The 131,157-nt window shown below is 37.8% G+C and overlaps 5 protein-coding genes across 7 annotated transcripts; 3 read left to right on the forward strand and 2 right to left on the reverse strand.

The window, feature by feature from the left end:
* Window positions 1-13,589: 13,589 nt before the first annotated feature.
* Window positions 13,590-16,089, forward strand: chac2 (ChaC, cation transport regulator homolog 2 (E. coli)). Its single transcript, XM_028030192.1, has 3 exons — window positions 13,590-13,922; window positions 14,978-15,013; window positions 15,312-16,089. The coding sequence occupies exons 1-3, from the start codon at window positions 13,788-13,790 to the stop codon at window positions 15,708-15,710; spliced, it is 570 nt and encodes a 189-aa protein (XP_027885993.1). The 5' UTR covers window positions 13,590-13,787; the 3' UTR covers window positions 15,711-16,089.
* Window positions 16,090-19,318: 3,229 nt separating this feature from the next.
* psme4b (proteasome activator subunit 4b) lies at window positions 19,319-67,938 on the reverse strand. Its single transcript, XM_028030193.1, has 47 exons — window positions 67,486-67,938; window positions 65,945-66,085; window positions 62,736-62,852; window positions 60,710-60,754; window positions 60,345-60,494; window positions 59,656-59,719; window positions 57,659-57,733; window positions 57,430-57,552; window positions 57,248-57,340; window positions 56,961-57,139; window positions 53,579-53,665; window positions 53,151-53,337; window positions 52,707-52,796; window positions 51,338-51,402; window positions 50,948-51,098; window positions 49,177-49,275; window positions 48,862-48,931; window positions 48,173-48,240; window positions 47,521-47,724; window positions 45,845-46,002; window positions 45,464-45,559; window positions 45,327-45,382; window positions 45,157-45,213; window positions 45,019-45,074; window positions 43,317-43,415; window positions 43,154-43,216; window positions 42,958-43,053; window positions 42,730-42,861; window positions 40,910-41,119; window positions 40,680-40,816; window positions 40,407-40,460; window positions 38,967-39,096; window positions 36,001-36,082; window positions 34,772-34,925; window positions 34,243-34,309; window positions 34,016-34,141; window positions 32,689-32,841; window positions 32,472-32,576; window positions 30,906-30,997; window positions 30,618-30,749; window positions 29,715-29,917; window positions 28,192-28,277; window positions 27,887-28,015; window positions 25,669-25,824; window positions 23,898-24,036; window positions 23,610-23,743; window positions 19,319-19,799 (listed from the first exon to the last, which is right to left on the reverse strand). The coding sequence occupies exons 1-47, from the start codon at window positions 67,677-67,679 to the stop codon at window positions 19,665-19,667; spliced, it is 5,439 nt and encodes a 1,812-aa protein (XP_027885994.1). The 5' UTR covers window positions 67,680-67,938; the 3' UTR covers window positions 19,319-19,664.
* A 4,943-nt stretch (window positions 67,939-72,881) lies between these two features.
* On the forward strand, window positions 72,882-90,789 carry LOC114151956 (thrombospondin-2-like). Of its 2 annotated transcripts, XM_028029520.1 has the most exons (22): window positions 72,882-73,126; window positions 73,316-73,478; window positions 73,620-73,685; window positions 73,788-73,924; window positions 75,229-75,420; window positions 76,003-76,096; window positions 76,180-76,341; window positions 78,429-78,605; window positions 78,682-78,855; window positions 79,190-79,320; window positions 80,957-81,091; window positions 81,177-81,395; window positions 81,486-81,593; window positions 83,040-83,199; window positions 83,987-84,105; window positions 84,204-84,438; window positions 85,945-86,172; window positions 86,244-86,374; window positions 86,692-86,832; window positions 87,505-87,602; window positions 88,890-89,029; window positions 90,383-90,789. In XM_028029520.1, exons 3-22 carry the CDS (start codon window positions 73,622-73,624, stop codon window positions 90,388-90,390), a joined length of 2,853 nt encoding a protein of 950 aa, XP_027885321.1. In that variant the 5' UTR covers window positions 72,882-73,126; window positions 73,316-73,478; window positions 73,620-73,621; the 3' UTR covers window positions 90,391-90,789. The 2 variants fall into 2 exon arrangements, with proteins under 2 accessions (XP_027885321.1, XP_027885322.1); XM_028029521.1 differs by having other exon boundaries at window positions 72,883-73,478; window positions 76,183-76,341.
* Window positions 90,790-92,190: 1,401 nt separating this feature from the next.
* LOC114151958 (potassium channel subfamily K member 1-like) lies at window positions 92,191-98,692 on the forward strand. The gene is made up of 3 exons (XM_028029525.1): window positions 92,191-92,697; window positions 95,501-95,905; window positions 97,303-98,692. Exons 1-3 carry the CDS (start codon window positions 92,346-92,348, stop codon window positions 97,602-97,604), a joined length of 1,059 nt encoding a protein of 352 aa, XP_027885326.1. The 5' UTR covers window positions 92,191-92,345; the 3' UTR covers window positions 97,605-98,692.
* Window positions 98,693-99,385: 693 nt separating this feature from the next.
* Window positions 99,386-121,251, reverse strand: entpd1 (ectonucleoside triphosphate diphosphohydrolase 1). Of its 2 annotated transcripts, none has more exons than XM_028029523.1 (10): window positions 120,890-121,251; window positions 111,259-111,386; window positions 110,726-110,843; window positions 107,079-107,229; window positions 104,127-104,286; window positions 103,804-104,007; window positions 103,416-103,673; window positions 102,373-102,486; window positions 102,097-102,234; window positions 99,386-99,976 (listed from the first exon to the last, which is right to left on the reverse strand). In XM_028029523.1, the coding sequence occupies exons 1-10, from the start codon at window positions 120,903-120,905 to the stop codon at window positions 99,761-99,763; spliced, it is 1,503 nt and encodes a 500-aa protein (XP_027885324.1). In that variant the 5' UTR covers window positions 120,906-121,251; the 3' UTR covers window positions 99,386-99,760. The 2 variants fall into 2 exon arrangements, with proteins under 2 accessions (XP_027885324.1, XP_027885325.1); XM_028029524.1 differs by lacking the exon at window positions 120,890-121,251 and adding an exon at window positions 113,281-113,528.
* Between the last annotated feature and the right edge of the window lie 9,906 nt (window positions 121,252-131,157).

A 131,157-nucleotide genomic window follows, 5' to 3' on the forward strand; every position in this document is an offset into this window, starting at 1 on the left:
CCTTTGGACTAAAACCACCAGATTCAGGAACAGCTTTGTCCCTAAAGCTTTCACCCTTCTAAACTCTGCCCTCTGACACCCCACTCAGCTTCACAAGCACACACACACGCACACACACACTCACCCATGTATGTTTCCATGCCTTCACATAAACACTCACCAAACCTTCCGTATAAATCGGATTTTATTTTATTTATAACTTGCAGGCATTATTTTCAGATTCTGTTTATCTGCAGTAGATACATTTTTAGGCATGTGGGGTTTTTTGTCCTCCATGTCTCTACTTCTTCTAATTTTCAAACATTCCCTCCAGGATTTGCTGTCAAGTTCAGCTAGAATATAATGATCGACAAAAATGAAAAAAAAAAAAAACAACAACAAAAAAAAACAAAGGTAAACCTTGGGATTGGAACTACTGAACAAGATCATTTCAAAATTTGACAAGAAAATCTGACTTCGGTTTGACATTTTTTCATAATACTATAGTTCCAAGTGAGATGATAACATGATAAGAATAACGAAATAAGCTTCACAGAATTGCCTTCAGTATTTTTTTCTTTTACCATTTCATCATTAAAACTAGGGCGCAGATGTGTAAAGAAGACATTTCTCTGTGCTACTTTTATTTCTTGGAGATAGAAACTAAAAACACGGCATATCTCCTTCAAATATTTACACATTTTGGCATGTTTCAGAATCATCTTATGGTGCAACCAGTTTATTTTTACTCCAGTAGGAGTTCTCATGAGAAAAGCAAAAACAGGTCTTCAAATGTTTTGTAAATGTGTCAATAATGAGACTGAAATATTTAGATCCATCACTTTGTACTTGGTGAAAGGAAACTCAAACATCGGAATGATTTTATCTGATAATCATTACTATTCGGTGGAAGTTACTCCCATTCGTCTTGGCAGTAACATTCAAGCTCCTGCAGGTTGGGGAGTCACTGCACAGCTATTTTCAGATCCCTCTAGAGATGCTCTAGTGGGTCCTGGTCCAAACTCTCACTAGGTCACAAAATTTTCCTGAAGCCACTCATGTTTTCTTGGCACTCCGAAGCAGACTGTTGCGATCGCTCAATATTTTTTCCGCGGCCATCTTTACCTTTATCCCATGTAGTCTAGGGATTGTAGTAATGAGATAATGATCAGTGCCCAGAGTCTAACAAGTTGCAGCCAACTAGGACGTTTTCCATCTTTGTCTTTTTCAGATCAGACAATCTTGCTTCTTGTGGGTTGAGATACATCCAGGTACTTTTTGGCATCTTTTGTTAAATAAGCTGCTGAGAGCTTTTAGCGCATTTGGATGGGCTGTTTCACTATGAAGGCTTGGCTGGTAGAGTGCTGCCCTGGCAAGGGCCTTCATGAGCTGCAAACAGCATGAACACATTTAGCAAAAATACACTGGTTTCACATTATGGCAGAAGATTTAGGATAATTCAGCATGGAATAATAACTTGAATTAATTGCTTTTTGATAACCTTATAAATCTCTTTTGATTCAGATTTTTAAAAATCTTGACTTTCAATCAGGATAAAGTCTAGACTTTGACTGAGCCTTCATAACACCATATTTCTTTAGTTGTTCATTTATTTTATTTTATATTTACTGTTGTGTTTCAGATCACTCTTTAGAACTCAATGTTAAACTTATAGGCTCACAGTTGATTCTATAAAACTTAGTACATGCTAAAAACCACTTCCCCCACTCTAACCCACACCAATTACCATCCAAACATGTTGGTTATTTTTAAGCACAGTCACGTTGTTGAAGCATCTCCAGTACCACTAATAGAAACATAACATATTGCAGTAAAGAAATTAATTACCATTTCAGTTTCAATGCATTTACAAAACTCCTTGATCAAAGCCGAATCTTGCTTTGTCATTGAGATGTGTACTTTTAAATACGATGTTGAACTGAATCTGTTGTTTAAAGATCATAAAATCTGATTACATCTAAAGGTTTGCACATATCGCAACGCTTTCATCTGTATGATGCACATCGAACGTAGCGAGCATCTTAATGCAGCGTACTCTTCAATCAACCCCAAAAGAAAGCCTTCTGAATTGGGCTCAGTGCAAGGCTGCGGCAGAAAAAAAGAAAAAGAAAGATGGAAAGAAAAAAGAAAAAAAAAAGCTTCAATGAGATAATGACCTTGAGATACCACAGGAAAAAAAAATCTCTGAAACACTAAAAGGAGTACAGTGAAATACTTTGAGTACTGAAATAAAGTGAGAAGCGAAAATGCTTAACACACCAACACTGAAGGACTTTAACTCTTTCCGTTCAGCAGTGCAGAGATTTGGAAAGAGGAAACTAAAGCTGTTGCGTGGGAACAGAAGACGATACAGAACACAGAGAAATTTAGGATTTGTCGTGGGGACAAATTTCCAGGACACCAAACACATCAGTCTAAACTATACCAATATGGCATAACATTACGACCACCTGTCTAGTAGTAGCAGGTAAGGGTGCACTGATTGATATCAATCGGCCACCTCATTGATTGACCCTGATCTTCTTGATTCTGGGTGATTGGCAATCACAAGACTTTCATGTGAGATTATTGTTTACCTTTGCAATTATCTGAAAATTAGCCTTTATCCCCTTTTGCTCTGTCTTTAGAAAGGGCTGACTGACAGATTTGCCTACCAGGTCACTTTATTTTATGAAAGAGGCTCAAGCTTTGTAGTCTAACCAGTTGTACAAATTTTGTTTATTAAATGTTGTTTTTAAAATGTGAAAAATAAAAGACTAAAGGAACGGATTTTTTAAATCTAGTACAGTTAATTTTGTAGTTTGGACAGAAGTGCTCTAAACTTTTCATTTATAATTGGGAGCACTACTGCATGTACAAATAAAGCAAGTTCATGATGATTCACAGAAATTGTTCAATGTTTTTCAAATCACTGAAGATGAATTGTGACTTTATAACCCCTGGCAGTGTCAGTTATTTAAAAAAGAGCCATTCCTGAACCATTTTTCTTTTATCTGTTTCTATGAAAGGATGGACATTGCCTTCAACAATGCTTAGTTAGGTAGGGCGTGTTTAAGTAACATTCTTAAGATGTTTACAAGTGGATTTTTGAGCCCACATTCCTGAGCCTTAAACCTCTCATCCATTTAGCGCTGTTCCTTCCTTAGGCCATTTTTGACAGATACTGACCATTGCAGACCCAGTTTTGGTCGACTGACGGTCACAATCTAGCTCTTGCTAAACTCCTCAAATCCTTATGCTTGTCCATTTTTTCCTGCTTTGCCTTAACTTTGAGGACTAAATGTCCATCTGCTTCCTATACCCACTAATTTGTGCCAAGACGAACAATATGTTTTTAAGGGCATTTAACCTCTCAGCAGTCACAGCATTATGTTCTGATTGGATACACCAATCAGAACATTTAAATGTTTTCAATACCAAGTGTACAAAGGAGTGAAAAGATTGTTGTCAAAAATAAAATATAAAAACATCTGATCTGGAACGATGCACGTTAACATTTACCACTCAGTGCATTTCCAAATAGCTTTGTGAATCGTTGTGAATAATTTGTGCAGTTGAGGAAAAAGGAACAATATATGAGATAACTGATCAATTGAGTTGCTTGCCCATGTTTATATTTCCAGAAATAGAGTTATTTCCTGCGGTTACAAACAAGAGGCTGTCAAGTGTCCTATTCAGAAATCCTCTGCCTCCAGAGCAACAAACAGTCTCCGTTTTGTCAAATCAAATCCGTCCTCTTCACCTGCCAAGAGCAACACAACAACTGACAGTATAATTTTTCTTTGTCAGCTTCTCTCTGCCGAAAACCTCAACTGGCAACACACAGTTAAGATGAGAGACGAAATAAAACAAAAGGAGAACAAAAATCACAAATCCTCCCTCACTAACACGTCTTCATCTCGCTGCTCCTCCTCCACACTTCACTTCTTTCTCTGACTTCAGTTCAGACTCCCGCAGCTCGGTGCTGGCTTCATTCCAGCAATTATCTGCTTGGTTCCACTCTGACGCAACTCAGACTCCGCTCATCGTCTTCTTCGTCATCTGCTTCGGCTTTCTTAGTCAAAAGCGAGGCTCCATCTCTGACATCAACTCCTACTCATTTCCAGAACGGGCATCAGTTTTATCCTTTCCTTTTTTTTTTGTTTTTTACATCTGTCTAAATCTCATCTCCATCTCCTCTGTGGCTCTTCAGCCAGATTGACACCAACATCGGCTCTTGCTCTAATATGAAAAACTCCACTTTGGCCCTGATTCCCTGCCAGCTGTCCACCAGCTCCAATTCATTTTTACCTAAAAAGCCAATTTTCTTTTCAAAAAGTGATACCTGAGTGGTTCTGAGGCTTATGCTGAGCTGTGCCTGAATAGTTGCACTTTCCGGGTGTGAAACGTGCCTTCAGAAACAGACCACATATCATTCACAATTGCAAGCAAGACCATCAAGTGCAACAGGTATGAGTGATTGTTCACTTTTTTTTTTTGTCAGCTCTCAGCTGTCTTCATTTCACAATCTACATCCGACCTCCTGCACAAACACTGCAGACACAAGAGTGATGGAACAAAACAGAAAAAAATGATCACCTGTAATTATGTAGCAACTCTCCCTTGTGCCCAAAGGTTTACCCACATTAAAGTTTATACAAGCATTTAGATGTAAAAGCATAAATTTTATAAATTGCAGCCAGGAGAAAGAACATTAGATACAAAAAGACCAGTGCTAATTGAGACACACAGTTAGTGCAAAGGCTGGTGGAAGAAATATTGTTAGGTTCATTAAATATGACTGTAGTGAGTGTAGCAGAAGTAGTTGTATTTGATATTACAGTACAGTCCAGTGTTTCCTGTCTCTGATGGTTCTACCAGAGTCTTTTGCTCACTAGCTGGCAGCAGGGTTTAGGCGCGATGTGGATAAAAATCGTCGGCACAGGATTTAGTTTTAGCTTGCGCAGGTAACGACCAGGTTTTAGATCCTTCATAATTTTTGCTCGTAAAAATGACTCAAAGTCTTCTGGAGAAAAAAAGGTGAGGACAGAAAAATATGTCCTTCAGAAGTTGTGTTCAGCTCTTCTCCCACTGCACTCTAATTTTTTTTTCATATGGAAAAGGATCCAGACTCATCTCATTATTTTTTAAACTTTTATTTAAGTACTTTTTTATTGCGTCATCAACCCAGCATGCATTGCGTGTGGTGAAAAATGGCGACCTCCAAGAGTGACAAATATAACAAAAGATATGCATTTTTTGAAATAATTATGAGTTTAGACATATCACAAACAGCATTTTTTTTAGTTATTAGTACATTTTCAATATATATATATGCCAACATGTTCAGCTAAAAAAAAAAAAACATACGATGGGTACAAAAATTATGTGTTTGAGTATAGGCCATCAAGAATGTTTCTCAACCTTTAAGTATGGTCTGAGGATGTTTTTAACTGAAAACCTGTCATAAAAACTCGCTCAGGGTCGTAAAGTGTCCAAGCTAACTCTCACACATAAATTACTTCTTTCCTGCATGAAAATTACCTTCATTTAAATGTCATCCACGGCCTACTGACATCCATTTTTCAATGTTACTTGGAGGCACATTTTTCTTATATGAGATCAAATATGTTTTTACTTGGATATAAGTTGTTTTTTTGTTTTTGTTTTTTTTAAAAGAGAAGCCTAACATGAACTTTTAGACCTTCAGCAGTGCTCAACTGTACTAGCAGCACCTATAAATACAACTTTTTCATCCTTTCTGATGTTTTCCTTTTAAAGAAAATTAAGTTTATGTAAACCATGCAGCCTTGAGATCATTATGTCTTCACTATGGATTGTGCTACATACTTACTCTTGCTACCGTTACGAATGTAAGACTTAGTTAATTAAAAACTGAACAATCTGGCAGCCTGAAAAAACCACAGGGAGACTCAGGCTCTTATTACACTTCACTGTTGAGACATGCTGATAAAGTTCTAGCTTTAGCTGGAGCATGGCTCAATGAGGTTTTAGAGAATTCATTTCTGTTAGAGTGACTGGGATTAAATTGCATCTAAACAGATTTTTGCACAGTCAGTATCTTAAATCTCCTCCTCATGGTTAGGCAAAAGTGTGTTGAACATGCGTGGTTGTAATTCATTTTTAAAACATGCATGAAGTTCAGGTCAGAATTTAACATCCACTCATCATGAGCATGAATGTCTGATTAATTAGCTTTTATGTCTCCTGAGGAATGATTTTACAACCTGCAGGTGGAAGCACAGGATTTAATTCATTGGGAATTTTTTTTTTTACCTATACAAGGTTAAAAAGATGTAGAAAGGATTAGATAAATAGTCATGTGACACAGACTAAAAAAATGTGGAAATTTAATTTCAATTTTACCAAAATCAGGTTTAAAAATGAATATAGAGACCTTTTACATTGTTGTGAAAATATAATTAAAGAGAACAATTTATTTTTCCTCCACCAGACTACATCACTTTGTGGCTTTTGAGAAAAACAAGACTGATTTAGGTCTTTACCTGTAAATTAATCACTCTTTTCCAAAGATTAAAAATAATAAATTAGCATTTAAACTATATAAAAATCACAGGTGTGAAATTTTGCTTCTGGCACAATATTGAGAAATTTTACAGCTAAAGTACTAATTGAAACATGTTATTCACAGGAACAATGTGCGTGAAGTAATTACACTTATTTTATCCTTCTAATATAATCAAGATCCATATTTCCAGATTAACTGAGAGGAATATGAACATTCTCACATAGCGACAGGAGGTGATTATCTTTTTGTCATCATGTTAAGATTTTTGACTAAATGCTGGGTTATCATCTGGGAAGACATTAAAATGGTTTTGAAACATAAACAGGGTTTAAAAACTTAGACAATTTATTCTTTCTGGCTGTGCAATTAAATTCAGCTCAACATTGGTTTGTCTGATGTGAATAATAACCTCCAAGAAGCCAGCATTTCAGTCCAACACAGAAGAAAAAAATGTTTGCTCCAGTAACCAGTAAAGGTGTAGACCTGACGCTTTGGACAAATGTCCCCTGGACAGACAAATCAACGTAGAGCTGTTTGCTATCAGCAAGTGCAGATGTCCAGTTAAGGTCAAAGGTACTTTTTCTGAGATGAACCCCATCATGCAGAGTGGATATTGTGGAAATGTTATTTCTAGACGTTTCCTGACATGAGAAACTGGACAGTTTGGTCTTAGAATCATTTTAACACAGCTACATTGGAAAAAAAAAAAAGTTTACTTAATATATTTCTAATTAGGCTTTTCAGATATCAAGTAGTATGTAAGAAGGTGTGATTCCATATGGAGTACACATGAAATAAATGTTGAACAAATGAAAATGTGTTAAATACTTTGTAGAAAATCACATTGTCTGATTTTGCAGTTCAGGTCATAAATAAATAACAAATAATTGATAAATAATTTTCATTGAAAACTGTAGATGTTAAATCAATCTCTTTTTTAAGCTCTACACAAAAGATTTTAAATGTATTATTACATTTTCGTTTTAACATTTGCTCTTTGATTACAGATACAGAGATGATATTGCCAACATTTTTGGGGGGAAAAATCGGATTGTGTGATTATGAATGCCAAGTGTCATTACGTAATATGCCGAGTTGTTATGAATATGTTCCTTATCTCAGAGGCCTTAGCTGCTTTACTTATAATAGATTCTTAGTCTTTGGGGAATACAGCACCACTGATAGAAGTGGCTGCATTCACTAAGCCTTTATTTGAGCCTGTGAGAGCAATCTCAGGAGTCATATGAGCAGTTCATGATCAAACAGACTGAGGCCCCAGAGCCCGAAATGGCCCTCTCAACTCTGCTCTTTACTTATAGGGGACTTTTATGGCTCCCTTGGCCAATTCCTCACTATGGCTGCTTGAAGATGGAGTCAGAGGTTCAAGAGCTTTATTTGTGCATGTGTATGTGTGAGACCACTGCTGCTTGAGTGAGTCGATATGCGGGAGACCGTTGGATGAGTTTTGTAGAACTCGGTCGCTGCAAGAGAACAACTAAATATTGGAGGTTAGTCAAAAGATCCTGAACGTGCATGTTGAGAAGAAAAGGCTGCGCTTGCCAAAGAAATCTGTCTCCAGAGCACGGCAAGAAAAGAGAGGGAAAAGGAGCTAAAGGTAGACAACAAATCGAAACAAGAAGATATTGATTGCAAACTTATTAAGTGGGCGAAGACGAACTGCAACCTGGGCTTCAGTTTTGGCAGAAACACAAAAAACCTAAACACTCAAGAGAGGCTCTGGGTTTTGAAAGCTCTACTTAGAAAAAAAACATAATGGGTTAAGAGAAAACAGTCTTGGCACAAAAAACAGAAGACAAAAAAAGTGCACAGAACAAATTAAATGTTAAACACCCATTTCCAACAGGAAAATCCACTCAGCTCAAGACAAAACAGTAATGATCAAGCGGAATATATCCCCCTGCCGTCTAAAAATATAAAAAAGTTGAACATTATTATATGAAAACACTGAACATTAAGAAAGTAGAGGTTCCTGTACCCTATTTTTAGATGTAAATACATCAAATGAGTTTGTTCAATTAGACTATCAAGTGAGTCAGATGTAAATATAATGGAGGATTGTGATGCTGCTGGCCTGTGTTTCCTCCAAAGGCCGTGGGGGCACCATGCTAGAATACATCGCATCATGGCCACTTAAATTGAAATGATGGGAAACATATCCTTCTCTGGTTTAGTGGCTGTTTTCAATATGGGTAGTTGCCCAGGGCAGCATGGGGAAAATAAAGGAGAGGAGTGCATTTGGAGGGGGAAGCTCAGTTGGAGGAACTTTGTGGAAATAGGCGGAGCTTTGTATAAGCAACTGTTTGGGCACCCTGAATGGTTGCTACACAAGATTGAAGGATTCCTCAAACATGCATGAAATTATCAAAGTAACACCACAATCTTGACTGTGAAATATCGTCTCTGCTATCCGGACATTGAGCTGTTAGCATATTATTGCAGTCAAGAGACTGTCATACAGCAATATTCTTTAGTCAAAAGCCTCTATAGATTCATTGCAAGACTGACTAATACCATAATATTTTAAATTAAAAATAGGTTTTAAAACCTCCTGTGTTTAATAATTGGTCCGAAAAATATGGTGTGATTCTGTCAGACTGCCCCAGGGCAGCTGTGGCTACAATCCAGTAGCTTGCCATCATCAATGTGTGCATGAATGGAAATGACTGATTTCATTGTAAAGCATCTTTTATAACCCTTTGAGAGCTGAAAAGCGCTATATTAGTCCAATGTCATCTCATTTCATAACACAGGCTTTCTATTCAACAAGTCACCCATGTGAGACTGCAAACTGTTGTGTGGCGTCAGTTCATGCCCTTCGAAGCAAAGAAACACTTTAAGATCTGATGCCGGCATTGAAAATTACCACATCAGTAAATTAAAACTACTTCTCTGCTGAGGTTGAAGGGCAATTGTTGTCATGGAAACGCTAATAACCATGTGGCCATGGCTGAGGAAGAGCTGTGATCACAGCTGAAGAAAAATCTATTTTAACTGTCATCGGTCTGTTGTTTTGTTGATCCTATCACCCCAATCTGGCCGCTGCAGACTTCATGGCACCAAGTGACCTCCTCCTCCTCGTCTGGGTGCTGTTGGGCGAAGCGTCTGGTAATGAACGGTCTTTACTGGGTGTGTTGACATGTTGAGTCAAGTACACGCCTTGTTCAAGGAAGTGAGCTTTTACAATAAAGCAAACATGGTTTCAGGCATTGTCCGTCACAGCTAACACCCCCCGCCCAAAAAGAGGTGTGTTAGGCATAAGACAAATGTGAAGACAGGAAGAAGAAGATAATAACATTATTCTGAAATTATGGAGAAACGAAGGAAAAACTGCCCCACTAATGCTTCAGCAGTGCCTATTTGTTTTGGAACAATGATTTATTTAATTTATTAGATCCTCGTGTTGATATGGTGACTCATGAGATTACGTTGGGAGCACAGAGCGGATTAGAAGAGATTTAAACTTGATTTCATGATCTATAAAAGAATTTAGAACCATACAAAGCAAATTTCAGAAGACTTTGCACTCTTCTTTTTCTTTGCTATATTTAGCTCTCCTGAATTACATTCACGTTTTACTGCAACATCTTTGGCATCTTCCAGACATGAAGTACAATATTTGCTGTTCAAATCCACTGAAGGGATTAAGGGAGCAAAAATCTGACATTTTCTTCATCATAAAAAACAGACACTTTACTTGGAAAACAAATGTGATGCAGAACAGACTGTTTGCTTTTCCCTAAATGTTGTTTGCCGTCATTGCCGTGAGAAATGAGAAAACAACAGGAAATTGTACAGCTTTCTAATCTGCTCCTGCAGTAGTCAGTAATGCTACAAACAAAGGATTGCGGATTTTAAACTAAAATACTTCTTTTGCAATTAATCTTTAAATCCTTTGAATAATTACAAATCAAAAACAAAATGTGAAAAATCCTTCTTTTGTCAGTTCCTTGATTTGCCAGCTGCTCTTCCAAATATTAAGTAGCAGAAATAATTTAGAAATGTTATTTCTGCCCTACTTAATTTTTGACCTGGTTTGATCCGACTCACTGCTTTAAAGTGGTTTAGTCCCATCCTGATGTCTTAAGCCAGACAGTTCACTTTACAGCGGTGGACAAATAAAGTAAAGCAGACAGGCTCTAAATGAGCTTTTTAAATGCTATGGAAGTACTGCATCTCACTCACTCACCATAAATCTTATTAAATACAGCAGAAAATGTTTCCCAGCATTGCAGGTGGAGGCTGCAGGCGTCTCAAACATGTTACCAATCTGTAACAGAGCCGCCTGCAGCAGAGACATGCAGCTGCGGCTCCTCAGCACTAACAGCTTCCTAGGGACTTCCAGCTAAATCTAGTAGTATATCCTCTAAATTGGCTCACTGATCAGCAAATAAGCAACACAGCAAAAAATAATAATTTACAGGGCCTCATTGTTGGAACAATGGAGTTCCTTAAACCTGTACATTACCAGTCAAAACTTCTTGCTGTACTTACAAGACCACCTTAATTCCACCACCATTTCATGACCTGTTGGTACTGGTACATATTAGGTGCTGCACATGTAAACCTGAACTTTATTTCTTGTTAATCAAATTCACTTTAATTAACATGTACTGCTGTAACTGCTGAAACACAATCAAAATGTGCTTTAAGGATGTGGACGTGTTTTATTTTTCTAGATTTTTCTCCCAATAAAATCCAGCATGAATGCAGACTGTATGAATGAGTAAAAGTATTAAATTACTAAACTGGCCTAACAGCTTGAAACGTGATGGTTGTGTTATGGTTATCTTCATTTAGTTTCTTATATTGTGCCAGTTTATAACAAAAATCCACCCAAGCCACTTAGAGAATCCTATTCCAAACCAGGTAATTCAGTTCATCTGGATCTCTCAGTTCCTGTCAGTGTGTTGTTAGTTTGTTATATTCAAATGCAGGAAGCATATAGAGAACATCTTGCTTTAGGTTTAAGCCAGTGTTATGGCAACAATTTAGACAAAGGATAACAGGGTGAAAGGATTAAGAGAGCGCCAGGAAAGCAAAGAGCCTCTGTGCATCGTTGCTGCTTTCATTTCCATAAGCACGTCACACTTATACCCTCTCTCTGCAAAGCTGACTCCTGGTCTTCTGCTGGTTTGCCTTCAGAGGGTTGAACAAGTGTTTCTGTATGGCAGATGTTTCCTCTGCAGCATCTTCCATCCCAGCTGGGGATTTCAGCCACAATCCAACACTGGCAGGTTACATAAAAAAGCAGGTTTTCTGACCGTTCTCTGTCAGAAGCAGCAGAATGAGCAGGGCCGCTGTTACAAGCCAGACTGGTGCTGTTCACTTTATTTGGTTCTGAATCGGTGCACACATGCAAGCATGAAGAGAATCTTATTTGGCAGCATGACACATTGTTGGAAGCAGAAATTTAGCACCCCCTGCTGTCTGGAAAAAAGCTTTATGCTTAAATCTTGCTCCAGATGTTTACTGCTGTTAAAACAAAGGCTGCACCAAAGTGGTGGGCTGGAACATTTCTGACCTCGATTTCCATTCACTAATAGGTTTATCGCTCAGTTTAAAGATAGAAAAATATACGAGACTTTAATGAGACTTATACCACCAAAGCACAAGGCAACAGTAACTGCTATTCTCTCATTAATATCATGTGAGTGAAAAATAAAGAATGCGACACATAAAATCCTTTTCAGTTTTGAGAAAAATTTTGAAGCAGTAAACCTAGTATTTAGAAATATGTTAAACATTTAATATGTAATATATGTCCAATGTGGTTGGAAAGTTGCCTTAATCCTGAAAAATAACATCTTGTTGGATCAAGAAAATATTCCCTATACATTTATTGTCATCTCTGGTAATTATGTGTAAATCAGAACAGAATGAACTCACAATGTTTTTTATTTTGATTTGAGTGTTTAGAAACATTTAATTGGCAATCTATGAAATTCATTTTTCATGGGGTATAAATATGACATTACAGAAACCTATTCCTTTTAACTGCTTCTCAAAATGAGAAAGACAATAGAACAAGACTTTCAGGTAAGCAGTGCTTTCCCACTGTACAGTATAAGCAATTTTTGCATCAGCAAAGGGACCCCCTCCAACCTGGGGGCCCTAAAAAAGTATGAATTTCTACCAGACATATTGGCATATGTTTAAGTTGTACCCATATTAAAGTAAACAATAGTGTTAATGAAAACTGAAGCTAATTTTATCATTTCATTTTGCTCAGAGAACATTTAATCTACACTGTAAAGGTTGGTAAATAAATAAGTAACAGCCTTTTTTCATGATTGCTTAAACTTTTAAATTATTTTTTGTTGTGTGAGTTTTTAAATGTAAAAAAAGTAAATCATTTCTAAAATGGTGTGCAAAATTTCAAGACCCACAGTATTTGAACTTAATTTTAAAAAAATGTAATTCAAGATGATGTATGATTTTTAATAATAATAATAAAAAAACAGAATTATATAGCACATGACACATTCACCCATAGTTTGACTAATTGGATAATGTCTAACCAAGAGCTGTCTAGTAATTGCCTTGAAATCAAATCTGTTGTGAAATAGTGGCTGTATCAGTAAACTTAACAGAATTGAATGAACTGTTTGCTGTGTACCCTACCTTTTCTTCTAATAAACCCCCTTTTATTTCTTCAGTTCTATTCTTTCAAATTGTAATTATTAGATTATTAGAAGTTTTTTTTCCTGTGCATGTTTTTTCTTAATATGTCACTTCATACTTTATGATGCTGGTTTATTTCTTTTAGACAGTTTCTTGTACTTTTTGACCTAAATAGTATGTTCTTAGTTGAAACGACTAAAGACATCCGGGATAAAGACTCACCGTTCAAAATAAAAGCCAAGCGCCTCACAGGAATAACTTGTCAAGACTAAGTAAACCTTAAACCTTTAATTCTTGAAGACATTATATAGTATGCGTTGGTATGTAAATGTTATCTTAAATGTTAATCCATATATTTGCAAAATTTTGAGATCTGCATTTTACAGTGAAAGGTAGTAAACGGAAGTAGAAAAAGTTACGTAATCTGGGTGATTTGACCGTTTGTTCCCAGGGTGACAGCCCGGCCGGCGATACCGGTAGTTGAACAGCAGTAACAGGTAAATATGCCGGTTCCTATAAAGGGAGGACCATCGTTGTAATCTGTAGATGACTTAACAAACCGGTACCAGTCCGTCCAGCCGCTGTCGTAAACGGACCATTAGCTTACCGGGCCATTATGTGGGTCTTCGGTTACGGCTCCCTGATTTGGAAAGTGGACTTCCCGTACGAGGAGAAGAGAGTCGGTTACATAAAGGGCTTCAGCCGCCGGTTCTGGCAGGGAAGCACCGATCACCGTGGAGTACCGGGAAAGGTGGGTGCTCTCTGACACTCTTTAACTATATTTCATGTGAAAACAAAAAGTAGTTAAAGTTTGAGGGAGTTCACATTTAGCTAAAGCTAGCTCCTCTCAATGGCTAATCTACCTTTTCTTAGTAATGTGTACCACCTTTCATCAGCTTATTAAGCTTTCCACCTTAACAAGATGTGTCTCTCAGTAAATTGGACAAATTATATTTCTTGATAGAACAGAAAAATAGCCGCTCATGTCAAAGATTTGTCATGTCTATATTTTACATAAGCAGCTTATTTATCTTTACCTGACGCTGACTAATGCCAGATCGTGATGACTTGCTTCTTTTATCACACTCTCACGGTCATTGTCGTTATCTGAACCTCCAGCTGCCTTATGAAGACTCTGCACTCATTTTGAGTCATTTAAATTTGCACTACAAACACCATGCAAACGAAAATCAATGTTTTGTTGAACTGAAACCCAAATAGCATTTAAGAGTATGTCTAAGTGAAAATAGTTATGAAAGGAAGGAGAGACGAGGAATAATACATTATGTAATTAATTGGACATGAACACTACGATACAAACTTCTTGATAAGATTATGTTTGGCTCAAAACAAATGTATTTGAAATCTAGATTTCAGATTCTTTGAATGGAGTTGGTTGAATTTCACTGCAACAGTCAATTCTTAAAACTTAACCTAAAAAAATTAAATCTATGTTGTTTATGTTTTATTTGTTTCCCTACTTCTTGTTTGACAGTTAAGTTATTGCAAATAGAAACACATTGTAATAAAAAGTCAACTTCGGAAAAATATCTAATGCAGTTATTATGTTTGCTTAATAGTAATATGTTAGGTTTGTTTAGGGGTTACAAATTTTCTTAGTGGGGTTCTGTTGGAATATAATTGGTTAATAATCATGCCTGCAGTCCACTTTGAGTAGAAATGAGTAGATTACTGGCATCAAGGTACAGAACGTATATATATTAATATTGCTTTATTCTCTAATTAATGATTGGATGTATGACATCCCAATTCATCTGATTATCTCTCATTGTGTTCTCTTTCCAGCCCGGTCGTGTTGTTACTCTGGTAGAGGATCCTGAGGTGAGTGATAACCAGTTCTGCATGTTTGAAATAACGTCTCACATTGTCAGGTTATTATTGGAATGAGTTTGTTAATTGTTAGAAAATGTGAATTAAATTTTTCTACATCCTTATTAACAGTAAAAGTAGATGAACTACATCAAGGAGAACAGGTTTTTAAAAAATTATTATTTCAATTTGTGAAATGAGCATCAAGTCAAGATGCTTTGATTTTTCCACAGAGAGGTTATGAAGCAGCTGTTTTCTACCAGCACAAGTCAAACACACCTTTGTCTCTTCTGTCTCACTTTTTCTTCAGGGGTGCGTTTGGGGCGTGGCCTACAAGCTGCCGACAGGGCAGGAGCAGGAAGTCAAACGCTACCTCGACTATCGCGAAAAAGGCGGCTACCAGGTCATCACGGTGACCTTCTACCCCCGTCCCGAGTCCAACCACTCTCCGAGCCTGACGTTGCTCTACATCGGCAACGACGACAACCCCAACTACCTCGGACCCGCGCCCTTGGAGGACATAGCCAACCAGATCCTGAACTCCACCGGTCCGAGTGGGAGAAACACGGAGTACCTGTTCCAGCTGGCTGAGGCAGTCAGGACTATCATGCCCGAGGACCCAGACAGACATCTGTTTTCCCTTGAAGCAATAGTGCGGGAACAGCTACAAAAGCACCAACAATCACCAGCCATAGAATGTCAAGATTAAATAAAACGTGTTGTAGCAGGTATTTATTGAGAAGACCACTTTTGTCAAATGCTGATGGGGCTGAGATGTAGGAAATGAATCAGGTTTTGTTTTTGAATCAAATGTTCATCTCAAAAGGATTGTACTATGGTGAAATTGAATGTTTTGATTTTAATTTATAATTGAAAACACATTTCACAAGTAATAATGGGTTTTGCTGCATGTTTACAAGACATTACCAACTCATGGCTCACAATATATGTTCTTAATAAAAGCAAAGAAACTAAGAATTGGCTTTTATTGATTATGTCTTTAATGTTAAGTATCGCTCATTGTTGTTACTTGATCCCTTTCTACGTAAAATGTTGTAGGATTGTAAGTAAAACTCTTCAAAATGAAACATTTCCATCTGAAGTGATTTTGTATTTGGTGTAAAATCAAATCCCTCCTGTTGGATTTGTGTGTTACAGTAAGCTCTAATCAGCACGGCTGCATATCCTGATGGGTGAACACTGTTAATATTTACAAAGTAAACTTCAGCATGTGAAGATTGCTATGTTAACATGCTAATGTTAGTGCTCAGCTCAAAGCACCGCTGTGACAAATTGCAGGCTTTCAGAGCAGGAGGACGAGGGTGGTTCTTCACTGCCAGACAGACTTCAGTCAGCCTTGTTTTTATGCACTCAATCACACGCGTTTACAAATATACTTCCGTTCTAATAATGGTGCATTTTATTTGGTAGTTTACCAATAACTCCATTCTTCTTGTCATTGTCTCCATATTAATTTCCCTATATTCCAATTCATTATAGAGCTCTATAATGTGCTGGATCAAAGGAGAGTGGAAAAACTTTGGCTTAATTTCTAAAAATGTCTGTTGGACATAATAAAAAACAAAATGGCTACAACTCGAAAGCCACATGCAGTCATGATCAGAAGTTATCAGCACACTTATCTTCTGCTTCATTGTCAAATTTTTTTGCCGCTTAATGATTAATGGGAACTTTTCTTTTACCAGGGAAGGATAATAACGTAGAACCCGACTGCAGGGTCTTGAAATACGATGTGGGTCCTCAAATTGAAATTTATTGTGGATTCTAATAACAGCTGTTCAATAAATGTAATTGCAATGTAAATATTAGCAAAATGGTAAATGTCGTCAAAATGATAAACGCTCAAAAATACACATAGAACCCACCACTAATATCTGGTTTAATGGATTATAACAAGCCACAGCCAAACCACATAAAATCCTGTTCTCTGAATCTTTGACCACTCTTGTTATGATTTCTGGTAGAGCTGATTTAAAGAGTCTTTCATACATTTTTAGTTGAAGTCTTGGCATTCCAAAAGCTTAACATTGATTTGTTTTGTCCCAGTTGTTTCCAAATTTCAGTCACCCAGTTGTTTCTTTGACTTGAGCCTCCAGCTGTTTTACCCGTCATGAAATCCAGCTGTAAAACTGACTCATATTATTCAAATATTAGTAGGAAAATATGTTTATATAAATAAATCTGGGTGTATGAAAGTTTGACCTTGTCTAGGTTTGAGAAGATCCAACTTTGTTTGCGTGCCGTATTATAATTTTATCCAGAAAGAAAAAACTGTTCAAATCACTAAAAGCTCAAAATATATAAATCTATACCCAAGATTGTTGAATACAAACTTCTAAGGACTGAATTTCAGTGCATTTATCATGTACACACACTCACCTCTCCTCACTATCTTCATCTACCAGAGCGCCAGCATCAACCATCAGCCTCTTCTCTTCCTGCCACTGTATCTCAAAGACACATCAAACCCGGCAGCGATACGTCAGAAAGAAATCAATACTCAGAACAAGCGACTGACAGCTCTATACGCGATCCTCTTTTCCTCTTTAGACACACAGACAGACAGCTGAAACCAGTTATCGGTGTTTATTGGATGCAGCGATGTCTGTACAAAGTTACATTTTTCTTTTGGCACAAAACTAAAAGCTACCCATGCAAGAAGAAAAGCGTCTTTGAGCACCTTGCAGAATGTGATGTACAGCTACTGAACTTGATATCTCAGTACCTGGTTTTATAATACAACAGTGTGATGTTTTTACAATATAACATTTTATACATTTATATATATATATCTGTTTACATATCACATATATAATTTTATATTATACTGATATATTGATACCAATAGGCTCGCATTATTACTAATAAATAAATAAATAAATAAATAAATAAACAAATGTACGTGTATATATATATATATATATATATATATATATATATATATATATATATATATATAAACAGATTAGGGCATCTGTATGTTTTTCCACCGTATTTGGACACAATATTTATTATTAACTTAAAAACATACTGAAAATGTCTGGAAAAACAATTACTAAAAAAATCCTCTTTCAAATGTTTTGAAAAATCTTAAATTCTGGAGAGGAATAAATTAGGACACCTTCACACAAACAAATATAGTCTCATTGGAATAAGATTTTTTTTTGTTAGACATTTAATTTATAATGTTGAGGTTTTTTTCCATCACATGCAATTATGCATGATTTTTTATGTACATGATTTTTTTTCAATGTATTTACTTTAAATTCACCAGCAAAAAAAAAAGAAAAGAAAAAAGAAATAAAAATCACTTTCATAACCTCGCCTGTAAATGTGATGGCCTTTTGATGACCCAAACCAAAACAATCAGCACTAGATAAGAGTCGAGGGCTTTTAGCCAATCAATTACGGTCTTTTGATCACGTGACACCAGTGCGTCTGGCATGGCCAGAGGTGCGTCTCTAGCCGTTAGCTACAAAAAAAATAAAAATTCAGTGTGTAGGTTTAAAATGTTAGAAGGCAGTATTCATTCCATACCCCCACATGTATTCACACTGGAAACATATACACTAAATCAGCTGCACATGATGGTGAGAGATTAATTAGTCAATACTTTAAAGGTGTACCTTGTTGAAACATCGAGTTAATGTTGTGTCCTACTGATTGTTTAAGTTAGATTGAACATGAAAAAGAAAAAAACACAAAGGCCAGTTTTTCAGAGAGGCAAAAGCCCTGAACTTTGGAGTTTAAAACGGAGTTATTTTGAACATGTTTGGGAAACTAACAAAGAAGCATAGAAGGGGTAGTGTCATGGTTTAGGAGTGCGTTGCTGCAGCAAGACCTTCCCATTTTCACCATCACAGAGTGCATAATGAAAGCTATCATCTGTGAGAAGGGGCTTGAAGAAAACTTGAGCCCAAAACATACCAATACATCCATCATAGGCCGAGTCAAAGCAAAGACGTGGATCTCAATGGGATACTTTGGAGTAACCTGAACATGGAGGAAACCCTCAAACACCTCAGAGCTGATAATGATTAGTTTAGATGTCTACAGGCTATTGATGTTATTGAGTTATTTGATTCAAAGAAGGCAACACCAGCTACCAGGGTTTGGGTGTCCTAACTTTTTTCTTAGCTCAACGGCACTTTTTTATCTTTTTAGGAAGGTTCATTTTTATTTCTCAGTTAATTGCAGTTAAATCAATTTATTTTCCTGAAATAAATACAAAAGTAGACATCAATATGTTAACTTTTCTTAGTAATTAACTGAATATTTCACAGGATGACTAGAGAATTTTACCTTACAGATTTTATTCAGAAACTTCCTTCAAGGTGACGGTGCGATAAAGAAGAAGAAAATTTGGAGTCTCTGTGTAGATCAGAGCTGCAGGAGACTGAAAACACACCTTTATCATCGCCACGGCCGCCTCGGCATGCAAAACAAACCCCACTGAGCAGTATGCTAACTGAAAACCTCTCTGTCCCCAGCTGCTTTCTGCCTAAAGGCCAGCAGCGGCACGTGAGGGTCCAGACAGAGATCTCCTCCCCGGAATGATGAGTGTTTATCATCGCAGACAGAAGCCCCCAGCAGTACTTAAAGGTGGGATTATTTTTCTGTGGGGGGGGCGGTAGGCGGACGTCTAGGCGTAGTAACAGGGCGACACCAGCAGGTTGGTGAGCACCAGAAGCTGGTCGTCGGTGAAGCACTGCCGATGCTCCTGCCAGTTGTCGTGGTGAGTGCGCCTGAACTCTGAAAGGGTCTTCTTCACCGTCATCTTTAAAGCAAAGAGGATAAAAACATTATGAATTCATGCAACCTGCTGGCAGTTAGAGGGCAACATAACCCGAGACTAGTGATGAAATATGTCGGTTCTGCATCCATTTTTGACAATCCAACATCCTTGGATTTGATATTTAACTGGACTTGGACTGGACCTGCTTGTTGACATTTGTTGTGAATTCAACGTTAACGTGTAAAAATGGCTTAAAAATCTCATGGAAAACCTTGGAACATGGAAAATGTGAAAAAAAACAACCTCTCTAGTAAAACTGAAATTAAAATAACCTGCTGGTAGTGTTTTCGAATTATGCTGCAAACTAATTTTTCACAAATAATTAGACATAACATAGATGCAGGCAGAAGGGAAGGATTTACAAATAATTTAAAAGTATTAGTGCAAAGACAAATGGCAGATATAAACTATGGATGGATTTGTTTTGGGTTGAGTTACATCAATATTGAAAAGTCAGTTACAGTAAATTTATTTCTTGATTAATCTTGATTAAAACCGTGTTGTTGTTTTTTTGGCTATTGCTGTTTAATCTCAAAGTACAGAACAGCTGTACTAATGTCTGTTTTACGTTTTCCCCAAGAAACTGAATGGTAGACTGTTCTTTCCTTTCAGTGATTGTTTTTTATCTCGAGTCAGAAGTGAACCAGATTTGTGACACAAAATCCCTCAGATGACCCTAAAAGTTCCCTCACTAAGCCACTAATCCTGCTTTTTGCTACACGCTCTTTGGCCTGCAGCTGAGCAAATTTAGCACCTTTTTACTGCAGCCCTGTTGCTGCTGCTCCTGCGGTGGATGCAGGATGTAGCTTGATATTGCTGTCCTGAAATAAACAAGACCTTTACTGAAAAATGTCAGCATATGTTGCTTCCGAGCCTGCATAAATCATCCACTATTAATGATGTTTGTACAAAGCTGCAAGCTGGATGAATTTTGTAATTTCAACTTGTTTCAAGCTAAATGCATTCACACCCCATGACATTTAAAATGTTGTCACAATGTAACGCCAAACTTTATCATGTTTTATTGAAAATACAAAATAGTGCTTCGCTGTGAAGTGGAAGAACAAGAATTTATGTCTTTATTTTTCCAAATAAAAATTAGAAAACTGTGGCCTGTCCTCATGGAGTTCAATAGAAATGTGCAGCATGATTTTCAGGTTTGTGTCTTATTTTCTTCTTCTCATTGCTTCTTGCAGATCTGCACAACCTGCAGCTCTGCCACAATGGCTCTTCATAACTTTGGCTAAAATTGATAAAGAACCAACTAATATTTTTCAATATAGGTAAAACAACAAATGCAGATTTTAGCTGTTTTTCAGTTGCAGAAAAAAAATCTATTCATCCTCTTTTTGGAGAACTTTTATGTTTTCCTTTTTAATAAGACCTAAAAATGAACATAACAAAGATGGTTCTTTAAAAATGACACATTTCCAACTGTAGATATGTACAAACGTTATAAATAAAGGTGATGTAACAAACAACTGTGTAGCTTTAACACAGAAACACAACAAAATGTGAAAAAGTGCAAGGTGCGTGAATAATTTTGTAAACACGTCAACTGTTCCGGGAAGGTAAAAATATAAAATCTTAGATGTTCAACAGAAAATCCACCCAAATGGAGCAGCTTTCCATTCGACTTTGTGGTAAAATCCTCCAATAAAGTGCAATATTGACAGCAGCTGTTTTACAAGCACATTTCTGCACCTTGTAAACGGCTCTAATTGTTTTAAAAATAAAACCTACACTTAGGCCTAATTCTGGAGTTAAGCAAACATAAAACGACCATCAAATCAGCGTAAAATTTCTCCTCAGAGTGCAAAAACAAAGGTGAGCTAAAGCAATTTAAAATATGCAGAGCTGAATCCAACAGCAGCGGTCGAGTTTGAGAAGCGATCGTACTACTTGTTTACACCGATAAAAATCTAATGAGGCAACAATCATTTATTTATGTTAAAATGCCAGATATAACTTTAAAAAATGCAGGGCAGCAATTATTTAGAGGACAGCAAGTTCTGAGTGAAAAGTCATCTGATTCAACAAGAGCTCAAAACGTGGCATTAAGCCGTGGATCAGTGAAACTCAGAGATGTTCTCATCATTTAAACATGGAGCATGTTTGTTTTACACTATTGCCCTCAGAGCTCTTAAGAAAAGGAGGAACCCAAACTCAAATATTTATTTAAACCTGTGCTTTTTAAAATCATTCTCTAGATGCATTTTAAATCAATATGTTGGAGGATTTTGCTCAGAAAATCTAACATACAGTACAGACCAAAAGTTTGGACACACCTTTTAATTCAATGACTTTCGTTTATTTTCATGACTATTGACATTGTAGATTCACACTGAAGGCATCAAAACTATGAATAACACATGTGGAAATATGCACTAAACAAAAAAGTGTAAAACAACTGAGAAATACCCCTTATATTCTAGTTTCTTCAAAGTAGCAGCCTTTTGCTGTGATTACTGCTTTGCACACACTCTGCATTTTCTTGATGAGCTTCAAGAGGTAGTCACCTGAAATGGTTTTCACTTCATAGGTGTGCCCTGTCAGGTTAATAAGTGGGATTTCTTGCCTTATAAATAGTCATGAAAATAAAGAAAACCCATTGAGTTAGAAGGTGTCCAAACTTTTGGTCTGTACTGTATGTCACCTATTATTTCAATGCATTCATTTTGAGGTAGAATAATTACTCCTAGAGGACAGAAACAACCTTAAAAAGCTGAAACTGAAGTAGAGTTTCTGTAGACCTGAAAAAAACCCAAAAAACTGGTGGGTAACATTACATGACCCCTAATGTGTGACATTTTTACCCTTTCATTTTCTCCTCAGGCCACCCAGGCTATCATTTCCAATTCTACAGTGAAAGAAAGAGTGATTGTTTTCATTTCTGGTGCTCACAGCTCAGGCACTGAGCCTGACGGGGAGCGCTCAGTCTCTGCTAAACCCACAGAGAAATCTGTACAGTTTACGTCAATCTATGATAATTGTGTAGGTGTATGTGCTGTTTTTCTGTGATTATGAATTCGATATTTAGAACAATTTTGAATATACAAAATACAACGATACAATGGTTACAGTAATAGTTGAAGAAAATATTTAGCTTCAAACTTGTTAACCAATGAAAGTGTATTGCTGTCATGGAGTGAAATAAATCTTCAAACTCTTTCATAATATGACGTAACAATACATTGTACAAACATAATATATTGCATAAACATGACATTAAGTTGTGTTTTATTGTATTTAATGTCGTTGCATTTTCAAATTCATGTTTGAAGTCTGGAAACGGGACATAAGATTTTAAAACTTCAACATTTTCTCATTTGTTTTATGATTATGAATATTTGGAAGTCTCATGTAATGTTACATTTGATTCAAAACTCCAATGAAACAGATTTGAATTCCAGGTTATATTTTGAAAAGAAAAAAAAAAGGATGCACCTAAACCTTTGGCTTCCTTTTCAAATAAGTGTCATTTTCTATGGACTTTACTCCAACTATCCTGTGGAATAGAGTGGTTAGTTGTTTTACATATGAATATATACTCCCAGATGCGTTTATTGCCTATTCCTCGTCATCTCCCCCACTTTGCAACAAAAGAAGCACTAAATTATCCTCACCAGCACACTGTCTGCTCTGCGGATTACATTGTACGTCTGCTTCATGCTTGAAGAAAGGCCAAAGACATAATTTTCTCCTCAATTGGAGAATGAAATTGTATTCTTTCAGCTCGCACTGGTTTGAGCGCGTCGTTTGGCTGCAGGCACACGCGTGTTGCTTGCGTACCTCTATAGGCTGCGGGTCGTTGAGATGGTCGCTCAGCTCCATCAGGATCTGCGGCATCCACTGTGGGACGTCGTAGGGGCTCGACAGGATGCACGCGCTCAGACCGAGCACTCCGGCGTGGCGCCGCACCAAGTCTGCACACACACACACGTGCACCCCCACACACACAGTTAAAACAGGCTTTAGAATTTCAAGGCTCACAATTCCCCTGTGAGAAGAAAGGGTAACAGGGCAAGTATTACTGTGATTGCCTCGCTGTGTAATTGTGTGTGTGTTTTATGTGTGTACCCATGGAGGCCAGCTCTCCCCTGGCCTTGGGGAGGGAAGTCTGACTCAGCGTCTGGAGCTGTGTCTGCAGACAGGAGTCCAGAGGGAAGAACTGGCACTGCAGTAAACCACTGAGGGTGGTGCAGGCCATGTCCCTCACCTTCAGGGAAGACAGAGAAAAATGGGAAGTGGAGCAACAAGGAATACCAGACCGTTAAAAATCCAAAGCAGTAAATTAAAGGGACAAATAAGGGGGAGCAGAGAGGAAATAAAAGAGGGAATCACTAATCCTCTATGCATCAATTAGGAAACAGCACTGAGCAAAAGGAGAACAGTTTCAAATCATTCATCAACTCTGCTAAATATCATAAACAGTAACTGTAATTCAGATGCAGCCATTGATTTTTCTTTTTTTAACCTGCGCTGTGAATCCTGATCAGAAATTCAGAAATCAGTTTAGAGGTTTTACTGTAAGGCCAGTGAGACAAATAAAGAGAAACTATTGACGTTTTAGCAGACGGTGCACAGAACTTACTGAAAGATTAACAGTTAAAACCGAAGAAGGTGCATCTCAGCAAATTAAAGTACAAAAAGCTAATTAATGCTAGTAATTTGTTTGAAAAAGTGAAGCTCCAATGTTATGCATTCATTACTCACACAAGCATATATTTTAAGCATTTATTTTTGTTTAGATTATTATTGCTTAGAGCTCTGAAAAAATCTTGAACGTTAGTGTCCCAAATATATTTATGAGAAGTTAAGTGGCAGAAAAAGGTGCACAAACAAGAGGTTTATGGATCAAACCTTATTCAAGAGTTTGGTGAAGTTTCACATGATGGATTTCAGTAGACTTAAATTTATACATTATAAATCACTTTTTGTTGGTATTTTGTAATAATCTAGTTTTCAAGGAATTAAGAGTTTGGGGTTTTCATTAGATGTAGGAATATTGATAAGTTTATATTTTCATCCACTTTGAAACTTTTTATGTGAGGGTCAAAATGATGAAGTTGAAACCACTTGGAAGGCAACAAAAATGTATTTATTTTAAATAAAAATGTTAAATCAAATTCATTTGACTTTTTTTTTTTTACTTTATTGACTCAATATTAAATTAAACATGCAAGACTTTACTGAGATGAACAAAATTATCAGATTTTTGTAAAAAAAAAAAAAGTGATCTATAATGATTGTCGCTCCAAAACATAAAAAGGGTTTGGCATTATTATACAAACATGTACACAATGTTTTTTGGATTGATTTCTTTTGTTTTTTGGCCCTTTTAGTCCAAGCTCAACAACAAGAACAGGAAGTCAATTTTTCTTCTAAAGTTCTTGCTGCAGTAAGCAGTGGTCCGGAGAACCCACGTCTGATTTTGACTAAAAATTGTTGGCTGTCTGCAGTTCTCTTTACTACAAAAGTAAGTTGAATTTAGAAATCTGGTTAATAAATTAGAAATTATTTTTATTGTACTGCTTTTTCTGTAAAAAAAAAAAAATGCATCAACCAGCTAGATTTGCTCCACTGCAGAATTGTACGTACAATCATCAAAAGGGCAGCAAATGGCCCTCAGGTCATTGGACATCCTTCTTTAGAAATAACACATAAGTCCGAAAGCATGCAAAGCAGCTCCATTAACTTCTCTGTAGTAGCAGACAGGAATGAGAATAAGCAAAGGGATAAGTGGCCTCTTATAATCCTCTGTCAGTTAGGCTTTATGAGAAATGGCAGCATCAAACTTGCACTTCCTGTCCAGTTTTTTTTTTTTTTTTTTTTTTTTTAAGCATATTACCTCAAGCTGTTCATCCAGGAGCAGCTGCATCACCAGCTTTCGGATGCGCAGAACCTCAGCGGGCAAACTGAGCAGAGTGAACAGATTGTAGAAGACTGTGATCTGGAGGTAGGTCAGTACTGAGAAGCGAGCGTGCCACGATCTGCTGGCTGCCATCTAAACACAGAGGAGGACACAGAAAAGGAACGACTTGGTCACAGTAAAAGGATGTGATGGAAACTCCTGGTCCCCTCGTCATTTTATCTCTGGATCACTTTAGTCTTTCTTACCCAAGAGATATTGCCAAGTGAAGTTGTGTTCTTTATATGCACATGTTAAAAAAAGCCTTAAAAGACCAAATAATACCACAGGAGATCTCAATTTGTTCACAGTTTAGCTTAGTATAAAGGAAATGTCAAGAGCATTTGTAATATCCGGATGTAATTTAAAACATTGTTCTTTATCAAGTTTAAAAATTAGGTAAACCCAACCTCAGATTAACATCAACTTACATATTACACCTGGTCAGTGTTTGACAAACAGAGACAGCTGCAGGTCATAAAACGCATTAATTAGCTGATCATCAGGAATATGAGCTCCTTTATAAAAAATGTTGTTCCGGAGTGATTGTGTTGGCCATTGCTAAGGAGGAATGACATCTGAAGCAAATATCTATCAGGGTTTGGGGATCACTGCCAAACATTTACGAGCTCATTATTCAACTGTGAGAAAGATTATGCACAGGTGGATTCAAAAGAGATGCCTAATCCTCACTGCAGGTTCATCTAAATGCTGCAATTCAGGCTCGACAGCACGGCATGTGTTGATATTCATGAAAGCCATTTTAAAAACAGTTTGCATCTTTGAAATTAGGATACACAGAAAGAAAAGTAAAACCAAATCCTGAAAGAAAATATGAAACTACAGCTTTGCAGTGTCCTACTCAAAGTGATTTAATTTTAATGCTAGAACAGGATGATGAGAGAGCTGCACATTTGGGGTGGGCGATATGGGTTTACCTAATTGTGATAATGATAAATTACGATAAAAAAACCCCTATTTATTACGTTTAGGGAACTGGCCGTGACAGCATGGCTCTCAATTCATAGCGCCACAAACTCAAATATTATTCTTGAAAAACATTCCCATCTGAAATAGGCTTCTTCATGATGCTACCTTAAAAGAAGTGTGACCTATATCACTCCACATTACACTTTATCTGTGTTATTGGTATTTATTGATGCTCTCATGGAACAGTGGAGAAAATGGCAAAAATGTAATTTCTGATCATACTTTCAGCTTTGTTTTTTATTTCCCATCAGGAACTGAAATTTATCTTGACAATAAATCAGAATTCTGCTAAGTTTGCCCCATATGTTTTCATGATAAATGATATAATAACTGCTCACCCCTACCCTGACTTTTTAATAACCATTTCTCTGATTTGCTTGGAGAATTCTCACATCTTCAGTCAATAGATGATCCAAACACAATACTATTAAACACTTGAGACAGGTGATCTCTATTCCTGGTGGAGGCTGGTAGCACCAATTGGCTGGATCTCTATTGAATTAGGTCACTTTAAAAGGAAGGATATTTACGAAATCATTTAATTTATGTTAAATATTTTTAGTTATTTTTAGTAGAAAGTTTTCAATTTGACATTAAAGAGTTTTTTGTTATCAAAACAAACAATTTCGTTGATCATGCTTGATTTGATAAAAGGGTTAAAAAAAATCCAAGGTTGTGAGTAATTTTCACAGGCCCTGCATTTGGGTCTATAAAGGGAGCAAAATATTCATTCATTTTACACATTTAGGCACAAGCTTCAAGGTTTTGGTTGTGATTTTATGTGAATGAACAACAGAGTAGCACATAATTGTGAAGTAGAATGTTGTGAATACATTCTTAAATTGAAATCAGAAGTGTTAATTCTTTATAAGGCCACTTTTTGTTTCAATTATATTTGCATATATCTTGGTCTGTATCTGGAGCTGCTAAGGAGAGAAAACTTTACCCTGTTCTCTGTAAAACACCTCAGGTTCAGTCAGATTTGATGAAGAGCAGCCCTGAACTTTTAGAAACCCTTTAAAGTAAAAATACTTTTACTTTACTTTTTTACAATGACTCCAGGTTGTTCTTTCTCTAACCCGGCATCTTGGGCAGCATTAGGATTGAAACACTGACAGCAGGTCCATAGGGCAGCATGCGTTATGAGCATCCCGCTGTGTGTGCGTACCTCCTCCAGTGCTGCCAAAACCAGAGGGATGTGCTCCGGATAGAGCAGGCCCTGGGACATGAGAGAGAGACACGTGCGTGCATCCTGCTTCATCTCATCATAGCTCTCATCAATCTCTACTGGGGCAATCTGCGGGGGGAGACAAACACAAGAGTGAGACAGAGAGGCAGGAAGACACACAGCAACGCACCATTTTCAGTAAATGAAGAGAGAAATTGTGTTTAATGGCCAAGTAAGATTGAGTGGGTAATAATGCTGTGCTGGGACCTGTGAGTTGGCGTGTGTGTGTGTGTGTGTGTTGTTACCTTGAAAAGCACAGGCAGGAGCTGTAGTTGCTGCTGAACAGGAGTGGTGAAGGTTCGCCCTGCGCTCGCCATCAACCACTTCAACACTGCAAAACACAAACATGCTTTTAAATTCACTGATATGCCCACAAACAAACAAACACAGAGAGGAGATTCCACTGGTAAATGACTTGACATGCAAACTCTGAGCCATGGTCTTGCTGCATTAATCTGTTGGTAAAAAAACGGTTCATCTCATTTAGTAAGTAATGACTTGTATAAGCAGATATTTTGTTTGTGCAATGGCGAGTAAAGAACTTGAAAGATTAGCATTTCCCTGAAATTAGCATGGGAAATTAAATGATTCCTTGGTAGATTTGTTTAAATTGTCAATATAATCTAAAAAAAACTGAGATAAACAAAATTGATTGAGTTTAACAAAAGGAGAAATGGCCATTCAGAAGTTAAAAACCACAAAAATATTTTTCCTTGTTGCGCTGATGGCCACACTCTTTGGTGTGTAAGTTATTGCTGAGGAAAGAAGACTAAGTTGACTATTTACAAAATCACTGAGTTGTTTCAAATAACGATGTTTACATGTGTTTAAAGTCAGAGGAAGCACAAAAGCAGCTATATGGTTGTAGGAAACAGATATGTTTTCAAGGTTAAGTCAGGTTGCTGGAACAGGAAGTTCAATGTTAGCATATAATTAGGAGCTAGACACATTGAAGAGTCTTAAAACATGCTGAGTTAGGAATTTTAAGGTAAAACACAAAATATTACCAAGTATTTGTGTTCTAGTTTTTAGTGCAATTATCTTAATGCGCTTGAAACAAGATTAAACTAACTTAGAACAAACTTTTCAGCAAGAAATATTTGCTTATTTTAATAAATAAGTCTTAGCTTATTAGACTTGTGAGAAAAAATGTCTTGCTATAAGTGACATAATCGGCTATTGAAACAAGTGAGTTTTTATTGAAATCAAAAAATTACTGACTTAAAACAATCTCCTATATCTTGCTAAAAAGTTACTTCAAAGTTAGTTTTGGCTTATTTCAAGTGTACTAAGGTAATTACACTAGAAACTATAGAAAGTGGTATAACCCGTTAACTACACTTCATGCACAGGCCCAGGTGAGATCAAATACTTTTGATTTTATCCAGTCGAAAGCAGCAGAAGGCTCTTCAGACTAAAATTAAAACTATTCACAGTTCAAATCAATAACAAAACAAAATCCTGCAGCAATTACTGAACTGTACGACCTGTAAAATTATATCTTAAAGGTAACCTCCAAACAAATGAATCGGTGTCCTTCCCCTAAATTGTTTTTTAAATGCTTCAACACACACCCTTGGAATATGCCATCGATCAATACCTCACTACCTTTTCAAAAATGAATTTAAAAAGGTGAATCAATGAGAAGCTTTTAACTTGTGTCATTCAGTCTGTTCCTCTGTTTCAACAAGAGAACAAGCTGTCACGGCACGTTTAGATATTTTCTCCCCCCGTACCCCGCGTCTCATTCCCGCATTCGCATTCTGACCCGTTTTGAGCAGCTTGACAGCCTGGGTGCGCTCGTCCGTCTCCTGGGTGTTCTCCTCGTGGACGTGGTTGTGGATCTCCGGCTCCGACGTGAGGGGCTTGAGCCGCTCCAGGACCCGAGTGACGAATTCTGCCACATGGGGGGAAGAGGTGGGCCTGGTGTGGGGCAGCGCCACGTCTATCATGAAGATATAGGTCAGCACACTGGAGAGAGGGTGGGAAGGCAGAGGAAGAGGTAATATAAGGGGAGAGAAAACAAAGTGGGAAGCTGATTATGGATGCATTCACACCAGCGCTGTTTAGTCCACTTTAATCAAACTCTAGTTTGTTTGCCGAAAACCGTCCGGTTCGTTTGAGGAGGTGAGAATGCCTAATCAAACTCTGATGTGGAACAAAAAAAGCAAACTGTGAGCCGCCTAAAATGGCCCCCAAATCACTTTGGACATCCCTGGCATTATGTGAACGCCAAGTGAACCGGGGACAGCTCCAAAAGCAGGGAATTCTGGGTAAGTATAACCAAAGCAAACATGCAAGTCTAGCACTAGCAGGAGAAATGGCTCATGGTCTTATACCGGACAAAAGTGAAATCCGATGAGTGCTAAAATCTGATGCTACTCCATTTTTGTTTACATTTTCCAAAGAAGTCAGTTGCGCTCATGTCTTCTTCAGAGGTCTTTGTGTCGTTTCCTTCAGTGGTTCTTGATGCAGTGCCACCACAGGTGAGGGGTAAAGAAGGTTTTCAAAAGTGTTTGGATCGTTTCACATAATTCAGTGTGAAAACGAACCACATCAGAGGAAAATTTAACAAATGTTGCAATTTTGCTACTCAGTTGAGTTGAGTCTACCAGACTATCAGGCGTGAAAACACCCAAATATAAACTTGAGAATCTAATCGAGTAATTACCTTCCTATCCGCTCCCTGACGTTTTTATACACCTGGGTGAGTTTGGGCTCCAGGTAAGCCAGCAGGCGGTGCAGCAGTTCAGAAACCCTCCACTGTTGCTGGGCGAGACCTCCTTGAAGCACATACAGCAAACTGACAGAGACAGAGGAGGAAGAGGAAGAGGAGGGGGCTGTTTTGTTATACTGCGGCAGCATGTGTCAGCTCAGGTTACTACTGCAGCCTGAAATCTGAATCCCAGGAAATATTGTAGGTGACACAAACACACAGCGTGTGCATAGTTACTCATACCTGGCGTCCCTGAAGGAGCCGCCCTCCCCGCTCAAGGGGCTCTCCATCAGCAGCTCTAACAGCCAGTGGAGTTTCCTGGGGTCTCTGCCCTCCTGTTGGACAAACACACACACACACCCACACACACACACACACACACCAGAAGAGTGTTATTTTTATCCCGGCTATCTCACACGGCCGAATAGTTGTCATGCACTCAGGTGCTTTGTGTGTCAGCAGGATTATTAATGTGGAAATGTTTGCAAGCCCTTCTGAGGTTTTTGGTTTTCCTACATTAATAAAGTCAAACAATGTGAGATTTTCTAGAATAGATCAAGAAAACACATTTATACAGATTAAATCAGACAGGAGGATATTTTCATTTACAAGTTATCACAAAGTTGCATCAGCGTCAGCTGGAACTGTGTACTAAAATATAGATCTAAAGATATTATATTGTCAACAAGTTAATTTCTTCAATCAAAAAATTAAGCTTCTATATTAGACAGATTCCTTACACACATATTGCTTTATTTTAAGCATTTATTTCTTTTAATTGAAAACATGAAATTAATTTCTTTTTAATAATAGATATGTCAGCCTAATTAACGGTATCAGGTTTGGTGTCTTCCATTTGAATCCTTATGACATATATCAGCAAATTAGTGGAAAATTGAGTGGAAGAAAAAGTCTGAAAAATACTTGAAGTGTACATTACATGAACTCAATACGTTGTGGGTTCTTTTTCTCATGGTCAATAGTAATTTTTTTGCTGATCATGTTTGGGTTTTCATTATCATTCACACCTTTGCCCCATTCAATTAATTTTCTCTGTTACTTTATTGTTGTATAAGGCTTGCCTTTCTCAGTTCCTTTCTTTGTCTTTAGTTTCTCATGTCTTATGTTCTGTAATCTATGCATGGTTTGGTTTGTTTTCTCTTTTTGCTTTGCAGAAGCTTTTGTTTCTGAGCTGAGCCAAAAGGCAAATTTACGTTCCCACACTCATCTGTGGTCACAAGCTTCGGTCAGTGACCGAAAGAACAAACCATGGATACAAGCAAGAGAAAAACAGCAGTGAGGAAAACAACTGACATCATTATATAATATTTGCCAGTAATATTGCAACTGCATGATTTTCTAGCCTTAGTGTTAATGACTGCCTGCTAGAAATATGTCAAGTCAGAAGTTTGTTTTTTTTCCATGAAGCTGCAGACCATTAGTATTTATTGGTCTTCGTTATTGGTGGGTTTTGGTGTTTATTAACAGAAAGTCACAAATAACCAAAATTAACTTCGATAGATACTTGAAATAAATCGTTCTGTGTGTGATGAAAGCTTAAATCAATTAACTTTTCAGTGACATTGTAATTTGTGTAATTTATTGAGAGAATAAACAAATTTTCCACCGCAAACACATTTGAGACATTTTGCCAAATGGGGAACAACTGTAATAATAATCACAAGAGCAAAGCAGCCAGAACTGCTGAAAATTAACCTGTGACTCATACCAAATCTGATCTTTTCAATTCATGCTGAAAATAACTACATAAAAATCAATGTCTTTCTGAAGTGCAGCCGAGTGACTCACACAGGCTGTGGCGATGCATGTGCCCCAGTCTGTGTAGGTTTCCACAGTGATGTTGTTCAGCGCTGTCCTTATCAAAGGGCAAAGTAGCTGCCATAACCTGTCCACCTAACACAGACACACACAGACAGAGTAATGAAAGTTTTTACTGATATTGACGGGATTTTTTTTTTTTTTTTTGCTACGGAGAAGCTGTGCAGAGGGGATTTCTGCTGCGCACCTTGCTGAAGCTCCAGTGTTTGCTGCCTCTGATTAGTCCGGCTGTAATCTCGCACAAGCAGCGCTGGGAGCTCTCATGGGGGTTGCTGGCGAGTTGCTCCAGATGAGGCCACAACACTGGCAAAAACGCGTTGCCATAGTTACGGAACAGCCCCTGCCAATCAAACGTAAGCATTCGGTTTTGACTGGTAAGTAGGAAGTTTTTTTTTTGTCTTTTTTTTTTTTTTTAAATTAGGCGGAAAAAACAAATTACAGCAGACATAGACAGTAATTGCAGCCTTGGTGGAGCTCAACCTGAGGCGGCATGCTGCGGCGCTTCCCCATTAAATACATGGCAAAAACACAAAATCTTACCAAGTATTTTTGGTAGTTTCTTAGTACATTTGAAATAAGACAAAACTAAGTTCAGCAAGAAATAGATGTATGTTTAAGTCAACAATTCCTTAATATTGATTAAAAAAAAGTATACGTTTCACTTACAAGACATTTTTACCATGTCATAAGTGAGCTAATCTGCCAGTGGAACTAGTACTTTTGAATAACGAATTATTAACTTAAAAAATATCTTTTGTCTTGTAAGTCAGTTTTTGTCTTATTTCACGTGTCCTAAGATATTTGCACTAGAAACTAGACTAGGGCTGAAATCATTAATTAATTGTAATTAATGGATTATTGAAATAACTAATTTAGTAATCAATTAATTGTTAAAAAAGACAATTTACTGAAAAAACTAAATATTTAGAGGAAAAAGTAAAGCCAAAACTGTACAATACATAGATAAAACATCTTTGTCTGTAAATATGTTCTACTAAAGCTCTCCAAGTGGCATAAGTTTTGCGTTGCATTGTTTAAATTCACAAAAGGAACGCTGATATTGTTATTTTTGGCACTTAATTTGACAAATGTCAGGGACTTGCACCCAAAACGGCCATGTTGATGAATAAAGTGTACGTATGAGGTCCGTTTGATAACATGTTTTAATGTATTTCTAATAATGTATGAAAAGGCTTATCTAGTTAAAAGACAAATCTGCAGAATGTGGCCATTTTTAAAAATCTGATTAATCAATTAATTGTAAAAATAATCAATAGATTCATGAATAAGTAAGATAATTGTTAGTTCCAGCCCTGAACTAGGCAAGGCAAGGCAACTTTATTTATATAGCACCTTTCAGCCAAAGACAATTCAAAGTGCTTGTACAAAAAAGTTAAAAACAACATACAACAAGAAGAGAAATGTCTTGTACAACTAGAAAACCTAACCTGGTTAGATTTTGTGCTTTTGCTCTGTATTTGTCACATTGTCAGTGGATGAGGTCAAATTTGTACCTTGAAGAGGCAGAAGCGGCGCGGGTTGAAGCTGTCCTTCCCTTTCCGCTCCTCCAGAGACAGAAACTCTATCAACTGGTCAATGAAATCAGGGTCCGAGAAGTACTCAAAGATGATCTTCTCGCCCTGATTGACACACAAGTGAATGCTACTATAAAGCGCCACAGAGAGATCTTTGTTTTATTGTGCGTGTGTGTGTATGTGTGCGGTGCAGCATCAGCACACACCTCACTCATCTCCTCGTATGGCAGGTCATCTTGTGGCTTTTCGGAAGATGCATAGATCATCATTTCTCTGAAAGAAGCGGCAGACAAAAGAGGCTGCTGTGATTTATAGATAACAACACAAAGGGAGAAAAAGTTCTGGATAGACACACACTGTCTTCAAATAAGCGGCGAGGATAAATGGATGATTACAAAGTCAGTTACTCAGCACGCAGTTCGCATACCAAGACAGCCAAGCCTCTGCCTATGCATCAATTCTTCTATTTGGGGTAGGCAGTAAGTTGTTCATTCTGCCTTATCTGGGCCGGGCCGTGACAGGAAGTCAGTTCAACCCCCTGCAAGTGATCCACCAACCCAGATCAGTCATCCGGCAGTCAGTCGGACATAATCGTGGCTGCAGAGCCACAAAGACCCACCTCTAATCAAACAGGCACTTGAGTCACTCAGCTATTTTGCTCCTTCCAACTAAGCAGTTAATCCGCCTTCCAGTTTCCAAATCCACCAGCGCAACAATTAGTCATTTTGTATTTACCTCGGCCAGGAGTAGTAGCCCCAGTGAGTTTTCTCCACGTACTGCAGAGAGTCCCACTGCTCCTGGCTCAGAGGCAGGTTGCTGCTGTCATACTGCAGCCAGCAGTTTCCCTCACGATCCCCAACACAAATCCCCTCTGGATCCTTGATCCCACCTAAAAAGAAAAAGAAACCATTATTTTACAACACATGCATTTACATGTCAGCTTAGGCAAAAAGCAGGATGGCTCTGGTTACCTCACAGTGTCAGAGGCAGAATTGCTCTACAAAAAGGACAAAATGGGATATTCCTCTTTTTTGCATGATTAAGGTTATCAAATAAAAGCTGTCACAATATGCGTGTCTATAGATACATTGCAGTGTGACATCATGCAGTGTGACATCAAGATCCAGTTTCCTGCTGCAGGGCAAAACAACTGCTTGTCGACCACGACTACCAATAGTTTTAGATGTCAAGTTGTCAACTCACTAAATGTACTAAATGTAGGGTGACCAGACGTCCTCTTTTTCCCGGACATGTCCTACTTTTCAGACCTAACAAGATGTCCGGGGGGAATTTCAAAATCGTCCGGGATTTTGGTCAACTGCCTCAAAACACATTACATAGCTTACAGTGCATTGTAGGGCGCTGCGCACGGCGCTGCGTGTCACGCAATCCCTGAGCCGCGTAAGTGCGGCCAGCACCCCCCCCCTCGCTGCACGTTGTCCGGGTTTTCCCAAAGTTAAATATGGTAACCCAACTAAATGTAATATATAAAAGAAAAATTCATGCAGTGCTTTCCTATTAATTGTCAAACCTACGACAATTAGATAAAGTTCACAATTCACTAAAAAGTTTTAATATAAAATAGCCAGAAAAAGAGAAGTCGGTCAGTTATGCTAGCTTGACTTTGACAACCTTAACATGCACATGTCAGGGCACCCCTACAAATCCCAGGAGTGAGTCAAGTAGTGTTGCACAGGGGGAATTTCAGCTTCCCAAGCTGCATTTTCTTTTAAATGTTCTATATATGTTCATTAAAAAAATCCACAAAAAACTTGGGAGTCATGTTCCACAGAAAAATCCACAAATACCCAGCTATGAATAGGCGGGAATCCACTATGGTTTCACAAATTACGCAAGACTCAACATTATGTTATAAAACTTACTTCTGAAGCCCTTTTCCAACAAGAATCAAGCATTCTACTTCTAATTTGATCGTGGATTTAGCTTGGAGCGTATAAACTCACTGATATCCGAAGGCTTAACAGTCACTTTCTTTCTCGGCCTCTTCAGCTGTTTCAGGATTCCTGCCATGGCTGAGATTGACACCTAGCAGAAAGAAAGTTTAAACTGTTTATCATAAATGTTTTAAATGCTTAACAGTTTCTGGATCACATACAGAATGTTAAATCTAAATTTATCCCGTTCTTAAAAGCCCAATAAAAGAAGAGAAAAAAAACACATACACACACAAAAACACAGATATCTAATGCTGAATTTATCTGATGGAAATAACAATAAAGCAAAACATGCATGTGAATTATTTATTGTGTTACAGATTTAAAGTCCATTTTTGTGAATGAGTACAAATATCACTGGGTTTTACCTTAGCAGATATCTTTTGGTTATATTCCTAAACAAAGCTATCTAGAATATCACAAATATAATTCAGACATTTTGTTTTCATCACAGCTAAACTTTAAATCACCTTTCTGAATCAAAATCCGTGCTTTTCAGGCTTCTGCTCTGTTGTTGTACACTTTTTGAAATCCAGAGAACCACATTTCTCTTTTTAGTTGTTCTTCACAGTCCTTTATGTTTTTTTTTCTTTTTCTCTGTGCTACATTAGTCTCCTGAAAGTTTTGGCATATTGATCAGTTGAATGCTTGACTCTAGATGGATGACTGTTATGTGAAATAAGAAATAATGTTTCTTATTTTACTTCTTCAAGATTAAAAACACTATGGTGCAATATCATCTAAATTTACTTGACTGGAAATATCCCTAGCAATGCCTCTTAGCAGTAGTAACAGATAAAAACATTGGTAATTTTAGCTGCATCATATTAAAAATGTGTATAGTTTGAATGTTAACAATATTGGCTTTATGCTTCTATTTTGAATTCTATGGTAAAAAGCATTATTAAAGTTTTTGAATATTATTTCTAGGTTTTGTTTATTAGAAACCACACAGCATCATAAAGATGCAAAACCTTTTCTCTAGATGTGTAATTCAGGTAGAGGCTTGCCCCAAAAGTAATGCAGTGAAAGTTCAGGAAAATACTGACCAAGGGGGCTGAATATAAATGCCCACCACACTTTTCAGATTCCTTTTAGAAACAACTGTGAAAACCATAAGACTTTTTCCTTTTATGTCACAATTACAAACTACTTTGCATTGGTCTTCCACATAAAATCCCAACAATATATATATATACAGTATATAATCATTATAATGTGACAAAATGAAACCCCAGGGTTATAAATACTCTTGCAAAGCAACACAAAATCAGGTTATTAGCAAAGAGTAAAATGAGCACAGGTCCCACATAACTACTGACATTTATAATTGATTGATTTATCTGCTTTTACATGTATTTTCCCCATGTTTCTGTTGGCAGAGTACCTTGTTTTTAAATTTGGTTACTTTTAAGCAAATTACAGCCAACAAAAGAAGAAGAGGAGGAAATTTACAACTTGCAAGAATAAAAACCAAAAGCAGAAAAGCAAGAGAGTCGTTGAGTAGCAGATGTGATCTGGCTGAGTTTGGCCATCTGCTGTGCTGCTGATAAAATGCTGATGCTGCTGCTTTTATGCAAGATTTAACTGGTATTACTGAATTATGATCAACAGCTGTTAGTGGCCATTATAAAACAAAAGATATAAGGTGGATATACTTTGCTGCTTTGTTTCTTCTGCTTCTATCATAAGGGATGGGACAAATCATGTCTGTTTCAGTAGAGTTTGCTGTAATATTAACACTGATTTCAGAACAGGATCCGGAGTTTTAAGAGTTTTATTGCTTTAATGAAGATCTGCATTTTTGTCTCAAACCCTTTCACTGGTGCAAACTGCCGAGCAAATATGTGTAAATAGCTTCAAAATAAAATTTTCTATTGCATTTAGATACACTGCAGTATAAAAAATTATGAAATAATTGTCTTGCAACATGAGATTTCTTTCCCAAACAGAAAAAATGTGTGAAGATCTTCAAATCAAGGCCGCTTAGAAATCCCACGGTCAAGGTACAAACAGTGGGGTGATCGCTCCTTTACTGAAACTGCTCCCAGAATGCACTACTTCCCAATGCAACTGCTATTGTAGATCAGGTACGTTTAAGCCTAAACTTAAGACTTATTTATTTGAGTATTATTTATATATATTTTACATATTCTCAATGTTTTGCTGGTGCTTATTTTTGTCTCTGTGTGTGTGTGTATATATATACATTTTTGTTTCAATTTTGTTATAAATTAATAAATGTTGGATTTAGTAAAACACTATATAAATCAATTTTGATTAACTAAGATAATAGTTGTTTTTTTTTCTAAATTTAGTCATGATCAGATTGAATTAAATTTTAATTTATCTCAGCCTTAAAACACATTTCTATCAGTGCAGGCCATAACTGTAGAGTTGACTGCAATTTTACTGGTGTGGAACTGGGAAATATAGAGTGCAATGTCAATAAAAATTAACTGAGTAAATTTGTCTTAAACAAAATTGAAATGCAGTAAGTGTGAATCACTTACTCTATAACTTTCTCTGCACCCAAGTGTACACACATAATTTCCTGCCACATAGTATCTGATATGATCTAACATAATAAACCTTGGATAACGCTTTGCTGTGTGTTATTAGATATTATTTACTGCTGAAAATAAATGTAATGAGATCTGTCTAGAATAAACTTTATGATGTTAGTATGAAAGCTGAACATCTGTGTTTAAACTATGTCATATAACACCTGAATCTGTATGTGAGAGTAGATTTTCAATATCTATGCTGATAAGGTGCTCTGGCATAAGAAAGTAAAGGACGTTTATGTTTCTAGGCATCATGTTCCAGCTGGAAAAGTAGCACCTAAAAAGCACTTCAGCCACCTTATTTCCATTTTTATAACCTGAGGGAAAAGCAGATACCTGGAAAGTGTTTAGATTCCATACACCATGAAGAAAAACACAATAATAAGACACACACAGAGAGATGCAGACCTTGCGTATGCTAATGGAGTCATGAACAAGGGTTTGTGTGAAGTAGAGGACAGCATCAGGTGGAAGAGGATGATCGTCTCGCAGAAGAAGAGCCAGCAGGTCTGTGGCCATGTGCTCAAACTTCCAGGGTCTGAAACAAAAACAGATATATAGACCACAGAGGCAAAAGAAAGTAATTTCAGGCAGCAAAAAAGCAATTCTCTGTGAAACACAAAGCATATTCAGGTGAAAAAACATTTTAAATGAACATTCAACTACGCCAGCAAGAGCCAATAAGTAGGGTGGCAATTATTCCAGAGGGTGCTGTGGTAAAATAAAAAGCTACCAGTAGTCAATATAAAGGACTGTATTTAATGTTTCTTGGCAGAATATCACTCATTGCTGGATGAATTTCTATCATGGTGACTTTCATTAGCTACTACAAAAACATTTTCAAGCGCTAGAAATACTGGACGTTGTTAAATAAGGATCACTTAATTTTTGAAGCAATTGCTCAAGAGAGTTTGAAATGTATACTTGTTATATTTCTTTAGCATCTCATTTTGCTGCATTTCTAATGCTAATATGTTATTTTTACTCCTCAAACTATTAGCTGCCTAAATGATTGCCACATGGTAAAAATCTACAAACGATCATCTCCATAACTTTTGAACTTATGAAAGTTTTCATATCTCACTTCCTGTTGAAGCTAGCTGCAGTACTCATGCTAACAATGTAAAATGCAGTAAGTGTGAATCACTTCCTCTTTATTGTCATTTCCCCCCTTAATGATTGGTGATAGGAAAACAACAAATTAATTAGAATTCTAAAACTTTTAAAATAAGCATTTATAGGAGTTTTTCTAGTTTTCTTATTTTCTGCAAGGATAATGCTAGCATTTATGTAGCTTTCTTTTGGCCATGATTGCCTGTCTTAATGGTTGTCATGTACCTAAAGTCATAAAATATGTATATAATCCACAACTTATAAAGTAATGGCCAACAACAGTTTTAATCTGCAGCTGTTCTCAATAACTCTCACAGCTTCTGAAGAGCTAACGCTAGCATTTATGTAGCTGTGTCTTCTTATTTCTCCAAAAGTTTCCTTTTGGAGAAAGGAAACTTCTTCAAAATTAACCTACCAGTACTACTTTTGAAGAAATGTCTCACTGAGGTTTAAAAATGCTACTATTTTGTAACTTCCAGTTGCTTCTAGCTTTTCTGGAGAGCTAGCCCTAGCTTTTATGTATTTGTGTGCTCCAATTGGCAATTGCCTAAATAGTTTTCATATTGTAAAAAAGCTGTACTCCGGTGAGCTAAAATCACCACGGTTCCTGTAATAATGCTAGCATTGCTAATGCTTGGTAACAAAAAAAATGACATTACACTATTAATCTCATCATTTGTTTCAGTTTCTATGTGTGAACACAGCACAAAATGTACATGTAAGGAAACAACTTACAGATCTCTGTCTTCAAGGCAATCCAACAGGTCATTGACTAGCTTCTCATATTTCCTGTGAGAAAACAAAGAAGCAATGTTCAGAAGCATTAAACTGACTACAAATAATAGCAACAAAAATTCCCACTAGCTCTTCTGTAGCCTATAAGATGATTAAAATTGGCTATTTTTCACCCAACTCTACTCTATAGTACATTAAAATGTCAAATCTGTTGGACAGTAAAAACTATTAACACCTATTTGATTTATTTATTTATTTTTTTAATATTCTTACCTTGCAGCAACAACATTTCTGATTCGCTGCCGCTGAATTCCTTCTTTTATTTCTTCTTTGGACGGGGGCTTCGAACAAGGTGTTGGATTTTTAGATTGTGCAATTTGGTTGGCGATCTCGACACATCTCTCTGACACCTACACAGGAAGGTGAACAAAGGAGAAAGACCCACGGTTAACAGACCACAGTCAAGGATAGTTTTTATGATTTTTAATAGATGCGTGTCTCACAGTGAAGTAGATTCCAATGGTGTCGTGAAGGCGATGAATCCTATCAATGATGTCATCAAACAGTCGACCAATGGAGGGCTTCTCCAGGGTCACCGAGTGTGATAGTCCGCATCGGACCAGAGCGGGCCACACTTCCCCGACACAATCCCAGTCCCGTGTGGTTGCTGGACAGAAACCACTGGGAGCACCCAAGAGACAGTACAGACTACCCTGAAGAAAAGAAGAACAAAAAGAGGTCAAATGGATGCACACCCTTAAAAATATAATCAGCCTATAAATCAGTGATGTGAAGGCATTGAGATAAAGATTTCAAAACTGAATGTGACGAACACAATCCCTTAATGTCAATCAATAGACTGGACAATATGGCTAAAAAATGTGTCACAATATAAGCGTTTCATATTTGTTGATATTGATAATTATAGATTGCTTTTTTGTATTAAATGTCTGAAATACTGACAAGCAAATATGATGTTTTTTTCAGTTTTATCCACAGTTTTGACTCAACACGTTTTTTTCTTTTCATTTTTAAGTGGTGAAACCTTAAACCGTTGCTGCGTAAGTTACTCAGCAAGTTGTTGTTAGGTAACCAGCGAGTGAGTGAGTTGCTAGGTAACCAAAGAGCAAGTGACCTAGTTGATTCCATCAGAATTCAGTGAAATTATTGAAAATTCTTTTAGATATATCATACATTTTTGAATAATGCTAATTTTTAAGCCAGCTCAAACAAAGAGTGGAAGTAATGTTACATTTTCACTGTTAATTTGACGGTTTTTACATCATATCCGAGCTATGTAGCGATTCGCCAGTCAAAGAGCATTTATGTTGCAATACCCAGTTACATTGTTACCAGAATTTCTGAAAACAAGAACTCTGCTCTATTCAGTGAACAAGTTTAGCTACAGTTCCTGTCATAAAACAACTAATGAAAACAAAAAAAGTGCACTTTTTGTCGCTGTTTCTCATCTGTACATCACGTAAAAGCTGAGGTATGTACCAAACAGTAAGACGTACCATGAAACCCTTATTTCATTACATCCATATTATGTTTTGTTAATGCCAAACAGAGCACAGTTTTACTAAAGCACCCTTCTGGACTCTTTGTGTTCATTTCATGGTTTCACATTAGTATTTTCTAAATGTCATCATCTTTCCCAGTGTGGCAGGGTATTACATGCCCTTCTGTAAACAACTTAGATTGTTTGACTAAAAGAAATGTGCTGCCACAATGGATCTGGAATGATAAAATAAAATGTGTTTGTCACACAGTGACAAAGAAACGACACACCAACAAGACCGCAAATGAAATAGAGAGGAAAGGAGAAACAAAACCAGAAAACTATTGAACAAAAGCTGCGTAATGACATTGTTGTTATTCACAATAGGATGAATTATTGTTCCGGGATACAACAACTGGGCTAAATTTCTAATAAGAACTTTCTTTTTTTTCCTGCTAAATATGCTCGTAGTGAATTATTGCCACCTGTTGGGCTGCTGTGTAAACTGTAGACCTCTGGCTATACCTCAGTGATGTAGCAGATATCAATATATCAACATCTCTGACTTGTGTGTCTTAGACCTTATTAAGCAAAAACTGTAAAGTAAAGTGTGAGCAGGGAAAAGAAAAACCAGGCTTCCAGCCTCAACATCTGGTTGAAAACATGCAAAATCAGGGCAGAATCCACAGAATTACCAATTTCAGTGACACTAACCAAGCCATCAATACTAAGACGGTGCAGTTTAGCATGTCTTTTATATTCAGCACCAGAGAGAGAGGCAGCTCTGAGGAGTCACGTGTTGGACGTGTGTGTTCCCAGTACCTTGAACTGCTGCTCCGTGCCCGCGGTGTTCTGTGGAGACAGCAGTTGTAACATACGGGGAATCATGTCTCTATAAGAGAAGCTATAGGTTCCCATCGCTGTCATCAGCACGCTCTGCGCTCTGCTACGTACCTGCAGGAATATGTGTGTTTGCACAGTTAGCTCCAGTTTCACCCCAGCATCATGCGAAAATGGGAGCCAGACTTTGTTCTGAATTTAGTTTTCTACCTGGCTGTACGTGCTGGTAGAAAGCAGCAGCAGATCACAGAGCAGCTCCTGATGAACCACTTTGTATTCACTGCCCTCAACCACCAGTTTTCTCATCTGCTCGCAAGGAAGAACAAAAAATAAATAAATACAATTTTCACCACTGGAAAATATGGAAGATTTATTTTCTGGCATGAGTGTGTTTCTCGTTGCGAACCTCATGCTGGAGCAGAACCCGGTCGATGAGCAGTGCTCTGATGTGCTGCTTTTTCCCAAGAAGCTGTAAAAATGAAAAGGCAAGGCGTTTAAATCATCCTGTAAGTTACTTATTGAAACTGATGACAGTAAGCAGGCCTAAACCTGTCATTCTACCAGCTCACCCTGTTTTCCATTGACTTCTTGACAAGAGAGAAGCTTTTCCAGCGTGAGTCAAACTCCTTCTTGTGTGTGCCGCAGAAAAACATGAGGTCACTGACGATCTGCAAGCAAAATGGAGAACAGTGAGCCCTTTGCAGATCTCAAAAGTGTACACACATCCTTTAAGGATGAGCTGTTTTGGGGCCTCTTGTCACTTTAAATCCAAATAAGCTGCTGCTGGCCACGCCCCCAAAGTTCAACGTTTACGCTCATGTAAAAATGGCTGCAAACAGATGCATACATCTTTGAAAAGCAGAAGTGGAGCCTCTTGCATACTTCTCACCATTCAGCAAGTGGTTTCTGAATGTAAGTCAACAACAAAACACTTGTTGTTTTGCATACAGATGAAAACCAGCTGACCAAATTTGCTGGAGCTCAACTTAGGTTGCTAGGTGACAAGCTGGGCTTCGTTAGGGTTGCCAGGTAGCAGTGCAGTGCCTATGAATTGTTTCATAACAATCAGGAGGTTTTTGAAATGGTTCACTTTCCAAACACTAAAAAACATTAACTTATTGCCAAACAATGTCTTGGTGTTTTTTAATCTCTTGGGCTGTTTTTAGAAGCAGCTGAGACACAAATGGAAGTACAAAAATGTGCAAAATGTGAAATGTGCATAACCGGTCCACTTTAAAGTGAATCTGACTAACCTCAAATAGATATAGCCCATTTGCACCATTGCACATCTTCAGCGAAAGCCATAGTTTCTCTTGTAGCCAGAAAGGTTACAAGAGACCAAAATGATCTCATTATACAATGGATTCAAACAGGAGAAGAGCATCAAAATTTCCAAGTCATTTTATGACAATATATACAGTCATCAATAACTGGAGAAAATATGGGACAGCAGGGATAAAACTGATGAAAAGAAAAGATGGAAACTGGTCAGGAAAGCTGCCAATCGAAACACTTTTAGGAGCTGCAGGAATTTTCCAAATAGTGATTGTGTCCTAAATGCAGCAACCGTCTCCACGGTTTCCCCTTTATAGCAAGACTAAGAAGCATGGCTGCAAGAAAAAAGCATCTTCTTCCTAAAGGCCTGGCTAACGTTTGTGGAAAAATGGGCTATAGTTTGACAATGTTTTGACATTTTGTTGCATTAGTGGATTTCACTCAAAGAATCGAGACAAAAATTGAACTAGGCAAGTACTCTTGAGGTATCCAAATGCTAAAAGTAACTGGTAGTGATGTCCATTTAAGAAAAATCCCAGAATTTCTTGAATTCTGACTTTTCTTAGAATTTTATCATGATAAGAAAAAAGATTGTATCTTGCTGAAATATTACTTGCATGTTAGTTTTGTCTTACGTCTCTGAGACTGAGAATTTGTGTGCCTATGTCCAAAATATCTGACAAATTTGAAGACCTTTTGCAGGGACGTGTGGGCAAATACAGTCAGGTTAAGACAGACTGCCATCAAAGAACAATGAATACTGAAATCAAACTAATTATTAGTTTAGGATGTACAAACTTATGCAACAATTTTACTGCAACTTCAAAAAAATTTTAAATACTTTTCCACTTATGTTGTTTTTTTTTTTTCAATCAAGTTGTACAAGATATGTCACATTTGAAGTAATGTTTTATGGTCTCAGGTTTTAAATTGGAAAAACCTCCAGGAGTTTGACATCCCCTAGAGTGATTGTGACAGAAATAAAGGATCGGGCACCTTAATGATGACAAAAAGGGATTTTGTATCATCTTCTGAGTGCTCCAGGATGTGATCTGGATTAGAGAAAGAGGATACGAGTTTGCACTGCAGTATCATTTCAAACAAGAGAGTTTTAAAGGGAAAATCTCCACTCACGAAGCAGCAGTCTCATGGTCTGGCAGATGGACACTCTGTAGTTTTCCCATGAATCATCTGAAGGGGGGAGAAGACACACAGACGTCCCGTATATATGCAGAATGCAGAATGAGCTGCACTTATCGCCCACTGACACTGGTGGTGCTTTTGATCGTGCACTGTGCTCTTACCATAGTCGACACCTACGTGCAGTTTGATCTCAACCAGATTCACCATGGAGGGCATCCTGAGAAAAGGCCAATCGTGAGACAAGTCAGCATGAAAAAGCGTGTTTCCATACTATTAGTGTGCAGAACTGCAGCCTCACAAGTCAGGGATGTGCGCGCCATCCAATGGGGGCAGCATGCTCCCAGCTCCAAGAAGGCAGTGCTGCACAATCGCTAAGCTCTGCCACAACTCCTCCCTGTTAACGACACACCACATAACACTTCTTCCTCTGCAGTATGTGCCTGGAGACGCCACAATGGTTTTCCAACACTTTGGGCTGCTAAATACAACTTTCCCTACTCTGCGTTCTTGATTAAGAAGTCAGGAAAGATAGTTAAAACATATGTATTGCCTTCTCTTTTGGTGTGAACAGACCTCATCCATCAGTAATGGAGGACCACTGTCCTGTTTGTTTGGCTTGAACGTGAGTGTGTGACGGATTGCCTCTGCAGATCCGAAAGTGAGACAAACGACTGCGCACCTGGTCATTGGCTGATCTCCAGACACGTGGCCTTTGATTCGCTGCAGCTGGGGATGCAGGAGCGACGACAGCAGCTGGAAAACAAAGTTTTCCTCCTGCTGGCACGGCACATGCCAACACACACCCAAAGTTGCCACATCTCCGGCTCGGCCCCAGTCCTGCAGGAGGAGACCCAGAGAGCTGCAATGAGCTGTTGCCACTTTTTTCCACTGGAACAACTGGCAGGCGAACCAGCACAGCCAGTCAACCTCAAAACCACAGACCCATGTCATCTACCAAAGTCTTAAATATTTAAAACAGATGCAACAGACATGAAGACAAGTCTAATCGAAGAGAACAAATAACGCCACTAACTTTTCTGCAAACTAATAAATTTAACAAATAAGAAAATGACTACACTACGCTTCAATAGAATAGAAAAATTATGCGATGCATTAGATGAACTTGTTTGAACCACAGCTACGTAATAGGTGGCAAGTACATAAATAAATATAAGAAAATTATTTGCAAGTTTAAAAGGAACAAGAAACAGAGATCCCTAGGAAAAAAACAGGAGTCAACAGTAATTCTGCCATCATCTGAACAAATCTTTGTTCAAATTGTCTCATCTATGTGTGCATGTTAGCAGAACTCTTACTTCTAATTGAATCTAATCCTCCTTTTTTGGTCCATAAAATGACTAATAATAGGATATTTTTGGATTCAGATGGCTTGATTTCTATGATAAGCAGATAAAAGTTTTAATTTTCACCTGTAGATTAATACATGTTCATGCAGTTCTCTGATCTTGTAATTTACTCAGTGAATCCAAACAACTAAAAACATTCAGGAACAATCAAGGCCACTGCAATATTTTTAAGTCAGCACAATTTTCTCTTTTTGGCTTCTTTTTTAGTTATGTTCTCCCACTTGAATCTCACTGTAACACCATATTGTGTAGTCTTCAAATCGTAAGGAAAGAGAATAAATGAATGTAAAATATAAAATGACGTGTCAGTTTATATCAGATATATCATCCAATCTGCTGATGATATATCGTGTGTCAAGTAACTCGTCGCTGTTTGGAAACCACTTTATTGGTGCTGAAATGCCTTTTCATGTCTGTCATTTTGTACGATCTATGTTATTTTTCATTTTTGTGACACGCTGTTAGAAAAGTGCCTAAAGATCCTATTCAAAATAGGTTATTTTCTGTCATGTGCTGATCCATCACCTTAAATGAACAAGACTTTCAAAGTCTTAATGAGTCGGAGTCATTAGTCAGAGTTTAACAGAGTGTAAATGACAAAAACTTTCCTTTCAAAGTATTCAACATGAAACAATAAAAAGAAAAACAATCAGAGGGATTGACAAGTTACTGATCAAATTACTTTCATATATTACAGGAAAGTCAAGTTTCTCAGAAGAGTAAATTCATGCCAATTTATTGTTACACTGCTATCTGCTTTATTAGTCTTTGAAAGATTGATCCAATGGATATACAAAGTACTCTAAAGTCATTTTCTTATAAATTTTTATATCTGAACCCAATTTAAACATATTCATTATTGAATTTGAGCTGAAAATATGCTATAAAACAAGTGAAAGCTATTGGTCTCTAAAAAATGGAATTAAATAATGATGAGTGCGGTTTTGTCTTTTTTTTTTTTTTTGTAAAAGTTTCAGTGCGTCTTTACCCGGATGGGGAGGTCGACATCGAAGCCCCCAGAGGTGCTGCGGTACTCGGTGGGATAGATGAGAGACAGCGAGCGGAGTGTGTGCTCCAGCAAACTGCAAGCAAGTGTGTAGGCCTGCTTACAGCGAAGATGCACACACACGAGCAGGATGCGCTCCAGCTCCCCTTGGTATTTTAGCAGCTGTTCGCCATCCACACGGATTACCTAAATACAACACAAACGCACACACGTATAACTGAGAACGTTCAATTCTTTGGAGAGCTGCGCCTTAAATTTTGAGGATCTTCAGTAAATCACAGCGTCTGGCACACTCAGCCTTGCGTTGAGCTCCCAGGAGTAATAAAAAAACTTGAAAGAGTGTCAATATGTTCTGGTTAACGACAAAGTGCTCTGATATTTATGACCTTGAACGGTGCACACTGTAAGAAATGTCTTTTGGCTAGTGTTTTTTCTCTTGTAATATCCTTTCTATAATTCTGAAGCGATTGTTTCTCGCTTTTTCTCCGAAAAAAAAAAGCAAATTGGTGCCAAGCATCTGTTCTCTTGTCGTTTTGAGAATGAATACAAATTCCGGACATGGTGCAGATGACAATAAGTGATCGTCTGAGTGTTTTTTAAAGCTTTAAGGTGCTTCAGTAGTTTATCCTCTCACCTCTGAGAGCAGCTGGAGATTCCACAACAGCTCCTTATCCAGCTCATCTTCGTTCTGCAACTCCACATCTACACACAAACACATTAACCCACAGAAAGCTTTATTTATTTTCATCAAATACTTTATTTCTTATGCCTAATTTGGACCCATAATCTTGGGTTCAAAGTGTTGTATCACATTATTCCAGTTGACATTTGACATAAACTCTGAATGTCCCTTGAAAATGTATTTTAATTAACATGTGATTAAAGAAAATCAATCAAAAATAAATATCACTTGTTTACAGAAGCAAGACTAAGACTGTAAAAATGATTGTGGTTATGATTAGATGTGCCGTAGCACAGAGTACACCAGACTGCCTTCGTGCATAAAAAATAACTTGTGATATTTTCTCTGACTAGGTCACCTAAGAGTTTAATGTTCTTAAAATCTATTTACTTTGCAAACTACTCCTTTAGGGGAGGTGCTGAAGGCTCAGATGATGGCTAATTTTATAACTTTTTGAGGTTACAGTGATCAGAAATTTGAAGAAGGAGCAAGGACTGAAGATTTATCTTCAGCTTTCATGTATAATTGAAAGGACCTGCTGAATAAACCTATTCTTAGTTCATTTGAGGCCTCAAATAGTCTTGTGAGCAGCGTCACGTCCTGTCTACACACAGATCTGTTCTACATGGTGTGGTACTGACTGTCAGTAATGAGCGAGATGATGCTGCAGCAGTGAGGGACGAACAGACGGAGAGACTCAGCAGGATGACACTGCAAACACACAAGAACATGCAAAAAGCACCCAAACATACAAAAGCACACACAATTAGGCACACATTCACACAGAAAAGAGAACAGAAGCAATGAAAATGAGCATAGCAAATGGAATGAAAGTATTCTGCAACATGCATAGCCTTAGGAAGCTGTACTAACTTTTTTTTGGTTTCTGTACAATAACGCAGACAAAGGCAAATTGCATCACATGTATAAATAAAACAAGATAAAGTCAACGTTACCTTTGCTGCAGCCCTGCACATGTCAGCCACCATTCTGCCTGACACACATGTCTCAAAGATGCTGGAGGTGGCAAAGTTGTACAGCTTCTGCAACGCAACCTGATCAAAATGCAATATAGCATAAAATCAGATGATGCACTTTATTTGTATTAACTGTCTGTGCAAATGGGTTTTTTTTTCAGTTTTTGGTGTAAGCAATAATTTTTTACTGCATCATTAATTAATTAATATTATTAATTTACACAGGCTTTACACATTATTGAGGACAGAATGTTCAGTCTGTCTCGTAAATCTGCGTAAATTAGTTGCACATGCAGAATTTTTATATTCTTTCCAAACTATTAACATTACTCAAGGATGACACCAGGCCCAGTTTAGCACACTAAGCCAGTTTAGTTCAATCTTACTAAACAGTGGCTGTAATTACAAATGACAATATTAAAGTTGTGCCTTTTTCACATTACTCCTGAGGTTAAGAGAGAGGTAGTTTTCGTCGAAGGGAATTTAATATTAAAGCTATGACTGAATCCAGACTAGTTTTAATATTCTTAACATAAAAAATGTAAATATTTCACATTTTCTATGCTTCTTGAGACAACCTAACAATTTGATCAATAAGCATTTTAGCTTAAAATACAACACTAATTGCATTCTTGTTTATTCTTAAGAATAATTATTAGGTTTTTTTATGACATCTAGTCACACACAGTGTTTTTACACATTAAAATACCATAATTTACTCAAATCTGAATTTGTTTCTCATAATTTCTTACAAAACAGTCTTTCGAGAATAATACAATTATTATAAGGTTGCTTTTAAAGTTGTAACATTGCACAACCTACATATTCAACAAATCAGGGAATAATCTAGATCTTAAATTGAGTTTCAAATTGACAGTGACAAACTACTTACTACTGACCCACTACTTAGATCAACTCTTTTTTTCAGAATCTGTAATGCTAAATATAGGTTATTAAAAAAACATGTTTCCAATTTTCTGCTTTTTTCTGCTTCTATGAATAAAATATGCTTTGTTTGCTGACATGTAAACAATATATTAGTTTAAAATCTAAACATGGATTGGCTTAGATCTCAAATAAGCACTGAAATGACTATTTTGAGTATGCATTCACCTTTTTATCAGTCAGTAAATCAAAACCCAAAATATAAATAGTTAGAAAAATAGAAATCGAGTGCAAAAGTGCAATGTTTTGTATTTTGATTTCTATGTTTTTTTTACAAAAAGAAATAAAGTTTTGAAAGTTTTCTCTCTTCCATACTTACCCAGACCTAGGCCTACACCTTTTGCACAACCAGTTCATTCTGGACTGAATTTATTGCTCGTGACTGTAACCCTCAAATGGATGTTTGTGCAACTAATGTCTAATAAAAACTAGGCATAATTATTTGAAAAAAAAAAAAAAACTGACAGAAAACTGCTTTTAGAGCACCTCTCACAATGGTAGGGTGTCTGGGTTAATCCTTCACAACATCAGGTGTTAGCTGGTAAATAATGTAGAGTTTAAATGACACATTTTACCACCTAAACTAAGTCTTCAATTTTTTTTTATTGTCAAATCAAGCAAGAAGAACTCACAAAACAACAGAAACTGAAATCTCATATTCATGAAAGATGTCATCAGTCAAAGCAAAAAGCTTACTTTCAAGAATCTGAACCTGAAAAAGACATTTTTAAAGGTCACATCACACTGAAGGCTTGTTATCTTTGAGACATGTGTGTGTCAGTGACGGAGTGTATTTCTGCGCTACCTTATAGATTTCTGTGGAGCACTGTGTTAGGATTGTACTAATGGTGGAAGACAGTCCCAGCTCCACCAGGCTCTCCAAATGAGTCTGGGTATCCGTCTCCGTCTCGTCTCTCGTCTGCTCCAGAGTGCTACTGTCTATGAGCGCAAAGCATCTGTGCACGCACACACACACACACGCCAACACAAACTTAAAACACTCGTCTGTGATGAAAATGTCAACAATGATATGATTAAAAAAAAAGACAAACAGACACACATACACACACAAAAAGGCTTATTCACTCCAGAGGCAGGGAGTCTAGAGCATTTCAAACAGAGAGACACATCCGTATTCTGACGATGACAACAAAGCTCCACAGAGTGACAGGCTGACTAGCTAATTTATCTCTACCTGTCCAGGAACTGCAGCACGAAGTCTTCAAAGCCGGCTGAGGCAAAGCAAAGATCTTTTTCAATCTGCAGGGAAGAAATGTAGGTAATGTGTTTCTGTAATATCTCTATGATTTGTTTTTCTATGGCTTAATTGAGGAAAAAAGCTGTTAGTCTACTCGGGAAATACATTTTACAGAAGTGAGCCTCAAAGGGAAAGCTCTTGATCAGCATGGTAATCATCTTTAGATAATTACTACAAGAGTAAAACTGTGATTAGAAGAAATCTGAATTGCATTTTCGCTGCAGGGTTGCCAAGATGTCACTTTGAGATTGGGTGAGATTTTCAGAAAGACCCCCTGCCCATCTATGCTGAGAGTCCCCTCTGTTCCCCTGGATGCCATCTCAGAGGAGACCCACTACGAGTCCCTGCACAAGCTAGAGGGATTAAACATCCCAGCCAACCGCAGTGATCATCCCTTAAATATGAAAATAAGTGGTTCGGCACGAATGCTGGAAAAAGACTCACAATGCTGGTCTGTGTCCCCATGCTGGAGAAAAATGACCAACATGGTGTTTTCACGCTTTGATTTTTGTACCGATTGAGAAAAACAACAACAGATAAGCAGATAATTAGCGCCGTGTAGGGGTGGATTTTGTCGTCTGTTGTTTATTGCTGCATTTAGTGTCAGATAGTCTGAAACGCTGTTTTCGGGGCTTTATGCTAAGCTGAGCTGACATCTGAATGTTTATGGTGGGAACATTAAAGTGATGCAAGTTTTTCTTCTAACTGTCAGAAAGACAGAAAGCACATACGCTAACTTATGTGTCAAGTTACCCAACAAATAAAAAGGACGTAATGATGGGTGCTTTTGAAGCATCACTTTGTAAATACAGACTTCAGATTTACTTCATCTGTCCTACCTGTTAGAGACGTAAAAGAATAATGAATTAAACAACAACAGATGCACAACAGACTTGCAAATACTGTAACTATGTTTTGAACAATAAGTTTAGTTTCAATCTTTATTTTTCACATATGTTAAGCTGATTAAACAACACTAATTCTGAATAAAATAATGGTGGAAAACAAAGTTCTTTTTCTGCTTTCTGTCAAAGTGCAGCATGTTGGAGTAGCTTTATCTTTCAGAAGGTATAGACAATTATTTGATTATTTTTCTGCCTCCAGGTAAAAAGGTTTCAGTGTCCTTTTTAGTTACCGCTCACTTGTTTAGATTTGAGACGTTAAGCTTTAGAGAAAACCTCTTGGCGCCCGTGATGTATGGAGTCTTCATATTTACTTGTTTTGTCTTGTATCTTAAAAGTCAGCATGGTTGTTGTCCTGTTTGTGTTTAATCTGCAGAGATGTTTGAAATCTGTTCTGGTTTTACCTCGGTGAGATCCATCTGTCGAAAAGGAGCAGATGAGCAGTCCACTAAAGGCACCAAGGTGGTGAAGGTGGTGATGAACTGGAACGTTATCTGGACAGAGATCCAGGACAGATCAATTTACATCATCTGACGTGATCGCGGCATGCGTTAAATAATGTGCCAGGTAAGATTTTTCAAATCTTTTCATTGGGTCTGTTGCGATAATTAATACAGCGTGGAGAAAACGGGAGCAGCAGACGAGGGAAGCAATCCATTTTACTATTCGAGCAGACAACCAAGACACATTAATTACAACTTCTTCAAACTGAGGTATTCATTCCACTTTCTGGACTAATTAATAGGACAGACCTGAGTATATAAGAAGGGAACTCAATCAGCAAGAGCTCTATTGTCATCCCGTCTCATAATTTTTCTTCACTACTTATCGGCACATTCATTACTCACCATGCACTTGCTGAAGTCGTTGGGGTCCACCCCCGGGAGAGAACCCATGAGCAATGGGAGCACGTGAGCACGGCCCTCTGGGTAGCGGTTGTCAGGGGAAACCAGGCTGCGCGCCATGCCGATCATGCAGCTGAGGGTGGCGGTGAGGGTGTGTGGCTCCGTCAGGGTCTCCATCGCTGCATAGGTCCTGTTTTACACACACCATTTAATTACTTCTTGCATTTCGAAGTCACAAAAGTCCTTACTTCGGTCAAGTCTCAAATAAGCCTCCATTAATGTACTTTAAAAATTGCACAAAAGTGCAGACGGATCTCACTTTTCAAGTACTGGTGGTATGACGAGTAAGACTTGACCTTACTTCGGTCAAGTCTCAAATAAGCCTCCATTAATGTACTTTAAAACTTGCACAAAGTGCAGACGGATCTCACTTTTCAAGTACTGGTGGTATGACGAGTTGTGGTGTGAGGAGAGCCAGGTTCTGGAGAGCATAAGCTGCATCTGTGCTGCCGGTTTTGCTGCAGATCACCAGGAGAGGGCAGAGGGAAACACAGCAGAGTTACAGCATGAACAATACACACACACGCACACCCCCGCGTGCACATACACACAGGGAGACAGATACTCACTGATGAGCTGTCCTTGTCCAGATTAGGCGCATTGTGACTGAGGCCAAGTGCATGCAATGACTCACTAATGAGACACAGCTCTCAGATGACTGCATGTGTGTTTACTGGTTGTTTACCTGTTCATGCTCCAGTGACCTGCTCACAACATTAAAGCAGAAGGCATAAAAGAATCGCTTTAATCTTTAAGTCTCGAGATTTGCAGATTCCAGGTATGAAAGGTTTGACCTACTAATCAGCAGTGAGCAGTTTTTGACATTTAAAAAGGAGAGGGTGCTGATTAGTGGAAATGGCTGGGATCGAATTTCTGAATCAAAGCTGTAGCTAAAAAAAAAATCTGATCTCTGAATGTCGACCAAGAAGACCACCAACTGGCTCAGACAATGCAGCAGAGTGCTCACACCTCCTCCCACAGAGACACCTACATCTCTATATGTATCTGCAGGAGCACAAATTTATTCTGCCACCATTCCTGCCTAAATCTGGCAACGGCTGTTAGATTTTAAATGTCAGCGAGCAACCTACGGTTCCGGTCAAAACTTTAAATACACTCGTTATGCACTTTGGTGGCAAGTTTGAATTTATTCTGGGTTTCCTCTCAATCCACACAGCTTCAAAACTAGTTCAAGTTTGCTCTGAATACCCAGAACCAGAACCAAACATGGAGAACCACCATTCAGCCTGAAATTAGCCTGATGATTTTGAGTAACTTTTATTGCTTGTTTCATTATTGACTATGGTGAAAAGCACTTTGAACTGTCTTGTTACAGAAATCTGCAATACAAAAACCTTGACTTGACATGTGGGCAGCTGCAAATTTTAGTTGAGCTTAAAAGCGTCAATTTCGAAGCAGGAGGTTTATTTCTTGCCTCACCATGACACTGACGTTCCAGCAGTTTCCAGTTGGCTAGGTCATGACTTGCTCTTGATTATTATTTCCTCTCATCTGAGTGTGACAGTTTACCTTAGAGAGTTGAACTGGGACACAATTGGGTGTTCCTACATGACAGTGATCATAAACACACATCAAAACTAATTTTGGAATGGAGAAAGCAGGCTAACATTAAGCTTCTGGATTGGCCCCAACATTAACATGAATGGAAATTTGTGGATGATGCTTAAAATCAGAGTTTGTGGCTGGAAATGAACTCAATTCAGCCATAAAAACTGGCCTTCCAGCCAGAAATATATCAGACATTTTTTGATGGCTGGTGTGTCTATAAATTTGCACATGTAATTTATCCCTGTGTGTGAATCACAGAAATTTCTCAATAACATGAAATATGTGCACCCAGTTCCAATTCTTGGTGTAATCTGCAGGTTTCAGTGGGCCAAATTTAAGACTTTTTAACATTTTTTTAATAGCAGCTTGAATGAAATTTAAGACAAATAAACTATAAATATATGGGATGATTGGAGGATCTTACTGGCTCATACAGGTTGGCAACAGAAGTGAGCAAATGGCAAACACAAACATCATCCAGCCAACTGGTGATACATTTACACTTACCCATGTCAGGCTCAAAAGAAGGTAGATAGCAAGGGTATATTAGCAGCTACGGTAGTTTCCGACCACCTTGATTCACAAAATGCTGTAAAGATGTCTGCATGCAACTTAAACTTTTGCCTGACAGAACCAATAAAAACTACATACAAGATTGAATCGTCTTGCCACAATAAAATTTAAAACCTGCGATTATTGTATTTAAGGTCAACTTACATTTTTAATTTCAAACATTTTAAGGTCTTAATTTTAGATACATGAATTTAGGACTTTTCAAGGATGCGCAGACACCCTGGCTTTAAAAGTCATCAAGGCTGTTTTCACCCGAGAATAAAACTATTCCAATACACCATTAAAGACTCCAAAATAATACAACATTTATGGCCAATCAGAGGTGTACCTCTGAGAACTGTAGATTTAATTAACTGAATAAACTTTCATTAAACTGAACTTCATCTGTAAAACTTTATTTATATCCCTTGGGAGGTTTTTTAAACCTGTCAAAAAACTAACTAAATAAATACTAAAGCTGGTATAACAAAAAGCTCATGAGTTTAAATTTCTGTGTGCAGGATGCATGTGGGTTTTATCCTGACACTGCAGTTTTTCTCCCAAATATCAAAAAACATGTCTGTTAGGTTAATCTGCCTCTTTCATGCTGTACAGCATGTCTCTAAGTTGCATTGTCATAGATTGGTGACCTCTCAAGGTTATAGCCCTCCTCTTGCCTGATGACTCCTAGCAATATGCACCAGCCAGGTTGTTGCTATTTATGTTCATGCCATAAACTTCTAAAGACGCACGGTGCCATTTTCAAGCCCTGAGGGACTCGGTGGCAGAAATCCAGAGTCCCGGACGTGTTTTATTAGGAATGCCAAAGTGCATTTAGAAAAACAGTCTGAAGTCATTCTGTGATTTGTTTAGGCTAATTGCTTCCAGATATATCTCGTACAATTAAAATATCATTGATTTCATTTCAGTAATTTAAAAGGTGAAATGCCTATTTCATAGATTAATTACAGATTAAAATCAAAGTTTTTAGAGCTAATAAAACACCCAAAATTGTGTCCCTGAAAATCTGCAAAATAGAAAGAAATTGTTTGTTTTTTTAGAAATGTTGGAAAACTGTACAGTACAGTATATCCTTCTACTACGCAGTACAGCACTAATTGGTCATAATTAGTCAAAGCTCCCTTCGCACAAATGACATACGGCATGAAGGCAATCAAACTCTTGCTTCATAAACCTTGCAAAGTTGTTGTTATCCCTGCTACTTGTGCTCATTTTTATAGAATACATTTTCCTTCCAGTAAACCTTCTGAAAATATGCTTAGCTAAAACACTCCAGCTGATAACTTTTTAAGGATGACCATCTGTAGCTTGCTCTCCTTGTTGAGATATTGCTGACTGCTGGACAATTATCAGCTTCGAATTTTTTGTTTTTGTGTGGGATATAACATTTCTGTGTCAAATATCCTTTTTTATTTGTTTTAATGCAATATTGTAATTATTTGAAAAACTGATTCCTGGATTTTTATTAATCCATTATTATCAAATTAATGTGAAAAACATTGGTCTGTGTGTTATGAATCAGTATTACATTACAGTTTTACTTAAAATAAACTTTTCAAGATATTCAGATTTAGTGAATTGCTTATGCAGTTGATAAAGAGAATGCAGTACCTGAACATGGCCAAGAGGGCGGCGCCGGTGAGGCTGCGGGTGAACTCTTGCAGGTCTGCATCTGTCAGTTTTTGACACTCGGGCACTAGAGTGATCCAGCTGGATTCAGCGTAGCGTTCCCGATGCACCCGGCGTACGACGCTAGCTGGCAGTCGCTGCAGCAGCCTCATCAATCGAGACTAAAACAAATCACACATTTCTGTAATAAACACCTCAAGGATTTAATCGATTCCTTCATGCAAAACATGGATGGAAAAGTATAAGAGTGAGAGGACGAAGAAACTGACCTGCCAGCGACCATGGTTGGAAGGGTGGAAGAAGGAGGCAATGCTGTTGAAGAGGCAGGTCAATTCTTTCTGTGCAGGATTTCCTGGTCCGCCCTGCAGAAAAATGAGCATTGATGGGTAAGTAAGCAGTCGCAGTTCAACATTTTGACACAATTTTTGTCAAAATCTTCACTAGCGTGTACCAGCAGTGCCGTGATCCATAAAACCAAGTATCCAATGTCGTAGGAGTTGATGAGATATCTCGGTGCCACCACCTGACTGACCCCAACTGGAAGGTTTAAACTTCGCAAGATTCTGGTAAAGATCTGCACACACAAAACAACAGAGTTTCACTTTCCACTCACAGCGGCCCCTGGTAAAACGCATTAACAGGAACACATGTATATCCACATAATTCTGCTAATGACTCACTGTGGGAATATAAGGAGTCCAGTCCACATAGCCGATGTTGTCGTTGGCAAGCCGAGCAAACAGGTTCACTAGGTGCTACAAGACAACATCAGGAAAACAGTGACTGCCGAGTCTATAGCAAAATTCCCAGAAGTGAAGTTTGCCATTTCAAGAATTAAATATAGCCCCTGAAAAATTGGAGAGATGTTCAAGAGGGAGGGAAGGACGTGCGCTCAGCCAGGCCGCTGAGGGCCTGGAGGCTGGATAAAGGCAGAGCGGAGGCACAAATGGAAAATCTTATCTGCACGCTGAGTGGAAACCAGCAACAACACTTCAATCATCGCAATCAGGGAACATAGAAGCCGTGTCATTCCAAATTACTCCATCCATCTTTGGGAAAATGGAAGGCGGGTTGATCCCTTGCTCAATATATTTAAAACGTTTTAAAAATCCATTAGAGGTGAATTTTTTTGTTGCTTTTGTGATAACATAAATTTGCTCTGACATCAGGAATTTTCCTTCAAATCCAAGGGAACACTGTACTTTACTAACGTTTTCATACTCCACATTTTGTCACATCACAACAACAATTTTCTCACAGAAGAGGTAGAAGGAAAATGACATTTAGCTTTATTATTGTTTATCTTGCAAAAGATATGTGGTCCATTTGAACTTAACCTTCTTTGCTCTGATACCCCTGAATAAAATCCTGTGCATTGAATTGCGTCAGCAAACCCATAAAGAACCGTTCAGAAAACATTGCACCCCACAAATTTTGGTTCTTTTATGAAAGACTGGATGAGAAAAGCAATTGAAAAAAATTGCCATAAGATGTCCTGCTTGCAGTTTGATACAAGTGGAGTAGTGTGGTTTTCTAATATTAATACTGAATTTTTTGGACTCGATGCTAAGCCCAATTTGTGACAGAAATCTAACACCATAAAGTCTCATCCCTACGGCGAAACACGGTAGTGGCAGTATCATGCTATTCACAGATGCTCTCTGCTGAATCTGATGGAGCTTGAACTGTTTTGTAAAGAACGAGCAAGCAATTCAGTCAAGAGATTCACCTCGTTATACTTGCTTCAGCAAATGAAACAAATGGTTCTGCAAACTACTAGATTTTAGTGATTCAGGGTTGAAGCTAAAAAAAAATGAATGATTTAAAGTTTGCGTAGATTTGCATCCAAATCTACACAAACTGACCCGTTCATGTTTGTCCAAATTGTCTCATTTCCTCTGACAGTAATTAACTTCTCCCCTCCCCAGCGAGCTGCTGCTGGAGGTTTCAAACTCTAACATTGTGAGTGCAGCCAAAAAAAACAAAAAAATCCAGACCACTTTAATACAAAGTAAACACAACTGTGCTGTTCAAAGGTACTTCCTTCATGAGGCAGACGGATGGGAAAAAAAGAAATGCGCAACGATGCCAGATGCTAATTGCACAGATGCTACAAGCTTACACTACAACACTGGTATTTGAGATCAACTTAAAAAAGGTCAGTAAAGCTCCGGCATCTGCAACAGTGAGGTACCAAATCTCCTGGGTGACACAAGCTAATTCTAAATGTTTAAATGTTAGCCTCACAGATGCGTACTCTGTTGGTCTGAGCACCACTGTTGAGATGCGCTTCCTGACTGTAAAGCATGGAACACCGCATCGCTCCCTTCCTCTGCAGTACAAGTTAGTGCAGGAAAATGTTAATTAACTGACAGCTCAATCGGCTGCTGAATATCGAAGCAAACAAGTGCAACCTTCTCTCTTATTGGGCTGGACACAAATACATACGACACAGATTTAATTTTGTAAAAATTTCGAAACTCTTGAACCCCTATCATGTCATTTTACAATTCTGCACAACTTTCTGTTAGTTCATCACTTAAAAGTGCATTTTTTTGTTTTGACAAAGTCAAAAAAGAGTTCAAAGGGTATCAGTTCTTTTCCAAAGCTTTGTGTGGGTGTGTGTGTGTGTGTAAAAGATTTGAATCAACCTGAAGCTCTGCGAGTGTGTACTCACCCCTTCCCAGGTCGGCTGATTTTGCACCGACATCCACAGATTCATTAACTCATCAAACCACAACCTAAAAAACACAAACACACACTCAGAGAAATAACTTTTCAGATTAAAACTTAATGAGATACACCTGAGGCTGAATTCCCCTCATTTATCCGCAATTTCCCCTAAACATGAACTCATTTTCTCCTCTGTGTATTCTGGAGTAGGGAGAGCAACAAAATGAAAATGGAAAAAAAAAGAGAGCATTAAAGATGATGTATTGTGGAAACTGTGCAGAAACTGCTTATGGATCCAAGAGTAAATCCAGACAAATCGCTTACAAAAAATTTTTAAAAAAACGTGGAACGCACTGAGAAGCCGTGAAAAGGCTTGACAGCTGGAATACAACCACAACGAGAGCAGAATGAAGGATAGGAGCAGAGATTTTTTTCCATAAAAAGCAACATATTAGCAAAACAAAAACTGTTTCAATTTCAACTGCACAGGTTTTTCCAGAGCCTGATTATGTGGTTTCTAAAGTGCTGCATTTTAAAGCAACTCAGAAGCTTCAACTACATATTTTTCACTTTCTGCAGGCAGATCTCTTGGTAAACTTTCGAAATCCTGCGAGCTAACTCTGGCTCGGGACATTCAGTCCTCAGCGGGTGATCCCGTTTCCAAACAGAACCATTCCGGCTGGTCCAACTCACTGGAAGCCCTGGCTGTGTTCCTCCGGGGGCATGATGGTGGGCAGAAACAGCTCCATGTTGCTGATTGCTTTCTGCATGACCACGTCAAACACGCACAGCAGGGGGCGCCACTCATCCAGCATCTCCTTGGTTGAGGATGCTGGGAAATACCTGGGAGCAAAAAAAACGTACATATTTATTTAATAACAGAGAAACTCCGGTAAGCATACACGCACAGAACACATAAGGCTGCGGCCATAAATAGATGCGAACGAGCAAAGATACGAGTAAACACATTGATCTGGAGGACACAGCTCGAGTAAAGATCAAAGGAAAACATTCTTTGCTTCCACAGATTATATGATCAGAGAGAAGATGAGACTTACAGTCTGCAGCTTTTGATCAAAGCCTTCAATATGTGGTCAACTGAGCTGTAAGCAAGCAAAGAGATGGATGAGCATGTGTTCTTCCTCTTATGTCACACTAAAAAAACTTGTGCAAAAACTACAGAATACTCAGAATTTTAATTCATAAAAAGTCACAAATGGGAGAATGGAGGATAATTAACCTCACAGTCATGTTTCTGGGAGGATGTTGGAATACCCGGAGAGAACCCACACATCCAGAGGGAGAACGAGCAAACTCTATGTAGAAAAACCCCAAGCCGGGAATTGAACCTAGGACCTTTTTGCTGCACTACAACTGCTCCACTGTGCAAGGCCTCTCTAAAATACAGTTCAAAAGTGTTTTTGGTTTTTTTTGCAGACTTTGAAAACAGTTGGCAGTGTTGGCAGTGTTTTCACTGAGATTGGATAATAGACCAACATAAATCAGAGTATAATTGTGAAGTTGGAGGAAAATGTTACATAGCTTTAGGTTTTTCCACAAATAAACAGCTACAAGTCTATTGGGAAATGTCTCTAACGCCTTTGGGTCTGCCATAAATTTTTATGTGGCTCACCAGTCTCCAGAGGGACACAAAAATAAGACCTTCAAGAAAACAGTTTTACGCATAAATATTATTTAATCAATCGAATCAACGTTTACTGCCAAATTTCATTAATCAGTCCCTTTTTTGGGAGTGCAGAAATTACAACAAAATAAACAGACCTCTGCATTTTTTTCACGCTAATGCATAATGGTAAGTTCATTGCAAATTTTCCCCAAAAATGGTCAAAACCATTAAGTTTAAGTGACGGTTAAGTTCATACTCAACCTTATTTTATGTCATGATCAAACTGACAAGTTACGAAAAGTCACATTACAGAAGAACAAATATTGCTAAATTTCCATCCATCCATTTTCTAACACCCTTGACCCTAGTGGGGTCGGGAGGTGCCGGTGTCTATCTCCAGCTAACGTTCCGGGCGAGAGGCGGGGTTCACCCTGGACAGGTTGCCAGTCTGTCGCAGGGCAACACAGAGACAGACAGGACAAACAACCATGCACACACACAGTCACACCTAGGGAGAATTTAGAAAGACCAATTAACCTAACAGTCAAGTTTTTAGAACCCACACATACACAGGGAGAACATGCAAACTCCAAGCAGACCCAAACCCAGGACTTTCTTTCTGCAAGGCAACAGTGCGCCACTGTGCAGCCCTATTGCTAAATTTCTTACAAACATTTCTAAATTAGTGATTTTGATTGCAAACAAATTGCTAAGACCAAGATGTTAAATAATATTTAATTTTAAGAAGTACTTATCAATTGCAGAGACAGCTGTTTATTAACACAAGGGGTTTTGGGTGTATGTTTTACATTGTGGCACAGAACAATCAGCCCTTTGAGGACATTCATGATCTTGATATGAATGTTCAAGGTGAAAATGAGCTTGACTCCCCCGATCTAGATCTCAAACTTTTGATCATCCTTCTATGAAGGTAGATCTATCTCAGTGAGACCAGATGGAAAATCTGCAGATAATTTTGCTGTCACTTCAGAGTGGCTTCAGTATGACTTTAAAATTAGTTTCTTCTTCATTCTGTTCCACACATTTATCAAATGCATGACCAATACTTAACCTTTTTGAATTTTAGTGTTGTTTTTTTTATAATTTATAAAAAAAATTGTCTATAATAATTACATATTGTAATTTGGTTTTTATTATGTAAAATTTTTGACTTTCAGTTTAGCTGTTTTTCTTTTTCTGTATTTGATTCACTACTTAGTATGAATTTCCAATGTGTCTTCATGCCTGTCCATTTCTCTTTAACCTCTGTAAAGCACTTGTGTTACACTCATCTGTATGAAAGCGCTCTACAGCTGGTTGATAAATCACCATTTATCTAACTTTATTGCACTATTTTTTTCAAACCACAAGAGATTTGACAAAAAAAAACCAAAGTGTATATTTGGGTGGTTTGCAGCAGTGAGAGACTGATGAGATGGGAAGGTCAAGGTACATACTTTGGGAACCAGACAAGACCCAGGTGCTCTGTTTTAGAGTAGATGAGTCTCTCGTACAGCTCGTAGAGGGGCCTCCATGGTAGCTGAAGGTCATCTCTTGACAGCAACTCCTTCTTCCTGTTTGGAAAAAACAAGTCAGACCTCAGCTGGCCCGCCTGTGTGCAAACGCTGGCAGGTTCTCAGATATTTAAAGCTGTGAAAAGCCTCCTGTTTGTGAAAATGTTGCGACGAGGTGGGACACTACAGGGTGTCCATCAGGGGAGAGTGAGTCATCCTTTCACAACACCACGGCTGCCAACTTAGGAACATGTCCACCAACATGATGCGGTGATTCTATGTAGCTATTAAAGCATAACTGGACAGACAGCTGCAGGCTTTAGCAGCTTCACAGGAGAGGTCTGGAATAATCGCCTGTTAGTGGTTTCAAAAAAATGAGGCACATTTAAAACCTTAATGCAAAGTAACATTATCCTTTTCTCTGCTTCTTTTAGTTTCTCAAACACCCGCTTAAGGTTTTAGATTTCCCACAAAATTATGCTTCACTGCTGAGCACCTCAGAAGCTTTTAAAATGAAGAAGATTTTTTTAAATCCCCCTGAGAACTTCCACGCTTTCTTCACACTAAGTTACTCAATTCTTTATTAAATCACCAGTTTTATAGGATTACACCCAACAGACGCGTGCCGAATCCCTTCACTTGAGAATGTGCACAGTTTTTCTGAACAGAAAGTCCTTTTGTTCTTATTTATCTATCAATGAAGGAACAGGCTCTCACTGGGGAGATTTCAAGAGGAGACAATCTGCAAAGTTGGCCGTGAAATTCTAAAGTGCGACATGAAGACACTCTGCAGACCTGATGTTCGCTGTCAAGGATCAAGTTCAACACTTGGCTGCGAGAACTGAAGCTTGATACACCATTAGCCCAGATCTTTCTCTTTTCATCTAAAACAAAGACATCTGACGTCAACATAAAGACCTTTTTTTGTGATGGATGCAAAAATCACAGAAACGCACTTGAAGAGTAGTAGCAAGTGATGAATGCCTCGGAAACTATTCGCCTGTCACTGGGGGAATGACGGGTCTGATCCAGGAGACACAAACAAAGAGAAACACAAATAAGCCGGCGCCTAAAGAGTGATAAATTTACTGTAGAGCCAAGATTCCTCGCTCACAATGAATGCTTTCTGAGTGTGAGGATATGTATTTTAGCTCGCTAACATATCGCCTACTCACTGCACATTTTACTCCTTCAGTTGCTGCAGAGTGTAAAAAAAGCTGTTCAGATTTGTCACTGGAGATATGTTCCTTCTAACACTGACTTTGTCCTAATTTCTATTTGAGACACAGTGAAATATAATTTTTCCAAGTTTTAACCACAAAAACCAAAAGCCCCACTCATTAATCACGACTTGAGCCACAGGATTTATTTTATGATCCTCTAGAGGGACTGCTTGGGAAATGGACTGACCTGCATCATTATGAACTAACCAAAAGTGTAACCGCTTTGAACAGCTACAGCGCCTTGCAAAACTATTCATATCCCTTAAACTTTTTACCATTTTGTCGCATTATAGACACAAACTTCTGTGTATTTTATTGAGATTTTAATAAAGTATTCCCAAATTCTTAAGTGGAAGGACCTCTAAAGGTTTTTATATGTTTTACAAACAAAATCTTGCAATTAATCCCATAATTTGTAAATATGAATGTAACTTAATTTCAGTAATAAATGCTTCTGAGGTTTGTCAGAAAACATTAATGAACAAACGGCATCATGAAGACCAAAGGACACAAAGACAGCAAAAAGATGCACGCTAACTCTGGAGGAGCTGCAGCAATGCATGACTCAAGTAGAAAAATCAGTTTATCAGAGCTAATGAGAAGATTAATTGAACCAATTTCAAGACAAGACGGGAAGAAAACCTGTCAGACGCTGCAAACACTCAGAACTGGGTGAAATGGAATTAGATTGAAACGTTTTCATGTGTTTTAATGGTCTAGTCAAAGTATAGGCCTAAATCTAATAGAAAATGAGAAGGAAAACAATTCCCAGTTTGTACATGTGCAAAGCTGGAAGAGACTCTACCACGTATTGACTAATTGGGGCAGCATACAATGCAAATGCACATAACATTTTAATAACTTTGTGTAATTTCACTTCTCTTTCACAAATGTGCTTTAGTAAGAGTTGATCAATAACATAAGATCCAAATAAAATAAACTGTTGGTTACGGTGTAATCTGACTAAGTAGCACTGTTCAATTAACCTAAATTTGTAAAGTCCAATGCAAATCAAATAATTTATTATGCAATCATGCACTTGAATTTTACAAAAATGTTCTGTAGGTGAATTGCAAAGGCAAGACAAGATGTTTAGGATCAGCACCATAAAGAAAAACACCAACAGTTTCTGCATACATATTGTTTTCAAACAGTGCAAGTCAACTTTGTGAATAAAGACATTACAAAACCACAAGAGACTCATTACCAGTCACCTCAAAATTAAAATAAAGTGAAAATATATTGAATGTATCTATAATTAACGCTTGATATTAACTACGTGAAAAGAACTTGTTCAGTAATGCGGGTATGACAAATAACAGATTTCATGTCTGGGGCCCCGGAATATTAACACAATTTATTAACCAATGTGTATACTTCAATAGAGGTGTTTTTGTGATTTATTGCTTTTTAAGCACTACAGTGTAACTCTTTTTCAAATCCTTGTGATTTTATTGATTAGGATCCAGGTTGAACGTCTTTCTAACTGCGCTGCCTTTGTGCAGATGTCCTCGCTCTGAATGCACCTTACAGAGCATTTATTGATCCTTCTTTCTCAACTCTCCAGAGTGCTTAAAGCAACAACTGGATGGCCTCCAAATGGCACAGAAGCAGGAAAGAAATCCACTTTAACACATCATGTGATAACCGGCGGTACGACACTATTAGCACAGTGATATTTACAAACAGGGCTGCTCTGTGATCTAATTAAAGCAACAGGAAGGCTAAGGGAGAGGCTCATCCTAGAAAGTTCAGCTTACTTGGGTGAAACTGTCTTGTGTTTTAGCAGAGCTTGCAGTTATTTTGTTGTTGCACTATTCGTTCAATAAAGCTACAGCTCCTCTTCAAGCAACCCCAAGGCCCTTTCAGCCCAGGGATTCAACAGAGACCATTGTATAATGCATGTGCATGCTTTGTTTCCACACTCACTTGAGAAGCTGAATGAGCAGTCTGGCATAGCTGCACATCATGTGGGGCTCCAGGTTCGGCAGTGTGACCAACTCATAGAGTAGATTGATGAAGAGAATGTGGTCCTCTTTGCTGAACCTCCGGCCATAGAGCTTCAGAAAACTGGAGGGGGAAGAGACAGCGGTCAGAGAGCAGCTAGTCACTTCCTGTTTAATGTAGCTGACCTGCATTAGAGGTCAGCTGCAGAAAGACCCACAGAGCCAAAACAATACATAATCCCTCCTATAAATGACAAAATACTCTGCATCGCAACATAGTACATAAACTGCCCCAATGACGTGTCAAAAAACACCTGAATGGTTAACTTGTATAATAATAATAATGCATAGTAATTATATGATTTAGATAAGTATTTGTAATTTTATTTTACAGCAAAGACATAAATAATTTATTTATATCTCAATTTGGCACTTTTGAACCTCCATACACACATATATCTTAAAATCAAACATTATTCCAATACTTCACCAAATATTTTACAGTTTATTTACAGCAGGGAACAATGAAATAATTATTACTGTTACTGTGACTCAACCATGCTCATTGGATAACCAGTATGGCAAGTGAACTTCAGATCAAAACCAGTTTTTGCAATTTCATATTAATTAATTACATAACTGTGTAACTGAATATGAATAAATAAGTTATTATCGTTGTTATCCATTTATATTAACTGTCTTAATTTAATTATCAATATTTGTTGAATGTAGGCAGTTTCAAACTTCCATAGGATGACCTTAATGAATAAGACTGACAGAAAAAAAATATTTGTGATATTCTACATCACATGATTATAAAATAGCTCAAATCTGAGCAGTGTTTACAATTTTATATAAATTCATTACACATTTGTTTAATTGAATATTTAATAAGATGCTTATTAATTTTTTTTACCAGTTTATACTGTTTGTATTAATGTAACAATTTAATCAATTGTGCTTATTGAATTGTGGCATTTTCAATCTCCGTAGAATGACTTTGATGGTAAGGTTGACAGAAAAAATAAATCCATGATCCGCTGCCTCAGATGACATAAAATATTTAAAAATATTTTTGTGTTAATGACCTATTTTCATAATGAGGCATTTAATTTTTTACCAATTTAATGTTAATTTTTCACACAGTAATTCATAATTTAATTATTTATGTTCATTTAATTGTGGTCATTTGGATTTCCATTGTATTACTTTGATGGGTAATGTTGATGTGCAGCACTACCTGACCATGAAATTGTTATTTTTCCGTAAATAAAACAAATGGCATACTTGCATAATTCGATTTTTAAATATTAATTTATGTTTTTTCTGTTATTATTTTAATAGATGCATGACACAATACAGTTGTCTTTAATCATCTATTTATTAAACTGTGGCACTCCTGGACTTCCATACAACTGAATCGCACCACGAGTATTTACCAAAAGTTTTAAGTTGTAAAGAATTGCTGGTTACTAATTATGGTTTCAGTTCTCCAAAACAAACCATCTTTGCATGGACACTTACGAGAAGAGTTTCCTGGACCAGAACGCGACTCCGGGCCACAGCTCCCTGAGAAGAACCGCCCTGCTCAGGCTGGCTTTGATCTCCGCTAGCAGCTCCGCAGCCTCCCGGTCCAAGCGGTCACAGTAAGGCAACAGGCCATTATAAACGATCTCCTTCTGGGGAATAAACCCCTCCACAACCCCATCCACAGTCATGTCCCACCGTGGCTCGGGTCGCTGTAGTGTTGGCTCTTGAAGGGGCCCTTAAGGAAAATCGCGCGTCTGGTTAATGTCGCACCTTCTGGAAAGAGCGCGGCAGAAGTTAGAGGGCATAATCCGCTGTGTCCAGCAGCCCGGAGGAAAGTATGTCACGCTAATTGAGCTGGCCAAAGCCCTGAGCTGGGCCTGTTTCTCTCAGTTGTGCAGTGTCAGACCGCGGTGTCACCTCTCTCACCGCATATCACACACATCCGCGCCGAACCAGCCGAACACTAACGGGGTCGAAGGGGTCGCTTCTCACCACAAGGGGTCCGTGGGAATATGACTCTTTCCTTTAAAAGTCTGCCATAGTCTCAAAGACAAGCTTTGATGTCTGAGCTGCCTAGACCAATTATAAGGTGGGATCTTTGATATAAGAAGCGTTTAATGTTTAGGCATGGTTGTAAATGTTTAATTCTAACGTAGAGGGCACAGACAAGGAGCAAAGTGGTGTCAATCACTCTGTGGTAGAAAAGAAATCACAGGTTGATCTTCCAATAAAAAATAAAAATAAAAACCTGCTGACATTTAGTTAAATCCAAAGTCACTCGTACCTTTGGTTAATTTAGATTTAAAACTAATTTATACAGGAAATTTTTATGATCCTTGGGTGTTGTAGAGTTTTGGGTGTCTGTGTTTTTCTATTATTTCTCTCCAGGTCATTTACTTTTAAAGAGTTATATCAGTTCCTTTCTTTATTTAATTTGTCCTTTTGTTTTGTTTTTTTGTACTTTTGGATTTTGTTCTCCTTAATAATCAGTGTTATTCTTTTCCACCTCTGTTTAGTATTCACCTTCCCTTAGCGTGCCATTTTGTTCCCGTTCACAGCTGTTCCCAATAACCAGATTTTCTCATCTGCATCAAATGTCATCCTCCACTCTTTTTTTCAGTGTATATGCAGTATAGCTGGTTCCTCCTGTTATTCTCTTTTTCTTGCCTGCTTCCTGCCATCATTCCACATCGTGTTATCCTGGGACTCCCTTTGCAAGTTCTACTTCTTGTTTATTATTAAAACTCTTCTCTTCACCTCCTGCCTCCTGTCATACCTACCTTTGGATCCAACTAAAACACTGCTTCACAGAAATTAGATTGACATCTTGCAAAAGATTTTTAAAAAACGTAAAAGGAGCAAATACGCACAATATTTCATAAAATCTGAAAAAAAATCTTTCTTGGCATTACACCAATCAAACCCTTCAAAGTATTACTTACGAGCTTTAGACATGTTCACAATTTTTCTCTGGTACAAATTTCCAAATCTTTGAGGTTTCAAGGCCTCTTCATCCGCTAATCTTTAGCTCAGATTCAAGTCAAACAAATATGGAAAGCACAAATTTTAGGATCACCGTAAAATATATGTTCTGTTAAAGATCTGCTTTTATTACATAGTTATCAGCTAAGTTCTGATTCATTGGTGTTTGAGAAAATGTGGTACATGGCTTTTGTACTCAGAAGTGAAAATTTCCATGCTCCAAGTCGTAAAGATCCACTGGAATTTCCCCCGTCAGGTGGGAATTCTGACTCTGACAGTGGCCAGCTATTTGCATAAAACTGAGCAAAGGTTGAGGTAATAAACTGTGTATTTTGCACTTGGTTTTATTTTCTTAAACTGATACTACTGGAAAACATCTGTGCTTGCAAATCTGTGAATGCTCCTTTAACTTTTCATGTTTTTTGTTACAATCAGAAACTTCAATGTATTTTATCAGCATTTTAAGTTCAGTAGCACAGGGGAACAAAAATGATACATGGTTGCCTTTTTTTTTTTTACAAATAATAGTCTGAAAAGTGTGGCATGTTCATCATTCTTTAGTCTACTTCCCCCCAATAAAATCTTTTCATGCCACAATTGTCATATTTGCAAAAATATGAGAAACTATCTTCCTTTCAATTTGCAGACATGTCCTGAAATCTGCATCGTAAAGTATGCAATTTCAATAAAATATGTTGAAATTAGTTTTTCTATCTTGACAAAATTAAAAAATGGTCAAAGTTGTTAATATTTTTGCAAACCACTGCATTTGTGAAAATAATACCCAACTGTTTATAGATACAGACAGGTTTTATAGGTTAAAAAAAGCTTCAATTTGTTTTAAAAAAACCAACCAAACAAAAAAGAAATAAACATACATGCAAATTGATGACTAAATTTTAACCATAGTGTCTTTAATTTCAGTAAGAAAAATATACCAGTATAGGTACACCACAGGGTTCCAAAGGATGATCTAGTCAAATATCACTATCAGTCATTGCTGAAAGCATAATCCAATAAACTCACATAAAATATAAACAGTAGTAAAAAAAAGAAAAGGCTCAATGAGACGATTGTGTTGTCATTGTGCCCTTGTTTAATTGGCTTATTGCCGGTGTTTACACACTTTAACTAGTGACAGTCCAGATCACAAGACGCTTGTAGGTCAAAAAGCTGAAAAAACTAAAGTAAATCCCTACAAGAAGTCCCAGAATGCACCATTCAGACCTACGGATCCCAGCAGCAACATAGAAAGCTAATCCTCAATATATTGGGATGATCTGATAACTGGATTAATGCCCTCTCCTGTTCTACTGACCCAGTAACCCTCTGTAACTGAGATAAACTGAGATGAGCACTGCCTGCCTGCCTGTCTGTGTACATGACTAAAGGGCAGCACTTTCTTCTGGCACTACTGCTGCCAACCTCATCCCTTCTTGCTCCATTGTGCACCGTTCTATGTGAATAGCAATTTACTTTAAGCTCATTCAGTTCTCCAACCACTACAAGTGCTATGTGGCAATTGAAGGATAAGTGTTTCTGCTCACAAAGGCAGCTTAGAGTATGGTGGAAAACCCCTTGCTGTTGTTTTTAGAGAAATGAGGCAATTGCTTTAGTTCTACTTTTTCTTAAGTACGTGGATTATCCGACTCTGAGTCCCAGGAGAAGTCCTCTCATTGCTTTAGCAGGATGACAGCGGAATGCACAAGTCTGGGCGCCTCTTGTTTTCCAAATTTCTGCTGCTGTCAAAAGCAAAGGAATTTAAATCCAAAAGCCTGAAAGCAAAAGATCTTGGTCAAAACTTGTTTCACTTTTGTTTTATTATAGATTTAAAGTAGAGAAAAATAGGGTAAGTTAGGGAAGTCTTGGAGTCATTCAAGAGTCAATAATGTGCCTTGTTGGATTCCTGTGTACCTGCTGCTACTTGGTGCATTTTCTCTCTTTTTTATGCAGACTACCAGGTTTATTTTCCTCTTAGGCGCACCGACTATTAACTGACTCACCCTTGCCTTTCCTTGACTGCCTGGCTGACATCAGGAAATTTATGACACTGGATTACCTGAATTTTAAAGGCAACTGAAATGAAATTGTGCTGTTAAGAATCAAGAGGATCTCATGCGTCGACACTTTTCTCGCTGAGGAAACTTTAGGGCTTCAGTTTGTAATTAGTTAGTGTTCAATCCTGCTTACAACTTGTACAAAATGCAGCCACAAATTTTAACTGGAGAAAATTTGTGATCACATTTCTATAATTCTGGCTTCCTGTCAGTACCAAATATATATTTTCGTCTACCAGAAAGGTCCTATTGCCTCTCAGTAACATAAACTTTATCTGAAGCTTTTATTGCGCCTTTTAGTTAACAGTTATATTCATAAAGATATTCATAACCAAATAGATTAAATCGGACATATTGCTGTCTAAAAGACAAATAATTATATTTTCCAGCAACACACTATTGAGAAATAGTTAACCTAATCTAAACATGGAACAGCATGGTGAGTCTGGTTGCCTTGTCGTGTTGGACTTAATGTACAAAAGTGTGAAAGTGAGCCGTTTCTCCTGCTGCAAAATTAACTTTAAATCAGGAAGAATTGCATCCAATACAAGCAACAAAGTGTACAGGGCAATATTTTAAGGAGACAAAAATAGTGGGAGGAACTCTGGAAACAATTGTTACAAAAGTGACAAAAAGGTTTAAGTTAATTCACGTTACTTACATGTGGTCTTGGCCCAAAAAACATCTCTTCTCACCAGCTGTTACGTATGAATGAATTGTGCTTTTGTCAGCCGTTCCAGCTTGAAGCAAACATCACACATCTGCACGCACACAGAAAAAAAAGTTTCCAGCTGGATAATTAGAGAAATACACAGTGGACTTTCTCAAGGGGTGAGAAAAAAGCAAGGCGAAGTTTCTGTTTTGATCCCAACATCAGATACACATAAACTCACAGAATAACTGGAGTGCCCAAAACCCACAAACTGGGCAAATTTTACTTTATTTTCAATCTTAGGTTTCAATGAAAGATTGAAAGCTTCAAAAATATAATCATTATACCTCCGATTAAAATAATCTTAATTTGTACAGGGGATGCTCAAGTGTCTGCATGATGTATTGTTTTTTTCAGCACTGTGCTTGTCTTTTTTTTGACATGTGTATGGAAAGATTAAAAATGACTGAAGCAAATAGATAAATCTGAATCTTGAAGTTTTCAAGTTAACCTCAACACTCTTCATTAATTTCCATGTTTCTTCTGTTTGGCTTTGCCGTTTCAAACAAACAAAACCCAGAACAGCCTGTGCCTCTCCTATATACCAGTCCAAAAATGTCATGCTAGGCTTTGCCAAGCAATCTTGTTCAAGTCTTTACCTTTTACGTCCCCTCAGATCTTCTTACTTTAGGCTTTTTTCTTCCCTCTATCCCAGAGCACAGACAGCACCTGTTTTCTGAGCCTCGTCTGTTGAGACGGCTCCAAGAAGAAACATGTTATCTGATGGTGGATGTCCTGTATTGAGATGTTTCTACTTACCTGGGAGGAGAGGATTTTGTTGGAAATTACCATATGTGTGTGTGTGCGTGATTGTATGGGCACAGGCACGTGCACACATCTGGGAGGCTCGTTATTTCACAAGTGGAGTCTACAAATGGAAAATCTGATTCGGGATGAAGATGATGCCTTTTTGACTCAGCAGGGAGAGGACCAAACGCAGAGCGCGAGAGAGATCCCAGGGAAAGAAGATGTTTTTGAATTCCTTCAGCTTGGTTGTCTTTTCCTAACGATCCAAGGCACACTGTAGAAACACACACACACACACGCACACACACACACACACGCACGCAAACCCATGCAATAAAATACCAACATCACACATTTTGGTTTTTGCAAATGATTTCTGTTGATGCCAGTTTTCTCACACTAAAAATATGGGAAAATGTTTGAAGCCAATCAGCTTCTCTCTATGCGTTTGTGTGTGCGGGTGTGTGCGTGCATAACTTTGAATGGCTTGAGTCGCAGTTTGGGGAGTGAGGAGTGTAAATGATGTGTCTGGGAAACCTGCATTCAGAGCTCAACACAGACGCAGCTCCCTCCATCCAGCTGGGTTTCTCTGAGATTTCTGGGAGATATGCAGCTCAGTTCTGTGCCAGACAGACGAGTAATATACTACCCCTGCTCGTACCTCACACACATACACACACGCACACACACTAAAACAAATACATAACCACGGTAGTTTCTGCAGAAAGTTTCTACAGAGCTGTCCACATGTTCTGCACTCAGGTTTCAGCCGTCCGGATGCTACAGCGACAAATTACTGAACTAGTTTTTGCTGATGTTCTTCAAGGAGTGGATCTCAAGGTGAGAAGGACATAAGGAGAGCAGGATTTAAGGAAAAAGGGAAGGAGACAGACATTCCATCACAGCCCCTGTGGAGCTCCGGCGGGGACGAGCCTACCATCTGCGATACGCAATTGTGGAAAAAAGGCAGAGCTGCAAGGGATACGCAGGTATGCAAGGTTCATTTCCTCTTTGATATACATAGGTGTGTTTTTATTTTTTCTGGCGGGCAGCAGACATGCAAGCTGTCTGAAGTGATGCATGCATCTCATTTTCCGTGGCGGCTACAAGTATGATTCATTTGTGAACAGGAATGTGGCCTCTCAGAGACTTCCCCTGGCTTTTAATTCCCCTGTGTGCAGTGGCTTTGTGCGCAGGTAGACCACACACACACACATACACTCCCCGCTGCGTTTAAATGCAAGCACCAGTCCAGCTTTTCCAGTTCATTTGTATCACCGGGAGATACTGTTTTACAGGTGTAGATGGTGCGAAGGTGTACAATGGGTCGACGGAAATGTGTCACCATCCTTGCGATGAGCTGCTGGATTTGATCACCGAGATCCACGGTCTGCGGATCGTGACTAACAACCTGCTGGAAGATCTAGAGAGAGTAGTAAGAGGCACACAAGTAGATGCTCACAGTAGCAGAACTGCTGGAAATTTTTATGTTGCACTATTTTATCAGTTTAAATTAGAACTGTTACTTTTCCTGTTCAGGTAGAGCAATGTTCCTCTCCTGCAGACTCTTTTACATATTAGATTCCTCAGGGATCTATTTTTGGTCCTCTGCTCTTCATATGATGCTTTGCAAAAGTATTCATACCCCATGAAACGTTTTACATCTCGTATGTTACTACCACAAACTTTAATTTATTTTGGTGGGACTTCAGAGCAGCATGAAGTAGCACATGCTTATGAAATGTAAGGGAAAGGACACATGGATTGTAAAATTATTTACAAAGCAGAAACTTTTCGCATGCTTTTGTATTTAGCCCCTTAAACTTTTTTTACGTTTCTTTTTTTTTTTTTTTTCAAATTATAAAAGTAAATTAACTTTATTAAGTTAAATTTTTCAATAAAACGTGACTCTTTTTTTTTTTTTTTACAATTTCAAAATAAAGAGTTTCTTTTAGGAAAAGTACTCCAAAAAAATTAGCTTTAAAGACTTAATTTCATTACAACATAAAATAAACCATAGTATATACTTCTACAATAATCTCTTATTCTTCTAGAATTACCAACTTAAAAAATGCTGCTAATACTTATCTTTGGATTTATGTTATTTCAATAATTATGTTATTTTAATGATTATTCAATACACATATATTAACATGGTTAACAATAATAATTACTTTGATTTCAGCCATACTTGCAATTTAACTTCAAATTTTTTTTAATAGGCATTTTTATCTGGTAATTAAGTGAATGTCTGAAAGTATAATGAAAAATGGATCAAGGGGTCATTAAATGATCCAAAAATGTAGTTTAGTATACTTTAGAGTAGATATTTACTTTTGTCTGTACTTGTAAATCTTAAATAGATTGTACAAGATGGGGTTTTTTATGATGTGGTTTGGGACAAAGACTGGAAATATAAGCAAAACCCACCAGAAAATGTTATATTTCTGTTCTGTTAAAGAGATTATATAAAAAGATCCTTATGTTAATAAAGGATCTTTAACATAAGAGCTGCTTTTCTTTCAGGAGATTGACTAACTATAATTTATGGTGAACTTCGTAGTGGTTCAGAGGGGAAATAAAGGATAAAACATTCTCTTCAAATCATAAAATATGGACTTATAGTATTTCCACAAGGCAGACCATTTGCTAATTCAACACCCCAAGAAATATCTTGTAATACCTTGATCTTATTTTCCTTTCTTAGTATTTCTTGTATTTCATTTTTTGTCCCGTCAGTCAAAAGAAAATGAGGGGATGCGAATATCCTTGGCTGAGCTGAGTAACGACAGCAGCACAGTCGACGGAGACGAGGAGGACAACTATTTGGACAGGGACAGGGACGGGGAGGTGTGGTGCATGCAGGATGGACGAGTGTACGAGCAGGGGGATGTCTGGGATGTTGACAGTTGCACCTCCTGTGCTTGCCAGGTCAGTGCAGAGCAAATGTGGAGTCATGACAACCTGAAATGTGAAATGTAAGCCTCTGGTGGGATGAAGGATCTGTCAGAAGCAGCATAGAAAGCAAGAAACAAACCAAAAAATATATTTTACTTCAGCTTTGATATATTTTTAAAGTGTTTAACTCAAGCTGCATTAAATTATTTAAAACAAATAGGGTTTCAAGCTCTCTTCCCCTGATTTTAACAGATCACCTACATTTAGACACGAAAAATACCAATCTCTAAGTCTCAATCTTAAAAAGGAAGGAAATAAGCTTTTTATCTGGAAAGTCATAACATAACCTTCAACTTTTGCTCAGTGGGGAAGTTTTAAATATGTCCAGTGTGGTTACATTTATCTCAAGGAGACCCAGTCTTTGTTTTCCTATTGCTTCACCCGGTTCCCTGAGTCTGTTTCTCTTTAGAAAATATCATTAGTTTAAGTCAAGAATGCGTTCAGGGAGTAGACAGGCTTATTCCTGACAGAATTTCATTCCTCTGGCGTGAATCGAAACATCTGGATCGAATAACATGATCTGTTTTCGCCCAATTTCAATTTATCACATTCCAGGATGGAAAAGTGGTGTGTAAGCAGGTGCTGTGTCCCCCAGTCTCCTGCATCAGTCCATCCTTCGTGGATGGAAAATGCTGCCTTGTATGTCTCGGTGAGTGGCATTAGACTCGCTCATTTCTGCCAAGGATCCATTAGTGTGAAAAAATATTTAACCGCAGATTTCTCTCTACGAAGAAGATGAAGACGGTTGGTCCCCGTGGTCTGAGTGGACCCACTGCTCTGTCACCTGTGGACGAGGAGGGCAGCAACGAGGTCGATCTTGCAACGGCATCAGCGGCTGTGCTGGGCCCTCGCTTCAAACCCGCAGCTGCTCACTGATGAAGTGCGACCGCAAAGGTAGGACATCAGCCTTCATAACTATTCTACAAAACATAAATTTCTCTTTGCTTAGAAATTTCACTCATATCAAGAGCAGCAGCAAAACTCACAGCTGGAGACATTTTTTCCCCCCCAATCCAGTACTACTCCCAGACAGTTGCTTACTCAGAGTCTCTCCCTACCGCTGTCTTAAGCTGACCCTATGTGGATTTTATGTCTCATGTACTATCCGTTCTTTTGAACCAACATCAGGAACTTTCCTTCTCAGCATTCCCTGCCTTCCAGGTCTTTATTTACCTTCTGAAGCATTGCCCCAGTCACAGCAACTGCTCTCAGCAGCTGGATAGCTGACGTGGAGGGATTTGATCTAGCCAGCTTGCCTGCACTTTGCAGCCAAATCCTTGTATTTGCACCGGTTAAGTTTGTTCACCGCATTTGCACTAATTTCCTTAGGGAGAGTAAGCTCACTTGTTTGGACCTTCTTGGTTGCTTGGGATTGCACCACAACATCTGTCCTAAATTCTGTTTGTATCTTTTCTGGTGGGAAGACTAGACATCTGTCCAAATCAACTCATTTTTTATGACTTGCTTATATTCACAAGAGATCTTGAACCTGATGCTACCCTCTGGATGGTCTCTGCTGTGCTTACAATGCTTTTTCTTTAGTGGTGTTGCCCCCTAAGGTGTTATTACTTTCGGGCATCCTGCATTCCTTCAGCAGTTCTCGGGTTAAACTCTTGATAGTAGCCTGTGTTTGCTGTACAAATGTAATATTTATTTGATGAAAGACAGCAGAAATAGAAATGATATTTGCTATAGATTTCTTTTGGTCTTGAGAGACCTAAACTTTGGTGAATCTGCCACACTGGGCAACCACAACCTAATGGTTCAAACCAACTATTTTCTCACACGTTTGATGAAAATGTTTTAGATGACCGCAGTATCAACAACCCAGCCATAGATCTTGCTTTTAGGGGAGACTTTTGCTAAATGTAACACTTGCTTCATTTCTTTGCCGATAACATTTGAGTCCATCTACCAATTAGTTTTCTAACAATAATCCAGTGAAATAACTGTAAAATAATCTAACCGATATAAAAGTGTGGATGATGCTAAATTATTAAATATTGGCTTTACTGATAGTGAGACAGAACTCAATAAGTTTTAAAAACCCAAATCCCTCAGTTCTTCTGGTAATTTTGACTTTCCAATCCTCACCGATGATCATGAGATATGGATCATGACTTAAAGTGTGAGATCCTGGATAAAAGTGACTAAAATGAGCGTCCTCTGTGGCTGGGTTAAGCCTTTGAGATAGCAGTAGGTGCTCCATCCTCACTCGCTTACACCCTCAATATCACAAGTAGCCAGTTGAAGTGGTTATGGATTTTTTTCAGGACACCTTTGTGTACCTCCTTTTTGTACTTGAGTACAATACATATCATGGCCATGCTTCTACCGCCTATGAGATGGTTCCAAAATATGGGATGGAACCGCTTAGGATCTTTAAAACAAAACGAATCTGGGAAAGAACTGCTTAAAGCTACTGACATGGCTTTAAGCGGTTGAGATTCCCAAGGAACAGCTAGAAAACGTCATGGGTTAAAGGGTTGTCTGATTTTGCCTCTGACTTATTAGAACTTCGATCCCCACTGATGACAGCAGATGGATGTCCAGCTAAATCAAGCATGTCTCCATTATCAACATACTACAGTTCAGAGTCCAGCAGTTCCACTGGTTACAATAAAACACGAGCATATAACTCTCGTTTTCCCATTTTGGATGGTGATCTAACTAGTCTTTGACAAAAACACTCCAGGTAGATCCGACACTTTGAGAGAGCAGTTGATATCTTAGATAATTCATGATCCATATACAGACAAAATTTGACTGAGCCTTTGGAGTTGTTTAAATCTCTTCTTCAGAGCCATTTCTTTCTTTAACTCTTAATTCAAATAGAGCATGAAACCTTTATAAAAGTTGGTGGTCAATCTTCTTGTTAAATATGCTGAAGTTGACCAAGACAAATCAAATCAAAGGGAGTTAAGTGATGAATTATTTCAGTGTTATTACTATCTAAATTTGTATAATTGTTTTATGTCTAGGACGCACAGATGGGAACTGGGGCCTTTGGTCTCCTTGGTCTGCATGCACAACCACATGTGGTGAAGGCGACATCACACGGGTCCGTATGTGCAACAATCCTCCACCATCAAAGGGGGCCAAGGGCTGTAAGGGAAACGCTAGAGAGACAAAACCATGCAACAACACAGTCTGCCCTGGTGAGCACACACACATGATTTCAATACAGGCCTGGATTACAAGTAAATTATATATTTTCTGTTTCTGTGTTTGTAGTCGCAGGAGGCTGGACAGCCTGGAGTGAGTGGTCGCAATGTTCAACTTCCTGTGGTGGAGGACTTATAAGCCGCCGGCGGGAGTGTTTGAACCCCGCCCCTCAGAATGGCGGGAAACCTTGTGCTGGGGAAGCTACAGACTACGAAGCATGTAACAAACAGCCATGCCCTGTTGGTAAATCAAACCTTGAGCAGTATATTTTTATGTTTTGCAAGGACGCCCTTGAAAATGAGATGATACATCTCAAAGGGTTGTCCTTGAAACAAATAAATAAATATTCATTTTAACTGTGAAGGCAAATATTCCACAAGCAGACTAAACCTCAAAATTAATGGGTAACTCCTTTTTATTTTGGGAAACATTTAAAATAATACTGGTCTAAATAAAATCCTGAGGTGTTTGCTCTGCTTTTATGAAATTAATGAGGCAAAAATGACAAAATAATTAAAACCCTAGAATATATTAGGTTCCACTGACGCTATCCTTTCTTTTCTTAAATCTCTTTCAGATCTGTGTTTGCTTTCAAATCCATGTTTTCCTGGGGTGAAATGCACATCAATGAGTGACGGATCTTGGGAATGTGGAGATTGTCCTGTTGGTCTGAAGGGGAATGGCACGCACTGCAAAGATGAAAATGAGGTAAAAGGGGGCAGACAACAGACTAGATGACATGGAATTAGCTTTAATTGGTTTTATTTAGATTTAGAAAAGTAAGTGATCTGAGGAAAATATTTGGTCAGCCCTCTCTAATATCCCCTAAAGAATTCTTGGCCTAATTTGAGGTCTTTGCTCTTTGGAGAAATACAGTCTGCAGATCCACAGGGGTTCCAGTCAGGAGTCACTGACAGCCAAAACATTTTCTTTAGTCTTCGAGTGCATTTTGAGGTATCCCATTTACATGTTATTAAACTTATTGTAACAAGCAACATTTTTACCTGCACTCTCTTTTGCTACTGGCTGCAACACAAGCCCAAACCCTGTGCTCAAACGTTGGAAGTATCTTGAGGAAAGTCTGAACTCTTCTGTTCTTTTTACTTTCTCCCAAAGATTAACATTGAGCATGTTAGTTTTCTAAAATCTTTTCTAAAATATATATTTCTTCAAGTTTCACAGCCTTTCCCATAGATTATCTTTACTTCAAAGTACTTTTCTGGAAGCACAAGGTTGATGACATGTTGAGGTAAATTTTTTTAAACTATCAAGTGTATTGAAAAACATTTAACAGTGAGCTTCTCTGTGCTACTGGCTGCAACACAAACTCAAGTCATCGTTCTGCTTAGATAACCGATGAGTTATCTTAAAAATCTCAACTCTTAATGTAAACATTATCAATTTATCAGTTTACTAAAATCTTTATCATATTCTATATTTCTGCAGCTCTCACTGCATTCTCTGGCATTGTGCGCATTGATTTTTTTCTCTTTTTTTTCAAAGCACATTTTCTGTAAGAACAAGGTTGGAGGATTCTGATTATTTAAAGAGCCTTGACATTTGCATCTTTCATAGCAACGGCTGCAGATGTAGCTCTGACAAGCTAATTAAAGTTTGAGACCTTGGCAACACTTTTCTGAAAGATCTAATTTCCAGGGGTATTGAAACTTTATGAATAGTCATCTTTTCAATTTTTTCCCTGTTAGCATAATAAAAGCATGCTATAATGCATTTAAAAATGCTGCCATGTTGATTTTAACCTTTTTTAATGTGGAAATTGTATATGGGCTGTCAATTTTGAGGAATGATTGGCAGGTAAATGTTTTTGCTTAAATAACTTTCATCTCTAATTAGGTGTTCTAAAGACATTTTGACTCTCACTATGACACAAATTAGCTTGATCATTAGTTTTAAAAATGTCTCTCAGCTTGACATATTATAAAAGAAACCTTTGTGTGTCTTATTGTTATTTTATGTAACAAGCAGAAAGCAGTGTGTAAACATTAAGTGGAAGGACAATGGTACATGATTTTTAATCTTTTACAAATAAAAAAAACACTAGGGATGCATTAATTAGATTATTTCTAAGGCCAATTTGTTAAGCACCATTTTGTTTTTGGTCTTTAAATCGGAATGTATGCCACACTTTTGGATTTTTATTTCTAAAAACTTTTCAAAAACCACATCATTTACCTTTCTGTTTACATTAGTCATTCAATGATACACTACTTTTGGTGAGTCTATCAAATAAAATTCTGATCAAATATACTAATGTTTATAATTGGAATGGCACAAAAAGTGAAAAAGTTCCAAGAGTATGATGTCTTTACCTCTGTCTCTGCAGTGTGAAGTGGATGAGGTGTGTTTTACAAAATGCGTGAACACAGATCCTGGATTCTACTGCCTTCCTTGTCCTCCTCGATACAAAGGCAACCAGCTGTACGGCCTTGGATTGCAGGAAGCCAGGAGAACCAGGCAGGTAAGTGGGTTTTTAAAGTCTACCTTTATTTTTTCTTTTAGCCACAACAAATGCACAACAAAGACTTTTGGACTCTCAATTCCAGGTGTGTGAACCATATAATCCTTGCAAAGAAAACACACACACTTGCCACCAGTTTGCTGACTGCATATACCTGGGCCTGGCATCGGAGGTCTTGTTTAAATGCTCGTGTGCTGTTGGCTTTGCTGGCGATGGCTCCGTCTGTGGTGAGGACTCTGATCTGGATGGTTGGCCCAATGAGAGTCTACCCTGCAAGCAGAATGCCACATATCACTGTGAACAGGTGAGAGAACCACAAAAAAATAAAAAACAAAACAAAAATACTCCTACAATTATGCTTTTTAATAAATGGATGTGTTCTGATTGGCTGCAGGATAACTGCCCCATGCTGCCAAATTCTGGACAAGAAGACTTTGACAAGGATGGACAGGGGGACGCCTGTGATCCTGATGATGACAATGACAACATCCTAGATGAGAGGGTGAGACTGTTTGGCAGCTTCCCAAGCAAACTGCCCTCATTCAGGGCTTGATTGCATTGCCAAGTAAATTTTGCCTCACTGTGCTGACATAGTTTACTTTAATTTAAACAAGACAGTGTGCATGAACGTAGGGAAAAATTCACCCATATTTAGGTTTGTCTAAAAAAATTCTACCCAGAGCAAAAAGCAACCAATTTACAAAGACCTAGCGCTGTTTGTGATTATGCCAAAAAAGGATTTGTTTCTTTTCTAGGCGGTTATGGGCGTAAAGGCATTTTTGACACCCCTCAAATATTCAGTTTTGTTCACACAACTGAATATGAGACCTTGAGACCTTAGCAACAGTTTTCTGAAAGATCTAATTTCCAGGGGTATTGAAACTTTATGAATAGTCATCTTTTCTATTTTTTCCCTGTTTCAGACTTCAGACTTTGAAGTCTGAAAAAAGTTGCCCCCACTCCTCAGTTTCAGCTTTGAGACGTTTGAGGGGTTTCCTGCATGTACAGCCTGTTTCATATCAGCACAAAGCATCTCAGTAGCATAAAGGTCTGGGCTTTGACTCAAGACTTTCCATTTCTTAGTTTTTATGCAACCTTCGGTGGGTTTTCGAGTATGTTTTTGTTCATTGTCACAATATAGGCCTCTTTTTATTTTATACAGATGGTTGCACATTTTCCTCAAGCACGCTCTGATACAGTGGAATTTATGGTTGATTCTATGATGGTAAGGTGAAAAGATTCTGCTGCACCAAAGTGTCTCCAAACCAAAAAACTTCCTGTATTTAAAACACCAATAATTAATTAAATATATAATTTAATTATTAAAAACAATTAAATACATCAATCAATGACTAAATATGGAATTCAATACTTAAATATGTAATTAAATAAATGTCCCATGAAATAAGAAAAGTGTCTAAATGTCCTTTTGAAGAAAATCTTTATTTAAAAATATATTTAATTATTTTATCTCACCTGATATGACAAGCCTATGTCTAATTCCAGCAAATGATACTACTCCCACTGTTGCATTTTTTGATTACATTTTACAGAAAAGTTTCAAATCTGTTTTCCTGAGTCTTTATTGTTTATTGATGTTATTTATAACATGTTATAAAATAGGTGCCGATTTCTTGAATGTGGTGGACTTGGTTGGTTTTTTTGGATTACCAAACAATTAGAGCAATCTGCGGTATTGTCCCAAAAACTGGATCAAAATGTCAGCTAGTACCACATGTTGAGGTCGAGATTAAGTTTAACTTTTTTTCTTAGTATTTTCTTGGTTACGTTACATTTCACATGCTGTGCCTTCTTCTGTTTTTATTTTGTATCTTTTTTTTCCTTCCTCTGTTTTTCTTCACCTGTGTTCAGTTTTATTGCATCATAAATCCAAAGCACTGAAGTTGTTTTGCAAGCATAAGAATCTGAATGTGTTTTTTTGGCAAAGGACAACTGCCCGCTGAGGTACAACCCTCGGCAGTTTGACTCTGATGGGGACGGGGTCGGGGATTCCTGCGATAACTGTCCGTTTGACAGCAACCCGAAGCAGACAGACACCGATGGCAATGGAGAAGGAGATGCCTGCAGCATCGACATTGATGGAGATGGTAAAAGCTATAAAGTGGCTTTAAATCTGCAGGAACTTTCAACCAACTGTCAAGCTGCCTTTTGGCTTTTTGTAATGAAAGTTCAAACTTCTACATTTTGGGAGGGAGCAACTTTTAAAAGCTGGAAAACTGCCTGACTGATTGATTCATGGGGACAGTGTGACTGGGAGTAAATGATTAGATTCAGCATACTATAAACAATTTCACCGTATAAGAATGGGTATATTTCAATTCCAACTGAAAGACATTCAAGTTTAAAAAACCTATTGGGGTGTGAATAACAACATTTGTTTATGGAAAGCTGTCCATAACCAATAAATAAAGATAAATAAAAGGGACAAGGATAACATGTCAAATGACTGTTGGTGATGTAATGCTTCACAACTCAATTCAGCTTAAATGGGAGAAACAACTACGACCTGCTACATGTAAAAAATAAACAGTCTGCTTGAAGCATTTAACAAAATCAAAATTATAAACATTAAAATATTTTAGGATTTAATTACCTAAATACAAGTTGAAATAAAAACTGTAGACAATCTTTTGAGATTTAGGATGATACAGATAATTGTAAGTGGACCATGTTTGTTGGCGAACATACATTGTACAAATTACATTTATACCCACAAATGTGAGTATAAATATATTGTAAAATAAGACAAACCAAAAACAAGATAATGAAGCAATGATGCATCTTACCTTATAAGATGAACTGAGATGAAGAAATAAAACCGGGGTGTAATAAATCTAAATTTGTCTTTTTACTGTTCCCCTAATTTTCCTATAGAGAAACTGAATGAGCGTGACAACTGTCCTTCTATATACAACACTGACCAGAGGGACACCGATCTGGATGGTGTTGGAGATCAGTGCGACAACTGTCCCCTTCTACACAACCCACTGCAGGTTCCTACCAACACACACAAATATTTATACACAGCACAAAAATCCCAGTGTTGTAACTGAATACAACCACTGTGTAAAAACTGTGGCCGGGCTTGTAGGTTGACTCTGACAGTGACCTGGTGGGGGACTTGTGCGACAACAACGAGGACATCGATGAAGACGGACACCAAAACTCTCTGGACAACTGTCCCTACATTGCCAACAGCAACCAGGCCGACCATGACAAGGATGGAAAGGGAGATGTTTGCGACCATGACGATGACAATGACGGGATCCCCGATGACCGGGACAACTGCAGACTGGTTCCCAATAGAGATCAGCTGGACTCCGATGGTTTGTTTTTTAAGAGCCATTTAATTTACCAAAACAACACAAAATGTTGCAATGTTAATGTTAGCTTGTTTTCCATGACAGTGCTAAGGCTAACAACATTTAACTATTGAATTGCTTCAGATACAACAAAGTGGGCTTCAGTGCAAGGCTAATTTAATGTTGTGTCTCATTACTAAGCCTCACATATAGGCAGCCATTACTCACTCACTGAATGTCAGAATAATACCGTTTCTCTGTTTCTTGCAGTAACCCATAAAGAAATGTCAGTTTTACAAATAAATAGACCAAAATAATGTCCTTTGTGTGAGAACCGTCTCAGAATAAGTGAACTCAACAGTCCCTCAGCTACAAAGTCGGCCAGCATTAGCACTAAATAGCCTCCAGAAATATGTCCTGTTTTCTACACAATACGAATCGCAAACTGCACAACGTTACGTGACTCAACCAGTTGACACTAAATTTAATTACCTCTTCAACACTTAGATAGTTAATAAATATGCATCAAAATATATTTTACTGACCTGTGATATAGGCAAGATGAGATACACATGTTGAGCTTCATTTAGCATCTAAAAGGAAGGTTTATTCTTCTTCTGCCTTCTTCACCTTCTCTACTCCATGAATGCGACATGCGCCCCTAGCGGTGGTATGTAGAATCACACTGAATAACATTAAAGAATGCATCACAGGGAGAAATTAAAGATAGAAAAATAAAAATAATGTTGGGGTGCCTATTTTTATACCTAGTGTTTTCAATAGCAATAACGCTTCCCAACATCAAAGACTTGAAGCTCATCACCAGATAAATTCTTAAAATACCAGTGGAAATATGCAAGAAATGGTCAGTGATTCTAGGAATTGCTTGGATGTTCCAATGTCAATAAAAAAAATTCCACTGAATATTAAGAAGAGTTCATGCATTCTTTGTAAAATATAAATCATACCAAAAGAGTTGTTTTTCTTTTTGAAAGTTAATACTCATTTTACATTGCTTTAGTCTCTTTTGTTATGTCTCTTTTGTTTAGTCTCAATTTCCTGAGGGAGTCTTCCCAAAGGATCAATAAAGTACAAGTCTAAGTCTAAGTCTAAGTCTTTTGAGTATGTCTGTCAAGGGTGTGAATAATCAGGGCCTTAACTTTATACTTTAACTTTAGTAGGTATTTCCTGATGCCAGAATTAATTGAAAATAAATTCAATAAAGTCTTCATAAATCTCAAACTACCTTTTAGTAAATGCCTGTACAGTCCAGATCACTTTAAAAAGTTGTGAAATATAGGAATCATATGCAAACAGCCACTGTTACTTTAAAGTTCTTACACTGGGACTGACTGATAGGCAAATAATCAATAGAAAACTCATTATGGAAGTATCTGTCAAATTCCAGGTTTTTTTCCAGGTAATCTTGACGCCCTCACAATACAATGCCCTGGGCAGTTTAGTTCAAGTTCCAAACTACATATCTTTATGAGTCAGTTCTTTCTTTTCTCCCTGTGCATTGACTCTCAGGTGACGGCAGTGGAGATGCATGCTTTGACGACTTTGACAACGACAATATTCCGGATGCACTGGATCCCTGTCCTCTCAACCAGGATATTGGGGTGACAGACTTCAGGAAGTTTCAGGGCGTATTACTGGACCCCAAAGGTACCACGCAGTCTGACCCTTTGTGGGTGATTCGCAGTCAAGGGACAGAGCTGCTGCAGAAAGCCAACTCTGACCCTGGAATTGCTTTAGGTGAGTTATGAAAACAAGCAATAGCCACGATATGGTTTAGCAAGAAAACTAATATGCCTACATTTGAATAGGGTATGACAAGTTCAGCGCTGTGGACTTCAGTGTGACATTTTATGTGAATACCAACCGTGATGACGATTATGCAGGGATTGTGTTTGCTTATCAGTCCACTAGTCGGTTCTACGTTGTCATGTGGAAACAGGTGAGGCTTGTATGTTGATTTCAGCAAAGAAACCTTTCACGGACATTACTAACATTGCATAAATATTTAATCAACAGCACCATGAAGCCTTAAATCAAAAACCACTCTTAAAATTATCTTCACAATTACTCATTTAATTCAGTATTAACCTTCTATTTCTTTTTATATTACAGCTTTCATTGGCAGACAAAATGTCAGGGTTAACATTAGAAAAGACTTTATTCTTTGTTTTTTTTTAATCAACCATCCTCTCTCACAAACATAATGTTAATCAGCCTTCACTTGTCAGTTTATTATCATTCCCTCTTTGCATGCAGGTGTCTCAGGGTTACTGGGAGCAGAGGCCCTCCAAAGCTTTCGCCACAGCAGGATTGTCAATAAAACTGGTCCAGTCTAGCACAGGACCAGGCGAGTATCTGCGTAATGCTCTATGGCACACTGGAAACACAAGACACCAGGTAAAATATAACATTTTGAACAAATCTTTAATTCCAAAAATAACTAAAATGAAAAGGGTTCAGTTCCTGTCAAACAAGACTTTCAAGTATCTTGGTTCTTCAGTGATGGGAGAATGGAGAACTACATTGTCTGAAGCCTCATCTGCTGTAATTTGGAAGCAGTCACATTGTGGTATTCTGAAGATTGAGCTAAGCCAAAAAGAAAAGCTCTCGATTTAATGGTCCGTCTAAGTTCCAACCATCACTTATGATCACGAGATTTGGATCAGGACTACCACAACAAGGTCCCAAATAAAAGCAGCTGTGCTGAGCTTCTTACCTACAGAGGCTGGGCTCACGCTAAGAGATGAGATGAAGAACAATGTTATCTGGGGGTTGTTGAAGTAAACCCAATGCTCCTTTGTATCGAAAGACATCAGTAAATCTGGATCAGGCATCTGATCAGGATTCTTCCAAAAACCTCCCAAGATTTACCAGAAACCTCTCAATGGGAGAATACTTAAAAATTTATTTGGATAAATTATAGTTTTGAAATAAGGTCATTAAAAAAAGTAGGGCTTTATTGGGTAAATCAAGAGTTAATATTCTACTTGTGACTAAAGAGATTGTCTCAACTTAAGTTCTAGTTTTTCAAAAACAAACTTTTGAGAACAAAAGTTGTGTCTGTTTCAGGTCAGAACATTGTGGCATGACCCCAATAAAATTGGCTGGAAGGACTTCACAGCATATCGCATGCACCTTATACACCGACCCAAGACTGGGTTCATCAGGTACAGTAAAGGTTATTATGGGTTATTGATTTTTCAGTGAAACAGACCTTCAGCCCTCTAGTACTTATACTAAAAACCAAGCTGCCATGTGTGACTTACTTATTTGGAAACCTTGTTAAATTGAATAGATTCTCCAGCTTGTATTTATAGGAAATTCTTAACAGGACAACAGAGTTTTTACATTTGGCACAATCAGTTCTAGATTTTTACTGTTCTTAGCCTTGGAAATATCATCCATCTCCAGGAGTTATTTTTATGATAACAGCTTAATCCACTTCTTCTGGTGTACTTGGTTCACCCAACCTAAAACATCTGCTTCATCTTAGTTCTTCCTCTCATTAATGACTTTTGAAAAGCGTAAAAGACAAAATGAAAAACAACCTTGTGAAATGAGGTATCTGTGCTATGTGTTGTTTCTGTGCAGATGTTGGGATTATCAAAACCACAGAAACTGTTAGCTTTAGAAGGAGAAAAATCTTTTCTGCTGCCATGTCTACTTAATCAAATTTAAAGCAAACAGTAAGCGCTTGTCATGCATTCTAGGTACTGAATGTTTGCACTTGTACAAAGTGGCACTTTAAAAAGGTCAGGCTGAAAAGAAGCTTGTACTCCTTGATTTTAAGACACCTATTTTGATTGACATTTCTGAATAAGTGCTCTGAGTCTTTTCTATATTCTTTATAGATGTACAATACATGTTTAGTACCTATAGTATCCAGAAAAAAGAGTAACCTTTGCTATATAGTCTACTTGATGTTGTACAGATAGGAAGTATATTGGATCATTGACATGCATGAGTACACACTACATTGGTGGTGGTTGTAATGGTTGAATACATATTGAAATATTATGTGATTTTTTTCTTTGTTCAACAAATAATACACAATTTGTCATTTGTTATGTATTAAAATAAAAAAATAAAATACCATTTTGCATTTGTTGTTGGAGAATTACAACAAGTTTTATTGATTGTTTATTTACTGAACTTTAATTTTCTTGAGTTGTTAGATCAAACACCACTTAGGAGGGAAGCAGTCTTGGCCACATCTCGACAGTCAAGCAACTAGTGTTACTCCTTAGTCAGTAATTTTACACTAAATCTTGGGTCTTTGTTTAGAGTTTAATTTGATTAATCTCTTACTTGTTGTGGTCAGTTTCTCTATGTAGAAAGTTTACATTTGAAGAATAAATGTTCTTAGTTACAATGTAAGTTTCGGCAGTTGATTACCACATGAATGAATAACTCATACTTGCCTAGTTTTCACCTGTGTTGTGCTCTTGTTGCAGGGTGGTTGTGTATGAGGGCAGGGGCATTCTGGCTGACTCGGGGGCAGTTTATGACCACACCCTGGCTGGAGGCAGACTGGGACTGTTTGTCTTCTCTCAGGAACAGGTCATCTTCTCAGATCTAAAATATGAGTGCAGAGGTAAGATGTCCAACCATCTATTTGCTCTCACCATCACTGTTGTTAAATAATGATTAAAACTTGGAGTGAAAAAAACCTGAACTTTTTCCAATTTTTGTTCTGACAAACTTCAGTGTATTTTTCAGGATTGTATGATGGACCAACATAAAGACATGCAACATTATGAAGCAGACAGAAGACAAAACTTTTTAAAAAATTACAAACAAAAATATATGGATATGAAAATACTAACTAATTTATAAAGAACTCTAAAACCAAATTAAATAGTAATTTATTAGACGAGAGGTGGGTGAAAAAATAAGTTCATACTTCTACCCACTCCTTTGAACGTGTGAATATACTTTATTACTGTTCTTCTTTTGTTTGCTTTTTTAAATTTATTTTTTGTATATAACATTGAATATTCTTTTATTACACTATGTTTGATAAACTCTAACTCAAACTCAAAAATCTGGAAGAGTGACATGCATTTGTATTAGGCCCGCTGTGTCAACACTTTGAACAAAGACTTTTTGCTGCTAGTCTTTAGCTTTGCAACATGATCTCAATTTGAATTGAGATCATGTTTGATCTCAAAGGTTTGATCTCAAAGGTCTGGACAATGACTAGGTCTTTCTAACACACAAATATGCTTTGATCTAAGCCACTCCATTCCTCTAAATGGCTTTCTTCAGGATTGCCTTGTATTTAGCTTAATCAATCTTCTCATCAGCTCTGACTAGTCTCCCTGTCTCTGCCGAAGCAAAGCCTCTCTATAGCACGATTAAACCACTATCATGTTTCACTCTGAGGTTGGTGTACTCAGGGTGATGCGGATTGTTAGTATTCCTCCACACGCACTATCTTTATGAAGGCTAAATGTTCAATTTTGGTCTCATCTCTTGAGTACCTTTTGAAGGCAGCTGTTTGGACTGAATTTTATTTATAAAGACCAGAGTAAAGTGGAAAATAAATAAACATATGCCACAGTTTTCACATTTTGATTTGTAAAAGATTTTAAAAACAATGAACTTGTTTCCTTCAACTCCACAATTCTAAGCTACTTTGGGTTAATCTCAATAAAATCCAATAAGATGCACAGAAAAAAAATGTTCAAGTGTTACGAATAGCCTTAAAAAGGCATGAAAATATTAAAGCAACAGATATCCGTAGTGGTGATATCTCTGTGTCGAAGTACGTTATAGAGACTTACATAGTTTGTAAAACTAGTGTATAATGGAGTAAAAGTCTGAAGCAGAAAATGGAAATATTTCACGGCTGTAAAAAGCATAGCACCAGGGCTCTGAATTATTGCTTCAGATCATTGCGCCTTTGAAGTCATGTCATTGATCTGGCTTTCTTTTTGATTCTCAGACAACTGAAGCACTTTTTGGGACGTTCAGGATGCTGCACAGAAAACAGCCAGAGGCCCACAACAAAAACACAAAGAATTTTGCTACAAATGGAGGAGAGAGGGAGACAACAGGATACACCAGTTTTTTTTTATCCTGCTAACACTATCTGCTAGTGACCATCATCTATCTATCTGTCAGCTTTTTATGCAACAGTATTGATTCCAGTCTGTCTCATTCGCTGTATATTACTCCTCTGGCAGCCTGTCTAATGACACTTCTTGTTGCTTTTTATTTGCGCCTTCCTAATGGTTGTAAATAATTATTTATTGTGAGAGGACAGATATAAGACAGGTGAAAATGATGACCGAGTAAACTGGGCACACGTTTGGTGGTAACTTATCAATAAAAAAATGTTTTTTAATCAACTGCTTTTGTTTTATGATTTTTCTTTTGGCTGATGACGCCATAGTGCGTGACGCTAAAACTCACACGATGCTGTAGAAGTGGTCTCTCGCACCCTCTGGTGGGCAATAAAATTATTGCATATTAGAAGATGAACAATGGAAAATCTTGGGGTAAAGTATCCAGTTTCTCATAAGTAAAAAAATATTGTAGAGCTTAGACCAATGCAAAAATGTGCCAACATCCAGCATAGTTCTTTTCCTTGTGTTAGTTAGGTGCCTTATTGCATGCAATGTAGAAATGTATGCCCAGCTGTTATTTGAGAAGTTAGGGTTTTCAGGATTTTTTCTTTTTTAGTTCTTACTCATTTACTTACCCTACATTTTAATTTGTCACCTTTTTTTTGCTTTCATGTATATTGCAATGTGTTTACACTGTTACAACTATATTGTTTTATTCCCCATTTTGAATGTCTCAGAAGCACTTTTAAATCAGACATTTACGTACATAAACCTGATATGAAGACAGTTTGTTTCATAGAAACATGAGTTTGATCAAAACTGTTGAAACAGAATTTCTTGAATTAATCTTTTAAAAAGTTTTTTTATTTACTCTTTTCAGTTTTAACATTGTTTTTCCAATTTTAAAGCTTTAAATTCCAGCTTAAATTTTTATTTTTCAGTTTCAAATAATTTTTTCCAGTTTCAAAATTGTTTTTTTTAGGATACATTTTATGGCTCCAATTTAGGTCAGTAGTCATGCACAGTAAAATATTTTCTAGGCCTTTCTGGCACACCACATTTTCCCACATTTATTTGCTAAAGACAATGCCTTAATTTTCTCAGCTTTATGTTAAGTTATATAATACATTACACTTCGTAATTATAACGTATCATAATATAAAAATGGCCTAACATTCCTGAGGTATCTCACCACAGAGAGAAATAGCAGAGGAAAACACTCCATTAGTTAAACTTGAAAATTAACATTAGTTTGATAAAGTTTAAGTCAAGTCAAAGCAGTGCAAATAACTCAGCAAGATGATACAGTGAGCAGCATCAAAAGCTTCAGACAACTCTGAAAACACCAAACTTCCTGGGTAAACTTTAAAAAATAAAAATTAAAACCCGACTAGCTTTTTTCACCCTTATTGGGCTCGTGAAAAACTTAAAAGTATGCTTTCGATAAACTCGATGAAATGCTGTTATTTTGTTGTTATTCCTAACATAACTAAGATGGAGGACCTGCAGGACTAGTAAATCTGCGTCTCTAGAGAAAACTGACCCGAGGAAACAAATCCTTTGTTGCGTCTGACTTGAAACACAAAACCCGCTTAACCGGTTTGAAGAGAGCGCGCGCTCCCACACACACATACAGCCGCACTCCACCTGGTAAGGTGAGTCAATGACGTCACGCCACCGGCTCCCAATAAGAGATGAAGAATGAGGAAGAGTCCGGACACTGGGTAGAGAAGAGCATAAGTTACAGAGATGGAATAAAACAACCTCTTCGTTTAGTTAGTTTGATTAAATAAGACGGATTCAGTGTAAGTTGTTGAAGAATTGGAGCTTTACTGGGTGATGGTAATCGGACGCATTCGAGACTGGTGCGCTCACTTCGCGGAGCGGCACCAGTCTGAGATCAACTTTGCGCTGCTGATCGTTTTTTACATCCTCTACCTCGTCATCGGTGCCGGGATCTTCTCCGCCATCGAGCTGCCCTATGAACGCGAGCTTCGGCAGGAGCTGAAAGTGGCCAGGCAGGACTTCCTGAGCAACAACACCTGCGTGTCCGACGCGCAACTGGAGGAGCTGCTGGCTCGAGCGCTGGAGGCCAGTAATTATGGGGTGTCCGTCCTTGGCAACGACACCATACGGAACTGGGACTTCGTGTCCGCTCTGTTCTTCACCAGCACCGTGCTGACCACAACAGGTGAGCTAAAATTGTTCTTTTTGTGGTTCTCTTTAAAACGGAGGGATTCTGCAACTATGATGACCCCCACATAGCTTAATATTTGAGGCCCCAGAAACCTAAAACAACTTGTATAGAGTGTATGTTTACATAGTTGGAACCGGAAGTTTACACTCACAGAAAAAAAGACATATACACTTTTTTTATATATCTGACGTTAAATCAGACCAAACATCTCTTGTTTTAGGTCAGTTAAAATTGGTGAAATTATTTGGTAAATGCCACAACAATGAGAGACAATCTATTAAAGATGTATTTATGATTGTCTTCAAAGTCAGAAGTTTGCTTATTTTTCCTCAGTATTTGGTAGCATTACTGTTGAACTGTGTAACTTGGGTCTAAAGTTTGGGGTTTCCTTCCACAAGCTTTTCAGAATAGTTTGCTGGAATTTTGGGCCATTCCTCCAGACAGAACTGGTGGAACTGAGTCAGGTTTGTAAGCCGCCTCGCTAACGCGTCTTTTCAGATCGGACCACACATTCTCTGTCGGATTAAAACCAGGGCTTTGTGATTGCCACACTAAAACATTTACTTTGTTTGGCTTAAGCCACTGTGTAACCACAATGGCTCAATGCTTACAGTAATTGTCCACCTGGAAGATCCATTTAAATCCACGCTTCAAGTTGAAGCTTGGATAAAGCTGATGTCTTTAGATGTTGCTTCAATATTTCCACACAATTACTGGATAATCTTACACCATACATAGTGTTCTTTCCTCATGTTGTTATCTATTTTATAAGGCTTCCCAGTTCCTCCTACTGCAAAGAGGCTCCACAACATGATCATGCCACTCCCATCCTTTACAGATGGGATGATGTTCCCAGGTTTGCACACTTTTCCTCCAAATGAAACAATGGAGGAAACAACAATGGCCAGGCGTTCCACTTTAGTTTTATCAGACCACAGGACAATAATGAAGGTCTCACAATTTAGCTTTTCTTTATGTTTCTTTCGGTTCTGTCAGCCCATGTACATGAAGGACACACTTCACTGTCGATACATTTAGATGTATTGATATGGATGTACACATTTCAAACCAAAACACATTAATCTCTGGAACACAGAACTTCTCTCCTTCCTGAACGGTATGAATGTTGAACATTCCCATCATGTCTATGTTTGTGCGTAATTGTATTAACAGATGAATGCAGCACCTTCAAGTACCTGGAATTTGTTTCCAAGAATGAACCAAACTTGTGCAGCTCCACAGTTATCTTCCTGATAACTTGGCTGATATCTTTTGACTGTACAGTCGTGTCAAACCAGAAAACAGTGTTCGAGGTGTGGCCTTAAAATTCATCCACAGGTGTGCCTCCATGTCAGTTTTCAAAGCAATGACATGCTTGACATTCCTCACAGGGCTGATGTTGCTACCATTCCACTCAACTTTCCATCAATATCACTGAATGCAGCATTTTAGAACAGTTTGCATTTTTAACAGTTAACCTTTCTGGTTTACTCTTCTTGTGGTGGGTACCAATAAACATCTGATTTAGGTGTACCTACAACTTAACTGAGACCTACAAAATCTAAACCAACATTGCTTGGAAATATCCCCCATACTGTAGATGTGGTTTTTCACTGGGTTTACTTATCAAACCCTGGAGGCAGACAACACATGATCATGTTTTTTCTGTTAAAGGTGAGGAGATTAACTTCCCCCATCAGTGAATGTGAATAAGCACAAACACAACTCAAGTGATAACAGGGACATTTTCTTAGAGTTTTAGAGGAGGTTGTTGGGCCGATCTGTGAAAACAGAGCTGATCTGAGTTCTGGATTTACCTGTTCATCTGGGTTCCAACCCTAAGCTTTGGGCATGACCTATTAAAGGTGAATAGTGGCCAAAAGAATGGTTTATGGGAGTGACTCAAGGAGGCCTGCAACCAGAAATGTGTAAGAACCCTTGAAGATGCTGGAAGTTTCAAAAGGAAGGAACTATTTATGAAAAACCATTTTCAAATACAACATGTCATATCACTGTAATCCACTGATATCAAACCACCTACATTCTAACACAAACTAAACATATGATCTTAAAAAATGTAGTGTTTTCATCTTACTCTTCTTTCAGGCAGTGTAAACAATGAAAGCAAAGATCTTTTCCTTTTCATGTCTGTCCTTTGTATTATTCTTATCACATGTGGCCTTGATAGTTTTCTTTTGGTTGTACCTCAGTGTTTCAGTCATTTTATCCAACATCTGTCTATGCTCCTTGTCATTGTTTTTGCTCCTGCAGACTCTCAGACACCATAATTCAATGTCCTTCTGAATAATGTCCACCATCTCTGCTGACCTTTAACTTCTTTTCTTCTCTACCTGTAAACAGAGCTGCTAGGGAGAGTTATACCATCAATACTTTACTATAGTGTTAATACCAATCAAAAAGATTTTTTTCCACATACCTCTGTCATCCACTCCAAGCTGCCTTAAGCTGAGGAGATCAAGTATCTTGATGTACTGTTCTTGAGTGATGGTAGGGTGGAGTAAGGAAGGGGTGAGACTTATTGGGACCTGGTGTACAGTAAAGTGGGCTCTGCTCTGGTTGATCATGGTGATTTAAGTGCGGATAACAACAAAGCAAATTGTTAACTTTAGGATCTTGTCCATCATGTTCAAAGCTTGTTTTATTTTATTTTTTTAAAAAGTTGTCTTGCTTTTAACTGAGACTGTTTGTTTTGCATTTCATCTCATCATTTTTTGTGGAAAGCTTCTCCTATGATTACATGGCACTGCTGACGACACTTTTTTTTTTGTCTTGTAAGGTTACGGCCACAGCGTTCCTCTGTCGAATGTAGGGAAGGCATTCTGTATCTTCTACTCCCTCATCGGCATCCCCGTTACCCTCTTCTTCCTCTCAGCCATAGTAGAGAGGCTGGTGGAACTGATATCCCGACGCCCAGTGTCCTACTTTCACCGACGGTGGGCCATGTCAAGACCGAACCTGGCCGTAATTCACGCTACTTTGCTCAGCATCGTCATGGCTCTGTTCTTCATCTTTATCCCTGCCTGGATCTTTCTCTCCTTGGAAAAAGACTGGAACTTTCTGGAGTCTCTGTATTTCTGCTTCATCTCACTGACGACCATAGGCCTTGGGGATTATGTCCCGGGAGAAACTCATAGTAAAGAGGACAACCCACATCCACACCTGTATAGGCTGGCTATAACAGGTGAGGAAATGTGGAACACTATTTGATGAATTAACAAACAAAAAAAATAAGGTGTTTTAATCTCTAAAAAAATATTCAATACAAGAGCATTGTTCTCTGTTTCCTCCATAGACATTTGAAACTGGAAGTCCACACTTTATTTAATCCTATGATTTAATATTTTTGCTAAGGTTAGCTGATTTTATTCATGGATTCCGATTTAAACATAGTAAATTACAAATATTCAACACCACAAACTGGATTTGACTTTTGTTTGCAAATAAAAAGGCCAGTCACTGCTGTATTATAATTTAAAATCAATGGAAAATATGCAGTGGAGAGAAGACAGAAACAAAATAAAAGCTATCCTGTTCCCTTTGGTGGAAATGACGGGTAAAAAACAACCTCTATTAACTACCATGATCCCTGCAGTAGAAATGAAAGGGGGCGAAGGGAGAATGGCTCCAAGAAAATACGGCTGTCCCTACAATGGACAAAAACGGTGGCAAAACGACAACTACAGAAAAGTGCCTTGGTTCTTGTAGTGGAAATAACAGAAGTAGAAGAGCAACCTTCAAAATCTACACTGACCTCTGAATTGTAAATGACAGGTAAAAAAATTTTTCAATGAAACTATTCCAGCTCCTTCCACAGTAAGGAGAGCAGTAGAACAATTTCCCCAGAAAACTACCATATTTCTTATAGTGGAAATGCTCCCTTGGTTCAGTGCAATATAACAGAGATACACCTCTAGAATCAACAACTGCAGTAGGGTGGATCCGGGATATAGTCAGTGGCCATGTTTTTTTAAAATTGTAGCTCATTGCCCATGATGGCGCTATAGCCTTAGATAACCATATAGCTTGTGATACCATAAGCATTCAGGAAGATACCTGGCATTTGTACCACAAACTTCTTTATTTTCTATTCTGATATTATTCATGTTGCTAAATTAAGGGTCAGCTTTAGGGACTTTAATATGACAGGCATTTGTTTTTTTATTGAACTTTGACAACATGTGATCGTCTCTGGTTCAAAGCCTAAGATACTTAACCTAATCTGAAGAGGCTTGTTCTACACTAAACAGAGATCTGTTGAAATAAGATAGCAGATTGTTTCAAATAAATGCTGTTTCTGTGAAAACCCCAAAATAACAATTCTCATGTTTTAAATTTAAACTATAGATGAGGTTAAGGTTGCCTGGTTTATTTTACACTGATTACACATCATTGCTGTGATGATTCTGTCTATATATTTATTACCTGTACTTGTATAGTGCTTTTTCTAAAAAGAGTTATAAAAATTGAGAGCTATTGAGTGCTTTACTCTTTGTTTGCCAGATCATAGCTTGGTTTGGTTAGTCACACTGTTCTTAGCCTCTTCACACCTTCACTGTCTTCTTCTGTTTGCTCTTTCAGTTTACTTGCTGCTGGGCTTGGTGTGCGTCCTGGTGGTGTTAGAGACCTGCTACGAGCTTCCCCAGCTCAAACTCTTCAGACGAAGGTTTTACAAGGAAAAGGTTCAGGAGTTGGACTCCGAAACCACTAACATAATCAGTCACGATCAACTCAGCGACCAGAAGCCCGACCCTGCAGATAAAATGGCCACTCAGTTGCCAGTCATCTCTTCTGTCTCACAACAGGCCGATACGCTTCGCCAGAATGGCACGTCAACGCCGTACACTCCGGCTTCAGGAACCACTGTTAATGAAAAACTGTGATAACAGCAATATCAGGGTGTGGTGGAAGTAAATGAACTTGTTTATGAACTTTTCTTTCGTACTCCTGCTTTGTTAGTGCAGAAGCGTGATGTATCTACAGACAGTAGACACTTAGCGGAGTTAAGATTGTTTAAAAAAACTGATTGCTCCCTGCCAACACCAACACAGACATGTTGTGGAAGGAGGAACCACCCACTGACCATTGGCATGATATTGTTTTCTCCTGTGTTGCTTTTATTAAACTGCAGATACAGATCACAGAGGAAGGACCCGGCTCCAAAACGGAGGGAAACCTCACAAGTTTCCAACTCTAAAGTCTTCATGCTTTAACTCTAAAGCAGCAAAGGCAGTTCTAGAGGGTTTCATATTCATTCCTGACACATATTTGCATAGGGAATTTGCCTTCTTGAAAGCAGCAAAGCCAACAGAGTCGGAGGAATCTGTTACCGTCTGTTATCTCATTCAGGTGTTCCAGGAAGGAGATCAATTGTTTTCAATGAATAAATATTTCAGTTCCTGGTTTCTTTTAGAGGAGGATCAGCCTTTGCAAGTAGATAAAGCTACACTGCAGTGTACAAGATATGCCACTAGAGGGCAGCACTTTCATATTGCAGGGAGAAGTCTTTCAAATGAAGATATGGATGCAGATGTTTTGCAGCCCGTAATTTCATGAAGGAAGTGCTAAAATGCTGCTGCTTTGAACTGAATGTCACAGTCAATGTTTTTGTGTTCTACACTTGTAACCATTTGTATTTGAGTAAAGAGAAAGTTTGCCCTGACTTCCAGACAACAATTAGCTGTTGTCGATTTTCTGGTTTGAGGGCTTTAATAAACACACAACTACAAAATTGTTATCATAAAATCCACCTAATCTTTTAAGTATAAAATAGATCTTGAAACATAAACATAGTACAAAGATGTTGAGTTTTTATGCAATGCCTTGCAAAAGTATTCCTACAATAAATTTCTTTTTTTTTTTTGTTATAGATTAATAAAAGGAGCTCAGAATTAGAGTCGAAAGGAAACTGAGGCATAGTTTTAAAAATATTTCACAATTAAAATTATGAGAAGTGTTGTGTACATGTGTATTCAGCCTCTTGTGGCTTTCTTCCTGCACTGTTTGATAAAGGCCATATATGTAGAATACATAACTAAATAACCTTGGCTGTATCTCTAATTAATGCTCTCAGTGCCTGGCTTGTCAACCTTGGTGGATAGTTTTATATAAACTCATAGGCAACTATATCTTTGACATATCTTCTGTTTCTTGATCTTCAGGAAGCTGAGACCTTAACAGAACTGAGATTAAAATACACACAAGTGAACTTTATTTACCATCCATTTTCTAACACCCTTGTCCCTAGTGGGGTTGGGAGGGGTGCTGGTGCCTATCTCCAGCTAACGTTCCGGGCGAGAGGCAGGGTCACCCTGGACAGGTCGCCAGTCTGTCGCAGGGCAACACAGAAACAGACAGGACACACAACCATGCACACACACACTCACACCTAGGGAGAATTTAGAGAGACTTTATTTACTAATTAGGTAATTTCATAAGACACTACATTTTATTTAGGAGAAGCAAGGGGGTTGCAAGGGGGTTGTATACCATCCCCACTTTTCAGATTTTTGTTTGCCAAAGAAAAAGATATTTTTCTACCAATTCATAATTGGTAGAAAAATATCTACTAATTATGACTTTTTGTTGCTTTATCACGGAAAATTCACGTTAAAGTTTATCGCAAAGTCGCAAAATTTGAAAGCGTTTAAGACGACGGTGTAACTACAAGGAGGTTTTCATATAAACCTGGGTAACTTTATTTATACAGTTACATATTCACAGCATAAATCAGGACACAGACATGCATACCAATGAGGATGCACACATACTTTCAGGCATGCATTCAGTTTTGCTCATTCAAGTCCCAGCCCCATATTTAAGTTGAGAAAATGTCCTTCAGTCAGAGGTTTCACTCTCCCGATGAGAGAAAACGTATGCCTTTCTGAAAAATCCTTGAAACAGCAGGAGTTGCAGGACCATTTGGCTAGGGACCATTTGACAGTGTCAGATGACCTTTCACCCACACACACCGACACACACACTCAACTCTTTGCAGACGTTCCTGAAAAAGCACTCAGACATGGATGCATTATTGTGTTTATACAATCTGTGGTTCCTTGGAGCATTTGGGCCAGATAGAACGAAAGCTGAGGATGAAAAGAGTGACAAGGATGAAAAGCAGTAATACGATGACAGTGACTATGGAGACGTAGCCGGCGTGTGGGAGTGGGGGTGAGTCTTTAGTCTCTGCTGGAATCATGTTGGTCAGGTTCAACATGTAGCCCAGTGTCCAGCCTGCATCACTGCCTTTTATCTGAAAACACCACACGAAGGATAACTTTAAATACTCTCACAATACGCTCAAGCAAGCTTTTTATTGCTTAAAGATGCATCTCAGTTTACTAGAAAATGTTAGATACTTGCTGTAATTTAATTCAAACACGTTCATGTGCAATGTGCATATGTTACATGCAGAATTATATATTTATTTTAAGTGTTTACGAAATGTTGTTTCTGTGTGGTAGAAAAATGTGCACAACCAACAGGAATCCAAAGCCTAATCTCACACACATAAACGTATCCACAACAACTGTCACATTCCTTGTGCTAAGCCAATCATGAACCAGATAGAACCTCAGAGGTGTCTTTACTTGGCAGAATAAAAAGATGACTGTCCTGTTGGACAGTGTTACACAGTCCCTTTTTTTAGAGGAAAGTAAATGCTGCATTTCATTTAAAACTCTAGATATCTGAATCTGTTAGAGAAGAGAGCCACACAATCAAAGTCACTTTTTTGGGGGGTATTAGCTAGAGAAAGATGACACTCTTGACTCAACAATACAGACAAGGGTGAAAGCCTCTATAAAAGCAACCTTTGTGGAGCTGTAATTTGATCACTCCATTTCACACTACTTTGATCCAGTACTTTAATAAAGAAGGAGACTTAACCAAGTGTTTTATAAATACACAGTAAAGTGCATGGACATACTTTTATCTAGGCCCACATTTGTGTCAAAACTCATATATTTGTTTTAAATGATGTAATATAGTTAGTTACCTTCCCAAAGCAATAACCTAAGTCATTTATTGCCAAAACTTATTTTGACAAAGTAATAATAACAAAATACAAATAAAATTAAAAAAAACAAAGAAATCACTTTTGACAAAAAAATTTACTTGGGCCATTACTTTAGGAAAGTGACAAAATTGTAGTTTTATAAAATGACAGTTTTTTCTTCTCTTTTGGTTTTCATTAATTATAAGTCATAATTATAAGCAACAGAAATAAATGCTCAATAAAAATAAAAATAATAAAATCAGAGTTTTGTGGGAAAAAAAGCCAGAAATCTGACATTAAATTCAGAATTCTGATGATAAAAATCCAGAACTTTGGGAATAGTAACCCTAATCCTCTTCTCTAGAAATCACCAAATTTACAAGAACTAGACACATCAGCGTGGTTCCGCTAAGCCGTTAGCTAAACGGCTACATAAGGAAAATCATCATGTTCTCAGCAAACAGTGTTAGTCAGTGCTTTTGTTTTTATGTTGTTACTTTGAACAGTGTTTGAACACTGTTTTAGTCTCTTGGACATTTCTGCTAAATGTGGTCCTAATTACCGGTAGATTTATTGGTGCATTTCCCCCCATATTGTCATGTGATGTGTGTTTGCGACGTTTATACACCACAGTATGGTATACTGGGTGTCGCACATCGGTTTTCTTGTGATATCCACTCCATTCAGGAATGATGTTGGATATTTGTGAATCATTATGGAATTATTTAGATGCTTAAAGAATGCTTTAGATGCTTAGACTAGACTCATTACTCAATGTGAGTAATGAGTCTAGTCATATCAATCAAGCATATTAAACTACAAAAGTTTACCTTTCCTAGGCAATTCCAGTGTTTTAAATCAAGATAATATGGTCAGTTTGGTTGCATCTTAGTGTGCTTCCTCTTAAATTATTATTTTAACTAGTTTTCTGTAGCTTTTCTTGTGTATTTCTATGTCACAGTTTGGTTGAAGTTAGTGTGTGGATGTGTTGCTCAGTTAGAAATATTTGCCTGGTCAAGTAAAGCATTCAAGCCATAGCTATTTGATCTGGTGCAGCCAGTAGTAAATATGTTTCTTTTTGCAGCAGTTAAGAAAATGTATTTCAGTTTTAAATAAAAGCTGTTTCATTTTAGGTATTTATTTAATTTAGTGTGTAAATACCGTTCAAAAATACAAAATAAATTGTATTTTACTTAAATTATCATACCATGAGAACCTCATACCAATCAATACCTACTGAGTAGTTTTTCCATTAAAAGTTCTAGTCTAAGGACATGGCTGACAGTGAGGATATAACAGGATGTAGCAGAAGTATGAAAGGAAGCATTGGCCTTGAATGTTTGGGAACAGGAAAGTGTGGGTGGTGATCTACTGACCTCTTTGATGAATTTGATCTTGGAGAATGTCTCCGTATTGAAGTTGTATCCTTCTGTCAACAGTGTGAGGATGTATGTGCCAGAAAAGCAATATTCGGCCAGGTATTTCTCATTAATGTCTGAGTGTAGCTTCTTTATCTGTTCAACCAATTTAAATGTTAGGATATTATCAATGCACAGTGCAGAAAATACTGAAGGAGTTTATTAAAAAGTGGAAATGTATTAACACTGCAAATCAGTTTTCAACATGTGTCTTATAAATAAATATGGCCCAACCTTATTCCACGGGGTTGAACAGTAGTTTGCTACATAGTTCGTTATAGTTTCTAATGACATGGAACCATCGGTCAGGTTGAGGAAGTTCATCACAAAGTAGTACGCAGAGAAGGCCTACAATCAGAGAGGAAATGGGAAAAAGGATATGAGCTTTATATTTAGAAGAATGAAGCATTGCTCTTTTGTTCTATTCTTGTATTTGACACACAAGGCTAAAATACCGACTTATGTTCGCTGCCAGGAGAATTTTAGAGAATCAGCTTATAAAAATATTAGGTTTTTAGTTTTCTTTTTGAAATACAATTCTGTTAACTTGACTGTTTTTTTCTAAAAACTTTAACGTTTTACAAAATATGTCTGAAAATAGAGCTGACACACAATGGTGAGGAATATTTCTAGGAAATTGGTTCCAGAGCTACATTGGCAGCTGAATTTCATTAGCACCATCTTTTTAAAATTTAGTTTCATTGCTATCTTTCACATAAAATATTGGTGTTACTGTATGTCAGGTCTTTGCTGGGCCAGAGAAAAGAACTGCGATTGTCAGGAGGCGGGATCATGCAAGCCGACAACCAATAAAAACATTCTTATTTAGTTGTTTTCCCTTTTTATCTACCAAGTTTAGGAAAAGTAATCACTTAACAATTAAAACAGTGATTGGGAAAAAGACTGGAATTGGCCAATTGTTCCCTGATTGGCTCTGATCAGTGTTTGGCTGGTCAAATACTGACAAAACTGATTTGTTTCCCTCTATTTATTAAAACTTTGAATTCCCACATTTTTCTAATTCTGGGTACCAACACTTGAACTGTGTTGGTGGAAACACCCTAGAGCCTTTTTCACCTATTTTAAAGATGCAGTAACCAGTCTGTTTGATGGAAAAAACAATTGGTTTCTTTTGAAAATGATTTAAGTGTTGATTGAAAAAGTCATGCAGTAAAAATGTTATCATCATGAAATGCAGAAATGTTGTAGACCTCTAGAGAAATGACTCATATGATGTGTGAACTGCTACAAAAACACAAACATCTGAACTATTTTACCCCAAATGATCCTTGCACAGGTGGCTGGAAGATCCCGTTGAAAGAGCATTTACTGTATTTGCAGGACTTGAAGTTAAACAGACTTTTGATAACTTCCTGGCATTGTAAAAAGTTTCCTTCTCCTGTGTGAATGAAGTTTAAAGGAGCTACTTTGGGTTTCCTTTCTGAGACACATGGGCTGTCATACAGGGTGTTGTAATTCCTTGTCACTGAATAGTCTGGGTGGAAGCACGGATCAGATATTGTTATTGGACCTGACTGGGAAAGTGATTGAAAAAGAGACACAGGAAATATGTTTAGGTAATTTGATAAATTGCTCTACATTTTACCCAAAGTCACTGAAAATCATAGAATGAACTTTGAACTTTTAAAAACCTCAAAGGATTACCTGAGTCTGGTGTGCCAGAGCCATTCTTAGCGCTTGGTCCTTCCCATAGCACAAGAAGCTGTGAGTGTACAGGTTGTAGTAATTTCCATAGAGTCGGAAGGCCACAGCGTTGCTTGGAGATTCTGAAATGTCATATTCACGAGGTACAAAGCTGATTTGAGTTGAGGCCCCACCAAGGTCAAGAGCCCCTGTTGTTTGTAGACCCTGAAGCAAAAACAAGCGGGAAATGAAGTCATTGCACAGTGGTGACACCCTTGCACACACAAAAAAACTTTTAAATTTGACAGACTTGAGTTGATCTGTTTCTAGATCTGTTGACTAACCTGTTTGAGACGATCATCCAAGTAGTTGACGGTGACCCAGCCGAAGGCGCCCTCCTCTTGCCCGCTGAGTATTCTCGCCCCCTGATACGAAAAAGGGAATCTTTGCAGGGTTTTCTCCACAGCCTCAAACACCTTGTCTGATGCCACTCTGTTCTCCATACTGTACACACACACACACACACACACACCATCAGCAATTTCATACAGTGAGTCACATGCATAATTCAAAACAATGCAGCTACCCATAAATAATGAATGAACTGTATCATTTAAAATTGCTTTGACAGCAAGATATTAATTTCCCTGTCACTAAAGTTTGCACGGACATAAATCATAACATTTGTAAGTGGAAAAGGCGGATAGCTGGATTTCCCTCTTTGCAATGCAAATACAAGTAAAGAGTTGAATCTCATGGGATCATGTCGGTGTTTACATGTGAAGCACTGAGTCTCCCTTTGTACACAAATGCATACAATGCAACAGACATGTTACTGGGAAGTTCAACTTGGCTGCACACACTAACCCATCAATACTAGTTTCACTAAGTGCTAAAATTAAAGTTTCCATTAAAACCTACAGTATATTTGAAAAATAAACTTTTGGATCAGCTCTGTTATTTTTTTTATCCTCTTATAACCTCATCAAATGTCCCACATGGTAATTGTAAATGCTTTTATTTTGAACACCCCCCCCCCCGCCCCCCCCGCTTATAGGGATCCTTATACAGCCCCCCCCCAGCAATGCATTTTTGTAAGCACTTCCCCGTAAACAGATACAAATTAATGTAATAACTTTCAACTTATGCTTGGAAAAAAGAGACAGAATAGTATTACCAAAACTTGTACCCAAGTATTTAGTTCGACAGCTCAAAGTGTTGTACTGTGTTTGCGGAAAATGGACCCAGACTTGTTCTCAGGAATTACAAATTGAATTTAAATCATCAGGATAAACACAAGTTTGTCTTTGTTTGAAATATTTGTTAGTACTAAGTAAATATAAAGTTTCAGCTATCTATTTATTATTTTTCAGTTGTAACGTTTTTCTGATGCCTGATGAAGACAGAAGAAGGTTTATGGTTTAGTATTAAATATATCCCTGGGGGAAAATTCAGTGTTCAGACAAAGCACTGGGGCTGGACAACATTTGTAGCTGCTTATGTGGCCCTTTAGAATAAAAATAATTGCCCACCCATGATTTACATCATGGTGAAGGAATGAATTTAAAATCTGTTAGTGAACACTGGGATTATAAATCCTTGTGTTGTCCTAGAAACGTCTAAGAGGTACTCCAATCAACAGAAAACATCTATTCATGTCTGCAATTAAAGGCAAACATTATGACCATAAATTAGTTATTTTTATTCCAAATAAGTGCATTTTCTCTCATATCTGTTATTAAAATTAAAATATTCTAATATTATGTAACCCCTCAGGTTATATATATATCACTCCTTTCTCCCACACTCCTTAAACATTTTCTTAAATACAATGCATTGTAGCTCTTTTCACCTTAAACAGTAGTAATCACGTTTTCTTAACTTGGTTAATGTTTTACACTCACATATTGTTATTTACTACCGGCAGTAAATGCATCAGTTTTACTTGGCTCTACCTTACTGGTCAGTCAAGGGCAAAATCAAGTTTAAGCAATTTGATTGGTTGTGATGGACTGGGGTGAGGACGGTACTGGAGGTGTAAGTGCCGCTGCTACGCACAGTCAGTTGGCCGGCGGCCGTTCATGGACGAGGTTGGAGCTGTGCCGCTGTGGACTATTATTTTTTTTTATTGCTAACCTGTTGGAGCTACCAACTTTTCCTGAACGTTTTGCTTGGTTTTTCGAGCCACGGATCCGGACCACACTCAACGTTTTGCTTGAATTTTGGAGCTGCAGATCCGAACCTCGCTCGTGAGCCGGAACGGACGGTGGGACCGAAGTTGGAGCGGTTTTATTGCCGTTCGGCTAAAACTGGTAATCCATGGTGGGGTGAGTAACCCATTCCTCGTGGTTGTTCTGGGAGCCGCCATCATTGGAACTGCTATTCCGAGGACAAATGCTAACAGAGTCTCCTCAGGCCTGCAACGTTTGAAAAGCCAACGGACTGCTTTAATAACTCAAGAAACTGAATAGTGTGGTTGATGCCAACAGTATTTGTATTTCATACATTCAGCTTTATTGTTTTTGTTTATTGAATACCACTTGTTTAAAGGGGTTGTTTTGAACAGTTCTGGTTCTGAGGCAGCACAGTTGCACTAAGTGTGCTTAAAATCCTATTACTAATCTATTGGGGTGGTAATATTGAGTGTAGCACTTCCTGCGATTAATATCTAATTAATGGGTGGGATACCTTCTGTGCTATTGTTCCATGGTGCTGAAAGTTATCTGTGCTCTGTTAATGTGCATTGCCCTTGGTTTATTACTGACCAGTACGGTTTATTAAACTGGTACACATTCAACTTTACCATCTTCCTTCCTTATTTTAGTATAAGGTCACAGTCACACTGCATTTAGATCTTACTTATAGCTATCTTAGTCTTGCTCTTGTGCTCAGTTACGCACTCTATTCACTACATATATTGTTGCCAATTAATACATTATTTTCTCATTGTGAGGTAGTTGATAGAGTGTAGGTCAGAGAATCTGGGCGCTGTTCATCGGGGAAAACTAGAACAGTGGTTACAATTACAACAAAGCTATTTTTCACCTCATCAGTAGTTCAAGACATTTGAGCTCATTAGAGAGCAGTGTTGCAATAAAGATTCAGGTCCAGGATTTCTGCTACTGGTAGAACTACCACAGAGAGATTACTCTGCTTTCATTTCTGCTTGACTGGACCATAACAATGTTGCCATGATGTGTATTGGGGCTTGTGAGAACTGGCACTGGAATCTGTTTATTTTTTTAAAATGATGTTTTAAGTTGCATTACAGATATGTAGTTATGTGTTGAACCTACTTCAGCAGTCTCATTCCAGCTGTAGCCCCCAGATAGAGCGGCGTCTCCTGGTGTCTCCAAGCGGGAACCTGCATCTCGGCTTCTTGCATGCACTCTGTCAGTGACATTCCAGCCTTCTCTGGTACAGCTGCATAGCTTGAGATACCTTTACCTGTAAGAATAATAAAATTTTAGGAGGAAGCTGAAATCTTTAAAAACAGGAAGCTCTAAAGAGTTTGGATATTTGGACAATAATCTGCTAGGATTTTCCACAGATGGCAACGAAAAGGCCAGACCTGAGTTGTTTTACAGGTGGTCTTTGTAAAGCTGAGGTGAATTAGACACGGTTGAAGTACCGTACGTTGCCCCCTGTTCTGATCCATGAAAGAAACAAATAGCTCACAGGTTTTTCTGGTCAGTTTGTGATTTAAAGTGTTAATTTAATTTGACCTTGTTCACAAGATGTTAAGCAAAGCCAGACCATGAGGACATCTTGTTTCTCTGCTTAATGGTCCAGTTTACATGGTAATCATGACAGAGCCTTTCAAGTGGTGAGCAGGATGTAATATGGGCAGTCTGACCTGTCTGCAGCTGTTCAAGTTAAAATTTGAAGTATTTTCAGCTACTGCTGTTCTGGTTTCTTGGATTTTATGAGCTAAAACCCTCAAACTGTGTGTTTCGCTGCTGCGAGACTTTCTGTCACAGAATGTCTTTATTTCAACCACCTTTTTCCTATTAACTTATCAGTGCTCATAAAACCCATAATGGCTGCCCATTTTTTCTGTTTACCAGTCACTAAAGAATTTTAGTGAAACTGACTGAAACTGCTCCATATGCAGTTTGGAGCATATGGAACTGTTTCATATGGACTGAAACTGTTCCATATGAGTCATATGGAACAGTTTCAGTCCATATGACTGAAACTCATATTTTTTCATATATTCATATATATGAACATATATATGAACATATATATGGAACATATGAAACAGTTTCAGTTCCATATGACTGAAACTGCCCCATATGACTGTTTCAGTCATATGGAGCACTGCTCCTGAAACTGCTTCATATGCAGTTTCAGTCAGATATTTGTATAAATTCATATTGGGCATGCAGAATATTAGCTTTGGATCATTCTTTGTCCATATAAGCATAATTTTATAGACTCAGTAATTTTTTAAAAAACAACAAATTGGATGCACAATACAGATTTTCCTGTTACTGTAATTAATCTAATCCAAAAAGTTTTGGATAAAATTGAGGGTCAGGGATCAATTTATTGTTTGGATCACAAATTATTTCCAGCTTTTAACAGTCAGACTAGGAGTCAAGCTAAGCATTTCAAAGTAGCAATTTTGTTTAATGAAGACTGCTGATGCAGCTGCTTTTGCCAGTGGTGCTGCTCATTTTGTTGCTTCATATCTCATTGGGGATGTGAGATAAAATCTTTTTCACAATATATTGAGATTTGGACAAAAACAATTCTGACTTGATGAACAAACATCAAAGCTCATTTATTTTTATTAGGCCCGAGCAGCGACAGTGCTGCGAAGGCCTATTGTTTTTATACTGTTTCTTATTATTACGATTCTGCCCCCCTAAAGAGGGGACTTTTGGGGGGCTTTATCATATTCAAAAACTCACCAACTTTGGCGGACACATCAGGACTGTGAAAAATGTACGTATTTTATAGTTGTCGCAATAATCGCACAAGAAACGGCTCAACCTAGTGTAGAGGGGTGAAAAACAAGTTAGTAAACAAAAAAAAAAGAAGCAAGAAAATAGGCACCCCAACATAATTTTTCATTTTGTATCTTTAATTTCTCATCGTAATAAGTTCTTTAGTGTTATTTCAGTTAGTGTGTGTCTCGTCTTTTTCATGTCGCAGGTCAGTAAAAATGTATGTTGATGCATAAATGTGGTGTCCAAGAATTAAGAGGTTATAGACTCGAGAGTCAACTGGTGGGTCACTTTGTACAGCTTTGGATGGACATTGCGTAGAAAACGGGATGTATTTCTGGAGGCTAACTAATGCTAATGCGAGCGAACATTGTACACGTGTTGAGCTAGCTGGGAAACACAGAAACAATGTTGTCAGTCAAACTCAATGAGTATATGTTGTGCAGAATAAAAATTGTAAAAGCTATTAAAATAGTTAAAAGCAAATCCATATATTTTTATTTTGACAGTTAAACATATAAAAGGTCTGAGGAAAAGAGACAAGGTATTTGAGTTAAAACAAAGCTAATTGGTTTGGATAATTAAGAACTATCTAAAATATTTTGCCATTCAATAAAATTCATGATGGAGCATGTTAAAATAATTCTCGTTCGGTTTAAAGGGATATTACAGTCATTTGTAATGTAATGAATCGAAGGGTTATTTGTGTAAGTTATACAGTGATACCTGAAGTATTTGATATGGAGTATGGTCATCATAAGAAGAATAAATCTTCCTGTTGGAGTTAAAAAGAGCTCAACGTGTGTGTCTCGTCTTTTTCATATCGCAGCATCACACGTTGAGGGAAGATCATCATCTACGTTACCCTCAGCCATCCGAGGTTGCAGGGTAACACTAGCTAGGGCCACCTAACAATTTTCAAAAGACCTACCCGCCATGAAACACGAAACTGTCATATCTCCTACACAAAAACTCACAGAGGCACCGAACTTTCAGTGTTTGATTATCATCAGGTGCGCTACAATACCCAATGGTCAAATGACGACATCACTTAAGCCACGCCCCCTGAGAACAGTAAGTGTCATGTTTTACTGCCAACGATCTCTATCTGACCCCTTTGATCTCATCAACAGGAGTCTGTGTCCAGAGACAGAAGACATGTTGTTGTGACGTGGATTCCAACCCTGATCGGTTTCGATGGAGCAGGAGGGCGTGGCGGCGTGGCGAAGTGAGTTGTAACGCCATTGCCATACGTTTGGTTCTAAATTCCAGAGTTTCGGGCCGACCTGCACCAAACTCACTAGGGTACATCCTTAATCACCCCCCGACAGGAATCCACAAGAATCGTTGGTGGGCGTGGCCTAATTTCTCTACAGCATCTCCTAAAATATTTTAAATGATCAGCCCCAAGCCATGATTACCTTTTATTGGGTGATGGTTTAGCGGCAACACCAAAATTGAGTAAGACTTGTGTTCGTGCATCCTGAGCTTCGGGAATTGTCCTGACCTCAATCCTAATGAAATGTTGTTGATTATGATTAAAAGCTGACTCTTTTTAGTGAACCAACCAATTTAAAGAAGTAGTTGACCCTTATTGCTAATCCAGCATAAAACGTTGTAGAGGCTAATGAAGCCGTTAAGAAAATATAACTAAGCTGTTTCACTGCTAAAGCAATAGATTTTAGACGGAAGCACATTTTCTAGGAAAGCCTTGTTGAAACTGAAGCAGTTAATTTCATTTTTTTCCTCAGTTGCTTGGTATATCACTTATTTCTATGCCTTTTTTTGCTCTTGAGCCAACACAGAAAGACTTCAAGGCTTGGTTGTTTATCACAATTCATATTGTTATCGCAACATTCATCAATATTACCGCATATCAGATTTTATCCTGATATCATGGACCCTATTCATATTCATTAGAAATTATGTAGTGTAGTATTAAATGATTCAACACTATGCATGCACAGCTTTTGCTGTCTATACTTTACCTTTTACTTTGCAGGAATGCTTCTGTTCAATTCTTCCAGTGTTGTTATCCTTCTCTGCTGGCCACTTGTAGATATAAAGAGCTGTGTGGGAAGAGCCGGCATCGAGCACAATCCCATACTGAGCGGAGACAGGAGGAGGAATTTCTGTTTATGCTGTTTGAGTCATTAATTCTGAGACAGTTCCTTCCAGATGTGCCATTTTGAATCTCAGTTGTAGTGATTGCATAACACTTAGACAAACATACTAGAGTTGCATCCCAAGCACATTAAAGTTTGTGAAACAGGAAAAGAGTCATCAAGTAAATGCATGACGTCCACTACAATTAGGTAGCTTAAGATCAAACTCTGACAAAAAACAAGGATTTATCTTATCAGCATCTGCTGGGTGTATTTGCTTGTGCATTCCTAAAATCAATAGTACAGGTTGAAAAGCTGAGGTCATACTGACTGCATACCAAATTTGGTAGATGGGTTTTAGGCTAGGGTTGCTCTCACACATGACCTCCACACTTCAAGAATTTCTTTTAGCATACCTTGTACTTTTGGAAGACAGGTCTGTTCTGCAAACCTGCAACCGTCACCAGGGCAACAATCGCTATGACACCAATCACAGTGATGATGATGGTCAGCGGCTTGTGCCAGGGGTTCTTCTCTTTCATCTCTGAGAGCGGGGGTGGATACAGACAGACAGAAGGGGGAGACAGGAAGGAAACGGCAGAGGGTTGCCAAGGTAGAAAAGGGGTAGACGGGAACACATTGGATATGGGTTTAGGGAGGAAATGTAAGCCAGCCTTGCATCCAGATGTTTAAGTCACAGCATGTGGGAGTCTGTTGGAGGTTGCGTATTGTGTTTAATTGTTTTGTTTGTAACCAAGGGTTGCAGATGGATTTCTGATTTGTGCGTCTGATCTCCCTCCATTCTCTTCATTTACTCTAGGGGAGGTTATCTCAGACACAGAACATTTGAGATATTATTCCACTGAAGTATTTGAGTAATGCTGAAAGATCAACAGGATTTCCACTCTGGAAAGAGTTTAAAGACCTAGTTTCAATAATAGCTTAGCTGTTTACACGGCATAGGGAAACAGTTGGCTGAAATCAAACAGATGCTTTTATTAGGGCTATGCAGACCTATTAAGACATGTTTAGATGTGTGTCACTAAGCAGTTATTAATCTTAAACAGCATCTTATTTGAGATATAAATTTTAAAATGAATATTTTTCGGTTTGCTACTTCTGTCTCTGGCTTCTTCTGGATAAAATCTGCCATGGTTTCATAGAGTAACTGAATTTGCATCATGCCACCATTGCCCTCCATTTATCTGGGACAGGCTACCGGTAACAGCAGGTCTCACAGCACAAGGGAGATAATTCCCTCCAATATATTTAAAATGGAAAATATTGTTATTTTGACTGCTAAAATAATCTAAATAATCTAATAACTTGTGCACAACATTTACAATAATGTAATTTATAACAGTTATTTATGCTGATACATAGATGTAAGCAAAATATAGGACACCTGCCTATTCGTGTTCAGTATTTTCCTGTCAAACATGACTTTAAGGTTTACTGCAAGAAATCCAGCTATTGGCAGATCTTTCCATAGAGCATATGTAAAATATTTGATAGAAAATACAGCTTGCAAAGCTGAAGTACCTTGGCATTGTGCTACTTGACACATTATAGGCTGGCATTTGCAAAGCAATAAGGCCAGGAGCTCCAATTATATTCCTTATCGCTGATTAGCTGTAGATGTCAGCTTTTACAATAGTTCTAAGACAGTTTCTGCTGTGCATAACATTGAAACTTAAAGTATATTTGGTGTTTTAAGTATTAAAATTGGGAGTTATGAGGATTTTTAGAGGGGGTATCACATGTTTGCATATTTTACCAAAAGATGTGCTAAATATGGTGATAGTTTTAACATTCATTGTACACAGAACCAAGGTGTAACAATCTTATTTTATCACTTTATCCGAAAAGCTGAATGTTGCACTTCTTTACTTTCCAGTCCATAACTGGTTATTTTTGCAGCTGCAAAATATCTACCTTTATTTTTCTTGTAACTTCTACATGAATGTTCTAGCAGCGTTCCATCAGTAAGCTAACCAGAAATACACAGCAACATTTTGGGAAGATTTGAGCTGTTTTTACTTCCTTTAGTTTTCAAAACCTTTGTTTGCATGATTAATGGTCTCCAGCAGAGCAATGTTGTCATTAGTGTGTTTAAAAAGAACAGGTTGTTTCTATCCAGTTACTGTAATGTAAGATAATGCTTTAAAACCTGAGTTTACGCACACTTGCATTAACACACAGAAATACACACGCTTGCATATTACAAACTGCCAGACACTATTCAAGACCTGTCAAACAACCCCCAGCACAGTGTGCTGTGCGTTTAACACAGTACAAATATGAGCGAGAAGCTCTACTGCATCAGCAGAACCTGCAGCTCTGATTGTAACCCTGACCTTTATCCTCACAGAAACTCCAAAACCTAAAGTGTAGCAATACAACAAGCCAGTGGCGAACACAGAGAGTGCTTCACTTACCTCTGTCAGTGAAGTTGGCAATGATAGTGAACGAAGGGGAGTGGATCCAGAGAGAGAAAAAGGGAGGGAAGAGAGAGAGAGATAGAAAATACAGGCAGAGGAGAGAAAGGACATAGGGAAATAAAAGAACGATAAAGGTGAGGTTCTCTGTCTGTGGCTGGACAGAGAACTAGAATAAAACTAACTGCTGTCGGAGCAGTTCTCTAGTCTGAGTTTGGCATTTCCTCCCCTACCCGGAGCAGTAAAACTGGTCACTGTGGAAACACAGCTAGCCAAGTGTTTGTTGATGGGCAAGCTCGTGCGAACATGAACCCCTTTAAAGTTCTCTAAACTAACGAGAGCCACATGCTCTGTTAGTTCTCCCGGCGGGACGTTTTGGTGGGAGGGGAAGTGGGGACTCCCTTGTTTGGCTCGCTTTTTATCACCAGGAGGCTGTGATGTCATCTCACTGTCTGATTGGAATTCCCTTTTCTTTTTGGTTGTGCGTGTGTCTGCATGTTCTGACTTTGGTGCAGACTCAAAACATGACTTGCCTGCAGATATGTTGATCCATTCACAGATGGTCCTGCTGTTTATTTCTCCTCCTTGCCACACATCTCCAAATACGCAATCCCTTGTGCTTACACACACATAGGAGACACACAGTCAGCTTGCCCCTTTTAATTTTTCTAAACCCAATAGATTAAGGAGGCTTTATTTTTTTAGATTTTTTTTTCTAATGACTTCAAAAACTGAGCTGATTGCCTATTATTTTGTGTTAATTTGCCTTTTCACGGTGTTTGGGAAAATTGTAAAAAGCTGTGTGAGCATGTTCTTTGCTCATTGATGACAAGTATCAACTTTAAGCCAGAAGTATAACGCAATTCATCAAGTTCCGTTTACAAGAGAAGACCCAGAGCTTGTGGGCCTTTTTATTAAAAACACATTCACTCAATAATTTGATTAGATTCTATGATTAAACTTGCTCAACCTGTGAGAGGTTTGGGTGATTTATTAAAAACAGAACGTTGCAGTTTATGGGCAATTGCGCTCCCTCTGGACCTTCAAAATGTACAAAATCATGACTCTATTTCAATCTGGGCAGTTCATGCAGTCTAAAATCAACAGGTTTTCTAAACTACATTTTAACTATTTAAAATACTATTATTTAAAAATAGAGATGCAGCATCTCTTTGCAGAACATTTATCAGAGATAATAAAAGTGAGCCACTTATGTCCCTCTTTTTGTAACTAGTTGTGTCTAAGTAGAGCTGCATAATACGTCAGTCTGCAAGTATTGATAAAGCTAAAACCACAAATAATGAATTGGACTTGTTACAAGCGAGTCACTTAAACAATCAAACCTTTTATCTGGCTGCTAAAACTACCATATGTGTTTAATTATCAATGGTGATTTGGATTGTTTAACTTCAGGCTAAGGAAGAAAATCAAAGACAACCATTGAATGACTTTTGAATACTGTGAGAACCACAAACTCTGGCTAACTTATGAAACTTCCTTAAAGGAAGGCTGTGCAATGTTGTTTAGGTCACTGGATTTTCAAAAGTATATTTAATATTAGGAAAACCAATTTAAATTATCCTCAAATGTTCAATTCAATTATTTTTATTTATATAGCGCTAGGAATGTCCCAATCCAATCACGTAATCTGAAATTGGGCCAGATGGCATAGTTTCAGAATCGATTGAAATTGGGCATTACAACCTGATAAGGGATCACATTTATATGTTTATTTATTGTTAATAACACTGCTGCCAACTTAGCAACATTGTCGCTGTATTTAGTGACTTTTCAGACCCCTTCAGTGATTTTTTTTCTCAAAAGCTCTAGCAACGTCTCTATCTCTAGTCTATTGGACCATACCGATTGTTTATATTTCTAGTGGCAAATTCCTTCTTTTCCCACAATCCTAATGGACACAAACAAGTTTGAAGAACTAGTTGGGTGCCTAGCCGTTTCTTCTCCACCAGGGCAGCCACCGCATAACTGTCAGTGTTGCATAGAGTGACAGTCATGCTTCATGTTCTGGTGACTACTTGCACAGACTCAACATTATCAGCTCAGTGTCACAGACAAAACAGTTCGATAGGAACATTTTCCTGCCAAGCAGTTTCCTGTGTGACTCAGTGCATCACTAGGTATGTAACTGCATTGTAAGAAGTGAGTTAGTTGGTTGATATAGCCTCTGTTGCTTTTTTTAAATAATTAAACCCACAGTAGGAAGGCCAAATAAATATTTTCAATGCTTTTCTTAAGTTGTCTTAAAGTACAACTGGGTTAAGCTAAAAACAACGTGTGTAGGTCAAAGTTTTGCAAAAATGGAAATTGGCCACAAAATTCAGATCATCCAGATCTGTGCATTTCTACTTCTTATTTTCTTTAAAGCTAAATTGCACTTGAATTATTTTTCAAAATGTCTTAAACATTTACATGAACTGTCTGGGATGGAAAAAAACCTCTCTCTTAAAAAAAAAGAGGAAATATAACCCAGACATCATCCAACATCAACGAGAGCCAACTTTGATTTAAGCACAGTGTCTGCATGTGTGTCTGACCTCCCCCATCTTGCAACATCAGTCTTGCGAAATCCAACAAAATGTTCCTCCAAGACTTAGAGCTATAATAAAAAAGAATGAAATCACATGTTTTCCATATGTGGCCCTAATTTATGCAGCAGTTCCTATCCGTTGCACATTATAAATGCATGAGGATACATGGAATTTATATGCTGGTGAGGAAAACAACACGCCTTTGTATGAATAACTGTTTTCTACCATTCTAAGCCTTAATAGAGTACAAATCAAAGTGCATCACTGTCAGTGGTTACAGTAGAAATGTGATGCTCACTGAATTAATAGTTCAGTCTTCCTCACAATTGTTTTCAAATCTAAGAAATGGGCATTTTGAAATATTTAAACTAAATTTATATTAAAGTCCATGTAGATCAACATTTTCCATCTCTGCTTCCTGACACGTTTGGCAGCAAAGTCGGCCTAAAAACGCTTGTTGAGGCAGAGAACAAGGGCTCTGCCAAGCAGGAATTTTAGTGCATGAGATCATAAAGAAACTCTTTTGGAATATCCACAGACTTGTGGGATACACCCACACTTGCAAATTAGTCTCTTTTTGCATAATGCATTTACCTATCAATGACTTCAAAATGATCAGATCAGTCCAAGTCTTAGTCTGTTCCATGTTTTCATAATGGATCTCAAACGGTTAAGGAGAAGTGGCTACCAACTAAAGTGATCTTATTTCCAAAAACTGGCTTCAAAACACCTCTCTAGGTCAAGACACACTTGCGCAAGGATTTCGCCAGTGTTTCCATTTCCGACCTGTCTTAACAAAAACTCAAGTGTTAACTTCAGACTAGGATGTCCCTAATGTTGACATAATCAAAGAGAAGAGGTGCAGGAGAAGCAAGAGCAAAAACCATTTGTTAGGAACTCTGTATATGTCAAGAGTCTTGACTAAATATTTTGGTCAGTTCTGAGCAAAGTCCCTAAAATTGTGTTTCAAGAATGTATATTTATCTTTATATGACCTATTTTGTGTAGTGAACATGAGGATAATGTAAATCAGCGTTTCCCAATTCCGGTCCTCAGGCCTCCCTGCTCTGCATGTTTTAGATGTGCCTCTATTCCAGAGCAGCTGATTCAAATGATTGCATGACCATTAAGTGCTGCAGAAACCTGTTGATCACCCATATATTCAATCCAGGTGTGTAGCAGAAGGGAAACACCTAAAATATGCAGGGCAGGGAGGCCTGAGGACCGGAATTGGGAAACGCCGATGTAAATGAACAACATATCTTTATTCAAATCCTCTCCCTTAATGATAACAGCTTACTACATGGCTGGACAAATCCCTAAATGTTAGGGTTTAACATTTAAAAATGTTAAACCCTAATTCTAACCTACATAACTTGCGTAACATATGACACCAGACAAAACAGCCTTATTTAACAAGCATGCAGGCTACAATTAAAACTTGTCATTTAAAGTTACATGGCATTTAGTTGCAAGAACAAACGGGAGACCTGCACACACTCAAAACACCAAAGTAATGTTCTATTAACCTAGCATATATATTTGCTCAATTGAAGACTTTATGACTAGAGTGTTCACTCTTGATGATCTGATCTTCTAACTGTTTGCCTGAGGGCAAGATCTCATGAGTGAGAGACTTCTGAATAGTGTTCCTTTACATTCAGCAGTGAGTCGAGAAATGACAGAGCTGTGGATCATCAGTGGAGTTTTGTAATGATAGGAAGACGTCACAATAATGTGTCTGTAAGGCAGGTTCTAAAATTATGGTGCTCTTTGGTGGTTAGGACAAACAGCTCATAACAGCTTTGTGTTGACATGTTCTGTCTTCGGTCATTATAGAGTAATACATGTTAGTCAACAGCACTGAAACCATGGGGAAGACAAATGTTTGTATCCTGTTAGAGACTCAGTTTAAATCACATTTAGAACATTTAAGCAAAAAGTCAAACACAACACTGAAAGGACAGAGGAGGCTTTAAATGTTTGCGGTAAGATGCTGCATAAATTCTAGAACTATGAGTGTAATCTCTTTTGCCACCACCTGTTAGAGCATCAGCATCAGAGCCAGGAACTTAAAATGCTCAAACAACGTGATAGAAAGTTGTGTCTGTTCTGGGGACTACTGGAACCACTGGAGATGATGGTGTAAAGAATGAGGATTTTAAAAAAATAAAATAAAATTAAGAAAAACTATCCTCTGTATAACAATGTTAAAAAAAAGTGAGGCTTTTTCAGATGTAATGTAATACATTAATGGGAATTATTTCTGCCATCAGCAATTGCAACTCCTTGAAGAACCTTGAATAATATGATTTATAAGCAACATTTAATCTCCTTTTGGGTTTATTAAAAAAGCTTAAAGTTTAATTTTGAATTGAATTATTTGATATTAACACATTATCTTGTCTATTGTTTTGCTAGACATGGAAGTGATGAAACATTTTATAAATATGGGTAGAATTGCTTTGGTATAAAAAAGCATAAATTTTGAGTTTGAAATGTTTGTATCGTGACAACCCTACAATTCTGACCACAAGTCACTCAGATCTTGAAGCAACCGCAGACAATCGCACTACCACCTCCATGTTCTTTTTCTGAATTAATGAAATTAATTTTTCATAAAGGACCATGTTAGTTTGGATATCTTTTCCCCTTAATAAATGAAATCGCGATTCTGCATTACATTTTTTAATTGTTGTTTAATATTAAATTAAAGTAAGGGAGCATATACTGGCAGCATCACGGTGCTGCCAGTATATGCTTACTGTTTTCTGTCTGGTTCATAGTTAAAAAAGTCCAGTACACTTGCAACATTTGAAGAAGCAGAGTTGAATTCAGTTGCCTAAAACTTCCTCTCCATGGCAGTCCATTCTGACTGAGTTTACTGTGAAACCTAATCCATAGTAGATTGATTCAGACTTACATAGGGAGGTGTATTCTTTACAGTTAGTAAAATGAGAATAAATAATATCCTAGTGAATTTGCGTTGTTGCAGAGAGTAATGAGAGAATAAAATATCCCCACTAAAGAGGGATTTCTTTTACTTTCCCATTTCTGCTCCATTGATAATGCAAACACTCACGTATTGGATTTCCAGCAGAAATAAACACTGTATAGTAACATAGAAAAGAAAGGAAGAGGATGCCAAACCAATGGGAGTTGCGAAACCACAGAGTCAAATGAGGGTGAACCTGCTGTCTCCTCCTGAACCTCTTGATTCAAATCGGTGACAGTAACATTTTTGAACTGGGCAAAATGGCTTGAAGCAGACCAACTAGAGGTTATTTTAGGTTAAAAAACAAAATCATGGTTGTATCAACATTAGATTTTAAATATCTGAAACAAAGGTTATTTTAGTTTTGGTCTAGGAAAGTTGTTGATTAGAAAGGTATCCCTCAGGAAATCCTCAGTATGCATCTCAAGTGATGGCAACATTGAAATTGACCCAGAGTTAGAAATTTTTGGTTAGTGTACTGGCATCGAATCTGTAAGCTAATTTCACATGAAATCGCTGCAGTATGAACATATTATTAGGTTTCTCACTTTCATCTTTCTTAAACACCTTAAAAGATCTTTTTCACCATAGCAAATGGTCTTTATTTTTGGGCAGTAGTGAAACAAAGAGCATGTGGGCTTCCCACAGGGAAGTGGTTTTGCCTTTTTAAAGTCAGGGTGGACAGGCTGTCCCTAACTCTCTGTTGAACTAGTTTAAACAGGTACAGTCAAAGATTTCAGTTTGAAGTGATGGTGATTATATCCAATGCCTTTTCTTTTTGTTACATCTTTTATGTTTAAAATAAGCTCACAAACTGTCACTATTGCTTCTATGTTGTCTGCCATGTTTGTTTACTCTAAATTCACGTGTGTTATAGTGGGCTTTTCCTGTACTTTCGGTCTGGAATCTGAATGTCGGTGAGAAATCAGTTCTTGTGTGGTGTGTTGCTCTTGCTGTGTGGCTAGCTGAACACCACACACTGCACGATCGGGCCGATCGAACGCATTATACCTACAGTTTTGGTCGGCTAGTGTGTGGTCTCTCAGGTTTTGAAAATCGGCCGACAATTCTAAAATTGTGTAGTGTGAACTGGGCTTTAGATAGACCTTGACCAGAAGTTAGTAAGTCCTAAAAACTGGGTCATCAATGTCTGACTACACTAGTTAGACTTTAACTATTGTTATAACATTAATTTTATGATAAATAGGAAGTACCATATTGGAAAACTTTTTTCCCCCTCTTACTCTTTGACCTAAAGTCACATACAGTACACAAATATATTTTTAAATACATCTTTTTTAGATTTAAAAAATATCTTTTAATTCAATATTTTTTACTAAATAAGAAATTATTGTATTCCGTTGTTGATGGCTTAATTTCTTCAACTGAACATTTGAGGGAGATAACTTTGGCTTGATAAGGGAATATTTAAAAATACTGTTTTATTGACTTTTAACTGAACCTGAAAGCTGCCCTGCGACAGACTGGCGACCTGTCCAGGGTGTACCCCGCCTCTCGCCCGGAACGTAGCTGGAGATGGGCACCAGCAACCCTCCCGACCCCATTAGGGACAAGGGTGAACAGAAAATGGATGGATGGATGGATGAACCTGAAAGCTCTGCTAATGGGATTTTTTTCCACAAAAATAGATTCTCAAGCTGAAACTCTACTCAGCTATTTGCTTTTTTAAGATATGCGAACAATTAAACTAAAGGCAACCCCCAACAGATAACATCATTAACCAAATGATCTGCCACTGGCTGGATTATAAAAACAAACAAGAACACTCGTCACACTAATTCAGTCGTAGTGAAAGAAGACCGCCATAAATAAGCACATGGTTCTGTCGTCTGTAAGATTCCAATAACACACTCTGTAAAAGTCACACATTCTGTTGTGCTTCAAACCGTTACAGTATCCTCTACAAGTCTTACAGTTAAATACAGCACATGCTCAACATATACGTCTATACATGCTGCTTGTATATCCTACTACTGGTCATGCTGACAGAAACGGATTTCCTACTTTAGTTAGAGCTTGCGCCCAGTCACAGGAGTACACCTACCTCTTTGTGCAGACATGGGTCCTTTCTCAGCAGTAACACAATGATCTTTCTATCCTATGCCACTTGCTGTTTCCCCTTCTCTCTCTCTCTTCCTCTCTCTCTTCCTCTTTAGTAACACAGCACCTCCTTTCAAGTACACTTGCTGTATTAGGAGAAGAGGAGCTTCTCTCCTCCCTCCTGCTCAGCCCACGTCCCCCCTTCAGGCGCCTCTAGCTTTTCCTTCTGTTTATTCCTTCTTCTTCATCTCCCTCTCTATACCTTTGTCATTCCCTCCACTAATGTCACTCTTTGAAAGGCTGCCACAGCTTTCTATGTCTCCACTTTCGTCACCTTCCTTTAATATTTCTCCCTGACCAAACTGTCTGTCTTCCCTCACTGGCAGTTTCTTTATAACTGTCATAACTCTCTTTCTTGTTGTCTGTTTTTTTTTAAATTGGGTCAACAATACCTTGGGATCTGGATGGAATTTGGAACTGAACCTGAAGGCATGCTGAATTCCTTCTTCAGCCTAAAAGCACATAGAACACCATCCTGCTTATTATATTTAAGCTTTCTGAATAAAACTACTGACCTCTATTGATGCCCACACAATGAACTTTCAGGCATTGTTAGCTTTTCACACAGGATGACCACAACCCTCCTGGGACCGTGACTCTGTTTACCTGTGTGGTGTATTTACTTGCCTCTGACAAGGCCACACAGTATCAAATCCTGGTCACATTCACGTGTTTCTTTTTTTTTTTTTGTAACAGATATTGCTGTTTAACCACTGTGATAAACCTTCTTCCTCTTGCTTTGTTTCTCGTGTGAGAACTAAACTCAACATCAGCACAAAACAGCTGATATATGGGTGTGATCTGTATTCATGCTGTCCCTACAGCACATTCTGTACAGCTGGTAGTGAAACAGTACTTCTAATAATAAAACCACAGAGGGAGCATAATGTTTGCTTTGTGCAATGTTTGGAAATAAAAAGCAACCCATTGTTATGACAGATGTAATCCTCACTTAATGATGCTCTAAATGACAGGCAGGACATTTCCTACAGGAAGGTTTTAATGCTTAGCCGTAATGCTCCATCAGTCTGTCACTTAATATAAGAATCATCATTAGTTGGAAAAATCTTTTACAGTGCCTTGCAGAGGTGTTCATACCACTTGAATTTTTGACTCATTTTATTCCTTTACAGCCACAACCTTTAAAGTATTTCATTTGGATTTAATGAGACTGGCCAAATCAAAGGAGCACCCAGAAGTGGAGTGGAAGAAATAATACATACATGATTTTTCAAAATGTTAGTCTTCTCTACTCCAATTTCTCTATAAAAATCCAGTGCAACCACGTGTCTCTAGAAGTCACCTATTTGATAAAATGTTCACTTATGGGTTAGTTAATTTCGATATAAATATAGATTCTCTTTGATCACAGTAGCCGTTTATTAGAAAGCATTAGTGAACAAAGAGCATCCACCCTGCAGCACAGTAGATGGGTTTGTGTTGCAGAGAAGCCTTTTTTAGTGCTTGGTTAAGTTGGAAGAAATTTCCTATGCTCTGAACATCTCAGAAAATCTATTAAGAGGTTGCTGTCTACCCAAACTAAAAGGAAGAGTAAGACAGCTTTTACCAGAGAACCTGCCAAGACGTTCTTGATAACCTTGCATGAGGGACAGAGATCCATAGCTCTGACAGCAGAATCTTTCAACAGGACAACTCTTAGTCACACACGCTCCTTATGGCAAGACAAAAGAAAGCCAAGGACTTTCCGTTTCCAGATTGCTCCAGCCTTGTAGCAAGCTAAAGACAAAAATGTGGAAAGAGCTCAGTTCAGATCAGACACACCATCCCATGTAATGATGCATATGCTATGGAGAACCTTTTCTTCAGCAGGGACAGAGAAGCTGTTGATTTGATAGGAAGATAGACAAAAATAAAAATAAGCCTAAATTACCATCTGATAATATTAATTACATTTTAAGATAATTATTGAAATTAGGTCCTCCACAACACACTGTTGAAAATAATCAGTCATTCAAAACAGAACAAGTGCTAAAGTAGAACACAGCTCTGTAGTTAATTAACAACTCGAGGACAAAGAGCTCTCTTTAAAAAAAAAAAAGGCAATGTGAATTTTGGACATGAAAGACACATGGTTTATGAGAGGAGAGAAAGAAGCCATCTAGTATGATGAGCATAAAAACCAACACTGAACGGAGGCGGTGACCTCAGGCCTGTCTGACACCTTTGATGCAGCCTCGACTCGTCTCCTCAGGAGGTTTAACAGCAATTCACACCTTTAGACACATGCCCAGAACAACTTACAGAGATCACATTGGAAACTAAGGTCGTCTTTTCACGATTAACGGTTAGAGATGAAATTGAAAAAAAAAAATATATATATATATATATTTTGTAATTTGTGGATTTTATCTGACAGAAAGTGTAATTTTCCAGAAATTACATTATATTCTAGTATGAATTAAAATGTCTAAGCTACAAATTGATGTTTGGAGGTGCTCCATCCAAGACTAAAAGATTACTTAATGCGGGGTTGTAGCCAGGGGTCTGTTATTTTTTAACTTCCTGTAATTTTAATGGAAGTGGTTGCACTGAGGCAAAACATCTTCTAAAAACAATGCCCACCTCAGCCTCATCCTGTTTATTGTACAGAACTGACACACTGTTTCAGCAGGTTTAAAATTAGTTTTGTTCTTTAGATCATATGTATCTTCTGCTTTGTATTAAAAATATGTTTACATACATGCCTTATACTATTCTAAATCTAATTAACACAGAATTTTGATGTTCCATTTTGGAAGATTTCATCTGGAATGCACCAGAAGTTGAAATACAATTGTCCTCACACAGACTACTGTACAACATCAGTAAATGAATATGTTGCCACAGAGTTTGGAAGTACAAAATGCAGATCAACACATTGGTATCTCTACATGTTGATGTCCTGGCCTATGACAACATTATTTTATCATAGACAAATTATTGTTGTCTCTGGAAAAATTAATGCCTATGACAAATTAAAGTCAAGTCTGACTTGAATTCAATTAAGATGCTTTGGTTTGGCCTTTTCCCATGAGGCATCTTTAAGATTTAATTACACTTTTTATCCTTAGGCCTAATAAGTTTTAATATTTTTTTCCACTTTCAAACCTCCTTATTTGTTTTTTTAGCTACTCAGGACTTAATCCTTATATTTTCTTGATTCTTTTTTGTTTTTATAGGAAAGATAAAATATACTATAGTTTTCAAAATGGTGAGTTACAAATTCAAATATTTGGGATGATAATTGTTACCAATTAACATTACAGTTCCGCTCATAAAAATAGTAAAATAGTGCAGTGTGGTGTAGTGAGGTCTTTAACATTTGTCTATTAGTGTTACCTTTCTGAAACTGTGCAAGTAGGCAGTAATGTCATTTGTCACATGTCAGTGTTTCCTCATTTTACAAATGCTTCCAGGGTGTATGTAACAGTTCCTCACAGACATGTGAGGGCCTCCAGAAGATGAGAAAGAACATGAGGGAGCTATGCGTGTTGGACCACATATATTTGTCAATTTAATCACATAAAAAGTGAATAAATCACTGTTCTATCTCTGGCCTCCCTTGCTAGAAGACTTACAGCTGGAAAGCGACTGCTTAATGAAATCCAACTGTACAGGCAGTATATCATGTTTAATGTTTAATATTTCCTGTTTGCCTGCTCAGAGATTGTAAATAGAAACAATGTACACAGTTTAACTCATAGACCGTTTTATCCACATGAAGAAGCCACATAGCATGTGAAGGCTGTATTTACTAGCTTACTTACCGACTAGTGGTTTGTTGTAATAAACTGAAGAGTTGGAATTGTACTTATTTTAAAAGGACATCAAAGGTTCATGTCTGTGGCGATTTAAATGGGTTCAGTGTGCATCCTGCTGGAGTAGAGACAGCTGGACAGACATCTCAGCTGACACTGACCTCCTGTTTTTCATCTGATACTTGGATCAAAGACTTCAGCTGGCTTTTCTGTGTAATTATGCTGCTTGGCATGTCAGCGCAGATGTTCAATGATTTAAGCTTCCTCCTGTACAAAGTCATAAGGTGGTGCATTCCATTTGTGTGGCTTTGTTTTTCATGTTTTAGAAAGAACCTCGCCTGTGTTTTTAAGAGATGTTTCAGGCTCATCTGTAATGTGGTCTTTGAACTGTACACAAGAAGATTAACATGCATTCAACACATGTCCGTGGCTGGAATAAAGATTGTAAGCATTGATTTTGTAGCATTAGTACAACCGTGCACTCAAACCAAAGAACTACGAGCCAGTTAGTATGTTCTAATGCTCCAACAATGTATTTCACTCACATGTGATAAATTATCAGTTACATTTTTGGAGGTTGGATGTTAATTACAATCAGCGACAATGATGCTTGTGCTATTTTTAAGCTATGGAGTGAGTATGTGCATCATATTGACATCTACTGCAGCATAAGCACTTTTTTGATTACATAGTAGTGTTTTTGTGACTCAGACTGTTTTTGAAAGCTTTCATGGTATCCTGGTATTTTTTCTGAGTTTTGTATAGGGCTTCGTTTTGCTTTGTTTCACTGCCTTTCATAAATTAAAACTTTCAGCAATGCTTTTTATGGATGGATTTGAAAATCTTGACAGCTGTTTAGAAATTTAAAAATTAGGAAAAATAAGGATACATTAGTCTAAGAAACAGATGGAGAATGTTGTTTTAGTGGAGGTTGCTGTATAAGTGTTAGCTGTTAGTTGCAAAAAGACGTTATACAGTTTCAAAGGTGATCTCTGTAATTTGTTTTAAAATAACAGTAAATTCCTGTTTTACTGTGACCTGGTTTTCACAGACACTGTGTGTTGTAAGATTTGACCCTATGTAGTAATCCCAGGCAACATGAAAAAGGATCTGAGAAGTTTAAGAATACCAACAGCTCAAAGAAGGAAGGGAGAAGTTGTGACTGCTAAGGGAACAGTAGTGCAAGGGAGTGTTGATGCACTGATGTAACCCCAAAACTGATGGAGTGCCAGCTCCGTGTTTCATACTAGATATTGTTTTAAAAATAGACCAAAAAATAAATTAAACGTTGACTATAAAGTACTTAAAAGCTGTTTCAGTTGCACTTTAAAAAGTGTCAGTAAGTAAATCTGCTGATGTCCATATAACTTTTTCCTAACCTTTACTTTGTGTGTGAGAAACCACGTTAAACTGGGTTTCGTTTTATAGTTGAATTGAAGTTTGTATCAGGGTCTTATTCTGACTGTATAAGGAGGGGAATTGATGTGATTTTAATTCTGCCCAAGTTAGACTCCATATAATTTAATTTCAATTACCTTGTAAAGGACCTTCAAGTGACATTTGTTGTGATTTAGTGCTATCCAAAAAAAAAAAAAAAAAAGCTAAAGTAAATAGGAGCTGTCATCAATGATTGAAATCTTAGTAATGTTTGAAAAAGAAAAATGACTACCGTTACTGGCTTCTTATGTTTTACTTCTACTTTAAAAAGCTTTTTTAGTTCCACCTGATTGGTGGGTAGCTACTCTTTTCACTAATTGATAGCTCTAATCCTTATTCAAAAGATTTAAATTGTTGAAAATCATCGATGTAGGTTTTTTAAAAATTATTTAAAATCCAAAGAGCAAAGCAGGTATTTGTTCAAATTATCGATTATTCCGAATTCCAAATCCAAGACAGATTGGTTTGTGAGAGATGCTTTTTAAATTTTCATTAGACAATTTTTCATATTCACCCTTCACCCTGTTCATGAAATCATGCAATAGCTTTTATGAAAAATAAGATTTGAAAGCATATTTGACTGATAATACAATGGTGGTGTATAATATCAGTTGTAATGCAGTTTTGGTGCCACTGTGTCACATTACCATTTCAGTAAGAGCTGCATGATTGAGTTATTGCAGACATAAGCTGTCTGTTCAATGGTTTTAATGCACCAAGATGCGCCGCTGTGAAAGAGAGAGCGAGAGAGTAAGAGTGAATTTAACAAGTCGTAAGGAAAGCAGTGAAGCTTCAAAAAGATGTGCAGAAGATATCATCTGTGAAGACTGGCAGACAAGATCTCTGAGTTAATTCTCAGAATAGTTATGTGCCCCATGTCTATTTTTCTCTGGTCTTCCCTCAGTTAATGCCACTCATTCAAGAGACAAGTCTGATAACATAAATGGCTTAAATGAAACCAAAGTTCATTAAAACTAAATTTATTTTTCCCTCTTAATATAAGGCACTTTGCTTTTAATACAGTGTAACAGGGTGCTTTTATTGATATTGGAGCTGGTGATTACTAGATGTGTGCCGATCGATCACCCACCAATTTATAATCAGCCGATTTCCGTGAAAAAGCCAAAACCAATCACATGTATCTCACTTCACAGTCTGTGTGTGCAGCTTATCTCCTTTTTCCCTCACGCTGTGCAGGCAGGCGGCAACAAATCCTAAGCAATGTGGTGTGGAACTATAACACTCAGAGTGAATGGGGAAGTTTGAGTGTTGCAATGGGGAAATACCTTGGGGGTGAAGCACGTCAAAATGCATCAACACAACGAATTTAATATGACATTTAAAAAACAGTTGACGATGTATGGCTACATCAAGGCTCCCTGCAGGAAAAAGAGACATCCGGAGTGGTCAGACAGCAGGTACAGCAGAGCACAATTGCCAACACTCACCCGGATCATCGTGATGGTCAGAAAGCTAAGCAGATAACTAGAAAAATAATTTACATAAACGAGCTAGCGGTGGAAGACGCTGGGTTCTGCTCTCGTTGTTGGACTGCCGCTACACGCTAGTGGTAGTAATATTTCATAGACGTAGCGTCCTTCAAACTCCACACATGAACTCTCACACGGAACATCTTCTTAAAACTTCAGCATGTAATTTAAACAAACAAAAAATATATAAGATTTTACATATGTATTAATAGGCCTGTCGCGATAAATGATAAATCGATTAATCGTACGATAAATTAAAACTATCGACGTCATTTCAATTATCGGCATTATCGTCTCTTCCGGCCTTTTTCTCGTTCTGTTGATGACACCGAATGAAAAAAGGCTCAACTCCGGTGCTCTCCACTGACCCTCCTTTCTCATTTCCTTAGTGTAAAGCCCAGCGCACACTACACGATCTTAGAGCTGTCGGCTGATTGTCGGCCCATTTTTAAAACCTGACAGACCACACATTAGCCGACAGAAATCCTAGGTATAACGGTTCGATAGGGTTCGATCCTGCCAGGTGGTGTCCAACAATGGGCACAAAATAATGGCTACAAGTCCAGGGAACAAATTTTAAAACCAGGCATTAATCAATGCTTTACTACAATCTACCTGCAATGCATGTGGCTAGTGTCAGGGTTAGTGTCAGTCCTGACTGAATGAAAATCATTAGAACCTGTTTATGTCACGTTAACGAAGAACAGCTGAAAAGTTACCGGGTTTATCAACTGCGGTAGCAATTTCGCTCCAACTCCTCGTCTTGTCATTTCTATATTCTTTGCATGTTGAATAAACATTAATATTGTTGCCATGTTGGCTGGACTTCGGGTTGCGCCTGTCAGCTGTTTGGGATTCCCCGACGTAATTTCCCCTCAGAAAGTACGGAGGAGAATCCGCGCTGTCTGATTGGCTGCCTGTCACATTTAACAGGCTGCGTTAAGATCCCAGTCGGGGAAAATCCCTGATTTGGATCGGAGCGGCAACGACGATCTACCATAACACACCACACAATCTTAGAAAGACCAACGTTTTAAGATTGTCATAAGGGGAAAAATAGGAGCAAAAAATCGTGTAGTGTGAACTATTGCATCAGGTAGTCGATGTGCCCATCTTCTCTATTTAACTCTAATTATTACTGAAGGGCAACATGATATACAGACTTCATAATCTGTGAACCTTTTGCATCTGCACTCTTGTTTGAATGCAGTATTTATTTCCACTTTGGCTTTATGTTGTTTAGTTTTTATCAAGTACATTTTTTGTTAATGGAGACTGAGAATCCATTTTGTTTTTGGTTGTTTTGTTTATTTTGTTTATCAGCTCCAGTGTTAAATATTCTTTTGAAAATAAAGTGTATCTATCTTTGGCAGGAAATTGCATGCATTATTACGTCATTTCCATTAAATCAGTGTAAAAAGGTCTTCAGACAATATTATCGTTTATCGCAATAATTTTTTGAGACAATTAATCGCTCAGCAAAATTTGCTATCGTGACAGGCCTATGTATTAAAACTTTCACTATGTTCTAACATACGACAGATAATCTCAGAAAAAAATGTGCTCCTCTGCCTCTTTGTATTCTGCAGAATTACTCAGTTTGGTCAGAAACAGCCAGTCAGAGCCAGGACAGAACAATTAGCCGTGCTCTCAGGAAGTTTTGATTTCGTAACTCAGGATTGTTTATTTTGATGCAACCTGCGTTTAACTTTGAATGAATGTTTCCTTTTTTACTTGACATTATTTGATACAGGCAGTGTTGTGAGATTTATTTGACTCATGTACAAGTTAGGGTACTGAGAACCTTACTTTTGAATATTATTTTACTGATTGTAGGTCAAAATTGTCTTTTTGACTGGATAGCTTCTGTATTGTGCCTGCAATATTTTGCATGTTTTATGTCTAAATTAGGTGAATTTACTGCCAGATAATGTTTCCATTTTGCCAGATCACATGGTACCATACCTAAAACGAAAAGTAAAAGCCAATCCAGGTGATCAGCAATCATCAGTGGTCGGCCATCATGGGTGATCGGAATCAGAATTGGCAGCAAAAAACCTGGTCGGAGCATCCATAGTGATTACCAGTTGCAAAAGGTTCACAAACAAGTAACATTTGAAGAGATTGGTTATTGATTTTGTTTTATAGCACAATCTGGGGATATCAACAGAAGCTTTGTACTGACAGATACACAAAAAAGTAAATAAAAAATAAAATATAATTTCTTACCTGGGAAACGTTATACTTCATACTCGACACCTGTGGTTGCCCTAGTGGTCTGGCTATTGACTCTGCTAGAATAGTAGAGCATTAACCATACTTCAAGTCTTGGGTATGTCAGCATATTTAATAGGTTGGTGTTGTGCTCGACACAGACTAATTGCACATACTAATCAAACCAATCAGGGTCGAGGGTGATCAAGATTGTCTACCAGCTCATTTCTCTGTTCATCTAAGTGATAACCTTTGCCCCATGAATTGTACAATGTTTAATGCAAAGCACCAGGTTTATGAACAAGGAGAACAAGCTTTTCTTAAAGTTTATCAACACACGATTGCTGGACACACTGACACACATTATGAGCCAAATGATCAACAAGTCATATGAAAATGGAGCTATCATGCTATTGTTACTCCAGTGCTTCAGCTTCAGGTGAAACATTGTCAGCAAGAGGAAGGTGTGTGTTTCTATTGGACTAAATACGTTAAAGGGGATAGATGCAGCTTTAGAAACAAATGACAAAGCTATGCAGATTTTAGAATCCAGACTTTTTGCTTATCTGCTCTGGTAAATGGTTTTGAGTTTTATAGTTAGGGTCTCCTGTAAGAGCTAAGAAAATATGCGATATTCCAGTTATCTTTATATGCGTGCTCTTATCAGGCATCCTGGTTCCAAATTGCTACCATTAAACTAACGTCAGCATACTTTGGACAAAAGGAAATGCCAGCTTGAGTTCATTACACAAATGCCCAGTATCACAAAATAGTTTCCAAAAGCCAGACATAAAAAAATTGCAGCAAAGCGGTCACAGCTCAGGCCAGCCTGCTTCATTTTCCAGACTTTGTTCAGAAGAAAATGGAAAGCTTTGTTAGTAAAAAGATGTCATTAAAAAGAAGTCCGTTTTTAGGGTTAATACATAATTCATGTGACCTCTTTGCTCCTTCTGAGCACATTTTATTTCCAGCAGGGACTCCGTCTCTGTGGAGCTGGGTATCTGAGGAAGTGAAAATTGTCAACAAAGAAGCCGAGAGCTTTTAAAAAAAAATAGAAACGGTAATGTGTAACAAAATTAGTACAGGTTTGCTCATTCCATTGTTTGCCGATATTGACTGTTCTGTATAAAAAAACACTAGAAACAAATGACAAAGCTATGCAGCTTTTAGAATTCCAGACTTTATGAACTATAAGCAGTTCATAAATTGTATGACACATTTTGGTTCAAAATGTCTCCCTTAATGTTATGCACAATTTGGTTTTGGTTTTGGTTCCTGTAGTTTTTCTGATAAATGCCACCAAGAAGATGTGT

The sequence above is a fragment of the Xiphophorus couchianus genome, chromosome 10, assembly GCF_001444195.1.
Source record: "Xiphophorus couchianus chromosome 10, X_couchianus-1.0, whole genome shotgun sequence".
Classification (NCBI taxonomy): domain Eukaryota; kingdom Metazoa; phylum Chordata; class Actinopteri; order Cyprinodontiformes; family Poeciliidae; genus Xiphophorus; species Xiphophorus couchianus.

What these genes read in the sequence shown, in the direction of transcription:
- chac2 (XM_028030192.1), top strand. Translation starts at nt 13,788, where the DNA reads ATGTGGGTCTTCGGTTACGGCTCCCTGATTTGGAAAGTGGACTTCCCG. An exon ending in ACCGTGGAGTACCGGGAAAG is followed by an intron (nt 13,923 to 14,977) that starts GTGGGTGCTCTC and finishes TTCTCTTTCCAG; the next exon opens with CCCGGTCGTGTTGTTACTCT. An exon ending in CTCTGGTAGAGGATCCTGAG is followed by an intron (nt 15,014 to 15,311) that starts GTGAGTGATAAC and finishes CTTTTTCTTCAG; the next exon opens with GGGTGCGTTTGGGGCGTGGC.
- psme4b (XM_028030193.1), bottom strand. Translation starts at nt 67,679, where the DNA reads ATGACTGTGGATGGGGTTGTGGAGGGGTTTATTCCCCAGAAGGAGATC. An exon ending in TGGTCCAGGAAACTCTTCTC is followed by an intron (nt 66,086 to 67,485) that starts GTAAGTGTCCAT and finishes TTCCCCCTCCAG; the next exon opens with TTTTCTGAAGCTCTATGGCC. An exon ending in GGACTCCTTATATTCCCACA is followed by an intron (nt 57,553 to 57,658) that starts GTGAGTCATTAG and finishes TTGTGTGTGCAG; the next exon opens with ATCTTTACCAGAATCTTGCG.
- LOC114151956 (XM_028029520.1), top strand. Translation starts at nt 73,622, where the DNA reads ATGTGGCCTCTCAGAGACTTCCCCTGGCTTTTAATTCCCCTGTGTGCA. An exon ending in TGGAAGATCTAGAGAGAGTA is followed by an intron (nt 73,925 to 75,228) that starts GTAAGAGGCACA and finishes TTGTCCCGTCAG; the next exon opens with TCAAAAGAAAATGAGGGGAT. An exon ending in GCACCTCCTGTGCTTGCCAG is followed by an intron (nt 75,421 to 76,002) that starts GTCAGTGCAGAG and finishes ATCACATTCCAG; the next exon opens with GATGGAAAAGTGGTGTGTAA.
- LOC114151958 (XM_028029525.1), top strand. Translation starts at nt 92,346, where the DNA reads ATGGTAATCGGACGCATTCGAGACTGGTGCGCTCACTTCGCGGAGCGG. An exon ending in CACCGTGCTGACCACAACAG is followed by an intron (nt 92,698 to 95,500) that starts GTGAGCTAAAAT and finishes TTGTCTTGTAAG; the next exon opens with GTTACGGCCACAGCGTTCCT. An exon ending in GTATAGGCTGGCTATAACAG is followed by an intron (nt 95,906 to 97,302) that starts GTGAGGAAATGT and finishes TTGCTCTTTCAG; the next exon opens with TTTACTTGCTGCTGGGCTTG.
- entpd1 (XM_028029523.1), bottom strand. An exon ending in GCATTCCTGCAAAGTAAAAG is followed by an intron (nt 107,230 to 110,725) that starts GTAAAGTATAGA and finishes TTATTCTTACAG; the next exon opens with GTAAAGGTATCTCAAGCTAT. An exon ending in AGATCAAATTCATCAAAGAG is followed by an intron (nt 99,977 to 102,096) that starts GTCAGTAGATCA and finishes TGGTGTTTTCAG; the next exon opens with ATAAAAGGCAGTGATGCAGG.